Below are 121,896 nucleotides of genomic sequence, written 5' to 3'. Positions count from 1 at the left end.
GTGGTGGGACCTGTCTCATTGGAACTGCCCAAAGCAGACAAGAGCACAAGGTGACAGACAGGAACTGCTCCACAGACTCTAAGTTTTCTTCTATGAAGAGGCAAGGATCAGTAATAGAATGTCATTAATGAGCAGAAAAGGAAGCTATGAAGGAATTTGGATTTCAAAGAATGAGGTTGTTACAGGGCTTGCTACCCGATTTCTAACTGCATGGCAACAGGTACTAGCCATCCATCACAGGAATAAAAAATCTGTTTTGAACATAATACCTGCTTGGAGTCAGGGTCTTGAGACCAGTGACTTCACCATGGAGGCTGACAGCTCACGATGAGCAGATAAATGCAATGCAATGAAAAACACAGCCAGCTCTAAGAATCAGGAAGGACACAAGGCAAGGAAGAAGAGTTGGGGATGAGGAGACTGCCAGAGATGGTACACGTAGTCTATGTCACTTCAAAAGACAAAGATTCAGAACTAGATGTTTATTTTACTTGTAAGCCACTGGGTCAATACAAATATTTCAAAACAAGCAAAAGTGGTTACCATGAATCTCACCAGACCTGGAAAGGTCATGGTAACTTCCCTATAGACAGGACCTTTCTCCTAAATCACATCCAGCCCTGAAACTTCCCCCAAATTCAAACTTTAACTCCTTTGCGTCTCACCAGTCAGTAATCCCAAGGTGGCTATTACCAAAGCCACAGTCTGCGATCTCTGTCTTGTTTGACCTCGGTCAGAATTCCGTTTTTGTTTTTTTAAAATAGAGGACAAAACCACAAGGAGCTACCACTTCACACCCACTAGGATATCTATACACAAGACTAACAGGTGAGGAGATGGGCGGGACCAGGCCCCTCATACTCTGCTAATGGGAATGTCAATGGCACGGTCACTTTGGGAAACAGTCTGGCAGTTCCTCAAAAATTAAACACAGAGTTACCATATGACCCCACAATTCCACTCCAAGAGAACGGAAAACATATGACCAAACAAAAACTTGTACATAAATGTTCATAGCAGCCTTATTTTAGTTGGAACAACCTGTCCATCAACTGATAAATGGATAGAGAAAATGTGGAATATTATTCAGCCATTAAAAGAAATGAATTACTGATACACGCTACAGCATGGATGGACCCTGCAAACGTTAACTGAAAGGAACCAAACATGAAAGACCACATATTGTGTTATTCCACGTGTAAGAACTGTCCAGAATAGGCTTATCTTTAGAGACAGAAAACAGACGAGTGGTCACTTGGGGCTGGGAGAAGGGAATGGAGAGTGACTGTTAATGGGTATGAGGTTTCTTTTTTGGATGATGAAATGTGCAGAACTCAGATATGGTGATGGGTGCACAACACTGTGAATGTACTAAAAACACTGAATTGTACACTTTAAAAAACATGAACTTTATGCGTATGTGAACTGTTCAATAAAGCTGTTATTTTTAAAAAGGAAGAACAGGCTATTAAGTGCTGGTATTTATTGTTAAGGCTCTAACACTTCTAGGTTCCACAAAACGTACCTGAATCACTCCCTCTGGCTGCTCGGTGATTACTCATGGCTGGAAGGAAGAAGTGGCTGAGATACACAACATGTACTGACAGGCTGACTTGGAAGTTCCTGAAGGTCCCATTCACCTCCCCACACATAACTTAAGGCACAGTCTGCGTTCCTCAGTCCTTGATGCAAGGAGACCCACTCAAAAAATGACTGATTCTGCAGATGAATCACTGAAGTTTCTGTTTTCAGAAAACAGTATTATGCTTATGACTATCCTTTCCACTTTCACTATTAGAAAATCTAAGTGGTGAATTTATTGTTTCAATCTTGTCCTTCCCCTGAATCAGGGTCCTAAAAGTTATTTACTTCCCCTGCTTGTCTGATGTTCCTTTAAATGCTTCTTTTTATAATAAAGGATGCTTTTATGAGCAAATTGCCTCAAGTTCTTTGTAGAAGGTATGATCTAGCTTCCAAACAAAACATCTCACCCATTTGCTGGCTCTTGGGGAAGATGGCCATTGATGACTGCATTTGCAGTTCTGCCTGACCTCTGGGTCTTTTTCCAGAGCAGAGCTGTTCTAAAAGCTTTACACTGGTCCTTCCAGAAACGCCCAGGAAGCCCTAGCCTCCCCACCTATACCCAGGTGGCATCTTGGATTGACCCTGGGCATATATGCCTTGTCTAGTTTACTTGTAACCCACTCTTGGGCACAGCAGACAGGCACTTCCAGGCTATATAGCACATTTGCAGATGCCTTAGGAAGGCTCTGGTAGCCCTCTGCCCACAGACAAATACTATCTCCTAATTTAGAGAAAGGAGTCCAAGGAGCTGAAAAAGGCACCACCCATGGCTGAAATGCTAGCGGTGGAGTGAAAGTGACTAGTGCCTTCATCTCTTGCCTCGGAGTCTGGTGCTCTAGGGTGTTTTCTCTACTCCAGCACAGGGGTTCATCACTGAACACGTCTGTCAGGCCTTGGGCTGAAAAGGATCTGGAGAACACCAAAGGTCAGGTGGGCCTGGATACAGGGCACAGACTTCCAGAGGCTGGGGCTCCCTGGGCGTGGAATGCCTTCCTGGGTTGTTTCCTGTATCACCAACTCCTCCATTCACCCTTGTCACACACTGGCTTCTAGAGGCCAGGCTCCCTGCTTGTCCCTACGTCCAGCACTGTGCTGCTATGCTCATGTCGGGGCCTCACGGTGGGCAGAGGCACAGAGTTGCAGACTCTGTAGGTAATCGCCACACAAAGCCTTGTACCTTCATTCTTTACCTTTTGCCCCAGTTACTAGGGATCATCATGCATAGAAGCCGACACCAGGATGTTTTAGAGCAAGAAAGGCACCTCGGATTTTGCAGGTGGGCACAGTGGCCCTGGAAGGGGAAGGGACTTGCATAGGGTCACTCAGTTAAGTTAGTGGCAAAAAAGAGATTAGCCTTCAGGTCTGCTCTGTTTATTCCTCTGTTTGAAGGCGGCCATTGCCCAGGCACAGACAGACCCAGAGGACAGGCTCAGACAAGCAGAACTGGAATGTCTTGCCCTTTGCAGAGAGATGCAGTCGTTCTGCAATGCGCCTGGCCTTGTGGAAGTCATCCCTGTGGCCTATGGGGGTTCCAGTCACTCATTTTCATCCATGCAGCCAGACCATCTTAGTGGTATCAGGAGTGAGAGCAATTCATGAAAGGAAGATGCCTAAGAGAGTCCTTTAGCCCCTCAAAGATCCAAACTCTCAAGTCTCATACATGGAAGGAGCTGTGCAGTAAAGAAGAGTGGGAGACCGGCAACATGATTTTTGTATTGACATTTGGTTCTTAATAATAACATCCAAAATGGGTTCTGTTCTTATAGCGATGCAGCTGGAACTGCATCGGGTCAAGGGCATATGTTGCCGGAGTCTCCCCTGGGAAGTGGAGAGGAGCTGGTGGTGAGACACACACTGATTTCTCTTTGGGACCTATATGCAGCCAGGTGGAGAACTGCAGCAGGTGCCCTGGCTCTGGTAGGGGGTGGGGAGGCAATCCCAGCCGGCCTGCAAACACATGGACAGAGTCCTTTGCCCCCAGCCCACAAGAAAACGGGTGCTGAAGGGGCCCGCGGTGGCAGCTCCAGGACAGTGGAGGGAAGGCTGGGACGTTACATTCTTGAGGCCTTCACAGGTACATGTCATCGTAGCCCGGCGGGGGCAGATGGTCTGGGTTAGGTCTGGAATGGAAAGAGGGGCTGGTGAGTTGGGGTGATGAAGAGTCAGGGGCACACAGGTAGACAGGGTCCTGAATGGAAGGAGCCTGCCTCCAGAATGATGTGGTGGTTTGTGGAGTTAAAGACCATGTGCTCTAGAGTTGGTCTGAATTCTGATTTTCCCACGTTGGACAAGTTCCTTCATCACTCAGGGCCTTGATTTCTGTCTCTGTGAAATATCTATCCACAAGTGCTGACCTAAGAATCCACTGAGTTCCTGGCACATACAAGAAGTCCAGTAAATGTGAGTAGCAACCCCTCCTCTGAGTCCTCCTGGAGGGAAACTGGGGAAGGGAGCCACTGAGGAATGGGAAGCTCATGGAAGGCTTCAGGGAGCACCAGGCAGGGGCCTGGAGGAGGCTCCACTCTCTTGGCAGCAAGGCCCGGGACTACTGGCAATTCTGCGCTTGGTGTCAGATGCCTTTATCCCTGCAATGCTGAGCTGAGCCGCTATCGGGTCCTCCCTCTCAGCATCCCCGAGTGAATACCTACCCAGATGGGCTGGTCCCAATGGGTCCAAAGGGGTCAAAGCGTGCTCCTGGGGGCACAGCGCCTGGAGGAAGCCGGTTTGGGAGTCCTGATGACGGGTCAATAAGTGCTCTTGGGAAGCCGGATCTCAGGGGATCCACAATCATGCCACCTCTCCGACACCTGAGACAAGAAGGAATAATGGGTAAGCAGGTGTGGCAAGCAGATGTTGGAGAAGAAGGTGATGAGAATGTAGGTAAAAGTGAATTGGCCACCAACTCTGGATGGCTCAAGCAGACATGCGTGGATGGTTGCCTGAGTGCCAGCAGGAAGTGGGCAAGAGCAAGAACATAAAAAAGCACACCTTTTCTGGCCATCATGGCCTGCACTTTCAGCTCTACAAGCTCCAGGACCCCACAACACTGAGATCCCTGCCATGTCCTGCAGCCAAGGAGGGGGGCACGATTTGATCAAGAACATGTGCCAGAACTTGTCAAGGTGAATGCAGAACCAAAACAAGGCTCTTCCAGGCACAGCTTTAGGTCTAAGGGCTAATGAATTGAGACAATTTATAATACTAGCTTTTATTTGTTTTTTTTTTTTTGTGGTTTCCTTGAAGGGTCTCTGGGCATTCTATGACTTGATTGTCCAAGTCTGACTCTTGATAGTACCCATTCCTCATGGAGTTCTAAGGATCTGACCTAATGGCTCAAATGAGGATGAATAAGAAGGTGATGTTACCCCAAACTTTGAGGTCAAAGTTTGTTCAAGCTTAACTTCAGCTCAAGCAAAAGTATTAAGTTAAAAACTTAAGCTTAATTGTTCAAGCTTAACTTCAGACTTACTTTCCCCACTGTCTAAAAATGAAACACTCAAGTTGGGGACATGCTTTGCAGCAGAGCTTAAAATCTAGAAGCACTGAGCCTTTGCATAGCTGAGGCTCTAACTCTGTTGGGGACTTCACAAGAACTACCCTAGAGTCTAAAAGGGATGAGTGACCCTCCCTTATCAAGTAAGGTCATGACCTCTTAAGAGCCCTCAACTGACCTCAGGTCTGTAACCCACTTGTGTGTTTTTCAGTCTTCACCCGATAGACCCCCCCGGGGGTATCGTTCCACCAGGGCAAGTGGGGCCAGAAAACAACAGTGGAACTGCCCTCTGGGCTTGCTCAGTTGCTCCCCAACATTCAGAGCCCTCTTGCACTGCTCCAGGCACGGCAGAGCAGAACAGTGGCAGTGCTTCCTCAGCCACTCGGCAACAAATGCCTCCTTCACCCCAAAGGAAGACTGACGAAAAGTTCTAAAATTAGAAGATGAGCTGGGGCTGAAAGGCCACGAGACCAAGTCATGTTGCTGCCAGCTCCCCAGCAGTACTCACCCAAAGGGGTCTAGGTCCTCTCCCCCGACAGCAAACGGGCCCAGGGGATCACACCTGAAACAAACAAGGGACAATTACTCAAAGTCCCAGAGCAGCTTGGCGCCTGGGCTCCCAGAGGTCCAAAGCTGACGCCTGTGGAGACACACACGTACTCCCAGGCATGGAGGTGGGGGAGTCCCTGCCTAAGACCAGAACACAAGGGGTACTTCAACATGGTCCTTCACACAGACTAACACTGAAAACACTACACAGCACAGTAACATGAAAAGAGCTGGACACAAGGCTAGAAACATGGAGGATTCCTAATAATGTAGAAAGATAAAAATATAAACAGTGGGAACACATACATTTTATTGTATTCAAACCTTTCTCAGGTTCCTAAAGTCTGTACAAAGAATTAAGAACATTTAGACCAGAAAAATACTATTCTAAAATCCCAAACCAAAAGCTCAAATTTAAAAGCTTCCAAGGGTGGAGTGAGATGGGTGCTCATATATAGCTAGAACTCTGTTTCTCAACCTTTTTCTCATTATGGCCTCTGCATGAAATGATAAAAGCAGATACTGTATATCAGTTTATGCACTGGAAACCACTGGATAGCCACAAATTTCTAAGGTTTTTTTCCACCCCCCAGGAAGAACCAATTTTTGCCCACACTGAGACTGCAGGAGCCAGAAGCATAAATCAGTGCATGCTTTGTGGAAACTAAGTTTATACTCATACATACACACACACACACACACACAATGTAACTGACTCTCAAAAGCCTTTTGTATCTTTACATTTCATGGTCTGATAATTTTATGCCTAGGTATCCATCATAAGGGCTTCCATGTGGCTCAATGGTCAAGAATCTGCTGCCAATGTACGAGGATGGGGAAGATCCCCTGGAGAAGGAAATGGCAACCCACTCCAGTATTCTTATCTGGGAAATCCAAGGACAGAGGAGCCTGGTGGTCTACAGGCCATGGAGTCATGAAAGAGTCACACATGACTTAGTGACTAAACAACAACAAATCCTCTTACAGAAATTCAAATATCATCATAAAGACTTTAACTAAGGGAAGTGGATTGGTCACAAATGGGGACCAGTTAGGTAGATCATGCAGCCATGGAAACAAATGTTCTGAGAATGTTTAAAAATGATGTGGAAAAATGTTTATGTTCTAGTGTTAACGGAAGAGAAAAGGGGATTATCAATAGCCTAGGAAAAATGTGTGTGTGTATAAATAAAACTAGAAAGATGTATAACTGAAAATAAAAACAGTGACAGTTATACCTGGGTGACATTTCCTCTTTATACTTCCCTACTTTTTCTATAAAGGATCTGGCTATGGATATAATGAAACAAAAAAGATCTGGTATTTGAAAAAGTGTGCTTTGGAATCTACCTGGAGCCCTGGCAAGCAATACAAACCTGACAGTTCTGGGGCATGGCAGACCTCAGAAAAGCTTTGTAAATAGCAGTTAATCGAAACTTCTAGTAAGAAGCCATTAATTAAAGAGCTGGGAAAAAATCCAAAAGTAGGTGCTTCTCCAGTCAGTTCTACCAATGAGCTGGAAAAGACATTGTGATTAGGTGGACATGGTTTCCAAGGGAAGCAATTTTTCCTGATCGAGGTTATTGTTTCCAAGCCATGGTTCATGGAGCTGGCAGTCAAACTTTCTGGTGGCCTCCCAATAACCTGCCTCACTGGACAGACCAGGTGGTGCAGAGGGCAGGAAGCATTTTATCTATCTCCACAAACTGCCCCCTTACAGAGCAGCAAACAGAACCAACTATAACAATGACTTGGAGAAATGAGCCTTGATGCCTCCTGAAACATGGAGCCATCTCTATTTATCTCTCCGAGATCACAGAATGTGAGGAGAGAAGAAATAAAGAACAATAGAGGAAAGAAAGGCAGTTGCCAGGCCCACCCCAACAATTTGGGTACTTCAAATGGTCATGGCATATCCCTTAGGTTCATACTCAACATAGTCTAACTGCAACACACGCACCCTTCTGTGAGCTCCTCATATACACACCCAGAACCTATTATAAAATAGGTTCAGTCCTTAATGTGCTGATTGAGGGTCTCAGGATTTTTTTTTTTTAAAGGTAATTTTTGTACAGTGTCTAGAATCAAGTCCCTAAAACTTCATCAGGTAATCAACTGAAGGAGAGTGTGAGCATGCTAAGTCACCTCAGTCACATTCGACTCTTTGCAACCTATGGGCTATAGCCTGCCAGGCTCCTCTGTCCATGGGATTCTCCAGGCAGGAATACTGGAGTGGGCTGCATGCCCTCTTCTACAGGATCTTCCTGACTCAGGTCTAAACCCACATCTCTTACGTCTTTTGCACTGGCAGGCAGATTCTTAAAGCTGAGCCACCTGGGAAGCCCCTGAAGGAGAATGCTGGTACATTAAATGCTATAGGCACATCTGTCTGGCTGGGCCCACTGGACTGTCTAATGGGATTTGGGGGTGATCCTGACCACACGTAATTTCCTCATTCTCTCCTTTGCTCTTAGATAAAAACAACTTGGCTCTCTTCGGCACACAAATCCTGCTGATGCCATTCTTCTGGCTGAGGTGGTCTGGTGAACAGAAAAAACCTCGGGATCCTAGGTCGGGGGCTGCCTGGCTGGTTGGCAGGCATCTGTCACAAAATCTTTGAACCTCAGTCTTTAAAAGTGTAAAATCTAAACAGTAACAGTCACAGGGTCTGCTGTGACGGTGAAACGTCGTATTGGACGTGAACAGATTTGTTGACAGGAAAAGCCTGGAAGAATGGAATAACAGCAGCTGCTGATATTTACTGACAGCTTGCTTTGTGTCAGGCACCATGCTAAATTTAGTTTTTAAGATTTAATTTTGTGAATAGGTAATGCCTTCACCAGTTTCAAAATTCAAGACAATACACAGATTGAATTCAAAATTCAAAGGCTACATAGATCCATAATCTTGTGCTGAATGTGTTTTAGAATTCAGAATTTTTCATATTTTAGAAATAGGAGTATACCAAACATATTACTATGTAGCACCCTGTAAACAAAACCCTAAAATTTCTGCAAAATGAATGAGAATTCACATAAAATGAATATGTAAGGAACTTCATGCCACTTCAGGTCACGTTTTGCTACCAAAAAAGGTTTGGTGTCAATCTTATGAAAAAAACAAAACACACTTTTTTTCAGTGCTCTTTTGATTTCAGAGCTGTAGATAAAAGACTCTGGACCTGTACAAGTAAAAAAAAAAAAAAATCTCCCTCTTAGCCCTGTCCTGTAGCCTACCAGGTCTTCCCATAGACAACTACTAACATCAGCTTCTTGTATGTCCTTCCAAAGATACTTTGCATATATGAGCAAATATGCATCTCCTCTACTTTTTAAACAGATGGATGTGCAGAGTTCTTTATATACATTACGTTATTTCATCTTTGTAACAGCCCTCTGAGGCCATATACTTATTTTACAAATGAGGAAACTGAGGCTCAAAGAAGCAAGTGTTCTTACACAAGCCACATAGGTATAAGCAGCCAAGAATGAATTTACACCAGGTTTGCCCAACTCCAAAAGCCATGTTCCTTTAATTGGTATGTTGAGACCATTTACATTTAATGTGATATGTTTAGATTTAGGTCTGCCATTTTACTATTGCTTTTCCAATTGTTCTCTTTTTTTCTTCTGTTTTCTCTCTTCATAATTCAACAGAAGGGGTCAAGAGTGGAAACAGTGACAGATTTTATTTTCTTGGGCTCCAAAATCACTGTGGATGGTGACTGCAGTCATGAAATTAAAAGACACTTGCTCCTGGGAAGGAAAATGTATTTTTAGACAGTGTATTAAAAAGCAGAGACAATACCTTACTTACAAAGATCCATAGAGTTAAAGTTATGGTTTGTCCATTAGTCATGAACAGATGTGAGAGTTGGACCATAAAGGCTAAGCACCAAAGAATTTATGCTTGTGAACTGTGGTGTCGGAGAAGACTCTTAAGAATCCCTTGGACTGCAAGGAGATCAAAACAGTCAATCCTAAAGGAAATCAACCCTGAATATTCACTGGAAAGACGGATACTCAAGTTGAAGCTCCAATACTTTGGCTATCTGATGGGAAGAGCCGACTCTTTGGAAGAAACTCTGATGCTGGCAAAGATTGAAGACGGGGATGACAGAGGATGAAATGGTTGGATGGCATCACTGACTCAAATGCACAAGAGTTTGAGCAAACCCCAGGAAATAGTCGAGGACACAGGAGCCTGGTGTGGTACAGTCCACGGGGTTGCAAAGAGTTGGACACAACTTAGTGACTGAACAACAACAAATTAAACATATTCTAATTCTCTTGAACTAGAGAACAGCCTATTATAGTTATCTAAATATTTACCATTTTTATTGCTCTTCCTTTATTCTTGATGTTCCAAGTTTCTATTTGATTTCTCTTCCCTTCTGTCTGAAGAACTTTCATTAGCAATTTCTTCTGAGAAAATCTGTTGACTATGAATTCTCTTAGTATTCTTTATACTAAGAATATCTTAAAATCCTTCAGAAGTAAGATGATGTATTTGTTGGATATAGAATTCTGGTTCTGACAATTCTTTTTTTCTCCATATTTTAAGAATAATGATCAACTTACTTCTGGTTTTCTGATGAGAAATCCACAATCATTCAAATTCTTATTCCACTATAAGCAACACATGTTTCTCTCTAGTTGCTTTCATGACTTTTTTTCATTTTTAGCAATGTGATTATGTATGAGCATGGACTTCTTTGGGTTTATCCTGTTTAAGATTTGCTGAGCTTTTAAAATCTGTAAGTTTCTGTCTTTTGCCAAATCTGGAAAGTTTTTAGCCATTATTTTCTTCAAATAATTTTTCTGTCCTACACTCTTTCTCTTCTAAGACTCTCATGGTCCCAGTGTTAGATCTTTTATAATTGTCCCAGGTTCCTGGGACAAAAATATTTTTTCTCTCTGTTGTTCAGATAGGATAATTTCTATTGATCTATTTCAAGTACTTAATATTTCCTCTGTTTTCTCTATTCTGCTATGGATTCATCCAGTGAAGTTATTTTGATTATTGTATTTTTCATTTCTAAAATTCCCATTTGGTTATTCTTTGTATCTTGTTTCCGAGCTGAGATCTTTTATCATTCCATTTGTTTCAAGACTATTTGCCCTTACTTCTCTGAGCATTTTTCTAACAGCTGCTTTATCTGTCAGCTAATTATTCCAACATTTGTGTCATCTTGGAATACTTGATTCTTTGCAGTCCCAAAAATTTTTAATATTTTGTTATGAGGTTTCAGGAGAATCCTGATATTGTTGTCTTAGCAGACAACCAACCCAGCTGGGTTTGGGATTCAAGCTCAGGTTTCAATGTCAGTTCTGTTTGCAAAGCCTTTGTAGCGCTATCTAGTTCTGTACCACATATGTGCTATCCAGTGGTCAGTCTGAGACCTGGCAGTGGGCGATACTATAGTTCTGTTCCCAAAGTTTTTGGTGTGCTATTTAGAATCACATCCACTTATGTACATTGTGCAGATAAGGCCTGGAGTCCACAAACTTTACAGAGTTGCTTTCTGCACTCCTTTCTATGATCTATCACCTTGGTGGAGAAGGAAATGGCAACCCACTCCAATATTCTTGCTTGGAGAATTCCATGGACAGAGGAGTCCATGGGGTCACAAAGAGTCGGACACGAATGAGCAACTAACGTATCTCCTTGGTACCTTCTGGGTCCTGGGGCTTTTCCTTTTGGTCCTCTGGCCAGAAAGCTGGGGCACTGCTTACCTTGCTCTGCCATGTACCTCCCCTGACAGTGCCTACGTCCACACGCTGTATCAAGTGGAGGGAGAACAATAAAAGCAGCAGTGGTTCACTTCATACTCTTGAACCAAGTCTTCTTGGAAAGGAAGAGTCTTTTCCCTCAGTTTTAAGTGTGTTTGGACTGTCACATGTTGGGAATTTTCGGAGAAAAGGAAGAAAATACATAGGAGATTTTCTTCCCACCCTCTCTAAGCACTAGACCCCATCCTCAGTACTTTAGCCAGAATGGAGGACTCTCCTGGAGTGCTCTCTTTCCATACCAAGATCCAATTCTTCGTTTTGGGCTTCCTTGAGTTCATACCAGAGGCCAGTTTATTGATATTTCAGCCTTTGGTCTTCTCTGCCAATGTGCCTGCTATTTTTCAGCATCCTCAAATAACTGCTCCATGCATTCTGTATAGCTGCAATCAATGGGAAAGTCAGGATGGAGTGTGCTTACTCCAGAATCAAAAGTTTCCAAACCCAGGCTTTCAACTGGTACACAATACCAATATGTCTGCTTTAAACACAGCTGCTGGTCTGCACTCATCGGTGACCACCAGGCGTGAACACAAAGCTCTCCATCTGCACATCACACTTCTTTGGGAGTGCCGGCTGTGTTTTCACAGTACTTCCGGCAGTAGTTACCTGAAGATTTCTCGACCCTGACCCCTGATTCAGTTTTCATGGCATTGTTTGAACCACCTAGGCCAGTTCTGTTCAAGTTGTTATGTGCACATGAATCGGGGGGTGAATCTTGCTAAAATGTAGGTTTTAATTCAGAAGATCAGGAATGGGATCTGAGATGCTTCATTTTGTAAAAGCTCCCATGTGATCTGACATTGCTGGTCTGGGGACCTCAAATAGCTAGGCTGCTTCCCAGTGAGGATACAAGTTCAGCTGGGGAATCATGGTGATCTAGGTTTAAGTACTTTGTCCTGCCAAATGTGGAAACTCAGGACTGGGAGATGCTGATAACTATAGACAAGAATGTGTGTACAAGTAGAGCACCAGCTATGTGTTCTGAGCAAGCAGAGCACAACACTTTTCCCTTTCCTAATTCCAAGGATATCCTATGAGTTCAAAGGTGAATGGGAGATTGAAAATGATTGGAAAATACTGCATTTAGGCTATGTGAACAAAGATTTTTAAAAGAAAAATATGCATATTTCATACTAAAAAATTGTAAGGAAAATGTTACCCATCATCCGACTCTAACACAATGATTATTTTTGCCCTTTCTAGTCTTTTTATGAGCATATTTTTATATGCTTATGTGAAAATTATAAGTACAATTAGATCTGTACTAATTTCCTCCATTTGTGTCCTATATTTCTCATGCTATTTGTCCTTGCTACTAAAATTTTTAATGACCAAATAATATTCACTGAAGTGAAGAAAATCTTTAAAATTCTTCTAATGTAGGTATTGGTATTGCTTCTGTTGTGTGTAATTATAAATAATGCTGTAATTAGTAACTTTCATGTTCATGTTTTTCTCCCATGTTAGAAAAAAGTTAACTGTTATCCTTCGCCCATCCAACCAGTGTATGATAGGAACAGACAATCCATATCTCTGGACAAGAGACAGAAAGCAGTTGTACTCAGGAGCTTCCACTATACCTAATTTAGATGATTTAGAAGGTGAGATCTGGGTCCTTTAAGTAGAAGAGATTTAGACAATATTTTCAGGCTGAGCTGACACAGTAATGGCACAAGAGTCCTCAGAACTCTAGGGAAGGGGAAATGTATTTTGCATTTGGTAAAAATGGCCCCTTCTCTATCTTCCATAACTTCTTAATCCCCAGAATCTGTGCGTGTGATAAGAAATCACTCCTACATTTACGTTTTATGGCACAGAGGACCTCAGAAATGGGGGATTATCTGGGTGGGCTAATCTAATCATATGGACCTTTAAAAGCAGAGAACTTTCTCTGGCTGGTGGCAGAAGAAAAGGTGGAAGGAAAGCCTTGAAGCATGAGAAGAACCTGACACACTGCTGTTGGCTTTAAATATGGAGGCAGCCATGTGAGGAGAAATGCAAGAAGTTTAAGGAGATGAGAGAGAGGTCTCCAGTCAACAGCCAGCAAAGAATGGGGTAATAACAAAAACTGAATTTAGGTTCAGTTAAGCTTACAAATGTTATAACGATGATGCCTTTCTAAATAATTTAAAAGAAAAAGGAGACTAACTCCAGCAATGAAAAGGACAGGCAAATGACATCAAAATAGAGGAAGAATGCTAATTAATACCAGTGTTTAGGAAGGCAACTGGGCAATGTGTATTAAAATCTTTAAAAAGAGGCTTAGTCCTTCAGCTCAGTTGAGTTGACTCAGTTGTGTCTGACCCTTTACAACTCCAAGGACTGCAGCATACCAGGCTTCCCTGGCCGTCACCATCTCCTGGAGTTTGCTCAAACTCATGTCCATCTAATTGGTGATGCCATCCAACCATCTCATCCTCTGTCATCCCCTTCTCTTCCTGCCTTCAATCTTTGCCAGCATCAGGGTCTCTTCAAATGAGTCAGCTCTTTCCATCAGGTGGCCAAAGTATTGGAGTTTCAGCTTCATCATCAGTCCTTCCAAAGAACACTCAGGACTGATCTCCTTTAAGATGGACTGGTTGGATCTCCTTACAGTCCAAGGGACTCTCAAGAGTCTTCTCCAACACCACAGTTCAAAAGCATCAATTCTTCAGTGCTCAGCTTTCTTTATAGTCCAACTCTCACATCCATATGTGACTACTGGAAAAATCATAGCTTTGACTAGACGGACCTTTGTTGGCAAAGTGATGTCTCTGCTTTTTAATATGCTGTCTAGGTTGGTCACAGTTTTTCTTCCAAGGAGCAAGTGTCTTTTAATTTCATAGCTGCAGTCACCATTAGCAGTGATTTTTGGAGCTCCAAAAAATAAAGTCTCTCACTGTTTCCATTGTTTCCCCATCTATTTGCCATGAAGTTATGGGACTGCATGCCATGATCTTCGTTTTATGAATGTTGAGTTTTAAGCCAACTTTTTCACTCTCCTCTTTCACTTTCATCAAGAGGCTCTTTAGTTCTTCTTCACTTTCTGCCATAAGGGTGGTGTCATCTGCATATCTGAGGTTATTGGTATTTCTCCCAGCAATCTTGATTCCAGCTTGTGGTTCTTCCAGCCCAGCGTTTCTCATGATGTACTCTGCATATAAGTTAAATAAGCAGGGTGACAATATACAGCCTTGATGTACTCCTTTTCCTATTTGGAACCAGTCTGCTGGTCCATGTCCAGTTTTAACTGTTGCTTCTTGACCTGCATACAGACTTCTCAGGAGGCAGGTCAGGTGGTCCGGTATTCCCATCTCTAAGAATTTTCCACAGTTTGTTGTGATCCACACAATCAAAGGCTTTGGCATAGTCAATAAAGCAGAAGTAGCTGTTTTTCTGGAATTCTGTTGCTTTTTTGATGATCCAACGGATGTTGGCAATTTGATCTCCAGTTCCTCTGGTTTTTCTAAATCCATCTTGAATCTCTGGAAGTTCAAGGTTCATGCACTGTTGAAGCCTAGCTTGGAGAATTTTGAGCATTACTTGGCTAGCATGTGAGATGAGTGCAATTGTGTGGTAGGTTGAACATTCTTTGACGTTGCCTTTGGGATGAAAACTGACTTTTCCAGTCCTGTGGCCACTGCTGAGTTTTCCAAATTTGCTGGCATATTGAGTGCAGCACTTTCACAGCACCATCTTTCAGGATTTGAAATAGCTCAACTGGAATTCCATCACCTACACTAGCTTTGTTCATAGTGATGTTTCCTAAGGCCCACTTAACTTCACATTCCAGGATGTCTGGCTCTAGGTGAATGATCACACCATTGTGGTTATCTTGGTCATGAAGATCTTTTTTGTATAGTTCTTCTGTGTATTCTGAGACTTCCCTGGTGGCTCAGATGGTAAAGCGTCTGCCTACAATGCAGGAGACCTGGGTTCGACCCCTGGGTTGGGAAGATCCCTTGGAGAAGGGAATGGCAGCCCACTCCCGTACTCTTGCCTGGAAAATCCCATGGACGGAGGAGCTGGGAGGCTACAGTCCATGGGGTTGCAAAGAGTTGGAAATGAATGAGTGACTTCACTATCACTTTCTGTGTATTCTTGCCACCTCTTCTTAATATCTTCTGCTTCTGTTAGATCCATACCATTTCTATCCTTTATTGTGCCCATCTTTGCATGAAATGTTCCCTTGGTATCTCTAATTTTCTTGAAGAGATCTCTAGTCTTTCCCATTCTATTGTTTTCCTCTATTTCTTTGCATTGATCACTGAGGAAGGCCTTCTTATCTCTCCTTGCTATTCTTTGGAACTGTGCATTCAGATGGGTATATTTTTCTCCTTTGTCTTTAGCTTCTCTTCTTTTCTCAGCTATTTGCAAGGCCTCCTCAAATAACCATTTTGCCTTTCTGCATTTCTTTTTCTTGGGGATGGTATTGATCCCTGTCTCCTGTACAATGTCATGAATCTCCGTCCATAGTTCTTCAGGCACTCTGTCTATCAGATCTAATCCCTTGAATCTATTTGTCACTTCCACTGTATAATCTTAAGGGATGTGATTTAGGTCATGCCTGAATGGTATAGTGGTCTTCCCTACTTTCTTCAATTTCAGTCTGAATTTGGCAATAAGGAGTTCATGATCTGAGCAATAGTCAGCTCTTGGTCTTATTTTTGTTGACTGTATAGAGCTTCTCCATCTTTGGCTGCAAATAATATAATCAATCTGATTTCGGTATTGACCATCTGGTGATGTCCATGTGTAGAGTCGTCTCTTGTGTTATTGAAAGAGGGTGCTTGCTATGACCAGTGAGTTCTCTTGGCAAAACTCTATTAGCCTTTGCCCTGCTTCATTCTGTACTCCAAGGCCAAATTTGCCTGTTATTCCAGGCATCTCTTGACTTCCTACTTTTGCATTCCAGTCCCCTATGATGAAAAGGACATTTTTTTTGATATTAGTTCCAGAAGGTCTTGTAGGTCTTCATAGAACCATTCAACTTCAGCTTCTTCAGCATTACTGGTTGGGGCATAGACTTGGATTACTATTATACTGAATGGTTTGCCTTGGAAATGAACAAGAGATCATTCTGTCATTTCTGAGATTGCACTCAAGTACTGCATTTTGGACTCTTTTGTTGATAATGAGGGCTACTCCATTTCTTCTAAGGGATTCTTGACCACAGTGGTAGATATAACCATCATCTGAATTAAGTTCTCCCATTCCAGTCCATTTTAATTCACTGATTCCTAAAATGTCAATGTTCATTCTTGCCATCTCCTGTTTGACCACTTCCAATTTGCCTGGATTAATGGACCTAACATTCCAGGTTCCTATGCAATATTGCTCTTTACAGGTTAGTCCTTAATGTAGTTAATTCTACTGTTGGGAATGCATGCTAAGAAAATTCAGAGCTATGCTCTAAGTTGCATGAAAAGCATGTTCCCTGAAGCTATGGTAGCCTGAAATTAGAAATGACTTAGGCTAAAAAAAACCTCCTTGCATCATCGTGGTTTTTTCTTCCCGTCATTAAGCCAACCCATAAGCAAGTCCTGTAAAGTGTACTTCCAAATATATCCCAGATTATCCTTATATCTGCCACCATCTACCACCATTATTTCTTGCCAGAGTGCCTGTGTCAGCTCCTTACCTGATCTTATTGTTTCTACTCTTGTCCCTCTCTAATCCATTCTCTACAAAGGAGCCAGAGGAATTAAAAAAAAAAAAGAAAGGCTATCAAGTCTCTCTCTTGCTACACACACCTAGTGGCTTCCCACTGCTCCTGACTTTGACGCCAAGGCTCTACACACACTGTCCTGTGCTCACCCCTGCAGAGTCATCTCCTATCATCGTATCTCACCACGTTCCCACCATACCAGCTTTCTCTTTGTTCTTGGAATAATTCAAGCCAAGATAGTTTCTTCTGAAGCAATGGCTGATGTAAGTGTCAAAAGGAGAAAATACTAAGGGCTGAATCCCACATCAACATTTATGAGCTGTTTCTTTGGGCAAGTTGATTAACCTGTGTCTCAGTTTTCTTTTCCAAAAAGTGGGATAACAAGAGCAGGTACCTCTCATTCTCTTGCTAATGAAGATTAAGAGAGACTATACTCTATACTTAGTGTAATAATAGCTTGGCACACAGTAAAGGCTCAATAGATAATAACTATGTAAGCTGACATTCTAAGTGGGATTCCCTGGACAGCGGGAATGGTTAAAAAGGTCCCAAATGAATCACTTTCTATCCAAACCATTTTGATGGCTCCCATTACCCCATGATCAAAGCTTCTTAGCACATAAGATCCCTTGTGATGTGGTTCCCACATTCACCTTCACACGCCAGCACAAGTAATATATAACCCCTTGGTCCCTCCCCTGCCTATAGACACACACACACACACACACACACACACAGGAGATGACAAGATGACTTCACAGCCCCATTTGTATCCATTTTTCTCGTGGCCACAAATACCAACTACTCCCAATACCACAGAACTTTTATTAGTCCCTTAAAATTTAGTTCATCATGCATTATCTCAGTGAAGCCCTTCCTTCTATATCCTGTCCTAACTCAACCCTTCAGAGTAATCACCCTTCTGTGAGCTTCAACAGACCTGAGACATACTTCTTTAATTGTTTTAGAAACACTTATGGTCTGGAATAAAAAGGGTAATCAGTCCTAACCAACTGTGAACTCCCTGAAGGTTGAGTCCCTATCCAATATTCTATTATTATAACACAACTTCTGTTCATGAATGACTGTGGTCAAATTACTTATACATGAACATCAGTTTCATGTAAACCGTAAAAGGAGGGTAGCCCTTACCAATCTCATGGGGTTGAGAGAATTAAATAAGAGAATATGGATGAAATGCCTAGCAATTTCTGCAATAGTTGGCACTCTACCTAGCAGTCATATAAATATTACTGAACCAGCTTTGCCATCCATGGGGGAAAAAAATCAAAAGGATCAAGATTACTTCCATTACAATGAAAAGAATGAGGGCAACTATTATTGTATCACAAGTAATGAAAAATGAAAATTATTAAGGTGGCACAGGTAGGGGATAATTCTTTTCCAAATATGGTGCTAGATCAACTGGATATCACTATGGTAAAACATGTATCTCACAATCACATAAAATTAACTTCAAATGGATTATCTTAATATAAAAGGTAAAATAACAAAGCTTCTAGAGTATATGAGAAATTCTACATGACCATAGACAGGGCAAAATTTTCTCAAACAGGTCAAAAAAGCACCACATATAAAAGGAAGGTATTGATAAATCGAATTACATAAAATATTAAGAATGTTTTAATTAAAACAAAACACCCTTAACAGAGTGAAAAGGCAAGCTACAGAGGGAAGACACTTGTTGTACATATGTCTGACAAAAGACTAAAAATCCAGACTATATAAGCAATGTCTACAAATCATAAGACAAGACAATCCAACAGGAAAACAAGCAAAAGATTTGAATAGACTCTTCACAAAAGAGTACATTCAAATGGGCTTGTAAACATTAAAAAAAAAAGATATTAAAACTATTTCATCTTAAAAACTATCTGCTTTCTTCACTGTGTTGATATTTTTACTAATGGTACAAAAGCAACGATGAGGACTTCCCTGGTGGTCCAGTGGTTGAGAATCCACACGCCTGTGCAGGGGACAGGGGTTCGATCCCTGGTCTAGGAAGATTCCACATGCCTCAGGGCAACTAAACCCGTATGATGCAACTCCTGAGCGGTATGCCACAACCACTGAAGCCTGCACACTCTAGAGCCCGTACTCTGCAACAAGAGACGCCACTGCAATCAGAAGCCTGTGCATAGCAAGGAAGAGCAGAGCTCGCCACAACTAGAGAAAGCCCACTTGCAGCAACTAAAACCCAGTGCAGCCAAAAATAAACAAAAAACACAAAAACAAAAGCATCAGTGAGTAACTAGCAGTCATGGCAATCTGACTCACCAGCCACTCCAACTACCATCCCCCATCCATTTTCCCATCAAAATGTCCTTAAAGAAGTGGTAAAAATTACCAAGTGTTATCTAAAGTCTCAATCTTTGAGTACACTTCTTTTTAATATTCTGTGTGATGAAACAGGAAATATTCATTAAGCACTTTTGTTGCATGTAGAAATACAATGGCTGTCTCAAAGAGAAACTTGTGCAGCTAAGCTGCTAGCTAAAGTAGCCATTTTTTCATGGAAAACTATTTTTACATAAAATGACAAACCAAGGTTATTCAGATTGAGCTACACAGTAGACACTTTTCTGAAAACCATGGAACCTGTTACTTCAAGGAAAATAACTGACAGTATATGTTGCCAATGATAAAATTCAAGCTTTCAAGAAAATCTGCCATTTGTAAATTTGTATTTACCACTAGGAGAAGGAAATGGCAACCCACTCCAGTGTTCTTGCCTGGAGAATCCCATGGACAGAGGAGTCTGGCAGGCTACAGTCCGTGGGGTCGCAAGAGTTGGACACGACTTAGCGACTAAACCACCACCACCATTCATCACTAACTTGGTGGGTTCCCCATACAGATGCTGATGAGATTAATAATATTCATGAATATGATTTTTTAGATATTGTGTAATAAAATGTGTCAATGTTTAGTGGATTAGCACATACCAGTGAACCAGCATTTTCCAAACAACCAATCCACGATCTTCCAACAGCATGCACTGGTAAAAGATCCATTAAAAGGGCATGATAGACCAGTGGATTTTAATGCAATAACATACAAAAAGTTCACTGATATGAATTCAAATTTTACACTGGAACTAACCCTTTGTGAAAATTAATGAAGAGAAACCTAACTAAAATAGAATGAGCAGGCCAGAAGGGAGAGCTTTCAAGTAGGTATCACTGGACATCAACACAGACTCCAGCAAGAAGAGAGTATCTTCCATTTCCTGCAGGAAGTAACACTATCTTACTACTTTCAGTGGAAGAAGAAAGAGTTCCTCTGTGCTGGTAATAGCTCAGCTAATGAGAGAGCGGCACAACTCAGCCAATGAAAAGCCATTATACTGTAAACTTCCAGTTTCTTCCAACAGACTTCTGATTATAACAGCTCGGTAGAAGTGACAAATAGATTTAAGGGACTAGATATGATAGACAGAGTGCCTGATGAACTATGGATGGAGGTTCGTGACATTGTACAGGAGACAGGGATCAAGACCATCCCTAAGAAAAAGAAATGCAAAAAAGCAAAATGGCTGCTGAGGCCGCCTTACAAATAGCTGTGAAAAGAAGACAAGCCAAAAGCAAAGGAGAAAAAGAAAGATATACCCATGTGAGTGCAGAGTTCCAAAAAATTGCAAGGAGAGACAAGAAAGTCTTCCTCAGCGATCAATGCAAAGAAATGGAGGAAAAGAAAAGAATGGGAAAGACTAGAGATCTCTTCAAGAAAATCAGAGATACCAAGGGAACATTTCATGCAAAGATGGGCTCGATTATGGACAGAAATGGTATGGACCTAACAGAAGCAGAAGATATTAAGAAGAGGTGGCAAAAATACATAGAAGAACTGTACAAAAAAGATCTTCATGACCCAGATAATCACAATGGTGTGATCACTCACCTAGAGCCAGACATCCTGGATGTGAAGTCAAGAGGGCCTTAGGAAGCATCACTACGAACAAAGCTAGTGGAGGTGATGGAATTCCAGTGGACCTACTTCAAATCCTAAAAGATGATGCTGTGAAAGTGCTGCACTCAATATGCCAGCAAAGTTGGAAAACTCAGCAGTGGCCACAGGACTGGAAAAGGTCAATTTTCATTCCAATCCCAAAGAAAGGCAATACCAAAGAATGCTTAAACTACCACACAATTGCACTCATCGCACACGCTAGTAAAGTAATGCTCAAAATTTTTTCCAAGTCAGGCTTCAACACTGTGTGAACCCTGAACTTCCAGATGTTCAAGCTGGTTTTAGAAAAGGCAGAGGAACCAGAGATAAAACTGCCAACATCCGTTGGATCATCGAAAAAGCAAGAGAATTCCAGAAAAACATCTACTTCTGCTTTATTGATTATGCCAAAGCCTTTGACTGTGCAGATCACAACAATCTGTGGAAAATTTCTTAAAGAGATGGGAATACCAGACCACCTGACCTGCCTCTTGAGAAATCTGTATGCAAGTTAAGAATCAACAGTTAGAACTGGATATGGAACAGACTGGTTCCAAATTGGAAAAGGAGTACATCAAGGCTGTATATTGTCACTCTGCCTATTTAACTTATATGAAGAGTACATCATGAGAAATGCTGGGCTGGATGAAGCACAAGCTAGAATCAAGATTGCCAGGAGAAATATCAATAACCTCAGATATGCAGATGACACCACCCTTATGGCAGAAAGCAAAGAAGAACTAAAGAGCCTCTTGATGAAAGTGAAAGAGGAGAGTGAAAAAGTTGGCTTAAAACTCAACATTCGGAAAACTAAGATCATGGCATCTTGTCCCATCACTTCATGGCAAGTAGATGGGGAAACAGTGTCAACAGTGGCAGACTTTAGTTTTTTGGGCTCCAAAATCACTGTAGATGGTGACTGCAGCCATGAAATTAAAAGGTCATTTCTCCTTGGAAGAAAAGCTATAACCAACCTAGACAGCATATTAAAAAGCAGAGACATTACCTTGCCAACAAAGGTCCATCTAGTCAAGGCTATGGTTTTTCCAGTGGTCATGTATGGATGTGAGAGTTGGACTATAAAGAAAGCTGAGCACCGAAGAATTGATGCTTTTGAACTGTGGTGTTGGAAAAGACTCTTGAGAGTCCCCTGGACTGCAAAGAGATCTAACCAGTTCATCCTAAAGGAAATCAGTCATGAGTGTTCATTGGAAGGACTGATGTTGAAGCTGAAACTCCAATACTTTGGCCACCTGATGGGAAGAGCTGAGTCACTGGAAAAGACCCTGATGCTGGGGAAGATTGAAGGTGGGAGGAGAAGGGGAGGACAGAGAATGAGATAGTTGGATGACATCACCGACTCAATGGACATGAGTTTGGGTAAACTCCAGGAGTTGGTGATGGACAGGGAGGCCTGGTGTGCTGCAGTCCATGGGATCTCAAAGAGTCAGACACAACTGAGTGACTGAACTGAACTGAACTACCAGATTCCCCTTATTCTCTATAAATGGGTCTGCCAGGTGGCTCAGCGGTAAAGAATTAGCCTTCAAAGCAGGAGACCTGGGTTCGATCCCTGGGTCAGGAAGATCCCCTGAAGAAGGGAATGGCTACCCACTCCAGTATTCTTGCCTGGAGAATTCTAAGGACAGCAAAGCCTGGCAGGCTACGGTTCATGGGGTCACAAAAAGTCAGACACAACTGAGTAATTAACACTTTTATTTATTGTTTTAGGTTAATACCTTAAAGAAACTATCACTTATCAAGTTTTGGTGTAATACAAAGTAGAAAATGCACAATTATTTCAAAATTACTAAACTAATCCTCTCTTTTCCAACAACTTAACTATGTTAAGGCTTAAACATAAACATTATCAGCTACAGACTAAATGCAGAAGCAGAAATGAGAATCTAGCTGACTTCTATGCCAGACATTAAGAAGATCTGCAACAATGAAAACAATGTCACTCTTCTCACTAAGTTTTTGATTTGGAAAGTATTTTCATAAAATTTGTTATTTAACACACAAGAGGTTTATTATTTTTAATGAATAAATGCATATTTAAATCTTAATTTATAATTAAGATAGTTTGGCTGTAATTGATAATATAGTAAATACTGACAGATATAACTCAAACAAACAGATCTTTTGGGTTCCTAAGTAACTTGGGGGCATGCAAGGGAGTTCCTGAGACAAAAAAATTTGAGATCTGCAAGCATAGGAAATGTAACTACAGGAAATAAAATTTTATTATATAGATGTTCATAGTATACTCTTTAAAATGAAAAATTGGACATTCTTGAAATACCCAATGGAGACTAGGCAAATTATAGCATGTATCAGCAGAATAAAATATCAGATACTAAAAAAGAATGTAAATAAAACATAAAATTAAAAAAAAATGTGGAACACAAATATTGAGAATATTTTAAAAATATGTAAAGATACAGATTGACTGGGATTAAAAAATGAATTTTGAATGACATAAGAGCTTTATATGCAAGGGTTTAGTTTTAGCAAAGCTGGTTAAACACAGGAAAAATTGATTTTTCAAAACAGAGAACAAGATTTGGGGCATACAGTTCCCTGACTGAGGACAGATGGAGCAAAGGGAAATGGGTTAGCATCATAATGACAACAAAAAAGTTAGGCTTAGATTAAAAAAAATTTCCCTCACAGATGGGCTGTTTTCAGTAATTCTTCCCGAGAGATCTCAGCAGAACAGACCTACTTTGCATCCTCAATTCTCCACTGTAATGGAATGTCCTCTCCCTCTATGCCAGCATCACACCAGCAAACCAGTATCCTCTGACAAGCTCTGGACACACGTGTCACCACACACTTACTGAAGCAAGACCTCTCAACTTCAGTTTGCATTTGGAGGTTTCCAGGTGTGGGACAGGCAACACGGTATGGACGTTCGGGGTGAGACACAGACCTGTATGCTATACCAAGGGGCCGAGGCTGCTGCTTCCTGCTCAGAACATAACCCAAGGCTGTTCAGTCCAATGGGCCCTCTGCTGACCCATTCTTTCCCTTCTTCCTGCCCTCACGCCCTACCCTGAAATCTGGCATTGGTGGAAAAAACAAAAAGGTGACAGTGTGAGTGCCCGGTTGCCCAACAACACGGCAGTTGGTAGGGCTCTCACAGAGACGTCGTCTTTGAAGCATCTGTGCTGCAGGGGAAGGTGGCTTGCAATGGGGCGTGGAGGGAGAAGGGGACTACAGAGGCAAGACCTGTCAATTCGCTAGTGGCTGACAAAAAGCCTCCTAAACATTTGCCTCCTCTTCCAGTTCAGTGTCCTAGTCCTGGAAGATTAGCTTACTTGAGAAAGATCTCACTGGCCAGAGAGGTAGGGGATACATTTTCCTCCATAATCAGTGTGCACTCACTACACTGAACTTGTACACAAACCGATTATGTGAACTAAAACTGAAGCATGCGATGGGGAAAGCATAAGCTTCTGAGTCCCACATAGGGGCAAAGCCCAGACCTCACCACCTTGGTTAGAAAATTCTGGCAAGTTAAGCTGCCTCCCCTTATCCACTGTCTCCCTCTCTGGAAAAGCAGGGATGCCGCTGATCTCTATGTAGGACTGTCTGGAAGGTGAGCAGCCATAAACAAAAACACTGGGGATGGCAGTCAACACATGGTGGACAGCCAAGAAATAGCAGTTTTTCCTACCCTAGATTAAGCAGTGGCCACTGTGAGGAACATGTCCTCACGATGGAAACAATGTCCATAGAGGTCCTGGGCTTAACTGCAGTTTCCCAGCACACCCTCTGGGTCAATACTCTCACACCTAAGTGGCTCCACAGCATCAAATCCTTTTCTCAGAGGAATAGGCTATGTTATTTAAAAAAAATAAAAGGTTCTCTCTTCTAGGGGACCATCTAGTCATTACACCTTCAGTATTGTTCTCATCTCTGCTTGACCTGAATAAGATCCATGGAGTATTTCTTGAACATCTACTATATTCTGGTGGCTCAGACAGTAAAGCAACTGTCTACAATGCGGGAGACCTGGGTTCGATCCCTGGGTTGGGAAGATCCCCTGGAGAAGGAAATGGCAAGCCACTCCAGCACTATTGCCTGGAAAATCCCATGGACAGAGGAGCCTGGTAGGCTACAGTCCATGGGATCACAAAGAGTCGGACATGACTGAGTGACTTCACTCACTCACTCACTATATTCTGAGCAATGAGCTCAATATGACATCTATCATCATATTCCTGAGACAGGTACAATAATTCCCAAGTTGCCCATGAGAAAACCAAGGCTAACTGTTCTCACTGAGACAGGCAAAGCTACAAGGCCAGGGTTTGAAGCCAGTTGATCAACCTGCAAAGCCTGTACTCCTAACTGCCATATGATACTCTCTCCTTGACATGAGAGGTGGGTGAGGCAGCAGAAAGAAGGGAAAGAAGTCCCACCTGCTAAAAGTGGTACACAGGAGTGATAAGCCTTGGCCCTTTGCCTCATCCCTTCCAATCCACGAGGATCCTTAGCAAGGACACCACCGCCCTCTATCAGTATTCTTCAGTGATTTCCAACGGTCCATTGGGGAGATTCAGGTACATCAGGTACGCCTGGCATCAGGGTCCTTGCAAAATCTAGTCTTATCCTTCAGAGCTGTTATATCCCAGGATTCTGACATGAACTCTTTCTCAAACCAAAATTTAGAGACAACCCCATGCTTTCAGATTTTGATGCCACTGGACTGCTGGTCTCACAGCCTGGAACAACCTCCCTAGAAAGGAATCTGAGGAAATAATCCAAACACATGAAAAGGAAAAAAGAAAATGAGCCTGAGGAACACTTTTCCTCTTCCCCATGAACACACAGCTCAGGCAGCAACCCCCAAGAAGTCTTTCCTAGGCCACCGATGGGGGATCTCTGTGCTAATCCCTGATAACCTGGCAGTTATATAAACTCTTATTTACTCACCTGTCTCCCATACCAGAGGGACAGCACGTGCCTCAAAAGTATGGGCCCAGGCCCAGGGATCTCTGAACCCAGAGGGAAGCATTTGCTGGATAGAGAACTCATTAAAAATGTGCAAGATATAGGTCCAGGTGATAGAGATACAAAGGGCTGAAAAAGGAGGGTAAAGGGGATATGCACTTGAAAAACACCAATAATCTTGGAATTAGAGAAAAATAACCACATGGTATGGACCTAACAGAAGCAGAAGATATTAAGAAGAGGTAGCAAGAATACACAGAAGAACTATACAAAAGAGATCTTCATGACCCAAATAATCACGAGGGTATGATCACTCACCTAGAGCCAGACATCCTGGAATGTGAAGTCAAGTGGGCCTTAGGAAGCATCACTACGAACAAAGCTAGTGGAGGTGATGGAATTCCAGTGGACCTACTTCAAATCCTAAAAGATGATGCTGTGAAAGTGCTGCACTCAATATGCCAGCAAAGTTGGAAAACTCAGCAGTGGCCACAAGGCTGGAAAAGGTCAGTTTTCATTCCATTCCCAAAGAAAGGCAATGTTAAAGAATGCTCAAACTTCTGCACAGTTGCAATCATCTCACACGCTAGGAAAGTAATGCTCAAAATTCTCCAAGCCAGGCTTCAACAGTACATGAACCAAGAACTTCCATGTGTTCAAGCTGGTTTTGGAAAAGGCAGAGGAACCAGAGATCAAATTGCCAATATCCACTGGATCATCAAAAAAGCAAGAGAATTCCAGAAAAACATCTACTTCTGCTTTATTGACTATGCGAAAGCCTTTGACTATGTGGATCACAACAAACTGAAAAATTCTTCAAGAGATGGGAATACCAGACCACCTGACCTGCCTCTTGATAAATCTGTATGCAGGTCAAGAAGCAACGGTTAGAACTGGACATGGAAAAACAGACTGATTTCAAATTGGGAAAGGAGTACGTCAAGGCTGTATATTGTCACCCTACTTATTTAACTTATATGCAGAGTACATCATGAGAAATGCTGGGCTGGATGAAGCACAAGCTGGTATCAAGATGGCTGGGAGAAACATCAATAACCTCAGATATGCAGATGACACCACCCTTACGGCAGAAAGCGAAGAACTAAAGAGCCTCCTGATGAAAGTGAAAGTGGAGAGTGAAAAGTTGGCTTAAAACTCAACATTCAGAAAACGAAGATCATGGCATCTGGTCCTATCACTTTGTGGCAAACAGATGGGGAAACAGTGAAAACAGGGACAGAGTTTAGTTTTTTGGGCTCCAAGATCACTGCAGATGGTGATCTCAGCCATGAAATTAAAAGACGCTTGCTCCTTGGAAGAAAAGTTATGACCAACCTAGACTGTTTATTAAAAAGCAGAGACATTACTTTGTCAACAAAGGTCCATCTAGTCAAAGCTATGATTTTTCCAGTAGTCATGGATGGATGTGAGAGTTGGACTATAAAGAAAGCTGAGCACCAAAGAATTGATGCTTTTGAACTGCGGTGTTGGAGAAGACTCTTGAGAGTCCCTTGGACTGCAAGTAGATCCAACCAGTCCATCCTAAAGGAAATCAGTCCTGAATGTTCATTGGAAGGACTGATGCTGAAGCTGAAATTCCAATACTTGGGCCACCTGATGCGAAAAGCTGACCCATTGGAAAAGACCCTGATGCTGGGAAAGATTGAAGGCGGGAGAAGAGGACGACAGAGCATGAGATGGTTGGAGGATATCACCAACTCAATGGAGATGAGTTTGGGTAAACTCTGGGAGTTGGTGATGGACAGGGAGGCCTGGTGTGCTGCAGTCCATGGGGTCGCAAAGAGTCAGATATGACTGAGCGACTGAACTGAACTGAACTGCATGGTAGTATTCTCAAGGATGGGGTGAATGCCTGTGCTAGTGGGCCAGGAGTTTTAGCCAAACAAAAAAAACATGAAGGGCAGGATAGGACAGGGCTGGCTCTGTCTGCAGCAGGCCTGTGCTCGGCTGGCACTATTCCTAGCCTCTATCCCCATCTTCTAGGCATAGAACAAGGCCTACATATTTCAAAATGCCTTTCGCAGCCCAAAGACTTAAAACGCAGAGATATCACTGCTGACGGAGGTCTTTACAGTCAAAGCTATGGTTTTTCCAGTAGTCATGTATGGACCTGAGAGCTGGACCATAAAGAAAGCTGAGTACCAAAGAACTGATATTTTCAAATTGTAGTGCCGGAGAAGACTCTTGAGGGTCCCTTGATTGCAAGGACATCAAAACAGTCAATCTTAAAGGAAATCAACCCTGATTATGACTGTTGCTGAAGCTCCAATACTTTGACCACCTGATATGAAGAGTCAACTCACTAGAGAAGACCTTGATACTGGGAAAGACTGAAAGCAAAAAAAGGAGAAGGTGATGGCAGAGGATGCGATGGTTAGATAGCATCACCGACTCAATGGACATGAATTTGAGCAAACCCCAGGAGATAGTGGAGAACAGAGAAGCCTGGCATGGTGCAGTCCATGGGGTCGCAGAGTTACACACAACTCAGTGACTGAACAACAATGACATTGTTCTATTGACCTATGAGTCTGTCCACCTAATGTAGCTATATAATAAGCCTGAATACTGGGTATAATGATTTCTCCATCTTTATTTAATTTCAAAATTATTTTTAGCTACTCCAAACTCCTTTGCCTTTCCATATAAATTATGGAATAATCTTGCTCTATCTTCAGAAGTTTTTGTTGGGATTATGATAGGAATTGCATTAAACTACTGTATCAATTTATGGAGTATGTGACATCTTTGATGCAGAGGGAAAAGAATCCGCCTGCCAATGCAGGAGACACAAGAGATATGGGTTCAATTCCTGGGTCGAGAAGATCCTCTGGGGTAGGAAATGGCAACCCACTACAGTATTCTTGTCTGGAAAATTCCATAGATGGAAGAGCCGGGAAGGCTACAATCCATGGGGTGGCAAAGAGTTGGACACGACTGAGCCACTAACACACAGAGTGTATCAGTTTGTGGAGTATTTGACATTTTTACTATGTTGAGTCTTCCACTCATGAACATGTGATGTTTCTCATTTAGGTCTTCTTTGATTACAGTTTTCAGCATAAAAGTCTGAAATGTTTCATCAGACTTACACCTAAGTGTAAGTAATTTTTTCAGTGTAATTTTTTCAGTAATTCTAAATGGTGGCCTGTGCTGTGCTAAGGTGTTCAGTTGTGTCCGACTCTTCGACCCCATGGACTGCAGCCCGCCAGGCTCCTCTGTACACGGAGATTCTCCAGGCAAGAGTACTGGAGTGGGTTGCCATGCCCTCCTCCAGCGAATCTTCTAAACCCAGGGATCAAACCCAGGTCTCCCACACTGTAGGCGGATTCTTTACCAGCTGAGCTAAAAGCTATTATACTGTATCTTAAACATCTATTTCCATGTGTTTATTGCTAATACAGTGAAACACAGTTGACTTTTGGATGTTGAGCTGGTATCCTACAACCTTACTAGGCTCATAATATTCTTTTTCTGGTAGATTCCTTGAGATTTTCCACGTAGACCATTATGTCAACTATGAATGTAAACTTTTATTTCTTCCTTTCTTATCTGTATGCCTTTTCTTTTTCTTGTCTTAATGTGGTGACAAAACTTTCAGTACTATGCTGAGTAAGACTTGTGAGAGTGGATATCCTTGCCTTGTTTCTTAGGGGGAAAGACTTCAGTAACTAATTTTAAATAAATTCCTTTTGCTAGTATAATGTTGGTCTCAAAAAATATTGTTTAGGTTATTATCAAACCACTCTCCAGTTGAAGGGAAAATACAAAATCTCAATCATGGGCTATTACTATCAGCGCTCTTATAGTCTGATCCTAGGACCCTTATTTCAATTGTTATATATTCATGCTTCCAAGTAAGACAAAACTAGGACCTTTTAAAATTTTTTTGCAGCTTTACTGAGATATTTCATGTACCACAAAATTAAGCCAGTTAACATGGTGGTTTTTAGATGTTTATAGAAAGTGCAACTATTCTAATTTTTGAATATTTTCTGCACCCTAAAAAAACACCCTGTACTCATCAGCAGTCATTCCCCATTCATGCTCTTTAATCCTTCCATCTCACCTCCTGGCAACCAAATAATCTACTTTCTGTTTCTGTGGATCTGCCTATTCTTGACATTTCACATAAATGGCTTTTTGCACTTAGCACAATGTTTTCAAGGTTCATACATGTTGTGATGTGTATCAGTATCAGTACTTCATTTTTTATTGAATTGAATTTTTATTGAATTGAATAAATATTGAATATTTATCAAATATTTCCCTGTATGCATATATCACATTTATCCATTCATCAGCCGATGGACATTTAGGTTGTTTCCACTTTTAGGCTATTATGAGTAATGCTGCTATGAACATTCTTGTACAAAAGTTGTACATGAAGATGTGCACAAACCAGTAGTTTATCATTGTAGTTTTGATTTCCGCTTTTTTCACGTTTATGGGCCACCTGTACACCTTTCTTGGGGAAATGTCTATTCAAATCCTTTAACATTTTTGAAATTGGGTTGTCTTTTTATTACTGAAATGTAAAGTTCTCTACTTATCTATGTATCTCTAGATACAAGTCTCTTGTCAGATATATGATTTGTAAATGATGTCAAATTCAAGATAACCCCACATACAAGTGCATATCTTTTCTGGTGTAGTTATGCTCAGGCATCTACACAATGAAACAAACATTATCTTATCATTATTTACTATTTATTTCTCATTTATATTATACTTTATATGACCCCTTTTGAAATTTTGCATTTTGTAAGTTAGATTATCTATGAACTCCATTTTAAGAGAGTAAAGGAGATTTCAGAAAATATGTTTTGATACGGGAAGTAAATCTGAGAGAGCTCAGAATTACTATCCACTTAGTAAGATCTAAAAGTCTTCCCCAATTTGACTGCTGTCTAGGGCTTATCCTTAAACCTTGTCAACATATTCTGGTTACATCACAGCAGAACACTGGGCTAGAGTGAGGACACCTGAACCCCCAGCTCCGGCTCTATCTCTTTATTACTGGCTGGTGACCTTAGGCAAGTCATCTTAAATAATCAAACAAGCTGTTCCCAACCTTTCAAGACTTTTTATCAGTTTCCACTTTGCCCACAGAAACCAGTATTTCCAAAAATTGTCAAAGAGACTTGCCAATTACTAATTATAGTAATAAATTTCCCATTTAATTAATCAAAGGTATATAACTGCAACACAGAGTATTTACAATGGCAGTTAACACTTATTGAGTGCTTCTTATGGCTGCACAGTGAGCCCTCCCTCTCAACCCTGCCAAGCCCACCATTACTACCGCACCGTGGACTCCAAACTGGGAAGTGCCATCTCAGCTACAGACTATGGTGTCCCTGCTCCTTGTCTTCTCTCAGAGCAAAAGTCCCCAGTCCTACATACTGCCATCCCAATCTGCAAAGATCTTAGACGTGACTTGCTCAGACCTCATGCTGTTTTGGAAAAGTTTTCATGTTGTCAAAGAGATCGGGGGCTACAATGAAGTGAAATGCAAAGAAAGGGAACACTGAGACGACATCCCCTCCAGGAACCTCCACTATTTCTGCATCTTTGCGTTTTCCCTCAAAGCCTGATTCAGAGTCCTGTACAAACAGCTCTGGAATGAATAACTGAACCAGCTGGGCAGCAACTCTGGAGTACTACACATACACCTCAGAGGCACTGACCCTTGGGCGAGTCAGAGGCTCTGTGTAGCCTCTAAAAAAGATGCATGCAGCCTTAAGATGCTGGGGTGACTAGCAGCAGTACAAGAACTCACTGCTTCACTCAGATCTCCACTTCCTATCTCCAAATACCAAGACTCTTGACAATTCTGTTGAAGAGATGTGGGGGGTCCAGAGAGGGGTCAAGCAGCAGGGATGGTCATGGACAGAATCCTTCTAGAGAAGCTGGGGCTGCCCTCTGTGGGCTGTGTACTCACCAGGTAGGCTGTCGGCTGGTATGTGGGTGTTGTGGGTGAATCCGGAGTGGGTCCACCTCTCTGGCAGTGGCAGGGGGAAACTCCCGGTGGGGACTTAGATTGGCTTTTTCCCACTGCTCATGAATAGGTGTAATAATCCCAGACACAATACGGGACCGAAGTTCCTCGCTGTTCTTGTAGACCCTGAAGAAAGGAGACGAGGCGTCAGCTGCTTTCAGCTGGTTGGTAACCCTGCGCACAGTATTCTGGTGGTGGTGCTGGTGGCGGCGGTGGCGACAATAGCGGCGACGGCCCTGGTAGCGTTTGGACTGTTCGCAAGGGTGGGGACAGGCCGCCCGGCGGACCTGGGTAAGGGGGGCAATAGCCCGGCGCTGTCTCCGCGATTTGGGCCTAAGCTTCTTCGGCATCTGAGTTGCCCCTTCTCGTTTACCACCCCATTAGAAAGAGGTGAGGTGTAGGGGCACAGGGCCTTGACTCCTCTGGGCCCACCCCACCCCACCCTGCCCTCAGCCTCATTGTGTGTTCATCACATGTCATGGGAAGAGTCATGGAAGGCAAAGGCCCCATGGGAAGGATAACCAGGTTCCTGGTCCAAGTAGGCAGGGCTCCGCGGCTTAATGTCCAATTCTGTCACTAACTCAGGGGCCTTGGAAGGCTGCTCTAGGCCTCTTTTTCTCTGTCTGTGAGAGAAAAGCAATGTGAGCTATCGCTGAAGTGTTAAGGCAGACTGAGGTGGCAGGGAGTGAGCAGGACTCTACGGAATTCCTAAAAATCTGTCATTTTAAAATGAGTCATATCCTGAGTCAAAAAACAAATCTTATGAACCAGGGACACAGAAAATAGACTGGTGGTTGCCAGTGGGAGGAAGTGGAAGAGGACTGAACTGGGAGTTTGGGATTAGCAGATGCAAACTGGTATATACAGAATGAATAAACAAGGTCCTACTGTGTAGCACAGGGACCTACATTCACTACCTCGTGATAAACCACAAAGGAAAAGAATATGATATATATGTCTACATTGTATAACTGAGTCACTCTGCTATACAGCAGTAATCAACACAATACTGTAAATCAACTATACTTCAATAAAAAATAAATTAAAAAAAAAAAAGCAAACCTCATAAATGTAAATCAAAACCTGAAAGAAAACAGATGTCTTTACTGGAGAGAAAGGTGGCAAATACTGTCATAATCAAGCGACCAAACTGAACCAAATCTACAAGACAGATGTCATGAGCCTGACATGAAGCACTTAGAAGAACATAGCCTCACTTACATAGAGTTCTTGTTGAAAATGTCCAACCTGAATCAAATGATAAGTTAACAATCTGAATGTTCTATATAACAACTGACCTCAAGTCTTCAAAAATAGCAATGCTAAGAAAAATAAAAGTCTAGGAAACTTCTAGATTAAAGGTAATTGAAAAGACATGAAAATAAATGCAATTTGTGATACTTGGCTGGGTTAAAAAAACAAAAACCTCAAATTGAAAACTAAAAGACTACCCAGAAAGGACACCACTTGGATGACGCAGAAACCTGAACACTGACTGTGTACTAAATGACATTAATGTATTAAAACTAAATTTCCTGAGTGTGATAACTGCCTTAAGGTTATACAGGAGGACATCTACATAAGAAGAAGGAGATACATGCTGAAATATTTAGGGCTTAAGGTTCATAAAGTCTGGAAATAATTCTCAGATGGCTCAAGAACAAAAAAGCATACAGAAAAAGTAAGTAAATGCAGCAAAACGTTAAAAACTGGTGAACCTAGGTGGTGGGTATATGGGTGTTCACTGTATTAGTTCTGCAAACCCTCTTTTCTGAGGGGTTGCAAATTTCAAAATAAAAAGTCAAGATAATGAGAAGACAAGTTAGACTCCAAGAAAATATTTGCAAAACACATATATGATTAATGACTGTTATCCAAAATATACAAAGAACTCCTAAAACTCAACCTTAAGAAAGCAACTTGATTAAAAAATGGATCAAAGACCTGAACAGATACCTCACCAAAGAAAATGCAAAGACAACAGAAAAGCGTATGAAAAGATATTCAACATCATATGTCATCAGGGAACTGCAAATGAAAACAAAAATGAGATACCACTACACAGCTGTTAGAACAGCCAAAATCTCAAACACTGACAAGGATGCAGACCAACAGGAACTCTCGTTTACTGCTGGTGGGAAAGCAGAATAGTACAGCTACTGAGGAAGACAGTGCAGCAGTTTCTTACGAAAGTAAACATACCCCAACACCACCAAGAATGGAATCTGGGTGATAATGTGTCAGCACAGGTTCATCAACAAATGCACCACTCTGCTGCAGGATGGTGAGAGTGTGGGGCAAGAGGGAGGTCCCAGGGAATTTGCTACACTTACTGCTCAATTTTGCTGTGACCCTAAAACTGCTGTAAAAAATAAAGTCCATTAAAACAAAAAACTGGGGAATGGAGTGTACCAGAGTAGGTACACCTTATCCTAAGAGGTCACTGGCCTGGCCCCATCTCTACCCTGCAGACTTGTGGTCTCTAAGTTGCATCATTTTATTTCACGGGGCATTTCCCACATGAATCTTCTCTTAAAATAAATTAAAAACAGAAAGAACAGAGTGCCCAGGAGAAGGATCCTTCTGTTAACCTTCCTCCATTCTCTAACACCTCAAGTCCATTCCTTATGTCTGGCCATTGATTCTCTCTTCTTTTTTCCCAGGCAAAAGCCATCACTTAGAAATACCTGTGGAAGTCAACCAGATGTTCTGAATCGATATAATCATTCAAGTTCAGGGTCAAATCTGACACTTGCTGTGAGCCATGTTCCTAGAAAAATGAAAACAAAAAATGAGAGACTGGGGTATTTCTGGTCTAATGAGTGAGTAAGTGGGCAACTAGAGGGGAGAAGAACAATTTTATATCCAACCTAAAGAAATACACATGGGCACCAAGAGACATATACAAGGACTATTTGTAACAGATGAAATACACATTGAGCATTTGGGGCCAACTCTTGATTTAGGAATAATGCCTTTCTGAGGCAGAGCCCAGAAAAACCTACTTCCCAAGCTCTTTTGCAGCTTAAAATCAAACATGTGAATGGGGTGCCAAAAAGATGCACAACTTCAACTTGGCGGTGAGCAACATGGACAAACAGGCTGGGTAAGAAGCAGACATCTTGCCATTATGGGCCGCAGCAGAAGCACAGGGGCTACAACATCAGTGGCTCATGAGAAGGGGGCCCCTGGGTTGGCAGCCAGCCAGTACCTAATGCCCTGGGCTGACGGCAGCAGCACTGGTTTCCACAGCATGGTTTGGAGCAATGCCCTGGAAGCTCAGCCTTCAAACTGCTTCTCCAGCCCTTCTGACAACATGGTTATCCCAGTTCTTTTAATAAACCCAACTATTCAAATGAACCTAAAGGGATTTCGTTGTTTCAAACTAAGAATCTTGAGTGATATACGATATAAGTGATCATCAAAAGGAAGAGGGGTAAATAAATTATTGTACTATGGAATACTACATAGTGGTTAAAATGAATCAGGCATAGTCATTTGCATTGCCATGTAAAGACCTCCAAAACATATCAAGGTAAAAATGCAAAGTGCAGAACACTACAGACTGCATGATATCTTTATATGAATCCAGACAACCAGGCCAAACCTAGAGAGTCATTGCCCTCAGGGTGCTTAGAGGGCATGTTATATAGACTACAGAACATTCTGCTATAGTGGCAGAATACAAAATATTACACCAAAGCATAAATGTAATGAACTAACTGCAAACCGTGTCAAGTACCAGGCAGGAAAATAAAATGATGAAGCAGAGGCATAATTTAGATCTTTCTGACAGACTAGAGGAAGCAGTCAGGACTGACTGAACTTTCTGAGTAAGTGAAAAGAAAACAAGAGGGAGTCAGTCAGGCTAAAGGACTGTACCTGTGTGAGGCAGCAAAGGTGGAGAGAGGAAGAGCTTTCCAGGAGGGAAAACGAGAAGGATAAAGGCTTCAAGGCAGCAAAAAGCTGTGAGCCAAGCAAGTCTAAGGAACTAAAAGCCGTCCCCTAGGGCTACAGTAAGCTTTTTTGGTTTTCTCCCAAGTTGTCCCTGAATGAATCTACCTTAATTTACTTCACTATTCCTTTGTGATGGCAAGCACTTCCTTTTACAATAATAAGGAGTAGACATCTTTGAACACAAAGCATTTCTACATTTAGGGTCCTGGCCTCAGAATAAAGTTCCAGAAGTAGGATCACTAGCTAAAGGCTTCACGTACACTGAGGGCTCTTAAATGGGTTTCAAAAAGGCGATCCCAAGGTCCATTCCCAACATCAGATTCTTTGTGACTACACTCACCAGCACATTGATGATCATGCTGTTCTCCACGGTGACAGCCTTCACGAGGAGCTTTCTGGACCCATCCTTGGACTCATACCGGAGGACATACAGGTCTTTATTACTGTTCCATTCCACTGGCAGCAGTTCTGATTTCTTATCATTGGGACCCGGCTGAGAAGACACCAGAGAGGAGAAAGATCATGACTTCAGATCTGAAAAAAGGAAATTACAGATAATCTAATCCTGTTCCCTCACTTTACAGATGAGGACATGGAGGTCGGGAGAAGTAAAACGTCCAAGGTCCAACAGCAAGTGAGAGATCTGTGGTCTCTGGACTCCAGCTCCAGTGTTTCTCCCTCACTCCTGACTGCCTTTGTGACACAGCACTGGAACTTGTTTAGAAGCTACAGTCTTGGTTGAATAATCTCTCCATCTCCCTGCCAAGAATAAGGCCAGTCATCTCAAGGAATACTGTGAAATTCTAAGGACAGTGTTTCTCAAAGTTTGGAATTTCAGCCAACTGCAAAGGCATCATGAAAGTAGTGACTAAAAATAGATTGTAATGACACCTCTCCAGACTACTGTAGTGGTTTAACAAAAATTATGAATAACTTTCATACAAACACAAAATATAGCATATGTACAAGATTTTAAAAAAAAGAATTATAAAATGGACAACTAGGTGTCTACAACCAGCTTAAGACAAAGAACATGGCTTGAGTAGTGTACCCCTAATGAATCTCCCTCCTCTTCCCTTGTGGGTAGTCACTAGTCTGTATTTTTAAAAATTTCCTTACTTTTCCTTATAGTTATGTTACTATACACAAATCCTAAAAATAAGTTGTTTCAAATGTTTTTGAATTTTATATAAATGGCATCACTTTTGTCATTTTCATTCAATATTGTTTTGAGAGTTATCCGTAACTATAGTTGATGCACAGTGCATTCCATTGCTACATAGTTCACAGCCACATAATGCACCGTTGTATGAATATGCTGCAAGTTACACTCCCTTGATGGATATGTGGGGTGTTTCCAACTTATCTGTTATGCTATTATAAATAACGCTGCTATGAACGCTCTTGTACACAGGTTAGCTCACACATCTCCTAGTAACATAGAAATGAACTTCTATAAAATATATCTAGGGGAAGAACGTTTAATTTATAAGATAAAGTCAATTGTTTGCCAAAGTACGGATTTACACTCTCATGAGCAATGTATCCAAGTTCTTGTTTCAAGTGGTCAGCAACATGCTACTGTCCAACTTAAAATATTTTTGCCAACCAAATGGATGTAAAAATGCATCACTGGGAGTTGTGATGTTCTCCTTTCTTAAAAGAAAAACAAACCCAAGGACTTTCCTTTTACACACTAATGTTTGTGACATAGTTCTCAAACTATTTCTATAGAAAAACCCAAAACCTGATTTCCAGATGGGAAAAGATTTCTTAAACAAGGTCCACAAAAGAAAAAAATGCTATCTTTGACACTGCTCATAATTTAAAGCTTCCGATCAATAACCGCTACTACTAACGAAGTGAACAGGCAGCCACAGGCTAGGATGAGCTATGTGCCATGGCTGCAAATGAAAAAGAATCAATACCTAGTACAAAAAGGGAATGCCTGAAAAATGAACTATAAAAATTGGTAATCCACTTGAAAAACTGGCAAAAGGTAAGAGCAACTAACTCTGTATAAAGGGTTGTTCAACTTTACTAGCATTCAGAGATACCAGGATCCATCTATCCGACTGCTATTATCCGTTTTTCTATTTTTTGCCAGGTGTTTGTGTGGGTGTAAGGAGAATGGCAACCTCTAAGTACTGCTGGAGGCTGTTCACATTCATACAACCCCCTCTGGAGAGCAATTTGGTAATATTTAGTGCCATCAGATAAGCCAATACCCCAAGACCTTAAACCTCCACTCCTAAAAGAAATTCTGTACACAGAGGCACAGGGAATATGACAAGGGCTTGTTGGGGGCACCAAAGGGGAGGCAAATTGCACAATATGCCCATAGTACAGCAGTGAGAAGAGACAACTAGATCTAATTGCAGTATTATAGGTAAAAATAAACAACATGACAAACTTTTTTAAAAAATGAGATTTACAGTTGGGTACCATTTATGTAAAAAGAATAATTAAAACACATGAAAAAAACCATCTATATTATTTTCATGGATGCATATGTCTATAGCTAAACACAGAGCAAGTGGACTGGGAAGATCTGTATTCACGAGACTATAGTGGGAAGGAGTGGGACCAAAGATGAAGAACAACAACAACACACAAAGGTCTAAGCACACAAACCTCACAGATACCAAGGACAACGGGAAGCCAAGAATAGAGACTGTGGGCCTCTCCTCTTTGGTCACCTCTAGGCCTTGTAAATCAAATGAGCAAAGTGGTGCCAAATAAAATTCAAGATGTTGCAACTGACCTGGTTTCAAACCTGGCTAAATGACAAGGAAACTCACAGGCCTGAAGCAGGGAAATGAAAGTGACAGAAAACAAAAGTGAAACTTATCAGCCAACTCTGCTTAAGAAATTATCCCCTCACCCCCAGCTGGGTAAATTTCCTGTAACACGTGTAGTGTCCTGGATTTATGGTTTACTTTGGAAGCCAAGAATTTGATAATATGACTTGTCTTTGTTGTATCAAGGGCCTCTGAATTTATATTTCTACTCTCCATGTACAGCATTCAACCTACCAGAATTTCTTCCTGGAATATATGTAACTGGGCCTGCTCACTGCCCCATAACATCTGGCTTCCAGAGCAAGAGACACTACTGGGGTCTGGCGGGGCTGATACCTCTCACTGCAGCAGAACCAGTGCTCCCCAGCTCAGCGCCTGCCCTGATACGGGAAAAGAGGTGGGACTGAAAGAGACTGGCCTTGGTGATATCAAGTCAAACATGGCATTCAACTGCCTTTTGGACTAGGACATCAATATCAGACCTCCCAAAGAGCTACAACTGGAAAGTAGCCAAAGTACATGGTTGTGTAGTTTAACTGGCTTGGATGAAAAAAATCTAAGAGCTAAGAGGGGACTGTGGCAACCCACTCCAGTATTCTTGCCTGGGGTATCCCATGGACAGAGGGGCCCAGCAGGCTACAGTCCACGGGGTAGCAGAGTCAGACATGACTTTACAACTAAACAACAAGAGGGAGCTGAGAATTGCCCAAGGTCATGGTAAGTCAGGTGCAGAGCTGGGTTTGGCATTCAGAGCTCCTGGTTGCCTGTGTTATGGCTAAAGATGCCCACCCCACAAAGTAAAGATAGCTGTCCCCTTAGGCAAAATCCTGGGGCTGGAAGTATTCTTTAATGGCCGTGAGTGCATCCCAGTATCCCTGGGCTAAAATGTGTCTCAAAAAGATCATTTCAGGCATTTTTCTCTTTTGTCATAATCCTTAGATTCCTACAACAGAACACAAAATCCTCGAATTCAAGCCTGTGGCCATCTCTATTCCCTGGCCACCTAAACGACCTGACAGAGCTATAAAGCTCTTACGAGGTGTGGTGCTGACTTCAAGAAAGAAATCCAAACTCAATACTGAATTTTTGATTGAAAATGCATTGTTCTTCTAATCAAGTTTTATGTACACAGTTTTCCTGAACCAGAGAATATAGAACCAAAGAGAAAAGGAGACAATTTAGCTTTCTATTTAACTGTCAACATAGTAAATGATCAAGTACACAATTTCAGGACCTTCCTCTCTCTCTTATCACCCCTAGAAGGGTGGGAAGCAGGAGGCGGCTGCTTCAGACAAACATTCTCTGAACTTTGCAAACACCGCTGGTCTCAGCTGAGTCTGTGGGCCCCACGCTGGAAAACTAAAACCTCTCTTGAATAAACTAATAGGAAAGATACTCCTCCAAAAGGCTTCTACTCTGAATGAAAGTAAACGCAGAAGTGAGAGGACGACAAGCACAACCTGAGCCCCAGAAGCATTTAAGGGCAGAGAGAAGCAAAAATACACCACGCTTTAGTGCACAACACAAACACTCATCCCCCAGGGGCACATGCTTGACCTAGCACTGGAGTGGACAGACAGACAGTGGGTAATGCTTTCCAATTCCCCATATGCACTCTCCTGGGGCCTCCCCCAAGAGGTCTGGAGCCAGCAACTTTTTCTGTTTTGCATGAACTCAACATGTGGCATGGTAAACAGAGTGCACCTCTGAGATTCAGTCAGGGATCTTTTTTTTAAACCAAATCATGTTCTTTCTTAAAACTTGGAAGCCTGGAGTACAGACAGGGGAAAGCTGGCGGTTAGGAGCAGGCAATGATCCACACAGACTGAGGTCTCTAAGCTGTCAAAGAGTCTCCAACAGAGTTGCTGGCAGGATTTGCGCAGGAAGAGGTCGAGGTCAGTGCTCACAGGAAGCTGATGTGTACAATGACCCTGCGGGGGAGAGCCACAGGGAAGGGGCAGGGAAGATGGGAGAATGCTACAGCAAAGAATCAAGTGAGGCAGGCTGGCACCACCAGTCCTGGGGCTCTGTGGGGACTGGCAACAAGGCCCCCAGCTGTAAGAGGCAGAGTCTGAGAATGGGAGAGCAGGAGGGGCTGCTTCTGTAGGGACAGCTATGGTGAAGGACAGTTTAATTGGCCTTCACACCCAGGATGCATGTGTGTACATGTTGGGGAGGTGGTTGTTGGCCCGGAGCCTGAGGTCAAGATGACAACGGTGAGTGGGCAGCACGGGGCCCTGCAGTGTAGAGTGAAGGGTGTCGAGCCCTCTGCTCTTGACTGGAGCTGAGTCCAAGCGCTCCCCTATACTGGTGTCCCTCTATACGGTGCTTGGATCCAGGTGAACGCTCCAGTACATTAGGAGGGTGGTACTGAATACAGCCCTCACCCCGGGTAGGTGAGGAGTGCTCAAGGGAGCTTATTACCCCCGTCTCGGTGCCAGAGGGCAAAATCCCAGCCTGGGAGAACGCCAGCCGGTGCTGGAGCGAGTTTCTGACCATGGGTTTTCAAATCACGTTGTGCCAGCTAGAATGCAACAGTAGAGCACCTCCCTGAGCCGCAGAGTACAGGTACCAAAACTGTCATGAGCCTCAAGGCCCGGACCTGGGAAGGGGGAAGGTCGGGCACTCTGGACCAGGCCTCTGGGATCTGGATTCGGGCAGAAGACGCCTCCCGCCTCCACAATGGTCCCACGCCACCCTGGCTCCGTGGCGTACCTGGTCGCCGGCACCCAAGCCGTAGTAGCCGTGCGTGACCACCTCCCAGTGCAGGAAGCAGACAAGCGCGTCCTGCGCGCAGGTGATGGCCGGCGCCGCCGACGCGAACAGTACCTCCAAGCCAGCCATGGGCGACCCTGGCTTCTGCGGGCGGAGGAAGGGAGGAAGAAAGTGCGGTGAGCCGACAGGGCCCTCACAACACTGCTGACTCCTCTCCGCTACTCCGCAGGTAGTGGGCTAATGTCAACCTGCGCGACCAAAATGGAGACGCCCAGAGGCGGGGGTGTGGCCACCGGAAGTAACTTCCAACTCCCGCGCTACCGCGCGAGAGCGCCCGGCTGGAAACAGAAGGAAGACTCTTAAAGGTTCCGTCAGGCAGAGCATGGGCAGGGCAGGACCCCTGGGAGCGAGGTCCTTCGAAGTTGGGATCTTCATCTTCTTTGTAGGTGGTAGATGTGCTACACGTAGGTTGTGGCATCGTTGAAGAGAGGCTACCTTTGTTTTGAGTCACAGACTTCTGCAAAATAGGGTGGGCGTATGCTGGTAGGAGAAGAGATTACGAAATAAGATTAAAACATTTTCGTAGTAATAGTCGGCACTTAATGCAGTGCTTCGGAGAAGGCAATGGCACCCCACTCCAGTATTCCTGCCTGGAAAATCCCGTGGACGGAGGAGCCGGGTAGGCTGCAGTCCATGGGGTCGCTACGAGTCGGATACGACTGAACGATTTCACTTTCACTTTTCACTTTCATGCATTGGAGAAGGCAATGGTAACCCACTCCAGTGTTCTTGCCTGGAGAATCCCAGGGACGGGGGAGCCTGGTGGGCTGCCGTCTATGGGGTGACACAGAGTCGAACACGACTGAAGTGACTTAGCAGCAGCAGCAGCAGCAATGCAGTGCTTGCTCCATGGAACGTTATTGTAAATGTTTTACTTGTATTAATTTATTTAACCCTCAAGACTGAACCCTATAAAGTTGGTATTTGATAGCTCTATTTTGCAGATGGGTAAACAGACACACAGGGCTTCCCAGGTGGCTCAGTGGTAAAGAATCTGCCTACCAAGCAGGAGAGGCGGGTTCTATCCCTCGGTCCGGAATATTCCCTGGAGAAGGAAATGGTAACCCACTCCAGTATTCTTGCCTGGGAAATCCCATGGACACAGGTGTCTGGTAGGCTACAGTCCATGGGATCGCAAAAGAGTAGAACACTTTTAGTGTTCTACACAACGATTTAGTGACTGCACAACGCAACAAACACACACAGAAGAGTGTATTTGACCAAGATGAGTGAACAATAGAGATGGTACTGCAATCTAGCAGTCTGGCTCATTGGATAACATTTATTAAATGTTTATTGTGTGCTGGATCCTGGGTGAAAAACTTCGTATCATTCTATCAAATGTTTTATGAAGTATGTTCCATTATCATTCCCATTTTGCAAATTTTGCTCAGATGGAAAAGAATCTGCCTGCAATGCGGGAGGCCTGGGTTCCATCCCTGGGTTGGGAAGGTCCCCTGGAGAAGGGAATGGCAACCCACTCCAGTGTTCCTGCCTGAAAAATCCCATGGACAGAGGAGTCTGGCGAGCTATAGTCCACTGGGGTCTCAAAGAGTTGAACACAACTGAGAGACTAACACTTTCATTTTTCACTTGGAAAATGGAAGCTGCTTCTCCCAAGAAGACACAACTGCTGAATGCAGAGCTGATCTACTTCCAAATGTCAGTCATTTATTTGACTGTCTTCTTCCTGATTTGTACCACTTACTGTTTTTACTCAAATAAATTTAGTTTTCTGGTCCCAGTCAGCACCCTCCTGCAAGCCACCATCATCCCCCACTTGAATGTCTGCACCAACCACTAAATTGCCTTACTCCATCTCTGACTCCTAAAAGTCTGTTCTACACTCTGCCACTAGAGATCCTGTTAGAATACACACCAGATCACATCCCTCTGCTTGAAACCTCCCGGGATTCCCATCACTCAAAAGAAAAGTAAGTCCTTCCCCTGGGTCTGCAGGAACCATCATCTGATATGCTTTCCCCACCCTCACCTCTCTCTTAGACATTAACTCCTTCAACTCCCCTCTCATCCTCTGCACTCCTGACTGTAGTAACCTTGACTTCCCTCGCCTTTCACACCCACATCTGATCCAACTTTACCCTCAGAATGTGTTCTGTATCTAATCCCTTCCTCTCACCCCCACTGCCTCCCCCTGGACCGCTCTTTCCACAAAGACCTGCATGGTTTATGCCTTCATTTTAGGTGACTCCTTCCCTCACCTCCTCTCAGCCTCAGCAGAGGGCTTCCCTGACATCCCAGCTAAATAATATCCTATCTTAACCCCTTTATTGTTCAGTCATTCAGTCATATCTGACTCTTTGCGACCCTATGGACTGCAGCACCCCAGGCTTCCCTGTCCATCACCATCTCTTGGAGCTTGCTGAAACTCATGTCCATTAAGTTGGTGATGCCATCAAACCATCTCGTCCTCTGTTGTCCCCTTCTGCTCCTGCCTTCTATCTTTTCCAGCATCAAAGTCTTTTCCAGTGAGTCAGCTCTTCGCATCAGGTAGCCAAAATACTGGAGCTTCAGCATCAGTTCTTCCAATGAATATTCAGGGTTGATTTCCTTTAGAATTGACTAGTTTGATCTCCTTGCAGTCCAAGGGACACTTAAGTCTTCTTCAATACCACAGTTGGAAAGCATCGATTTTTCGGCACTCAGCCATCTTTATGGTCCAACTCTCACATCCATTCATGACTACTGGAAAAACCATGGCTTTGACTATACAGACCTTTGTCCGTAAAGTAATGTCTCTGCTTTTTAATATGCTTTTCAATATGTCTAGCTTTGTCATAGCTTTATTTAATCCCTTACCTTGCTGTCTTTCCTGCAAAGCTTTAATCATAACCTGACACTATGCTAAATATTTATTTGCTTAATAATTTGATGACTGGCTTACCACTAAACTGTGACAAGGGAGAAGGGACCATGTCTGTCTAGTGCACAGGTGTAATTTAATGCTTCCCTGGTTCAATATATACTTATTGTAATGAATGAATGAATGGTGAATGAATGAAATATTGGCCTGGGCTTAGCCCAGTGGGGCCAATTTCACCCTTTTGAAATCCACTACCCATTTTGTTAGCTGGCCCAGTACTTCTCCAAATTTTGTGTTCTTGGGGTTCCCCTGGGATGCCCAGGTTCTTGAATCCCATTTGCAGAGATTCTGGTTGAGCATGTCTGAGGCAGAGTGCAGGTAGGTCAAACACATGTTCAGATCAGATCAGTTGCTCAGTCGTGTCCGACTCTTTGCAACCCCATGAATCGCAGCACGCCAGGCCTACCTGTCCATCACCAATTCCCAGAGTTCACTGAGACTCACGTCCATCGAGTCAGTGATGCCATCCAGCCATCTCATCCTCTGTCGTCCCCTTCTCCTCTTGCCCCCAATCCCTCCCAGCATCAGAGTCTTTTCCAATGAGTCAACTCTTCGCATGAGGTGGCCAAAGTACTGGAGTTTCAGCTTTAGCACCATTCCTTCCAAAGAAATCCCAGGGCTGATCTCCTTTAGAATGGACTGGTTGGATCTCCTTGCAGTCCAAGGGACTCTCAAGAGTCTTCTCCAACACCGCAGTTCAAAAGCATCAATTCTTCGCCTCTCAGCCTTCTTCACAGTCCAACTCTCATATCCATACATGACCACAGGAAAAACCATAGCCTTGACTAGACGAACCTTTGTTGGCAAAGTAATGTCTCTGCTTTTCAATATGCTATCTATGTTGGTCATAACTTTCCTTCCAAGGAGTAAGCGTCTTTTAATTTCATGGCTGCAATCACCACCTGCAGTGATTTTGGAGCCCAGAAAAATTAAGTCTGACACTGTTTCCACTGTTTCCCCATCTATTTCCCATGAAGTGATGGGACCAGATGCCATAATCTTCGTTTTCTGAATGTTGAGCTTTAAGCCAACTTTTTCACTCTCCACTTTCACTTTCATCAAGAGGCTTTTGAGTTCCTCTTCACTTTCTGCCATAAGGGTGGTGTCATCTGCATATCTGAGGTTATTGATATTTCTCCCGGCAATCTTGATTCCAGCTTGTGTTTCTTCCAGTCCAGCGTTTCTCATGATGTACTCTGCATAGAAGTTAAATAAACAGGGTGACAATATACAGCCTTGATGTACTCCTTTTCCTATTTGGAACCAATCTGTTGTTCCATGTCCAGTTCTCACTGTTGCTTCCTGACCTGCGTACAAATTTCTCAAGAGGCAGGTTGGGTGGTGCTAAAGCTGATGACCATGGAACTCCTGACGTGTATTGGCAGTGCTGCCAGTGACATAAAGCTACTTGCCCTTTGCACTGAGAAATGTTGCACTTGCAAGCTTCCTACTTTTGCTTACTGTATCCCTTCTGCAGTGTCCTTCCCCATTATTGAAAATTCTCACCTATTCATTCATTCACTAATTTACAAAACCTCAGTAGGCTGGATCACCACGAATATTGATGCAAGCTGTGCACTGCACAAAAGTAGCAGCCCCGTTCCTAAGTGTCTACTATGAGTCAGGCCCAGATAACCAAGCCTTAGTTCCTGCCTTTATGGAGCTCACTGTCTAGTGGTTAAAAAATGACAGAGATAACCCAGTGTGAAAACTGCCATGGCAGAGGGGCACCTGGAGGACTGTACCAGGCAGCTGGTACTGTGTGATTGGCGGGTCACTGTTGCATGAGTAAGACCTTCCCCCATCTCCTCTGCTCACAGTCAATTACTCTCTGTTAGTGCAGGTAGCCTCAGTGGGGTGCCAAAGGGTGGGCATGGACAGTGAAATCTATCATGTTCAGTGGGGAAGAGAATTTTATCACTGAAGTTGGTTAGAATGACTGGTTCATGGTGATAAGAAAAGTAGACTGGTTGTTGGTCCATTATATTACTGCTTGTAAGTGTTTTAAAGGCAAAGTCCCCACCACCTCCACCATTGCCTGAACCTGGGTAGATGGCTCCCCTTGGTTTGGCGGTTGCTTTGCATACAATTGGTTACAGCTCACAGAATTTTGTTTCCTTGTGATACATCATCCCTGTTAGCTTGGGTTCCCACAGAAGCCAGCCTGAGATGAGGATTTTAGTGGTTTACTGGGGGGCTGATTCCAGGAAATAGCAGTAAGGGAGTAGAGAAGTGAGACAGGTAATGGAAGGGAGCCAATGTATGTTATGTGCTCATGCCAGGATGCTACCTGTGGGCACCTGAAGCTCAGTCCTGCCAGGCAACTCTGGGAAGCAGTGTAGGACATGTCTCAGAGTTGTTTCAGTTGAAGACGAGGCAACCGGGGTGTTTTGTTCACTCACTCCGATCTGCCACAGTTCAAGGTCTGTGGGCCAGCAGCCAGCATGGAGTAGGCACTAGCATCTGGGTATTGAAAGAATGAAGTGAGTTCTATCTCTTGCACTAGGCTGGGAATCCCTTGAGACCAGGATTGTCTTCCATTCACACTGGATCCTGGGGTCCTCCAGGGTCCTCCATGAATGGGAGCAAATGGGGGAATCCTCTGGGGCTGAAGGTTGTCTGTGCCATGCCCTCAGTCCATCTAGCATTCTGTGGACTTACCGCCGTCAACAAGAGTCTCAGTTGTCTCTGTGAGGCTGGTAGAAGGTGCCTCCCTGGCTGGGGCCCAGCGGCCTGGGCTGTTCAGAGTCCATGCCAGAGATCAGGGCCCAGGGTGGTGGAAGAACATGGCAAGTTGTTGCACCCACCAGTTCTTGGTTGCCAAGTGACAGCAATATGCATATTCCAAGTTCCTTGGAAACGATCTCCCTGGAAACTGTGAAAAAGTGAGCTGAGAAGCAGGATCCAGATGAACAGTTAGGTGGAATCATTCACCACTGGAATCCTGCCCCTTTAGCCTAACATCAGGTCAACCACTACACCTCCTCCAGGAAGCCCTCCATGATTGATACTATTCAGTAGTATCTGAACTTCCCATTTGCCTTGTCAATGGGGTGCCCAGCATATTTGACACCTAGAGGGGATAATTTTTTAAGAATATATATATATATTATATAATTTTAATATAACTGTTAGTTTTTTGAAAGTTTTTTATTGTGGTAAAATATATATAACAAAATTTAGTTATCTTAATGATTTAGAAGTATATGGTTCAGGGGTATTAAATACATACATACGGTTGTGCAATCACCAACATTCATCTTCAGAACTCATTTCATTTTGCACAACTTAAAACTTTGTACCAATTAAACATGAACTCCCCATCTTCCCCTCTTCCCAGTCCCTGGCAATCACCATTCTACTTTCTGTCTCTAGGGATTTGACTACTCTAGATACCTCATTTAAGTGGAATCATATAGTATTGTCTTTTTATAACTGGCTTATTTCACAGCTAAAGGTCTTCAAGATTGATCCGTATTGTAGCATGTGTCAGAATGTCCTTCCTTTTAAAGGCTGAATAAAATTCCATATATATATATGTATATATCTATTAATATGTCACATATATGGATTCCCAGGTTACTTAGTGGTAAAGAATCTGCCTGCCAAGTAGGAGATGCGAATTCAATCCCTGGGTTGGGGAAATCCCCTGGAGAAATAAATGGCAACCTGCTCTAGTATTCCTGCCTGGAAAATCCCATGGACAGAGGAGCCTGGCAGCCTACAGTCTGTGGGGTTGCAAAGAGTCGGATACAACTTAGCAACTAAACAACAACAAATGACAGATATATATCTATATATCTGTTCACATATCTATCTATCTATACAATGGAATGTCTATATCTATTACATTGTGCTTATCCACTCCTCTGTTGGTGGACACTGGGGTTGCTTCCACCTTTTGGCTATTATGAACCATGCTTCTATGAACATGTGTGTACAAATATTTCTTCAAGACCTTGATTTCAGTTGTTTTGAATATATACCCAGAAGTAGAATTCTTGAATCAACGGTAATTTTATTTCTAATTTTATGAGGAATCACCATACTGTTTTCCACTGGGGCTGTAACATTTTACATTTCCACCAACAGTACACAACAGTTCACATTTCTCCACATTTTGACCAACATTTGTTATTTTCTGTTTTGTTTTTGATAGTGGCCATGCTAATGGGTATGAACTGATATCTCTTTATGGTTTTGATTTGCATTTCCCTAATGATTAGTGATGTTGAGCATCAATTCATGTGCTTATAGGCCATTTGTATATCTGCTTTGAAAAACTGTCTGTGCAAGTCTTTTGCCCATTTTTGAATTAGGTTGTTTTGGGATAGATTTTATTGTTTAGCGCAGTTTCAGATTCACATCAGAAATTGAAAGGAAGTTATAGAAATTTCCTATATACTCTCTCCCTCAACACATGCACGGCCCTTCCCTTTATCAATATCCCCCAAAGAATGGTACATTTTTTACAGTTGGTGAACTTACATTGACACATCATTATCACCACAGTTCTTAGTTTACATCAGGGTTCATTCTTGGTGTTGTACATTCTGTAGGTTTGAACAAATGTATAATGACATATTTCTGCCATCATGGATTCGTACAGAGTAATTTCACTGCCTTAAAAATCCTTTTCCCTCCACCTATTTATCCCTTCCTCCCTCTTAATCCTTGGTAACCACCATTATTTTTACTTCTTCATAGTTTGCCTTTTCCAAAATATTACACATACAGCATGTAGTCTTTTCAGACTGGTTTCTTTCACTTAGTAGTACACATTTACAGTTCTTCCATGTATTTTCATGGCTTGATAGCTTGGTATTTTTTTTTTTTTTTGGTTTGTTTTTTTGCTTGTCTGTTTTTGTTCTCAGCATTGCATTACATCCCACTCCTAGAGGGGTAAATGGCAACCCACTCCAGTATTATTGCTGGGAAAATCCTATGGACAGAGGAGCCTGGTGGGCAAAGTCTGTAGGGTTGCAAAGAGTCAGACGTGACTGAGCAACTGAGCACACATATATAACATTTCACTACCCGGATGTTTACCCATTTACTTACTGAAGGACATCTTGGTTGTTTCCGACTTTAAGCAAATGTAAGTAAAGCTGCTATCAACATACATGTGCAGGCATTTGTGTGACTGTAAGTCTTCAGCTTCTTTGGGTAAATACCATGGACCATAATTCCTGGATTGCATGATAAGAGTGTGTTCAGTTTTGTAAGAAGCTGCCAAACTGTCTTCCAAAATAGCTGTAGCATTTTGCATCCCCACCAGCAATGAGTTCGTGTTGCTTCATCTCACCAGCATTTACTTTGTCAGTGTTTGGAATTTTGGCCATTCTAATAGGTGTGTGGTGATAGCTCATTGTTTTCATTTGCATTTCCCAGATCACGTATGATGTGTAGTATCTTTCCATATGCCTACTTGCCATTTGTATATCTTCTATGATGAGGTGTCTGTTCAGGTCTTTGGCCCAATTTTTAATTACATTGGTTGTTTTCTTATTGTTGAATAACTCATTGTTGTTAAGAATTCTGTTTATTTTGGATTAAAGTTCTTTATCAGATATGACTTTTGCAAACTTTTTCCCAGTTTGTGGCTTGTCATTTTATTCTCTTGACTGTGTGTTTAGCAGAGCAGACTTCTAAAATTTTAATGAAGTTCAGCTTATTGGTTCTTTCTTTCATGAAAATGCCTTTGGTGTTGTATCTAAAAAGTCATCACCAGACCCTAGATTATCTATATAACGTCTCCTACATTGTCTTCTAGAAGTTTTATAGTTTTGCATTTTATGTTTAGGTCTGTGATTCCTTTTGAGTTAATTTTTGTGAAGGATGTAAGGCCTGTGTCCAGATAATTTTGTTGGTTTGCATGTGTGTATCTATCTGTTTCAGCACTGTTTGTTAAAAAGACTATCATTCTTCCATTATATCACCTTTACTCCTTTGTGAAAGAGCAGTTGACCGTATCTATTTGGGTTCATTTCTAGGCTCTCTGCTATGTTCCATTGATCTCTTTGTCAGTTCTTTCACCAGTACCACATTGTCCTGATTACCGTAGCTTTATGGTAAGTCTTGAAGTCAAACTGATCTCCTTCAATATAGTGTTCACTATTCTGGGTTTTTTGCCTCTCTACATAAACTTTGGAATAAGTTGATATCCACAAAATAACTTGTGGTTTTGATGGGGACTGCATTGAATCCATAGATCAAGTTTGAAAGACCTGACATCTTAATACTATTGAGTCTTCCTAATCTGTGAGTATGGAATATCTTGCTATTTAGTTCTTTGATTTCTTTCATCAGAGTTGTTTGTAGTTTCCCTCACATAGATCTTGAATTGAGATTTTGTGTCTGTGGTATGTGTGTGTGTGTTTGTGTGTGTCTGGTAGAGTTTTAAAAGTTCTTTATGTATTCTGGGTATTAATCCCTTATCAGATATATAGTTTGCAAATATTTTTCTCTCATTCTGTGGGTTGCTTTTTACTCTGTTGATCGAGTTTTAGGGTGTACAAAAGTTTTAAATTTTCATGAACCCCAATTTGTTTATTTATTTTTTGTCCTTGCCTGTGCTTTTGGTCGGAGAAGGCGATGGCACCCCACTCCAGTACTCTTGCCTGGAAAATCCCATGGATGGAGGACCCTGGTAGGCTGCAGTCCATGGGGTTGCGAAGAGTCGGACATGACTGAGCGACTTCCCTTTCACTTTTCACTTTCATGCACTGGAGGAGGAAATGGCAACCCACTCCAGTGTTCTTGCCTGGAGAATCCCAGGGACAGGGGAGCCTGGTGGGCTGCTGTCTATGGGGTCGCACAGAGTCGGACATGACTGAAGCGACTTAGCAGTGCTTTTGGTATCAGATCCAGGAAATCACTGCCAAATTTAATATCATGTAGCTTTTACCCTGTTTTATTCTAAGAGTTTTATAGTTTTAGATATCACATTTAGGGATTTGGTCCATTTTGAGTTAAGTTTGGTGTTTGGTGTGAGATAGGGATTCATCTTCATTCTGCATATGGATGTCCAGTTTTCCTAGCAGCATCATTTGTTGTAAAGAGTGTCCTTTCCCTGTGAATGGTCTTGGCACCCTTGTCAAAAATCATTTAACTATATATGCAAGGGTTAATTTCTGGGCTCTTATTTCTGTTCCATTGGTCTATGTGTCTGTCCTTTATACCAGTACTACACTCTTTTGATTACTGTAGTAGCTTTGTAGTAATTTTTGAAATCAGAAGTGTGAGTTCTGCAGTGATGCATTAAAGTAATAATCACTTGAGATAACCAGTTAAAATTACTTTCATGATTCATTCTATTTTTCATGAAAGTATAACTTGTATCTAACAGGTCTTCTCTGGTAGCTCAGTGGTAAAGAATCTACCTGCAATGCAAGAGATGTGGGTTTGATCCTTGGGTTGGGAAGATCCCCTGGAGAAGGAAATGGCCTCCCACTCCAGTATTTTTGCCTGGAAAATGCCATGGACAGAAGAACCTGGTGGCTACAGTCAATGGGGTTGCAAAAGAGTGGGACACACTTAGCAACTAAGCAACAATAACAACAAAACTTACCATAGTACAAATCCTTCTTTTTAGTGTATAGTTCTATGTTTTGACAAAGTATACAATCCTGTAACCACCACATGGTCTAGATATTTCTAGAAAGCAGAGATTTTTTTAAAAAAACATCTTTATGGAAGTATAATTTGCATACAATAAAATTACCAATTCAATTGTACACTTCAATAGGTTTTGAAAAATGTGTAAACCAGTATAACCACCATGATAGTCAAGATATAGTGCATTCATGTTACTTAAAAAGTTTGCTCATGCCCCTCTGCAATTGATCTCTCCAACCTCTTGCTCATTTGACTACTGATCTGTTTTCTATCTCTACAGATTAATTTGGCCCCTCTTAAAATTTCATCAAAAAGAATGTCAGTTAGGGGTCCTGGGAAGCAGATCTCAGGATGGAGTTAGCAGTGCTAGAGATTTATTGCAGAGAAGGCTTATGAAAGAGAAAGGGGAGAAAAAGCAGGAGTAGCTGAGAAGGATTTTCATTCCATGATGCAGGTCTGACACCTGTGAAAGAAGAGGGGGAAGAAATGAAAATTGTGCAGGAGAAGCCTCAGGTTTGGGTGCAGTTCTGAGTAAATCTCAGCCGGCTCAGAACAAAGATTCCCATAGAGTCCCACATCGGGCAGAAACAGTCAAGCACCTCTTTGCACTCCCTCAGTGACCTGTCACTTCGAGAACTGCCATGAAGAGTGTGGCCTCAGCATTATCCCAAAGGTGCTACAGCTATGGGCTGTTGGAGAGCTTCACTCTTCACAGGTGATTGGCAGTTTCTTTCTTGAAGAGAGACTGGCACCTTTCCAAGGCTGACACATAAAACATACACTCTTTTTTGCCTGGTTTTTATCTGTCATCGTACCGTCTGAGGTTCATCTGTGTTGCTGTGTATGTCAGTTCCTTCCTTTTTATTTCTGAATAATATTCTGCTCTATGGCTGTACCACAGTTTATCTTACTGATGGACATTTGGGTTCGGGGTAATTGTGAATAATGCTGCTATTAATGTTCATGTACTTGGGGAAACTCCAGGAGATAGTAAGGGACAGGGAGGCCTGGTGCCCTGCAGTCCATGGGGTCAGAAAGAGTCAGACACAACTCAGTGACTGAACAGCAACAACAACACAGGTCTTGGTGTGGACATATGTTTTCATTAGTCTTGGGTGCATTGCTAGAGTGGGATTGCTGGGTCATATGGAAACTGCCAAATGGATTTCCAAGGTAGCTGTGCTATATCTGACTCCAAGGACCATGAATGAGAGCCCTAGTTACTCCACATCCAGCTGGAATGGATTTGATATGAAAAATTGGGGGCTTACAAAGCCGTTGGATGCATTGAAATGTAAAGATCAGGCTGGAGGTAGCTTTCAAAGTCTGTAAGTGGCAGAAAACGCAGGAAACCACTAGCAGTGATCGCAGCTGCCTCCTGTCCTGTTCAGAGAAAAGCCTGCAGAGGTATCTGCAAAATTGAGTCCTAAAACTCCTGATTCTGCTGCTGCTGTTGGAGAAGCAGTAATGTGCCTTTGCTGCCTCTCATTGTCTGAAGCTAACCTGGAACTCTGATGGCAAGACAGCACAGAATTTTTGTGTATGCATGTGTGTGTGTGAGTGTGTGTAGAACAGGAATGGTACTGAGGTTTAACAGATAAATTGGCCAATGAGTATTATTTCATTCTCATAGCTCTTTAAGGCAGACACTATTATGATCTTCATTTTTAAAAAGAAAAGTAAGGCTAAGCAGGGCTTCCCTGGTGGTTCAGTGGGTAAAGAATCCACCTGCAATGCAGTAGATGCAGGAGGAGCACACATTCAATCCCCAGTTTAGGAAGATCCCCTGGAGGAGGGCATGGCAACCCACTCCAGTATTCTTGCCTGGAGAATCTCATGGACAGAGGAGCTGGGCGGGCTATAGTCCATAGAGTCGAAAACAGACACAACTGAAGCAATTGAATACACACGTACAAGGCACAGCAAGTCTGTACAGTTGCTTCTAAGTGTGGACACAGTCAGGATTTGCACCAAAAGTTATGTCTGCATGCTAAGCCAGCACATGTCTGTGCCTGCGGATAGCATCACAAGGGCTTGCAAGCAAGTTTGTGTTCCAAGGTCTACACAGTAAAGTGTGAGAAAACTGTGACTAAGTTTTTCAGGCCTCAGCTGGAGGCAGGAAAGGCTGAGAATAGGGGAAAGGGGTTCAAACTGGGATCAGAGAAATGGCCTAGGCCCTCCAACCAAGGAACACATGGAGGGTCCATGCACAGACAAGGGAAGCCACAAGGGGGCGCCTGGGCCTACCCAAATGTCCACCGGAGACAGCCATGCAGAGTAAGGTATACATCTTCATCCTGATTTTTTCTACTTGTAGGTTCAGAGGAGCCCTAGATCCAAGACACCAAAGCAGGCTTTGTCTACAGTGTAGTCAGAGTTTTCTTGCATGGAAATACCTGCTTTTAGCTGTAGGCATTGCTGACCTCAGGGAGACATAGTCCTCAGGGATCCAAGTCCCGGGGGCACAGAGTCTGCTCTGCTGTTTCTGAAGCCATTCCCCACTTCTCTTAGCAGACATCTTCGCATTCATTTTTTCATAGATTTGGTCCTGATCCTTCCCCCTACCCACTACCCAACCATGTCCAGCTCCATCCCCAAAGTCCCATCAGGTACTTGCCCCACCTTGGTCAGGCAGGTGGAGATGGGTGACCAGCCTCACCCTGAAAGGCCAAAGCTTTTCTTGATATTTCTGTAGCTAGAACATCAGCTTTTGGAGCACAGGGATTTGTGTCTGTTTGATTCGCTGCTGTATCTCTACCTCCTAGAACAGTACCTTGCTTACATAGTAGATGCCCTACTTGTTGAATTGAATGAATTAATGAATACATAGAGTAGGGAAAAGTGTCCAGGTCTTGGAGTCAGGCAACTTGGTTTATATCTCAACCTCACTGCTCACTCTGTGCAATTTTGGGCAAATGACTTCTCAAATTGTCAGATAGTGGCTACAGTGGTCTCTCCCCAAGGATTGCTAGGAGGATTCCTGGAGATGATGTCACCAAAGCGCCTTCCACAGTGCCTGGCATGTGGCAGGGGCTCCTAAGTGACGGCTCATTATTTGAGATAATGAGGCCTTGGGAAATAGCATTGTTTATTAAGGATTTACCATGTGTCTGGCACTTGGCTTACATTATCTAATTATCTTAACTACTTCATGAGAGGTTAACTAGCTCAGAGAGAGGTTAAATAACTTGCCCAGGGTCACACACTGGTTGAGAAGGAAAACTTGGGCTTGAGTCTAGGTCTTGGAGACCTAGCATGAAGCCTGCAGCATGCAAAGTTGGACTTCCTGGGTTCCAGTCCAGGCTCAAGCACTTGCAAACTTTTGACCATGGGTGGTCTTCTCAGTGGGGAGATGTAGGAAGGGACAGAGTGGGCCAACACATAGGCCTGGACTGTTCTTCAGGGTCTGGAGGGGCCAACGGCACAGCCAGCTATAGTGCTGCAGCCTTGTTCCCTTGAGACTGAGTGACCTGCCACAGGCTCTGGGAGCTGCCCTGTTTCCACAGCACTGCCTGGCCCGTCACGTGCACCAGAACATTTCCAAATATATCTTTTAGACTCTACCTGGAGCTGGATTCACAGTCTAGTCAAGGAGGCAGGACACACAAACAACTCTAGAAGGAGAAATTGTTGGCCTTAGCCATGTGAAGTGAAAAGCGAAAGTGTTAGTCACTCAGTCATGTCCAACTCTTTGTGACCCCATGGACTGTAGCCTGCCAGGCTCCTCTGTCCGTAGGATTCTCCAGGCAAGAATACTGGAGTGGGTTGCCATTCCCTTCTCCAGGGGATCTTTCCAACCCAGGGATCAAACCTGGGTCTCCTGAGTTACAGGTAAATCCTCTACCGTCTCAGCCACCAGGGAAGCCCTTGGCTGTGTAACCTTGGCTAACTTGCTTTGCCTGTCTGAGCAGTAGTTTCCTCATTCATAAACTGCAAAGTGACAAGTAGCATCCTGTATGATGATTATCTAGAAAATACACTTGAAAGGGCTGAGTCTAGAGCACTGGAGATGAGCAAGGGAGAACAGGAGAGTTGATTTCCAGGACTATTCCATAAGGATCAGGCATTGACTTCTTAGGCCTTGTTAAAAGCTAACCTTCAGAAAAAGGTACAATCATGACTCTCATACATATCTAAAAATGACATGTTAAAAGTTTTATTTTACTTGTTAAACGATAAGAGAACTAGATGGATGTTTTAACTGGCACAAAGGATAAGTCAAAAAGCACACATTTATATGACGCAAAGGAATTGAATTATAAATGGAGGCAAAGTTACTTTTTCCACAAAGGGGAGGTAAGTCAGTTCTACCAGACAAGGCAGAGTTTGCCTATTTGTTAGTTACCTACACTTTGCAAAGGTGCAAATGACTCAATGACAGAATCAGACAGCAACGGTATGCTGTGGTTTCCTCTATAACCCATCTTGGCAGGAACAGTCCAGGCTTCTCATCCTGGAAAGTGCATCACATCTCAGCTTTTTGGGGTTTCAGTTACCTCATCTGTAAAATGGGTTACTAATTGTATTACATCCCAGGGTTATTGTGAAGTTGAAATGAGCTGGTGGAATAGAGCACTTAGAATGGAGCCTCACGTACAGCAAGCCTTCACCTCTTATTAGGGCTCCAGCTCCTTGGGGAGAATAGCTACGACAAACCTAGAGAGCATATTAAAAAGCAGAGACATCACTTTGCAACAAAGGTCCATATAGTCCAAGCTATGGTTTTACTAGTAGTCATGTATGGATGTGAGAGTTGGACTATAAAAAAGCCTGAGTGCTAAAGAATTGATGCTTTTGAACTGTGGTGCTGGAGAAGATTCTGGAGAGTCCCTTGGACAGCAAGGAGATCAAACCAGTCAATTGTAACAGAAATCAACCCTGAATATTCATTGGAAGGACTAGTGCTGAAGCTGAAGCTCCAATACTTTGTCCACCTGGTGTGAAGAACCAACTCACTGGAAAAGACTGATGCTGGGAAAGATTGAAGGCAGGAGAATGGGGCAACAGAGGATGAGATGGTAGGATGGCATCACTGACTCAATGGGCATGAGTTTGAGCAAACTCTGGGAGATAGTAAAGGACAGGGAAGCCTGACGTGCTGCAGTTCATGGGGTTGCAAAGAGTCAGACACGACTTAGTGACTGAACAGCAAGGGCTCCAGACTGTTCTTTGGGGGAGTTACCACCTGCCGAGGGACTGTTTGGGTCAAACCCCTGCTATTTGTTATGCTCCTCATTTCATCCTACTCACAACCCGATACAAGAGAAACCATTCTAACCTTTGATTAAGGAACCACAAAGGTGTTGGTACTTGCCCCAAATCACCCTGAAATTAAGCGAAGCCTGGGTTAAAACCCAGTTACTCTGGTCTTGCAAGCCCTGGGGTTTTGTTGAATGTCTATGTGACCCTGGGTGGGTCTCCTCCCCTTGCTGGCCTCACTCCGCCCATCTCTCCAGGACAGTTGCATCAGCTGACCTCTGAATGACATCTCACATTCCCTCCACTGTCTGGAGCACTCCACAGCCGCTGAGCTGGCCAGGCCAGAGCAAGTCTGGGAATGGCCTGGTGGGCAGGTGACGTGGGTGTGGCAGGTCAGAGACACTGGCTATCAGGGACATGGCAGGGATGAGGTCCAGCCTCCAGCCACAAACCTCAGCCTGTCCGGAAGCACTGTAGTTTCCACCTTGCTCACAAGGCCTGGTGGAAAGGGCTGGCCCAGCTTAACAAGGAAAAAGAAAAAACATTTCCCAATGGCTGGGTTAAACCCCAGGATGGCAAGGATGGGAAAGATGGGGCATAGGCCATTTTCTTCTGAATGAGGGTGTTCCCTTGGCCTTATCCAAGGCCCTGCAGCCATGCTGGACACAGCATCTTTGTGTGTGCGAAGATCTTAGAGCATCTTTGTGTCAACTGCAGCCACAAGGCAGGTTGTCCTGCTTTGGGTCATGGCTCCAGTTCATTGGACTCCATATCAAGTGCTTCGGTGGGGCTAGGGAGGGGCCCTTACCTTTGAAGAGTTCAGCTGTCAAGTCTTCATCAAAGGCTGTAATGCTTAGGAATGCTTAATTTGCAAAGGAAGGAAAACTCAAATTAGTTGAGACAAAAAAACCCCAAACAAAACAATTTATTGGCTTATGTAACAAAATCATCTGTCCCAAGAGGGGAAAAAATGAAATGGGGAGGGGGAAAGTTGGATAAGAGTGAGGCTGGCATATTTTAACTACAGAGGACAGGGAAAGGTCTCACTGACAAGGGATATTTGAGCACAGACCTGAAGAAGGTGAGAGAGTAGGCCAGGTGGATAGCTCAGACAGATGCAACAGCAAGTGCAAAGGCCCTGAGGTAATGTGCCTAACATGTGTGTTCAGAGCCCAGGAAGGGAGGGAGAGATGGGAGGTAAGGTCAGAGGCATCACCTAAAGCCAAATATTAGGAAGAGACTTTGAAATTTTTTAAACTAAATAAAAAGAGAGTTCTTTATTCCATGGCCTAACAGAAGAGTCTTCTCTGGCAGAGAAAGCTTTTTATGCAGTCACCTAAAGCCCCTTGGCAACTAGGCTGGGCCAGAGAAGTCTTGTGACAGCTGCGCACATTCTCTATAGCAGGAGCATCCAGGCTTGCCTCCCATCGAGGGCTCATAACTTCATCTGAGTGTCTAGTGGGCACCCCAGACTTGGGGAAAACCCCAAATCTTGAGAGAGAATAGAAGACAATCAGCCAACCATGTCATTTTGTATACAGGGAAACTGAGACACACAGAGAGCAACTGGTGCACCCAAGGTCACACAATGGAACAGAAGCAAAACTGGGACTTGAAATCAGCCTTCCTGACTCCATGTCTCAATCCTAACTCCTATCGTCTCAATCCTGGGGGGTACAAAATAGCCTTGTGAGCTTGTCAGCCCTAGAGTCAACCTCTGCATTCGACTCCTGGCTCTGCCAGTTGTCTGTGTGGCCTGGGGCCAGTGGCTTTACCTCTCTGTGCCTCAGATTTCTCATTTGTAAAATGGAGGTAATGGTAATAACAATACCTGTCTCTTAGGATTGGGGCAAAAGATAAGGCGGTATCTGCCAAAGGTTTGAGAAGTGAAAATGATGGAGTAAGGCTTCCAAAAATTCTTCTATAAAAGGAAGCCAAAAAATTGTCAAAATCAATGTTTTCCAGAATGCTTGAAACTAAATACCTGCAACAATCAAGAAATCATTTATTCCAAATAGGGCAAAATCTTATCAAAAACACTGATATTTGTGGCATTTTAACCTGCCCTATTCCCATTTTTCCACCCCCAACTCTGTGGTTGACTTAAAATCCAGCAGCCTAGCAGCCACCAGAGGGAAATGGCAACCCACTCCAGTGTTCTTGCCTGGAGAATCCCAGGGATGGCGGAGCCTGGTGGGCTGCCGTCTCTGGGGTTGCACAGAGTTGGACACGACTGAAGCCACTTAGCAGCAGCAATAGCAGCAGCCACCAGAGGGAACAGAGTAGACGGAATTTCTTTTCAAAGCCTCATTCCAGGCTATTGTCATTAGTTGGCCTGTCTGGTGTTTCCCTGGAAGACCCCACTTGCAAGACTGTTTTTATTTGAATTGACTAGGAGCTCACCCAACACAAAAAGTCTTTTCCTTGGAGGCATTTTTCAAAAATATTTAGAGGCTATTGTTTAACTCTGGGGCTGCCTGAGGTTATGGATAGCATTTGGGGAAAACAATCAGCTAACCAAAAGCCCTTAAAGGAAAAGCTGGAGAATGAAATGTCCACAGGGGCTATGAAAAGCTCTGATATATTCCAGGGAATCTGGACGGTCATGTGAACGTGAGGACTGTGTGTATGCCCAGAGCTGTGCAAATGCACAGGAAAAAAAAATCAGCTTTAAAAGGGACAACACGCACAAACAAACATTTCACAAGAGAACATTCAAGTGGTAAATAAGGCAAATGAAAAGATGCTCAAGCTCACTGATTATCAGAGAAGCAAAATTTTCAGCCTCAATGAGATACCTCTACACACTCACCAAGATGGTTAAAAAGGAAAGATCTGACACTGCCAAGTACAGACAAGGGTGTGGAACGACTGAAACTTTCACATATTGGTTTAAAATCAGTACAGCCACTTTTGAAAACTGACAGTGTCTCAGTTCAGTTCAGTTCAGTCGCTCAGTCGTGTCTGACTCTTTGTGACCCCATGAATCGCAGCACGCTAGGCCTCCCTGTCCATCACCAACTCCCGGAGTTCACTCAAACTCACGTCCATCGAGTTAGTGATGCCATCCAGCCATCTCATCCTCTGTCGTCCCCTTCTCCTCCTGCCCCCAATCCCTCCTAGTAAGCCAGATATATGCACATCTTATGGCCAGCAATTTCACTCTCAGGTTTATACCCTATAGAAATTAGTCCAAATGAGCACCAGAAAGTATACAAAAAGGGTTTGTATAATTATCTGTAATAGCCCCAAACTGGGAATGATTCAACGTCCGTGGTCAGTGGAATGAATATATAAATTGTGGTATGTTTTTAACTAGAAAGCTAAAGGGCTATAAAAATGAATAGTTTTTACTTTATGTGACAAGATGGATGAGTCTCACAACATAATTTTTAGTGAAAGAAGACAGACACAATAGATACGTACTGCATGATTCTGTGTATAAATATAAACCAGGCAAAGCAAATCCATGTTGTTTGAAGTTATGATGAAGGATACTGTTTGGAGCAGGGAAGGGAGAATGTCTGGGAGGGAACATGGGGATGACAGTTCGTTACATGGTACGTTCACTTTGTATGTGTCATACTGTATGTAAGTTATACTTGAATAAAAGGGCTTATTTTCAAAAGTGGGTAAATGATAGTACCTGATATTATGGGGAATGAATTATAACAATAACAATAAATTGGCCAAGACTATTGAACTCTGTTTCAGCCAGGCACTGAGGAAATGCCTGGCCAAAGTGTCTTAAGGATTAAAATGTTGAAACATTTCCAAGTACTTTTCCCCTTTCCCTTTTGTTGTACCGAAACTTCCCCACAGGCAGCCAGAGGCATTCATTTGCCTTCAGGGGTCAGAACTGTAATGGCAGAAGCTCAAGGGGAAATGTTGATGTTCAGCCTTGGACTCTCAAAATAGGAATTCTCTCCCTCTAAACAGGAATAGATTCCCTCTTAAGAAAGGAGAGTCTTGAAAGCCCGAGTTATTTAGAGAGAAACAAGTTGTTCTCAATTCCTAGGTTTCATCAATATGTGAAAAGCCTAACCTTGACCTGATGGGTAGGAAGATGGATCTTGACCATCTTAGATAAGTTGTTTAGGGATGACCCTTCTGCCTAGGAAGGAAGATCAGGGAAGAGAGAGAAGTCAGGGAGCAAGAAGTAGAGAGAGGTAGCAAGATTTCTGGGAGCTTCTTTTATTCACACCACACACGCACGCGCGCATACACACACACACACACACACACACACACACGCACACACACACACACACACACACACGATGCACTGCAAGGTGGGCTGCTGTCAAATGTCCAGAGCAGCAAAGAGATCAGTTAGAGAAAGCAAAGACTCCATCGTTGTGTGTATATGCTCCCTGTGGTAGTCTCACAACCTGCACACATGCTCTTGTTTTATCCTCATATCAAACTGATTGCTGCTGCTGCTGCTGCCACTAAGTCACTTCAGTCATGTCCGAATCTGTGCGACCCCATAGATGGCAGCCCACCAGGCTCCGCCGTCCCTGAGATTCTCCAGGCAAGAACACTGGAGCTCGTTGCCATTTCCTTCTCCAATGCATGAAAGTGAAAAGTGAAAGTGAAGTCGCTCAGTCATGTCCGACTCTTAGCGACCCCATGGACTGCAGCCTACCAGGCTCCTCCACCCATGGGATTTTCCAGGCAAGAGTACTGGAGTGGGGTGCCATTGCCTTCTCCAGTCAAACTGATTAGGTAGGCACTATTATCACATGTGGAAACTGAGATAGAAAGAGTGATGTGCTTGCTCAAGGCCATAACCTGACTGCAGAATGTTGTTCTTTGCTGTGATGCTGTGCTATTCCTACAGCACTGAAGGCAATATTATTGCTACTATCTTCCCAGTCCTTCTTCCCAAATAAATTACAGAGGTTGCTGCAATTAGAAATCAGGAGACTTGAAATCTAGAAAAGCGTAATTCAACCACTAGCTAACTATAAGCACTTGAGTGAAGGGACCACTGTATTGCTGATAGCCCAGCGCTTCCTGCCCGCTCTCCTGTCTGCTCCTTGCAGGGGTTCTTTGGAAAGGATGGGTTGGAAGGTGTCAGTACTGTCCTGCCTTGAAGAAAAGGAAACTGAGGGACTCAAACAGTTTGTCACAGGCTACTTAGCAGGTCAGTGAAAAGGTTTGCGATGTTGTCACTGCTCCTTCCTGGGCCTCAATGTCTCCGTCTCTAAAGAAAGGAGAGAAAGGCACTCAGATTGGATAATTTCAAAATTCTGACACGTGGCTTGAAGTTTCTGGAGTGCAAGAAAAAAGAGAAGGGATGGGGGCGAACAAGAGAGGACTGAAGGAAGACGAGATACAGAGTGTTAAAGGGGTGGCTTAGATTTCAGCTTTTATTTTTTTAGGTCATAACGAGCAAAGATTCAAACCAGATGTCCTGGTGACTCGCAGTAGCCGAGAATGGAGCTGTGCTGTGATAATACCACATTAGCTTGAAGCTATCTATCTATCAACAGCCCCAGTCAGAGCAAAGCAGTTGGCATTTGCAAGGACCATGTCCCCCACACTTGAGTTCCGTGTTTGGAAGAACCTCAGACCCCAAATGGGTTGTCTGAACTGTTCCAGGAAGAGCCTGTTCTTCAGAGGCTGTCCAGCCCCCATCTCCCATCACACCTCTAGGGAGAGCCTCACTCAGAGGGCAAGGCTGGGACCCTAGTCACTCACTTGGCAGCACATTTGAAGCCAGCCGGGAGGCAGGGGCAGCAGAGAGGAGCCAGGCTCCGCAGGGGCTGATGGAGCATGGCCCAACAGCCCACAGGATCACAGGCCACATTGTTATTACTTTTTAATTAAAATGGCGTCTTTCCCCCTTATTACAAAAGCCGTGTTTGTTTATTTTAGCAAAATTAGACAGGCCAGACCAGGAAAAGAGAAAAAAAAGAAAAACAACCTATGACCTAGAGAGAGCCATTGTTCATGCCCTGGTGTATTCAGGGGTCGCAAAATAAATGCACAGGGGGCCAGGCAGTTAATGTAAATGTGAATCATGTGGTATTAAAATGAATAGAGGTGTTTGAATCAAGTGGTATTAAAATCAGTATAAAGATATGAGGGTGAAATCAATTTATATGGGAATTAATATAAGAATTTCCCTGGCGGTCCAGTGGTTAAGATTCTATGCTCCCAAGGCAGTGCACATGCATTCAGTCCTTGATCAGGGAACTAAGATCCCACATACTGCACTGGTGGCCTAAAAACAGAACAGAAAATTCACATAAATACGTGAATTGTGATGTTAAGAATATCAGCAATGTTTGAATCTATGGAGTAATTGAGAGTATGTGGCCCGTCTGAGGACATTCAAAAGTCAAAGATTTTTAAATACTGACTGAGGCTTTGGGAGTCACCAGTTTAAAACTCCTGCTGTGTATCTTTCTAGATCTTCCTCTCTCTCAAATATATATATATATATAGATAGGAGGGAAGGGTCAAGGTGTCAGAGTTGTAGGATGTGGGGCTCACTTCCTCTTATGAATAAATATGTAGATTATGAAGATATACAATATATACACATACACACCTATGCACAAGAAACACACATACCTCCACATACATCTAGTAGAATTTCATGTGGATACTCACGGTAATATTCAGACAAAAGTGGAAATGATTGGGCTGAAGAATGATTGCGGACTAGTAATTCCACCCTTCTCCCCACCTTCTCACCCTAACGGAAGCCCCTAAATAATTCCGGGCAACACAGGAATCTGATTTGAAAACTATTCCTGTGGTTCCTAGTCTTCAGTATTTAGTGAACTAGTAAATCTCACCTTTGAAAAATTAGGGAAGCCTGATCTCAGGTTGCCAACACTCTTTCCATCAAATGCAGCAGGCGTGGCTGCTCTCAGCAGTCATTTCCTACCACCCAACCCCCCTTGTTTCTTGGTTTTCTTTAAGGGAGCTGTGTACCCTGTCCTGGCAGTTAATCATCATTAGTAAATCCAACATGGAATTCCATTTCCTTTTGCCAGATTCTTGATTTCCTAGACCCTTTTGCAACTCAGGGTGACCCTGGGACCTAATTTAGCCAATGAAACATAAGAGGAAGTCTGCTGGGGCTTCCCAGGTGATGCTAGTGGTGAAGAACCCACCTGCCAGTGCAGGAGATGTGGGAGATATGTGTTCATTCCCTGGGTTGGGAAGATTCCCTTGGAGGAGGGCATGGCAGCCCACTCCAGTATTCTTGCCTGGAGAATCCCATGGACAGAGGAGCCTTGCAGGCAGGAGAGGTAGGAGATATGTGTTCAAACCCTGAGTTGGGAAGATTCCCTTGGAGGAGGGCATGGCAGCCCACTCCAGTATTCTTGCCTGGAGAATCCCATGGACAGAGGAGCCTTGCAGGCAGGAGAGGTAGGAGATATGTGTTCAAACCCTGAGTTGGGAAGATTTCCTTGGAGGAGGGCATGGCAGCCCACTCCAGTATTCTTGCCTGGAGAATCCCATGGACAGAGGAGCCTTGTGGGCTATAGTCCATAGGGTCTCAAAGAACTGGACAGGACTAAAGCAACTTAGAACACACACGAATGCTGGAGACTTCTAGGAAAATTTTTGCTTTCGTGTAGAAGGGAAAATGTCACGACACCATCTCATACCCAACTCTTTCTACCTTTGAACATGAATACCTTGCCAAGAGTAGTGGCAGCCTTCTTGGAATCATGAGGGAAAGGGTAAGAGAATCACAGAGATCCCTACTTGCCCAGCGTTGGTAAGCACTTCCCCAGTGGTTGCTACTTTTATATTTCTTTCTCACATTGAAAAAAAAACACCTCTACATGTTTATGTCTCCGTTAATTGGATTTTTTTATTATGTGCAGCCTAGAAAGAAAAAAGTTAATATCCCTTCTCATCATTAAGCCAAAGAAGTAGAATGGAGATAATGTTACACACACAAAAAAAATGATGTTTAATGAACATCTTGTTGTTGTCTCTGTTTTTCTGATTTTGCCATAGACTAGTAACTACTTTTTCACAGAGCAGCCTTGGCCCATGGACAGATGTCTGGCAATTGTTGATCTTTACCACAGCAGCAAGTCGAATGACTAAAGAAGTATCCATCATCAGACTTCCAGTCATTAGGTGTACCACCCTCCTATTTTTGGATATTCAGTTCATTTCCAGTTATTTCCTATCTAAAGAGTGTTCCAATAAACATCCTTGAAGCTCAATCTTTGCCCTCACCTTTACTGATTTTCTTAGGATAAATCCCTAGAAGTAGAACTTCCAGGTTAAAGAATATGCATGTTTTAGGCTTTTGCTCATATTACCCAGCTGTCTTCAAGAAAGAAAACAACAAGTTTTACAGTTACCTCCCCACAGATGTTTCACAAAACTTGATAGAATGAGTCACCCCAAGATCTTCCTGAACTGCTCTTTGGGTCAAGGTGGTTTGAGTTAGCCACCTTCTGCCCCTACAACCTGTGCCACCTCCATCCCTCTTGAGATCAAAGTCACTTGCTTCTTTACAAGTTGCCACTGCCCATATTATATCCTCCCGAGTTCTCCCTCAGCTCCCCAGAGCTAGAGGAATAAAGGGAGGGCTCTGGTCAGTTTCAGACATGGGGCTGGGCCATCAGGGCCTGCGGGTACCTCCCCCCCAACCCCACCACTTACCTTTCTCTGGCACATCAGCATGCAGAGCTGTTTACTATTCTGCAACCACATTGTGAGGGGCTTCCCTGGTGGCTCAGCAGTAAAGAATCCACCTGCAAAGCAGGAGATGCAGGTTTGATCCCTGGGTTGGGAGGATCCCTCGGAGAAGAGAATGGCAACCCACTCCAGCCTTCTTGCCTGGGAAGCCTCAGAGGAGCCTGGCAGGCTACAGTCCAAGGGTCACAAGGGTCAGACATGATTTAGCAACTAAACCACCACAAAAAGTCACATTATGAACTATTGCACTTCTATGCTTTGCACATGACATCCCATCACTGGAAAAGCCTTTCTAGCTAACATGCTCTTCTGTCAAAATTCAGCTCAAACGTCCCTGCTATCAGGAAGCCTTCTTGACCTCCTCCTTCTGGACAAATGCCAGTGCTGGGACTCCCACACTGTAATGCTTTCTCCTGTAATGTCCTGGTAACACTCTGTAGCTACAGCTGGTCCCCCTAGCTACAGCATTTCCCCACCAGATGGTTAGGTCCCCAGAGGATGAGAAAGGGAGAACCCCTTTTGGGAGAAGCCTGGTCCTCTTCTCTGCTGTCAGTGCACAGAAACCCTGACCACTCTACAAGCCCTTGCTGAAAGACCTCAACAACACACCCCACCCCCTAGCCCTGCCATAAATCTTCCCAGGTAGCCTCAGAGCCCCATTGGCTCCCTCAGTACCTGGCTCATTTGGCCTTGCCCCTGAGGAGACAGTTGCCAGAGAGCAAGGCCCTGAATCATGCCTGGCTTTTGTCACTGTCTAAATCCACTTGGACTCCAGTAACAAAACCCCAAGGACTGGGTGGCTACTGTATCTCTCACAGTTCTGGAGGCTGGAAAGTTCAAGATAAAGGTACTAACAGATTCGGTGTGTGGTGAGGGCCCTGTTCTAGGCTTGCAGACGGCTGCCTTCTTGCCGTATTCTCACATGGTGGGGCAGTGAGGTGTCTCTGGTCTCTTTCTCTTCTTACAAGAGCACTGTTCCCTTCCTGCAGTCTCTCGCATCATGACCTCACCTAAACCTACCTCCTCCCAAAGGCACCACCTTCAAATACTGTCACACTCGGGATTAGGGCGTCAACATATGAATTTCAAAGGCATATGCAAACATTCAGTGCACAGCACCACTGATAAGTTGTGTGACCACAGGCACATCCTTCTCTTACAGTACAATCGCCCCTTTTACACAAGGAAGAGAATGGAAAGGAAATTTTCAATCAGCAAACTCTAAAGGAGACACAATTTGGGACTCTATCCTGCCCTGAGCCTAAAACTTTCCCTTTCTTCTGGCTGGTTTCCTCTTCTTCCAGTCCAGGAGGGCTGGGGTGGAGCACTGGACCCAGGCCAATCTGACTTGGACATTTCCTGGACACAGTGATTGGTTACAGTATGCGGGCATGTGACCTGAGAGCCAATTAGAGTGGATCCCAAACTGCTGCTGGGATTGCTACTGTCACTGCTTTGTGTGGCTGTAGAATCCACGAGTTGGAGCTGCCTGGGTTGCTAGAGAATGGAATTCACACAGACGGATCAAGAGAGAGGCAAGATTCTGGTGACACTGTGTGAGCCCTGTATCCAACTCTTCTGGATGATTCGATTCTCTCTCCCCTGCCCTCTTCTCCATTTTCTCCTCCCCTTCTTTATTTTCCTGCCCTCTGCCTCTCTTCTCCCACCTCCCCAGCTCCTGAGCACCTTGCACTAGCTACTGCCCCACATACCACACGTTTCAGGCTCAGGTCGGTCCCAGGCTGTGCCCAGCTGCAGCTTTGACTCCAGCAGGGAACTGGGTGCTCAGAGGGGCTGTGAGGAACAGGCTGCAGAGGGCACATGGAAGGTGCAGAGAGACTGGGCAAGAGGCAGTGTTCCTAGAACCCTCCACGAGAGTTTCTTTGTCCTGGGTTCAAGGTTCAGCCTTATTAGCAGCTGAAGAGCTTGCCCCATGCCAGCTCTGCACACTCTTGACAGCACTTGCGGAGGGAGTAGGCTTCCTCTCTATCTGTCCCCTTTGTTTATTCTTGAGACAGTTCAAGGTCAGTACCAGTGCAGGGAGAATGAAAGGGCATGGTCTCCATTATGGTTGTAATATCATTCTTGTGATGTTGGCTGGCAGGGAGAACAAAGGCCATCTGTGTCATCTCCTCGTCCAAGCCTGGGCTCATTGTCTCTTCCTGGGACCATTGTCCCTTGATGCTTGTGCTGCCCACAGCTTCTAACTGGCCTCCAAAGCACCAACAGTGTGCTTTGCATGAAATGAGAGGTGTTCAGGTCACTTCACAAATTGAAGTCACGGATTAGTTTTATACTGCCACATAACCAATTGCAAAACAAAAAGGCTTAACGTAAAGATTTACTAACTATGGTCCTCAGGTCAAATCTGGCCCACTGCTTGTTTTGGTAAATCAAGGTTTATTGGAACACAGCCACACTCATTCATTTATGTATGACCCAGGGCTACTTTTTTCAGACTTGAATAGTTTTAACAGAGATTATATGGTATGTACAGATTGAAATATTTGCTGTGAAAGTGAAAGTGTTAGTCGCTCAGTCGTGTCCAACTCTTTTCGACCTCATGGACTGCAGCCTGCCAGTTTCTCCTCTGTCCATGGAATTCTCCAGGCCAGAACACTGGAGTGGGTGGCCATTCCCTTCTCCCGGGGATCTTCCCAACCCAGCTCCCGCATTGCAGGTGGATTCTTTACCAGCTGAGCCACACTGGAAGCATTACCTGGCCCTTTATAGATAAAGTCTGTCAACCCTTGGGTTACACAACAACAGTCACAACAATAATCATCTGTGATCTCTCATGGTTTCTATGGGTCAGGAATTTGGGAGCAGTCCAGCCAGCTCTGTCTAACGGTCTTTCATGAGGGTCCAGTTAGGTATTGGCAGGAGCTTCACTCACCTGAAGCTTGACTAGGGCCGAAGGACTCTTCCAAGTAGTTTTACTTCTGTGGCTGTCCAGCTGGTGCTGGCTGAAGGCTGAGAGCCCTGACACCTCTTTCCATGGGTCTCAAAGGAGGATGGCTTGAGTGTCCTCATGGCTTGGCTGCTGCCCCCAGAGTGAGTGATTCAGGTGAACAAGATGGAATCTCAGTGCTTTTGTGAGCTAGCTTCAGAAACCACACACTACCAGGTCTACCGTTTCCTACTGATTGCAGAGGCCAGCCCTGATCCAATGCAGGAAAGATGACACAGAGAATAAACACCAGCAGGTGGGACCACTGGGGTCATCTTAAAGGTTGGCTATTGTATGGAGGATGCAAACTCATGCTCCCATGAGTATTTTGATCTACAGATTAGTTTCTTAGTCTTGTACTACACTTTACATCGATATTTTTAAATTTGAGGATTTCACAAAATACCTAAAGTATCCCACATTTCCACATGAAACAATAGGAGAGCAGTGACCAACAACTGCCTTCTTTGCATAAAATATGATTCTTTTGAGTTTGTCACATTCCCCTCTATTCTTTATTAATCCTTGACCCGGAAATGAAATTCTAATTAATGATTGCCCTTTGACTGTTTCCTTACTGGAAATAAAGACTTCTCTTCAACCTTATGGGTATTAAAAGATGGCAAAGGAAAAGATGTATTAAGAAGGTGTCCCAGTTTAAGAATTAGAGGGACTGACCCCACAGCGAAGACACTTCTTCCATTTTTCATTGAATGAACAGTATTTAGTTCTTGGTACTCATTTCTCAGGCTTCCCAGGTAGCTCAGTGGTAAAGAATCTGCCTGCCAACGCTGGAGACCCAGGTTTGATCCCTGGGTCGGGAAGATCCCCTGGAGAAGGGAATGGCAACCCACTCCAGTAATCTTGCCTGAGAAATCCCGTGGACAGAGGAGCCTGGCGGGCTACAGACCATGGGGTCGTAAAAGAGTCAGATATGGCTGAGCGACTGAGCTCGCACACACTCTATTCTCAAAGCCATTATTTTTATTTATTTATCTGTTTATGGTGTGCCTCCTCCAGTGAATAACAAGCTTAGGACCATGGGGTCCAGCTTGGTGTCTGACATGGAGATGTTAAAAATGAACGAATGACCAATGAAATTTGCACATCCCATGCTTACCAATGGTGCCTGGAGCAGAGCATGAGCCTGAATGAATGAATGAGTAAACAACCCTTCGACAACTCATCCACCTCTGACCATATTCACAAATACCCTCTCCCAAGCCATATCACAACCCGAGAGGAGGCAGAAGGCCCAGTGCAAGGAGCTTTGGCTGCTGCTTTTTTGTTTTCCTCCTTGCTGCAAAATCTCCTGTGACCATTTAAAGCCAGGAAGCAAAATCAAAGGGCCCTGAATTCAAAGGACACTAATTACCTTTCAAAGAGTTCCCCTTGGCTTTAGCCACACAATTCCCGTCAGAGGCTGTGGGAGTTTGTGGTTCCTGTGCTGGGCTTTGATACTTGGAGGGATTAATGGGGCTTGATTAAACCACAAATGTCAGGAAGTGTGGAGGGCAGCTCAGGATGCTGGCCACCTCCATCCTGGGAGGGGGATAGTCACTGACCTCCCCTCCCCCGACTGGACTTGAGCTGCTGATAAAGGGGCTGAGGAGGTAGGCACCTTCTTCCCCCTACACTCAAGGGTACCACTGTCATGCTTAGGATGACGGTCCTTTACACGGAAAGGACCGATATGCTAATAAGAATTTCGCTCTGCATTTCATTAAAGCACCTCAAAGGAGGTGCAATAAGAATCCTGTCCACTGATTTTCTGTGGCCTGATGTTTAAAAAGCAACGTCTTCAACTCCACAACAGCAAGATTGTGCTAAAATGATTGATAATAGCGACAATAGAAACCAGTTCACTGAGCACCTACCTTAGTACTAGGAATGGAGCGTGTTGTTTTATTAATATGCTGTTGATCTCATTTAATCCTCATACCTCACTGAGGGGAGCAGGGGCTCTCATTAGGTCCATTTTACAGATGAAAAAACTGACACTCAGAGAGGTGGAGCCACCTGCCTAAGGTCACACAGCATAGAAATGACAGGCCAGAAATTAGCCCAAGTCTTTCCCACCTTGTGGCTCAGCTGGTAAAGAATCTTCCTGCAATGTGGGAGACCTGGGTTAGATCCCTGGGTTGGGAAGATCCCCTGGAGAAGGGAAAAGCTACCCAGTCCAGTCCATGGGGTTGCAAAGAGTTAAACATGACTGAGTGACCTTCACTTTCACTTTCCCACCTCGGTACCCAAATTCCTCTACCCTGTCTGCATCTTTTGGTAAATTCCGAGGGTGCATTCCTCTGATATTCTAGGAGGAATGATTCTATGGAAAACAAACGTAGTAAGACAGGAAAAATATTGGAGAAATCTGTGGTGGAGCCTCATTAGTTTGTGCACTGACCCTGGGCCTGACTTCTGCACCATTTTAATAGGATGACCATTTTATTAAGGTTGATGAAATTCCCCAGAAGCCTCCTCCCTAATAGAGTCATCTCACATCAGATTTTTGTCTGATCCCTTGTCTTAACTGGTACTACTTTCTGTCAGAAAGTTTTTCAGCTGGGAGTAGCTAGATCTCATGTCAGTGAGGAAGACACTGTGGGTTTGCTCACCCCACATCATCCCCAACCCTTCTTTTCCTGCCTTCACTATAGAGGTTCAATTCAGTTCAGTGGCTCAGTTGTGTCTGACTCTTTGCGACCCCATGAACTGCAGCACGCCAGGCCTCCCTGTCCATCACCAACTTCCAGAGTCCACCCAAACCCATGTCCACTGAGTCCATGATGCCATCCAACCATCTCATCCTCTGTCATCCCCTTCTCCTCCTGCCCTCAATTTTTCCCAGCATCAGGGTCTTTTCCAATAAGTCAACTCTTCTCATGAGGTGGCCAGAGTACTGGAGTTTCAGCTTCAACATCAGTCCTTCCAATGAACACCCAGGACTGATCTCCTTTAGGATGGACTGGTTGGATCTACTTGCAGTCCAAGGGACTCTCAAGAGTCTTCTCCAACACCACAGTTCAAAAGCATCAATTCTTCTGCGCTCAGCTTTCTTTATAGTCCAACTCTCACATCCATACATGACCACTGGATAAACCATAGCCTTGACTAGACGGACCTTTGTTGACAAAGTAATGTCTCTGCTTTTTAATATGCTGTCTAGGTTGGTCATAACTTTCCTTCCAAGGAGTAAGCGTCTTTTAATTTCATGGCTGCAATCACCATCTGCAGTGATTTTGGAACCCAGAAAAATAAAGTCAGCCATTGTTTCCCCATCTATTTGCCATGAAGTGATGGGACCGGATGCCATGATCTTAGTTTTCTGAATGTTGAGTTTTAAGCCAACTTTTTCACTCTCCTCTTTCACTTTCATCAAGAGGCTCTTTAGTTGGAAAACCCAAATACCCAAATACCCAAATAGCCAATCTCCCTTGCTGCCAGAGGTGCCCCTATGACCTATTCTGGCCAGTGAGACATTTGTGGAAACCTCCTGGGGGCTTCTGGGAAATCTCTACTTTCCCCTAGAGGAGGGACAGACATGGTTTGCAGCAGCCTTCCTCACTTCTTCCTCCTGCCTGGAATATGATGTGACTCCTAATCTGTGGCAGCCATTCTGTGTTCAGAGGCAAAGGCCGAGAGAATCACAGACATTGCTAAGCCATCAAGCCAAGGCTAGCTGCTGCTTAGTTCTAGACTTTTTAAAAGTGAGAATAATAAAACTTCTGTTTACTTAAGCTCCTATTAGCTGGATTTTCTGTAGCTTAAAACCAAAAACATCTTAATGAGTAGAGTCTTTCATCCTATTAAGGATGATGAAATTTCCCAGAAGCCCCCTCCCTAACAGATTCATCTCACATCTCCAGAATTTCGTCCAGTGTCTCCTCCTACACTACATGCTGGTCAGGAGAAAGGAACCAAAGTTGTGAACTTAGATTAGTGGTTCTTACACTTGAAAATACACCTGTATCTTACTAGGAAGACTTGCTGAAAACCAGACAGGTGGACCCTGTCCCTGGAGTTTTTGATTCAGTATGTCTAAGGGCGTGTGAGACTTTACATCTTAGGGAAATGTTCTACTCCACTATAAAGAGAGAGTTCACTATGAAGAAAAGTAGTCAAGGAAGGCTTTCTGGAGGATGGATCATGAGCTAAGCCTCAAAGAAGGCTTAAAGATGGAGAGGAGATGGAAGGCTATGAGGAGCATGAAGGGGTATAGTTAGGAGTAAAGTGGAGAGGACAGGATTCAGTGGATACTGAAGCATCAACAAATAGCTCCAGAGCTGGGAGCTGAGTTTGGAGCCAGGAAGAAGTTAGGTGGGTTAAGAGCTCAGTCTTTGTTTCCAGACCTAGATACAAGCCCTGCTTCCATCATTTTTTTTTTTTTTTTTACTGTGGTTTCTCCGAGCAAGTCAATTTGTCTCTCTAAGCCTTTGCTTTCTCAGCTGGAAAATGGGAATAATGTTGTCTCTCTCAAAGAGGCTGTTATAGCATTTAAATGATATCATACATGTAAAGCACCTTGTGCTTACTACCTAATAGCAAACAGAAAAAAACCAATTTGAGAATAACCTGAATAACCTGTGTCCCAGACTCTCATGATACATTAAATGGCAGGTTCTACCATGAAGTGATTTTGGGAAACACTGAGTTAATGAAGTTTTCCTTATTGCGGGACTTTACAGTCTTTAGTATCCTAAAACGAGGGACGGGCCATTGTGGAAAACAATGACATTTCTTCAAACTTGTTTAAAAATAAAAGATTGGTTCAAGATGGTGGAGCAGAAGATGTGCGCTCATCTCCTGTGAGAGCACTGAAATCGCAACTAGTGAACAGCCATCAACAGCAGGAGGATGCTGGAACCCACCGAAAAAGATCGCCCATGCCTAAAGACAAAGGAGAAGCCACAGTAAGACGGTAGAAGGGGAGCAATCACGATAAAAGCAAATCCCAAACCCGCCAGGTGGGTGATCTACAAACTGGACAAAAATAATACCAAAGAAGTTCTCCCACTGCTGTGAAAGTTCTGAGCCCCAAGTCAGGCTTTCCAGCCTGGGGATCTGGCAAAGTGACAGAAATCCCCAGGGAATCTGACCTTGAAGGCCAGTGAGATTTGACTGCAGGACTTCCACAGGACTGGGAGATATAGAGACCCCACTCTTGGAGGGCACAGACAAAATATTTTGTGCACTAGGACCCAGGGGAAAGGAGCAGCGGCCCCTCAGGAGACTGAACCAGACCTACATACATGCATGTGTTAGAGGGATGCCTGCGGAGGTCTGGAGCCACAGTGGCTAACTACAGAGACAAGGGCAATGGCAGCAGCAGTCCTGCCCTCGGTGAGAGCCCTTTTGGATGTCATCATTAGCCCTACCATCAGTCAGTCAGTTCAGTCACTCAGTCGTGTCCGACTCTTTGCGACCCTATGGACTGCAGCATGCCAGGTCTCCCTGTCCATCACCAACTCCCAGAGCTTGCTAAAACTCGTGTCCATTGAGTCGGTGATGCAATCCAACCATCTCATCCAAAGTTGTCCCCTTCTCCTCCCGCCTTCAATCTTTCCCAGCATCAGGGGCTTTTCTAATGAGTCAGTTCTTCGCATCAGGTGACCAAAGTATTGGAGTTTCAGCTTCAGCATCAGTCCTTCCAATGAACATTCAGGACTCATTTCCTTTAGGATGGACTGGTTAGATCTCCTTGCAGTCCAAGGGACTCTCAAGAGTCTTCTCCAGCACCACAGTTCAAAAGCGTCAATTCTTCAATGCTCAGCCTTCTCTGTGGTCCAACTCTCACATCCATACGTGACTACTGGAAAAACCACAGCCTTGACTAGATGGACCTTTGTTGGCAAAATAATGTCTCTGCTTCTTAATATGCTGTCTAGGTTGGTCATAGCTTTTCTTCCAAGGAGCAAGCATCTTTTAATTTCATGGCTGCAGTCACCATCTGTAGTGATTTTGGAGCCCCCCAAAATAAAGTCTCTCACTGTTTCCACTGTTTCCCCATTTATTTGCCATGAAGTGATTGGACCGGATGTCATGATCTTAGTTTTCTGAATGTTGAGTTTTAATTCAACTTTTTCACTTTCCTCTTTCACTTTCATCAAGAGGCTCTTTAGTTCTTCTTCACTTTCTGCCATAAGGGTGGTGTCATTTGCATATCTGAGGTTATTGATATTTCTCCTGGCAATCTTGATTCCAGCTTGTGCTTCATCCAGCCTGGCATTTTACATAATGTACTCTGCATATAAGTTAAATTAGCAGGGTGACAGTATACAGTCTTGATGTACTCCTTTTCCTATTTGGAACCAGTCTGTTGTTCCATGTCCAATTTTAACTGTTGCTTCTTGGCCTGCATACAGATTTCTCAGGAGGCAGGTCAGGTAGTCTGATATTCCCATCTCTTTAAGAATTTTCCACAGTTTGTTGTGATCCACACAGTCAAAGGCTTTGGCATAGTCAATAAATAAGAAGTAGATGTTTTTCTGGAATTATCTTGGTTTTTTGATGATCCAGTGGATGTCGGCAATTTGACCTCTGGTTCCTCTGCCTTTTCTAAATCCAGCTTGAATGTCTGGAAGTTCAGGTTTCATGTACTGTTGAAGCCTGACTTGGAGAATTTTGAGCATTACTTTGCCAGCATGAGATAAGTGCAATTGTGTAGTAGGTTGAACATTCTTTGGCATTGCCTTTCTTTGGGATCAGAATGAAAACTGACCTTTTCCAGTCCTGTGGCCACTGCTGAGTTTTCCAAATTTGCTGGCATATTGAGTGGAGCATTTTCACAGCATCATCTTTTAGGATTTGGAATAGCTCAACTGGAATTCCATCACCTCCACTAGCTTTGTTCTTAGGATGCTTCCTAAGGCCCACTTGACTTCACATTCCAGGATGTTTGGCTCTAGGTGAGTGATCACACCATTGTAGTTATCTGGGTCATGAAGATCTTTTTTGTATAGTTCTTCTGTGTATTCTTGCCACCTCTTGTTAATATCTTCTGCTTCTGTTAAGTCCATACCATTTCTGTCCTTTAGTGTGTCCATCTTTGCATGAAATGTTCCCTTGGTATCTCTAATTTTCTTGAAGAGATCTCTAGTCTTTCCCATTCTATTGTTTTCCTCTTTTTCTTTGCACTGATCGCTGAGGAAGGCTTTCTCCTTGCTATTCTTTGGAACTCTGCATTCAGAAGGGTATATCTTTCCTTTTCTCCTTTGTGTTTAGCTTCTCTTCTTTTCTCAACTATTTGTAAGTCCTCCTCAGACAACCATTTTGCCTTTCTGCATTTCTTTTCTCTGGGGATGGTCTTGACCCTTGCCTCCTGTACAATGTCACAAACCTCTGTCCATAGTTCTTCATGCACTCTATCAGATTTAATCCCTTGAATCTCTTTGTCACTTCCACTGTATAATTATAGGGATTTGATTTAGGTCATACCTGAATGGTCTAGTGGTTTTCCCTACTTTCTTCAATTTAAGTCTGAATTTGGCAATAAGGAGTTCATGATCTGAGCAATAGTCAGCTCTTGGTCTTGTTTTTGCTGACTGTATAGAGCTTCTCCATCTTTGGCTGCAAAGAATATAATCAATCTGATTTTGGTATTGATAATCTGGTGATATCCATGTGTAGAATTGTCTCTTGTGTTGTTGGAAGAGGGTGTTTGCTATGACCAGTGCATTCTCTTGACAAAACTATTAACCTTTGCCCTGCTTCATTCTGTACTCCCAGGTCCAATTTGCCTGTTACTCCAGGTATCTCTTGACTTCCTACTTTTTCATTCTAGTCCCCTATAATGAAAAGGACATCTTTTTTGGGTGTTAGTTCCAGAAGGTCTTGTAGGTTTTCATAGAACCATTCAACTTCAGCTTTTTAAGCATTACTGGTTGGGGCATAGAGTTGGATTAACTGATATTCAATGGTTTGCCTTGGAAACAAACAGAGATCATTCTGTCATTTTTGAGATTGCACCCAAGTATCATATTTTGGACTCTCCTGTTGACTATGAAGGCTACTCCATTTCTTCTAAGGGATTCCTGCCCACAGTAGTAGATATAATGGTCATCTGAGTTAAATTCACCCATTCCAGTCCATTTTAGTTCACTGATTCCTAAAATGTCAAGTTCATTCTTGCCATCTCCTGTTTGACCACTTCCAATTTACCTTGATTCATGAACCTAACACTCCAGGTTCCTACGCAATGTTCTTTACAGCATCGGACTTTACTTCCATCACCAGTTACATCCACAACTGGGTGTTGTTTTTGCTTTGGCTCCATCTCTTCATTCTATCTGGAGTTATTTCTCCACTTTCTTCAGTAGCATATTGGGCACCTACCAACCTGGGGAATTATCTTTCTGTTTCCTATTTTTTGCCCTTTTTTACTGTTATCAAGGCACGAATACTGAAGCGGTTTGTCATTCCCTTCTCCAGTGGACCACGTTTTGTTAAAACTCTCCACCATGACCCATCTGTCTAGGGTGGCCCTACACAGACTCATTAGAAAAGGCCCTGATACTGGGAAAGATTGAAGGTAGGAGGAGAAGGGAACTACAGAAGATAAGATGGTTGGATGGCATCACCGACTCAGTGGACATAGGTTTGAGCAAGCTCTGGGAGATGGTGAAGTACAGGGAAGCCTGGATTGCTGCAGCCCATGGGGTCACAAAGAGTCTGAACAACAAGAGCCTTAGACTCCAGGGATGGGTTGCCTCAGGCCAAACAATTAATAGGGAGGGAGTGCAGCCCCACCCATTAGCAGACAATTGGATTAAAGTTTTACTGAGCACTCCCCTGCTCTCCAGAGCAAGACCCAGTTTTTCCCACAGCCAATCTCTCCCATCAGGAAGCTTATACTAGCCTGTTAGCCTCATCCACCAGAGGGCAGACTGAAGAAGCAAGAAGAACTACAATCCCACAGCCTCCAGAAAGAAAACCACAATTACCAAAACTTAATCAAAATGAACAGGCAGAGAGGGTTATCTGCCAGGTGAAGGAAAAAGATAAAACTCCAGAAAAACAACTAAAGGAAGTGGAGATAGGCAACCTTCCAGAAAAAGAATTAAAAATAATGATGGTGAAGATCGTACTAGTGGTAAAGAACCTGCCTGCCAATGCAGGAGATATAAGGGGTGCAGGTTCAATCCCTGAGTTGGGAAGATCCCCTGGAGGAGGAACTAGCAACCCACCCCAGTATTCTTGCCTGGAGAATCCCGCGGACAGGGGAGCCAGCTGGGCTATGGTCTGTAGGGTCACAAACAGTCAGACACGACTGAAGCGACTTAGCACACAAGCACACACAAAGATGATCCAGGATTTCAGAAAAAGAATGGAGAAGATGCAAGAAATATTTACCAGACTTGTTTAAAAATATAAATCCTTATAAATATTTGGGGGGTGGGAGTGCTTCTGTTTATTAGAACAATGAGAAACTAATGTAAAGCATCAATGTACTACTTATAAAAGGTAAGTATACTACTTATAAAATTTATATTCTAACAAATAATGAAAATTTTTATCAATTCATTGGTTATATTTCTGTATCAGTCAGCTTCTCTAACTTATGCTGCAGTAACAAATGTCACATCTTTCTGGTTTACAACAACCAATGTTTATTTCTTGTGCATCTTACACCCAGGATTGGCTGCAGCTCTCTCCACATCATCTTCCTTCTAGGACCCAGTTGGGTCCTTTTTGGGACACAGTGACCCTACTGGGTGGAAGGGGGGGAAACCTATGGTGGAAACATATGGTGGTTCTTAAAGCACCTGCTTGGAAGTGCGATGACATCACCCAAGCTCACAGATCTTTGGCCAAAGTAAGTCATGTGGCCAGTCCTGATGTCAGTGGCACAGAAAGTATAATCCTCTTATAGGAGAGAGAACTTTGTGAGGCTAAAGCATACCATGTCAGGCAGCTTCCACCTGGCTCTCACACAGTGCTCACTCTCAGGATACTCTGTCTGGGAACCCGAGCACATGCTGTGAGAAGCCTGGGCCACATGGAGAAGCCACGTGTAGGCACTTGCTCCAGTGGACAGTCCCAGCCTTTGAGTCACCCGTGCCTGGGCAGCAGCAGAGAAGCCTCCAGATGACTGTAGCCCTGGCCGTTTGAATCTTCCCAGCTGAAGCCCCAGACACCGTGGAGCAGAGTCAAGCTGTCCCCGCAGTGCCCTGTCTAGACTTTTGACACAAAGAATCCATGAAAGTAATAAAATGGTGGCTTTACGTCACTAAATTTGGAATTACTTGTTACGTGGAAATATTAACTAGAAAATGGTGCTTTAAAAAATTTTTTTATTCCATTACCAACATTTAAAATGGGAAGATTTCACGTACAAACTTGGGATTTGGCTTTTAAAGGGAACTCAGAAAATCTGGCCACATTGCCATGCCTGATGGGAAAAAAAATTGGTCAGAGTTGCCTTCTTGAGAAGGGGTATAGGTATCCTGTCTACCTTGGCCTCTGCCTGGCTGTATTTGCTTGTTTAGGTCCCTTGCCTGGCCCCAGCAAGCCTGTGGGTGTGCTGGCCCTGGGACTGAACTATCCTATCACCTTGGTTGGGGGAGGGGGAGCACTGCCATTATCTTAGGACCTTTACCTTTCCCTGATGGCTGGGACATCCCTGACCTCTGTGGGCATTCCCTTTTTGTCTCATAAATCCACCAAACCAGGCAGGGTTCTGCCCTTTTGTCTGCTCAGAAAACCATTTATGTGAAATGAAAACCAGCCTGGGGCTGGGGGTGGTGATGGCTGTGTCTGGAGTTCGCCTGTCCTGTAAACAATTTCCTGGTGATAATCTTTCCAATTATCCCTCCAAGCTGGAACCGCTATGTGAAATCAAGCTGGGTGCCCTTGGTTTATCCTGTACATCTTGGAGTCATTAAGATCCAGCTTTATATTTCAGGGTGAGCTGTCCAGAGCCACCAAGGCCAGGATTTCCAAAATTCTTGATACAGACACAGAGAATCACAGTCTCTATAATAGAGACTTAGAAACAAATGCAGGGCAGATTATAGAATCTTATACCCAACAAGACTCTAAAAAGTCTATCTTAACACCAAGGATAGAAAAGTCAGGTACAAATTCCAGGAACTATAACTTTATTTTTCCTTGCACAAACTTAATTTATTATTAATAGTTTCCATTCATACATATGGGAGAGAATTAATTATTATTTATTCAACAAATGTTTATCAAGGGCCTCTGTATACTAGGTATTTTCTTTTTTTTTAAACAGGGTGAGAATATAGCCATGACATCAGATAAAAACTTCTTATACCATGAAGTTTCATCTGCATCCCAGTGGGAGAGAGAGATGAAAAACGAAACAAAAAAAAACAAATATATGATATAATGTCATAAGTGTTAAGTGCTCTAATGAAAAATTCAGCAGAGGGAAGGCAAAAGTAGTGATGGAGAATGAGTGTTATTTTATTGAGGGTGGTCAGATAAAGTGTCCTGATGAGGTGACCTTCATTCAGAGACCTGGAAGATGTGAGGGAGTGAGGTCTATGAAGACTCAGAGAAGAAGGGTCCGTCTGGGTGAGGGAATGGAGAGTGCAAAGGCCCTGAGACTGGACTGGAGTGTGCTTGGCCTGTCCTGGGAGAAACAGTGGGGCAAATGGGATGTCTGGGCAGAGGTAGGAGAAAGGAGGAGGAGCAGAGACAGAGGTTGAAATCTCCATTTAATAGTCTTCTTCCCTGCTGGGTTATGTCCAGGTCTACAGGGCATCACACAATCCCTGGATGGAGAGAGCATCTTGTATATCTAGTCCTGCAATCAGGACTAGCTGCCTGCTCCTGCTATGCCTTCCTCATTTTGATTTTTAGCTGAGCCTATTGGCTTTTGTTGCCTCACAGCTGCCACCGTCAGGTGTCAGGCTCACCTGGATTCTCTGACCTGCAGAAATCTGCAGGAGGTTACTCAGAGGTGTCTACCTAGGCACTTCATGCAGAATTTTTCAGCTCCTGAACTGGGCCAAGAAGGAGGAATCTAGCTGGGGACTCAGCCAGTGTCTGTCTGTTTTTTTTTTCTCATCTTGACATCTCCTTGAAGGGATCGAAGGCAAATGTAGAGGATGGACGCAGGACAGGATCTAGTTTTTGTGAAGTCTAAAGTTTATGCCATTTTGGATGACCCTCTTTAAGAAAAAGAAAAGAAAATTGTGAATATATATTTAGGTATAAATGTGAATGTTTATTTAGAATGAGAGAAGAAAATGAAAATAAACCACAAAATTTGAAAAGCTGACAAATACCCCAAGCAATACAAGATCAAGAAAAATAACACACAATGGGCTTCCCTGGTAGCTTAGATGGTAAAGAATCTACTTGCAATGCAGAAGATCTGAGTTCAATCCCTGGGTTGGGAAGATGCCCCTGGAGAAGGGAACGGCTACCCACTCTAGTATTCTGGCCTGGAGAATTCCATGGACTGTATAGTCCATGGGGTCGCAAAAAGTCGGACACAACTGAGCGCCTTTCACTCACTCACTCATCTTTATTAACTGTCTGATATCCCCTATAATACTTTTCCCCTTCATTTTTGGAGAAGATTTTTACAGTACAAGCCAAGAGAATAAGAAGGAAGTGGGTAACATATTTAAAATGCTGAAAGAAAAGAACTGTCAACTCAGAATTCCGTATATAGCAAAAATGCCCTTCAGGAATGAAGGTGAAATTAAAAAGTCAGTCTCAGGTGAAAGAAAACTAAGAGAACCCATAGCCAGCAAGCCACCTACTCTAAGAGAATTGCTAAAGGACATTCTCCTGATAGAAGATACAGAAGGGAACTTGGAAGATCAGAAATGAAGAAGGAGCAACACAGCTGGTGATAATGGGTCATAGAATGGCAAACATGTGAGTAAAAAATAAGGGACTATTCTTTTCCTCTTGCATTCTTTAAAATATGTTTGAAAGCTATAAGTGAAAATTTGCCTGAACACTATCTGATGGAAATTTCAATATATGTAGATGTAATACATTAGATAATTATAACATAAAGAGAGGAGAGTGAACAGACATATCTGAAGGTGAAGTGTCTACAATTCTCTTGAAGTCAAAAAATATTAACTCCAAATGATTGTGACAAGTATCAACGTCAGCTGCAATCAGTGGAGCAGCCTCTAAACTTAATTATACAATGAGAGATAGTAAACACACACACCATAGGTAAATTAAAGTGGAATACTAAAACATGTTCAAATAACCCCTCAAAAATAGGAAAGGAAGAACAGTGAAATGAAAAATAGAGGGAACAACCAGAAAACAATAAAACATATAAAACAATAAACAATAAAACATAAAACTTAAACCCAAACATATCAATAACAAGTACATTAAATATAAATGGTCTAAATTTACTATTAATAATCAAAAGTGAAAAATGGTCAAAATAGATTTTAAAAAATGACCCAACTAACTATATGTTGTCTAAAAGAAATTTACTTTAAATATGATTACATAGGCAGGTTAAAATTGAAAGGATGAAAATTATATACCACACTAGCACTAGTTACAGAGTGACTACATTAATATCAAAGTGAATTTCTGAGCCAAGAAAATCACTAGGGGTAAAAAGAAACATTAAATAATGATAAATAGATCTATTCACTAAGAGGACAAACAATTTTAAAGTGTGCATGTATGCATCCAGAAAAAGAGCTTTAAAATATAGAAAGCATACACACAGAACTGAAAGATGAAATAGACAAATCCATAATTATTGTTGAAGGCTTCAATACAGCTCCCTCAGTAATCTATAGAATTTGTAAACATAAAATCAACAAGGGTATAGAATGAACACCATTAAACAACTATAATTAACTGGCTTTTATAGACTACTTTACCCAATAGCAGTAAAAAATGCATATTCTTTTCAAGTGCATATGGAACTTTCCCTAAAACAGACTTTATCCTGCATAAGGAAACAGGACAAAGAATACAAAATGCATGGGAAACCCTTCAGTTATTGTTTTAAGATGTGCTGGCACATAAAGCCTTTGAATCTTAGAAATACAAACACAGACTCTTTGAAAATAAAGTTTCTTTGACTAGCTTTTGAACCCTAGAAGTATGTAACAAAAAAAATTACTAGATTCTTGACAATTTTAAAAGCATACTATCATAGAATAATTGCTTAATAAATTTGTAGAATCTTGGAAAAACTGGAATGTTAGATATGTAAAGGGAATCTAATCTAGTGATTTCAAAATTGAGGTCCCAGAAGATAGTGCTATTTCAAAAAGCTGAAAAGATATTTCACCTTATTAAATTCAGTTTAATTAAGACATAAAAATCTTTCAGGATTTGGACCTGTAGAGAAAAAACTAAAAAGAGTCCCTCAGGGTGAAAAGGCTAAAGAGTTGATAACTATAGTCCGACAACATCATTATCTTATAAGCGGCGAAAGTGACAAAAATAACGCAAGCAATTTCATTACTGTGGAAGGTGGCATTATTGGTCCCAGTCCCTAATCTCTCCCTCTATTTATGCCATTTGCCTTTCCTCCTACAAAAGAGGAGGTTAGCTACACTAAGCTATGTAACAAATGCATGAGCTACAGTAATCAGTCATTCAAGCCACTGAGGTTTGGGGTGGTTGTTATATTACCAACTGCTGACTGAAACAGGGAAAGGAGTTAATGGCACCAGTGAATTCCTTCTCCAGTTCTTTCCCCACTGTGTCAGTTCCCATTCAAGTGTGGATGTACCCTTGGGTGTACCCAAGGGGATCTGGGCAGGATTCAGGCAGAACTCTGAAGCATTGAATCACACAGAGGGAGTGTTATTCCATTTCTAAGTCTTCATTAGTCCTTCCAATATCTTTAAAAAAGAAAGTCTCAGGAGGCAGTATGTCTCCAGCACTTTTCTGACACTTGCTGATCATTTTTTAAACAGAGAACATGCCTCGGGTTCACATTTTTCATGTAGGCAAGACTATCTAGCAAGAATTTAATACATTATTCAGTTGTTAGAGTGTTTACTTTTATAGATACTTTCTAGTCATAACAAGGGATGAAATTGAAAGTGTTCGTCACTCAGTCATGTCTGACTCTTTGCGACCCCATGGACTGTAGCCTACCAGGTTCCTCTGTCCATGGAATTCTCCAGGCAAGAATAGTGGCATGGGTTGCCATTTCCTTCTCCAGGGTTATCTTCCCAACCCAGGGATCAAACCTGGGCCTCCTGCATTGCAGATGGATTCTTTACCATCTGAGCCACCAGGGAAACGTAACAAGGGATAGATGCTTGCTTTTCTATTTATAGTTGTGATGTGATTAAAAATTTTTAAAGTATATCTTCTTATGTGCATTTTAAGATATTTATTTACACAAAGAAAAGTGGAATATGAAGAAAAATATGGAGTCAATGAAAGTGTAGATGTTGCAGATCTGGCCCAAAGCATACCATGGTGATAGAAAACCTCAGAACTGTGTCCCACTGTGGCAGAAGGCACATCTGGGCAGTTCAGTGGGATGATGAACTTGGCGAAGTAGGAACTGTTTGAAACAAACATCATAAGATCATGGGTCTGTCTAGGATGGCCCTGCCAAAGCTCTCTTCTAGAATTCATATTTTGACGCTGATTCATTTTATGTGATGACTCTGATCCGTGACTTGGATGCAGTGGAGGGGAGGGGAGGGCAGCTCTTCTCAACTCTCAGTGTGACCTTGGCTGGATCCCTTGCCCTTTCTGGGTTTGATTCAATGGGTGATTACCTGTATCTAAGAAATGAGATTAATTTGCAGCGTGGGCTCAAACTTCACTGGGAAAAAAAGTTACTCATGTCAACCTGCTCTCCCTCTCTTACCAGTTTCATCTGGAAATTTCCCCCCATCTGGTTTTGAAACAGGCTGACAAGGGGCTCTCAAAACAGTCATGAAATTAAAAGAAACTTTCTTGAAGTAAAAAAATGTTTTTTGAAATTATATATCGAAAGAAAACATAAATACTTGACAATATTGACCTCAACTGACCAAGACATGTTCCAGGAAAATTCCTAGACTTTAAAGAAAAATAAAGAAAACTTGGACACCTATGCAAAAAAAAAAATAGTCATTACATAAAGAAATAACATAGGCTTGTCATCATACTTTTTTTAAACACCACTTTATGGTCAAATGAAATAGAGCAACATATTTAAGATACCAAAGGAAAGAAAATGATAAATAAGGTTTTTATATCCATCAAAACTGATTTCCAAATACAAAGGACACAAACTGTTATCAACACACAGGAACTTGGGGGATATTGTTTCCATGAGTCTTTCCTGAAGAATCTATTAGACAATGAGCTTCAGACAGCAAAAATGAACATGCTATCTTTGTATGCCTAAAGTCTTCTTTTCTCTTTGATTCCTGGAGGAGAATTGCTGAGTCAAAGGGTATGCAAGTGCAAACACTGATAATGTACTGCTACATTTTTCTTCAGAGATGCTATAACAATGTTCATTCTTATTAACAAGTTATGAGACTGCCCATTTCCCCATACCATTGCCAGACTTAGCTGGTTAACCATTTCTGAAATGATTAAGTTTTCTTTTCAAATTTTATTGGTAGCCAATTTCTTTAAGGCCTTGTCTTTGCAATCCTAGTTTTCTTTTCTTTAAATATAAGAAACTTTGATATGGAAATAAAAATGATTATGGTAAAGAGATGTCAAAATAAAGACTGGTGGTGAGCATTAATATATACCTTTTTGCAGAACCAAGATTAGGTGATGGTTAAAAAGGGGAGAATACATTATTAAAGGATTTAATGTATAATAATGTAAACTTAAAAATGAGAAAGGGAATGAGATCATCTATGCAAAAATTTTAAATCTCTTCTCAGTAATTATAATTGATGGTAATAGTGTTAGTATTGTTAATCTAAGATTGCTGTGTGTATAGCATGGGATCAAGAAAATGACCAATTATGGACTCTTGCTATCATCCTCTCTGACACTGAGAGCTAGCATTCTCAGTGCATAAGAAAAAAGATACAAATATATTATAAAGAAGTTGAATAAACAATCTGAGTTTTAAGTTAGAATTGAAAGTTCCAGTATTAACTCGTGAGCTACTATACATATTAATACATATATTATAGCTCTGACCACTGACAAGGTCTAGAAATAACGACCAGCCCAGTAGCACTGAGCATTCCTAGCATTCTGATTGAGATTTTAAACTACCATTTTCCATGAAAAGGAACCAGGACTCCTTGGCGAGATGGCTGTTCTGGGTGTGAGGTCAGAAATGAGGACAAGAAAAGCCTGGAATATTTTGTCATACACATAGACATTTTACTACATATAAAACTAATGGAGATATGTCAAAATGACCCAAGAGCCAACTTAAAGAGGTTCCTACTGACCAAAAATGAGACAATCTAAGGGTCAATTAGGATAAAAATACAATGGATGGAAAATCATAACCATATGGTGACTGCAGCCTTGAAATTAAAAGACGGTCTCTCCTTGGAAGAAAAGCTATGACAAACCTAGACAGTGCTTTAAAATATACAGGAGATACATTACTTTGCCAACAAAGGTCCATATAGTCAAAGCTATGGTTTTTCCAGTAGTCATGTATGGATATGAAAGTTGAACCATAAAGAAGGGTGAGTGCCGAAGAAATAGATGCTTTCGAACTGTGGTGCTGGAGAAGACTCTTGAGAGTCCCTTGGACAGCAAAGAGATCAAACCAGTCAATCCTAAAGGAAATTAACCTGGAATATTTACTGGAAGGGCTGATGCTGAAGATGAAGCTCCAATCCTTTGGCCAGCTGATGCAAAGAGCCAACTCATTGGAAAAGACCCTGATGTTGGAAAAGATTGAAGGCACGATGAGAAAGGGAGGACAGATGATGAGATAGTTGGATGGCATCATCGACTCAATGGACATGAGTTTGAGCAATTTCTGAGAGATGGTGAAGGACAGGGAAGACTGGTGTGCTGCAATCCATGGGGTCACAAAGAGTTGGATATGACTGAACAACTGAACAACAACAGCAACAACAAATACTTAAATCCACAACATAAGTGCAAAGGCCCTGTGGCAGAAGCATATTTAATGTGTTTCAAATATTTCCCATAAGTTTCTCAGAACCACCCAGCAGACCTACTGGGTATTGTCTCTTGAGCCCCAGCAACTCATTTGGTTCCAATTTTGATGATTTGCAGCACCTGGTGCTGGGGCAGGGCTGCCCTCGGGAGTTGTTGACACCTTGTAAATCTGTCCCTTTTAAGCAGCACCATGTGGATATGCTTTAGCACAGCTACAGTTGCGGTTTTGTTTTTAATTAGAGGAAGCCCCCTGGGGGATTAACTATGTGCTAGCAAAGGCAGTTAGACATCTTCCTGCAGAGTGCTTGTAACTAAGGATACACTCAAGCTGCTGGGACAGGCTGGTGCAACTGGAGTCACCTAGGAAGGGCAGGGCTGCAGATGTAGCCAGGGCATATGAGGATCCTCATCAACTGGAAGAGACTGCCAGTTCTTTCTTCCAGGATGAAGTTCTAAGTTTGGCAGCAGTCCTATGGAAGGGGATATCAGAACTGCTTAGCTCAGTCAATGGGGAGACCAAGACGAGATAATCTTAGAGTACCTTTAGGTAAGTGTTAGTCTCTCATGGACAGAGGAGCCTGGTGTGCTGTGCTTAGTCGCTCAGTCATGTCTGACTCTTTGTGACCCCATGGGCCGTAGCCCGCCAGGCTCCTCTGTCCATGGAATTCTCCAGGCAAGAATACTGGAGTGGGTTGTCATTCCCTTCTCCAGGGTTATCTTCCCAACCCAGGGATTGAACCTTGGTCTCCTGCATGGTAGGCAGATTCTTTACTGTCTGGGCTACCAGAGAAGCCTTCAAATCATTCTTGGAACATGTATTGAATTCCCAAGCAGAGTCAGTGTCTGTGCACACACCAGAACACTAGTAGAAAGGGTATGTAATCTATGGACACTGCTCTCAAGGAAATTACAGGCATTTATACATTTTGCTTGTATATTCTGTTTCTCTAGTAAAAGTAATCCTGAGCTACCAAGATACTGACTTGAGATCTAATCTCTGATTCAGATGGTTTCTTGGGTGGAAGCATGGGAAATGGTCCTGGGTAGTTCATGGGCTCTAAGAATTGCCAGACCTTCCTTTCTCCTTCCCCTCATTTCTCTCTCTCCGCCCTCCCATCTTCCCCTTCAGTATTCCTTTCTCAAATGTTTTTAGAGCAGCCACTAAGTATCATTCACTCTTCTGGACACTGAGGCTCTAGTCTTGAACAACACAGACATGGTTCCTGCCCTCATGGAGCTCATAGACTAGGTGGAAAAACTATGAACCAGTAAATTTACAAATCAAACAAGTGCAGACTTACAGGGTCTAAGAAAGATACGAAGTATGATGGGGAAGGTATTGCCAAGATGGTGGAGTAAGAAGACCCTGAGCTTACCTCCTCCAACAATTGCACCAATATTACAACTATTTACAGAGCAACTATCAATGACCTGGAAGCCTGCAGAGAAGATTTCCCACAGCTAAAGACATGAAAAAGGAACCACAACAAGACAGGTGGGAGAAGCAGAGATGTGGTATAGTTCAGTTCATTTTATACCCTGTTACAGTTACAGTTCAGTCACTCGTGTCTGACTCTTTGCAACCCCATGAACCACAGCACGCCAGGCCTCCCTGTCCATCACCAACTCCCAGAGTCCACCCAAACCCATATCCACTGAGTCGATGATGCCATCCAACCATCTCATCCTCTGTCGTCCCCTTCTCCTCCTGCCTTCAATCTTTCCCAGCATCAGGGTCTTTTCAAATAAGTCAGCCCTTTGCATCGGGTGGCCAAAGTATTGGAGTTTCAGCTTCAGCATCAGTCCTTCCAATGAACACCCAGGACTGATCTCCTTCAGAATGGACTGGTTGATCTCCTTGCAGTCCAAGGGACTCTCAAGAGTCTTTTCCAACACCACAGTTCAAAAGCATCAATTCTTCTGCGCTCAGCTTTCTTTATAGTCCAACTCTCACATCCATACATGACCACTGGAAAAACCACAGCCTTGACTAGATGGACTTTTGTTGACAAAGTAGTGTTTCTGCTTTTGAATATGCTGTCTAGGCTGGTCATAACTTTCCTTCCAAGGAGTAAGCGTCTTTTAATTTCATGGCTGCAATCACCATCTGCAGTGATTTTGGAGCCCAGAAAAATAAAGTCAGCCACTGTTTCCACGGTTTCCCCATCTATTTCCCATGAAGTGATGGGACCAGATGCCATGATCTTAGTTTTCTGAATGTTGAGCTTTAAGCCAAATTTTTCACTCTCCTCTTTCACTTTCATCAAGAGGCTCTTTAGTTCTTCATTTTCTTGATTCCAGCTTGTGCTTCTTCCAGCCCAGCGTTTCTCACGATGTACTCTGCATATAAGTTAAATAAGCAGGGTGACAATATACAGCCTTGATGTACTCCTTTTCCTGTTTGGAACCAGTCTGTTGTTCCATGTCCAATTCTAACTGTTGCTTATAGTTAAGACCCACAATTCTTGGTAGGCAACTCAAAACTGGGAGGATAATCACAGTTGCAGTGTTTTCCCAAAGGAGCAAGGGGTCCAAGCCCCTTAAGGAGCTCCCAACCTAGGCCATGCACTAGGAAGATGACCCCCCATAATGTCTTTTTTTTTTTTTTTAAACTTTACATAATTGTATTAGTTTTCCCGTAATGTCTTGATTTGAAGGCCAGTAGGAATCCCAGGGACAGAGGAGCCTGGTAGGAGGCCGTCTATGGGGTCGCAGAGAGTCAGACACGACTGAAGCGACTTAGCAGCAGCAGCAGGGCTTGTGTGGGGCTTCCCAGGTTGCACTAGTGGTAGAGAAGCTGCACACCAAAGCAGGAGACCTAAGAGATGCCGGTTTGATCCCCTGGAGGAGGGCATGGCAACCCACTCCAGTATTCTTGCCTGGAGAGTCCCCATGGACAGAGGAGCCTGGTGGGCTATAATCCATAGGGTCACACAGAGTTGGACACGACTGAAGTGACTTGATATGCACGCATGCAAAGACTGTGTGTAGGGAAGTCACAGGGCTTTAGGAAGCAGAGACTCCATTCTTAGAGGGTGCATGCAAAATCTCACCTGCTCTGAGACCCTGTACAGAGGTAGTAATTTAAAAGGAGCCTAGACCAGACTCACTGGCTGATCTTAGAGACTCACCTGGAGAGGCAGGAAGCATCTGAGACTCCCCCCTGGGACATAGACACTGGTGGCAGCCATTTTGGGGAGCTCGTTCTACCATGAGGACACGGGTGCTTGGAAGCACCATTTTGGAGTCCTCTCTCTAGCCTATTAGTGCCAGCAGCTTACCTGCTCACCACTCTGACCAGCCAGCCATGAAGGGACATGTTCATAACTACCTGACAACAGCTGCGGAGACCCCACGGGTAACCAAGCCAACCACCCAGGGACTTGGCCCTGCCCACCGGTAGGCCAGTAGCCTCCACACGAGGCAGGGCCTGGCAGCCAACCAGGCCAGCGGATAGCCCTACCTACTCTATGACCACAGTATTCAGCCCTGCCACAACAGAAGGGCCCATGCAGCCCACGCGGGGGCACCTCTACAGCATACAGCTCTGGTGACTAGGCAGAGAACACTGCTGGGCTGCATAAGAGGTGTCCAAACAAGGCCACTCCTGCACAACCGGGAAATGTAACCTACCTAAGGCACCAAAATAAAACTAGAGAAAAAGGAACGATGAGGTAACAGAAGAATATGTTTCAAATGAAGGAACAGGATAAAATCCCAGAAGATGAGCAATGCAAAGTGTGCCTAAGCAGTCTATTTGATAAAGAGTTCAAGCTAATTAGGGCTTCCCTTATAGCTCAGTTGGTAAAGAATCTGCCTGTAGTGCAGGAGACCCACGTTTGATCCCTGGGTCGGGAAGAACCCCTGGAGAAGGAAATGGCAACCCACTCCAATATTCTTACTTGGAAAATCCTGTGGACAGAGGAGCCTGGTGGGCTGCAGTCCATGAGGTCACAAAGAGTCTGGCATGACTGAGTGACTAACATTTCAAGCTAATTATCATAAAGCTTCTTAATGAACTCAGGAGAAGAATGAATGAACACCATGAGAAGTTTAACAGAGAGCTAGAAAATATAAGAATCAAACAGAGCTGGAGAATACAATAATTGAAATTTTAAAATACACTAGATCAAGAGTAGATTAGATAATACAGAGGAACAGATCAGCAACCTTGAAGACAAAGTAGTGGAAAACAACCAAGCTGAACAGAAAAAATTAAAAAGAGAAAAATGAGATTAGTTTAAGAGAGCTCTAGGACAATATTTGCATTATAGGGACCTTAGAAGGAAAAGAGAAAGAGGCAGAGAGCTTATTAAAGACCTACTGTATAGCACAAGAAACTCTACTAAATATTTTTTAATTCCTATATGGGAAAAGAATCTGAAAAAGAATGGATATATGTATAAAAAAAAAATGAAAGTGAAGTCGCTCAGTTGTGTCCAACTCTTTGCGACCCTATGGACTGTAGCCTGGCAGGCTCCTTCATCCATGGGATTTCCCGGGCAAGAATACTGGAGTGGGTTGCCATTTCCTACTCAAGAGGATCTTCCTAACCCAGGGATCAGACCCAGGTCTCCCACATTGCAGGCAGACTCTTTACCATCTGAGCCACCAGGGATATATGTACAACTGAATCCCTTTGCTATACACTGGAAACTAATACAACATTGTAAATCAACTATAATATAAAATTAAAATTAAATGTAAAAAACGGGCAGAGGACATTTACTCAAAGAAGACATACAGGTAACCAACAGCACATGAAAAGATGCTCACCATCACTAATCATCAAGGAAATGCAAGTCAAAACCACAGTGAGATATCATCTCACACCTGTCAGAGTGGCTGTTACCAAAAGGAAAACAAATATATGTTGAGAGCATGTGGGAAAAAGGGAACCCTTGTGCATTGTTGGTGGGAATGTAAATAGGTACAGCCACTCTGGAAAACACTGTGGTATTTAATTTAAAAAATTAAAAATAGAACTACCATATGATCTAGTAATTCCACTTTTGGATATTTTCCCAAAGAAAACCAAAACATTAATTCCAAAAGATACATGTACCCCTATGTTCATTGTAGCACTATTTACAATGGCCAAGATATGGAAACAATGTAAGTGTCCATCAACAGATGAATGGATACAGATGTAGTATATATACACAAGGTAATATTATCAGCCATAAAAATTATGAAATCTTGCTATTTGTGACAAAATAGATGGACCCTGAGGTATTATGCTAACAAATAAGACAGAGAAAGACAAATACTGTTTGATTTCACATATAGGTGAAATCTAAAAAGCAAAACAAATGGACAAACACAACAAAACAGAAACCGACCCACAGATATACAGGACAAATGGGATTGTCGGGGGGAGTATGGAGGGAGGATTAAGAGAGGGGAAAAGGCAATTATGTGTGGTAATGAATGACAATTAACTTGACTGTGGTGATCATGTCACAATATATATTTATATGAAATCCTCACATTGCGTATCTTAAATATACACAGTTTTTTGTCAGTTATACCTCAATAAAGCCAAAAAAGACTTCAAAAAGGAAAAGAATAACTGACAGGTCAGGGCTATTCTTTCTGGAGATGTGATGCCTAGACCTGAATAATGAGAAGAAGCTGGCTAAACGGAGACCCAGGGAAATCCAAGTCCAGGCGAATGGAACCACAAATGCAAGAAATGACTGCATGTGTTTAAGGAACAGAAGGAAGGCCAGTATAGTTGCAGCCCCTAAGCCAGGGAAAGAATGGCTGAGAAGGGTACAGGAGCTGATATTTTATGTCAAAGGAAAGGGAAGTTTTGTAGCACTATAAACAGGGACTGTGTCGTGGTCTGGTCTATGATTTTCAGAGATTATTCTGATTGCTATGGGGAGAGTGCATTGGTGAGGGAGTAAAGAGAAGTAGGATGCTGCAAAGACCACTCAGGGAAGAGTTGATAGCATCCTGACCGAGGTGTTAGCAGTCAGGCGGAGAATTGAAGATGAAAGGTAAAATCAGCAGGGTATGCTGAAAGATTGCACTTAGGGACCTGAAGGGGAAAGAGGTGTTAAGGATAACTTCAAGATTTTTAGCCTGAGCAATTAGAGACATACAATTGCCATCTGCCGAGACGGAGAAGACAGAAAAGTAGCATATTTGGAGGTAAAGATTCAGACATCCACTTTGAATGTATTATGCTGAGACATCTGTGACTCAACCAAGTGGAGATTTTGCATGAATGTTGGTTGGGCTGAAACTAAAGGACAAGTCTGGGAAAGGGAAATGAATCTGGGGGTCATCCACATTTAGGTAGTATTCAGATCAACAGTTCTCAACTTTGGGTGCACCCAAGGAGGTTTACACACTCCAGATGCCCAAGATACAATACAGTCCACTAAAATCAGAATCTCTATGGGGTTGGGACCCTGGCATCAGTATTTTCAGGCTCCCCAGGTGATTCCAATATGCAGCCAAGGCTGAGAACCAAGGCTCTGAACACTGGCTGAGACCAAGTGGTTCTCCAGGTGGGGTCCCAGGATCAGCATCATCACCATCACCTGGAACTCAGTTAGAAATACACTCAGGTTTCACCCCAGACCTGTAGAATCTGTGAGGGGAGAGACCCAGCGACCTGTGTTAACAAGCCCACCAGGTGAGGCTGATCCAAGCTAGGATTTGAGAAACCCTGGGACAGATGAGGTGGAGATTAGGTGGAGGTGGGGGTAAAAGGAGAAGAGCTCCCGTATGAGTCCTGAGTCAGTCTGCGTTTAGAAGCCAGGTGGAGGAGAAGCGGCCAGGCCTGCCAGACTACAGAAGCCTGGGTGGGATCATATATCAAGGAGAGAGCAATCAACTGGCCAATAAAATAACATGAATGCAGAGGCAGATTCAAATAATGAATAGCAAATAATTCAAATCATGAACAGCAGCAAAGTGAGCATGGAATTTGGCAGCATGGCGACCCTGGGTGGTTTAGCAGAGGCTGTTTTGACCTAATTGAAGAGGTCACCAGAGGAGGAGATAGGCTTTCAGGTCAGGCACTCGGCATGGTCTTGGGGACCTGGGCTGTGCCTGTGTGTATGCTCGGTCGCTCACTCATGTCCAATTCCTTATAACCCCCTGGACTGTAGCCTGCCATGCTTGTCTATGGAATTTTTCAGGCAAGAATGCTGGAGTGGGTTGTCATTTTCCTCCTCCAGGAGATCTTCCCTACCCAGGGATCAAACCTGTGTCTCTTGAGTCTCCTGCATTGGCAGGCAGAGTCTTTATCACTAGTGCCACTTGGGGAGGGCTGTGCTTAGTATTAGCTTTTCTCTCCACCTTTGAAAAGTCTATTGTCAAACAAATGGAAAGTATTATTGTTCTCTTCCATTACTGATTTCTCTTAATAGGTCATGAATAGCAACAAAAGTAGATTGTATCCTCAGGACTTCTCTGGCAGTCTAGTGGCTAAGATTCCAAGCTTCCAATGTAAGAGGTGCAAGTTCAATCCCTGGTCAGGGAACTAAGATTCCATGTACTATGTGGTATGGCCAAAAAGTATTTATTTTTAAAGTAGGCTGTGCCCTTCAGAGTGCTACCAGCAAACCTAAGTTTTCACGAAAACTCTGAGGTAGAAAGATATGCATTGTGGATTGATTACAGGAACCAGTTCTTACCTCCTTTTCCTTTGCTGCCTCCCGCCAAGGAGGCTGAAGATAAAAGTCTAATACTGGCATACCTGCTTCCCTCACCTACTAGGATGGCCATGTGGTCCGTGTCTGCCCAGTGGGTTGTAAGGGTAAGCTGCTGAGTGGGTTCTGGGAAGGCTATTTTGCTTCCTGATAAAATAGACAAACATGTGAACAGAATTCATAGATGCCAGCCCTCCTTTCAAAGCTTCCTTCTAAATCTTTGGAGCCATGACAGTCATCTTGCCACCACGAGGCAACAGCTTGTGGACAAAAGGCAAATGGTTGGTAGATGATGGAGTGGAACTGGAATGGAAAGAGTGAGAAGGGGAGAGAAGAGTGGAACAAGTGTGAATGAGCACTTGGGTCCTTAATCACATTACTGTGTGGGGTAACTGACCCTGGAACTTCCTGCTTCTGGGCTTTTTGTCAGGTATTGTTTAAGCAACTATTACTTGGGGTTTTTGATGTTTGCAGCTGAGAGAATTCTTACCTGATACAATAAAGTATTTTTATCTGTTTCCAGCAGAAGGGAAAATGGAGGAATGAAAAGGAGACAGGGTTTCCCAGGAATGAAAAGGAGAGCTCAGGCTACATGTAGATACCTGGCCTCACCTAACCATGCCTGTTCCCAGAGTCAAGGCTGGTGTCCATGCAAATCTCTTGGCACAGATCCAATAACTCTTTAAGGAAGCAACTTCTCAGTTGAGATCTGAGTGGGGCAGGGGAAGAAAGAGTATTTCAGGTAAAAGGTACAGTGTGTTGAAAAGGCTGAAAGGCTGCGAAGGGCTGAAGGTTAGAGCAGTTGACCTTGAGCATGGTGGGCAAGTGAGGAAGGGTCATGGGATGAAGTTGGAGGGGTTGTCATTCACCAGAAATATGTCATGGTAGATTATATTATTATTCCTAATTTCTCACCTTTTCCAGTACCCATCCCTTTGCCACATGACCAAAAAATGTCACATGAGCACACACAGTGGCTCCTCATTCTTTTTGACTGCACTGGGGCATCAGCAATTATTATGCGCTTTCCTTGTCTATGGAGTTTTCTATCAAAGGTCTCTCAGGCAGTCTCAAAGACTTAGCTTCACATTTCAAAGAGCTAACCATGCAAAACAACTTTTTTCAAGGGTTCCTACTCTCTAGACCTTAGTTTTGGCTATTCTGACCTCCCCCTCTTAAGAGTGGTCACTGAGGCTAATCCTAGAAGGCCTAAAGAAGGCAGAGTGCCTTGGTGTCAACCCCATCAGGGTGGCTTCTTGGACAGAAGTCAAGCCTTGCTGGGGCAGCTTGCATCTGGTGAATAAGCGGGACAGGGGTAAAGGTCCAGACACCTGGACCTCTTTGAGGCAGTTTGAAGGGCCGTTCTTGCTCCCAATTTCCTCACCAGGTTGCTGAAGGCTCTGCTGGACCTGCTGCTCTGCCCTGCTTCCTCCTCTTTCCTTCCATAGATGATGACTCTTAAAAAAAAATCACCTTCTACTCCAAAATCTTAGCCTCTGCCTGCATAGACTACCTCTGCCCACGCAGCACTAGTTCTGATTCCTGGAGGTCAGGTGTTGCTTTCTCCACCTCTCCTTCCCATCAGATCCATGTCTGTTTACACAAGCATGAGCTGGCCAATCTAGGAGTAAGACGAAGGGTAACCTTGGTCAGGGCACAAAGACACCCACTGCACCAACCCCTGGAAATGGTGCCAACTTGTCTGACATCTAAGTCAGGGCAGTCTAGGGAATCTCATTGTTCTTCCTAGTCAGAGTGATGGGAAGTAGCTTCTGTCATCCCATTAAACATTTTACTAATTTATTCTGAGTCTGTTTGTCCCACCAGCTGGAGAGTTCCCTCTTTCTCTGAGGATAAGGAATATTTTACTCACCTCTGTACCCTGGGAACTGGCTTGGAGAAGGCTCTAAAAGTTGTGTATTGAACGATCACCTACGAGTCTTGCTCTTCTCTCTGGACTGTGACATCCTCAAGGATGGGGAACATGTCTCCTTCTTTCTTGGTACCCCAAGGTCAGGGGGTGGCCACAGAAGTTGCTAATTAATGATGAGTGGGTAGGTGGTTATGTGCCATGAAGAGTGGCCACTCAGGACCATGGGTAGACCATGCATGCCCCATGAGGCACCAACAAAGGAGAAGGAATAACTTCAAATGTGTTCTGGGGAGAGCTTCCAGTGAAGGAAGCTGTGGGTTGCACTAGGATGAGCGTGTAGGGTGGTGAGGGGTGGGGGTGGGGGTGGGAGCGGGAGAGGATGGCAAGATGCTTCACGCAGAAGGAACAATGTGAGTGTGGAACCCAGCTGTCATGTCTGCCTTCCCAGCATTCACGGTCCCTCTGGGAAAAACCTTCCTGGTCCTCCCTGAGGAGTAGTCCCCACTCTCAGTCCTTGGGGGATTTGACTCCTTTGTACCCCTAAGACACAAGGGTAGGTGGGCACATCACTGGTTTGAGGGTGGGCTCTTGGCCTAACCAGACCAACCAATGCCAGTGAACCTCTGCTTAAGACATTTGCTAGAGTGTTTAGGAAAGAGAAGAAAATCTGTTAGGATGCCTTCAACTGTAATTACAGATAACAATAAAACAGCTGAATGGGCTTAAAAAGAGAAAATGTATTATTTCATATAATGGGGATTTTATGGTCAGGGCACCTTCAGGAATGGTTGCTTTAGCTGAACAATATGATTAATTTCCTAGGTTCTGTCTCCTATTTCTGTCTACCAGAAGCACATCAGTCTTGTCCTTACAGTCACAAGATGGCTGCTGCAGATCCAGGCATCACATTCAGCCATGATAAAGACCAAAGGTTGGAAAGAAACTGTTCCTTCTTTTGAGGTTTTCACATTTACTGTCTACACTGGCCTCACCAGCCCATGTTCTAATCAATCACAGGCCAGGGCAATTGCCTCTGTTGATGCAGTCTCAATAGGGACAAATGTCTTCCCTGGTGGCTCAGTGGTAAAGAACCCATCTGCCAATGCAGGAGACATGGGTTCAACCCCTGGGTCAGGAAGATCCCTAAAGAAGGAAATGGCAACCTACTCCAGTATTCTTGCCTGGGAAATCCCACAGATAAAGGAGCCTGCAGGGCTACAGTCTACAGGGTGACAAAGAGTCAGACACGACTTAGCAACTGAGCATGTTTGCACGCATGCAATTGAAGCAATATCTCCTCTGAGGTGAAAATTTGTTCAGGGGAGGGTGATGAAAAAAATCTTAGTTATTACAATGGTTTATGGCTCTCCAAAGGGCCATACTATATAAACAAATATATCATCTGTGGTAATAAAATTTCATGGGGGCACAATTAGGAGAAAGAATGTCTAAGAAGTCTGTGTAGGCGGATAATAATGGGAAAAAATAATTGAGAAACACTGCCTTAGAGAAAGATTCACCTCCTGAACCTGAAGTCCACCTCCTCTGAAACATGTGCATCTGGGGAGGGAATTGAAGACAGGACAAAACCAGGCCCCACCAACAAGGAGGAGGGCACGGGCTGCGGTCCTGGCAGTTACCTGCTGCCACTTTGCAGCAGCCCTCCTTCCCTTGGAGTCGCTAGAGGTGGGAGGGTGGGGGTGTGGAAGTTCTACGATGAAAAGTAGCATTTAATTAGAAGCAGCTGGTAATGAACATTTAAATCTACACTCCGTCCTTTCTTTAAATCAGCTTTACTTTAAATTAGGTACCTGCCACTTATTATTAGACAATGAAGGGCTTATGCAATAATCAGAAGCTGTTAAGTCCTCTTGCATGACAAGTGGTCCAGAGGTTTCTTGTGGGGAGTTAGAGGTAACCTAGGCCTCCAACATCAGGGAATCGGCAGGTAAGGCATGGAGGATGCCCACCATGATAGACCATGCAGGAGTTAGAAATGATGGTTGCTCATACACACAGAGCCTAGATCTTTAAACAGTGTTGAGGGGAAAAGGTAAGAAATGATATTAATAGCATTTATGTAAATTAAAAACATGCACATAGAAAACAACACTGTATATTCTCCAAGGGCACACACATATTTAAAGACATACACCAGACACATTAGAGAGGGTGCCGAGGTAGAAGAAGAGTGGTTAATAGGACTCGGGCATGAAAGGGGCAAATAATAAAACAAGGGAAGTTCTCACTCTGACCAGTAACAAAGTGTGACTGGAGTGAAGGCATATGATTAACTTAACTCTCAGAGCCTGACTTCCAGTTGAGTGGAAAGGAAGAGAAGGTCTTTTCTGGGGGGGACCCAGGAGCAGCTCTGTGTGGCTAGAGACCAGAGGGTGGGAGGAAGGGAGAGGAAAATGAGCTTTAAAACTCTCTCTGCCCTCTATGCTGGGGGGCTCCAAGGCTGCAGGTTTGAACTATGTTTTGTAGACAGTGGGGAGCTTTGGAAAGTTTTGGAGTTGGAGAATCATATGATCTGAGTTAAGCTTTTGAAAGGTGACTCTCAGCTGTGAACAGCTGGGTCAGAGTAGGGAAGGCCATAGAAAGATGCTGTTGAAGTTGCACCTACTGACAAGTGACACCGGATGGTGTGTTTTCAAACAGCTCTGGACTGGGAAGTATCATTGGAGGACTTTGGGTCTCTTGACACTCTGTCCACATGATCATCGCAAAATCCACAGCATCAAGTCTGCCTAGTAACTTCAGACGTCATGAGCAGAGATGTTCTGTGCAAAGTGCATCATGTGCATTGCCATCCAGTCTCCACAGCACCCAGTCCTTTCACGCCCCAGTCCTGTGACCATCCTTCTTCCACCTCGGCACCCTCCCTGACAGTGGATGCTGGGATCGCCACTTCCTCTTCTCTGAGAAAACAGGCTAATACTCAACCCACCTCACTTCCTATTTATTTTCTGTTTTCCAGTTTAATTCTGGGCACATTTTTTCTATTTGAAGTTATTTGCTGGCAATAGAATGCAGCACTCAAAGAGACAAAAATACCCAGAGTCTCCTTAATGGAGAACAGGGGACACTCCATTAGGGAGAGAGGGAAAAAACAGCTCTAGGCAGAAAGAGCAAAGAGGAGGAGAAGGTAAGAAAGACCCTGGGGCTAAAGGAGGAGATTGCTGCTTATACCACTCAAGCAGCAGGGTCCTGAGACTTCTCATCTGTAAGACAGAGACAAAGTGAGGAGAAGGCTTGTTTCTAACACAGTTCTCAGCATCCGCCCTATCAGCTTAAAACACAGACCCCAGGTCCCAGCCCAGAGATGCTGGGTTATTAGGACCAGGGCCGCCCTGGGCACCATATTCACCTTCAAGTGCCCTAGGCCATTCAGGTGTGTGTGGCAGGGCTAAACTGACATTCCAGGGTTCTAGCATGCAATGAAACTTTCATTGTATCCTCTTCTTTCACAAATAAATTTTATCTAATACAAATGAACCTATTTCCAAAACAGAAACAGGCTCATAGCCATAGAAAACAAACTTATGGCTACCAAAGATAAATTTGGAGTATGGGATTAACAGAAAAATAGATAAACAGAAAGGATTTACTGTATAGCCAGGGAAATATATTCATTATCTTGTAATAACCTATAATGGAAAAAATCTGAAAAAGAATATATATTCAGTTAAATATATATATATTTAAATGTATATGTATGTGTATGCTGCTGCTGCTGCTGCCAAGTCGCTTCAGTCGTGTCCAACTCTTTGCAACCCCATAGACGGCAGCCCACTGGGCTCCCCCGTCCCTGGGATTCTCCAGGCAAGAATACTGGAGTGGGTTGCCATTTCCTTCTCCAATGCGTAAAGGTGAAAAGTGAAAGTGAAGTCGCTCAGTCCTGTCCAACTCTGAGCGACCCCATGGACTGCAGCCTACCGGGCCCCTCCGTCCATGGGATTTTCCAGGCAAGAGTACTGGAGTGGGGTGCCATCGCCTTCTCCAATGTATGTGTATATATGTATTTAAATATATATTGTATATATTTAACTGAATCACTTTGCTGCACACCTGAAACTAACACAATATTGTAAATCAACTATACTTCAACAATAAAAATGCAAAATCAAAAATAAATTTTATCCTCTCCTGTAGACCACCACCTTGATTACCTGATTACAAACATATTTCCTTGATTCAAAGGTACTTTCCCCCATAGACTTTAACTTTTCTAAAATTGGGAGATGTCTTACAATTCCATATAGTAGGATTTTCATTTTTCCTCTGAAAAAATGCTGTTGACAATGCACCTTATAGCTTATAATGTCATAGAATTAGGGAAACACAGTATCATATTCTTCAAGCTGAGAGTTTGGGGGGGAAATCACCAAGATAACAACAAAATCACCCATAATCTCACTCCCAGAGGGATCTATTGCCAGAATTTTGTAATATTTCTAGTCCCTTGATTTTGTTATTCTAAGTCTTCCTTTCACCATCAGTGAGTAATCAGAACCTATATTACATACCCCACTTAGGGACTTAGAAGTAAAATAAGAATTATAGCCACTCTGGGATAGCACTTTAGGTACATGATTGCTTCACTCCATCAATAACCCTAAAAGGTGGGGGGGAGGGTAGTATTTCTACTGAACATAGGAGGAAACAGAAGCTGAGGAGGTGAAGGACTTATCCCAGCTGCCATGGTTAGTGAGTGAATGAGCTGGGATTTGAACCCAGGCACCTAGACTTGATGCTGCCTCTCAGGGCAAAGGCCAGTCTGGTCCAAGGAGAGAAGTTCACAGACTATGGGTCAGGGCTGTGGGAAGGTGTTATTTTCTGGTGGGGCCAGGGGCTTCCTGGAGAATCATGTGGAGGCCACATTAGCACAAATATGACTCTGCAGCTGGAACCTGGGTTCAAATCCAGCTCACGGATCTTACAGACCTTTAAGTACTTTATGCTTCAATTTCCTCATCTTTAAAATGGAGATAAATGATACCTCCCCCCAAGGGCTATAAAAAGGATGAGAAATTATTATATATGCAAAGTGCCTGGCTCACAAATAATATTTACTATAGAGAGCTAAAACCACTGGGGTTTGTATCAAAAGTGTAGAGGAAGTATTAGAAGTCTTTATGACATATTAATATCAATATAAATATTTTAAGAACAGGTAGCTATTTTAGCCAAACTCTATTTGGGATATTTATATTCTAGGAGCTATATTGGGGGGTTTTACAATGAAGTAACCTAATTTTTGTAAAGAAAAAAATTAGTTTGCAAAAAAAAATCAATTAAGCAAAAACCAAAACAGTCTTCAAGTTTTAGGTCTGGAAAAATAATGTATCTCTTTCTGGCTTGGGACTTCACATTCAGTTCAGGTTCCATTCAGAACCTCTACTTCTTCAAGCCCAGAGACGGGGCCCAGGTGATTCTGATGAGCAGCCAGAGTAGAGCCGGGATGGCCTGAGTCAGCCATGCATGGGCCATGGGCCCCTACCTACCCTCCTGATGACCACAGCCTAGCAATGAAGAGGTGGAGTAGTGGGGGAAGACTTAGTAGGGCTGCCAATTCCTGGTTCCCAGGTTCAAGGCCAAGAGAGAAGGAAAGACCAAGGTGAAGCTGGGTAGGAGGGAGACCAGCACTTATGGAGTACTTCTAGAAGGCCAGCACCAGGATGGATCCTGAAGGTGCAGGGGCTGGGGTCAGGAAACCTACCCAGGTTAGAATCCAGCTCCTCCACCTCCATGCTGCTTGTTTTCAGAGGAGATTCCCAATCTCTCAGGCCCTCTGTTCTCTGTAAAGTGAGTTGTGGTGCAGATGAAATGAGGGGATGCTGATAGGGGCCTGGCTCAGTGCCTGGCATGCATGCATGGTGTTCTTGACTCCTCATCACAACACCAAGAAGTTGGTGCTATTTTTTCTGCCATTTTACAGTTGAGGAAACTGAGGCTCAAAGAGGCTAAGTGACTGGCCCAAGGGTGCACAGCTGGTATAAACAACAGGGCTGGAGTTTGAATTCAGACCTGTCTGCTCTAGAATTCATGTTTTTTCCTTTTCTGGGCCTGAGCTAGACAAAACAGACAAAGGAAAAATGGGAGTGTTGATGATGGGATTTGAACCATGATTGGCCCAATCCTGAGGTCTGTTCTCACTGGGGATGTAAGAGAACCTCCATCCCTTACTTCTGACTCAGGCCACGTCAGCCAGACAGGACCCCCAGGAAACAGGGCTATGGAGGATCCAAGACTGAGGGTTTTTGAAAACTGGGTTTTGTTTGGTGTTAGCTATTTTGGAAAAGCGGAGGGGAGCACAGGAGGAATGGTCTCACTCCCAGGCATATGGGAGCCGGCTGTCAGCTAATATGGAAAATGATTAAGACAGTTTAATTTTTAAATTTTTTATATATACTAATAATGAAGCGGGAGGAATTTGAAGGAGGAGGTCTATGAGGAGAAAGGAAAGTATTACAGATGTTGGAGTCACGCATGGGGGATGGCTCTGGCCCCAGTGGGGCTGCAGTTCCTGCAGCCAAGAGGGGTGGTAGAGGGGAGGGTCTGGTGGCATCTGACCATTCCTCAGCAATGTGGAAAATCTCTGTGGTCTGTCCAGGGACAGGAGTGTGTCTGGGGTGGGGTTAGGGGTGGACAGGGAACCAGGAGTTCCTCTCTGAGCTGGTTCTGCTCAACGGCCCCCTCTAAGACCTAGCATGGCACACATGCTGGGCAGGAGGCTCAGGGAACGAGGTGAGTATCTGCTCAACAGGAAGTGTGACACCTGATAACCGGGCTCAGGTGGTCAGTGGAGAACTTGGCCTGGGGTGGCTAGGACCCAAGGCAATCAGTGGGTACCCTGGGGCCCAGGAGGGCTTCCTGGAGCAAGTGGAAACGGGGTTGGAAGGATGGAGAAGCTGATAGAGGTGAGGACGATCAACATGTATTGAGCACTTGTTGTGTGCCAAGCATGGAACTAAAAACTAGAATAGAAAGGTATTCATTTAACAAATATTTATTGAGTGCCTACCATGTACTGGGCACTGTTCTGGGCTCTGGGGGTAAAGCAGGGAATGAAAGAGAATCTCTGCCCTCATGGTGCTCATATTCTGGTGGAGGACATGACAACAACCCCTTAAACAGATAAGTACCATGCTGAGTGGTGATACATGACACAGAGTGAGAGAAAGCGAAGAACATTTCCTACCATTTACTGAGTACCTACTGTGTGCCAAGCCCGTTCATTGGTCGAGGACTCTGCAGTTGTTGTTATCACTTCATAACTAGCTCACCTTACCTGGTACTGTTCTAAGGGCTTAAATGGATTAACTTATGTGATCCTGACAAAACAGGACAGAGGTATTATTACTGTCATCTTCACTTTACAGATAAAGAAATGAGGTGAAAGAACTCATGAAGGGTCATGGATTTGAACCCAGTTAGACTCCAGGACCTTCACACTTAACCTGGGCTGGGCTGTCAGCCTGATCATCTATATCTGACTTCTTGGGACCTGGGCTTCCTCACAGTGTGGAAGACTGGATTCCGAAGGTGTGTCCCAAGACCGAGCCAGGGTGAAGCTCTATCATCTTTCCTGTCTCATCCTTGGAAGTTTGACAGCGTCACCTCTGCTACACTGTATTTAATGTCAGTCCCAAGTTCTGCCCGGGTTCCAGGGGAGGTGAAATCGACTCTCCTGTTGAAAGAGAGTGCCGAGGTTCTTGAAGAGCATTTGGGAATGGAAATATTGTGCCTTTTTGGAAAGCATAATCTACTCCACTCAGCCACTTGACAGCTGGGGAAGAAATATGTGGACAGATCCCAGTGGTCATGACTCCCAGTCTGGGGCACAGGATCTGGCCTGCCTCACCTGTCTTCTGTCCTGGGAGACCCTCTCCTGCCCTGCCAGGTTAGGGCTCTGCAATCTACTACTGCCAGGCCAAGTGAACCTCTCCTCACTTGGCAAGTGGTGATTCCAGCTGTGGTTGAGAGGGGTTGATTCCATTTGCAGTTACAAGTTCCTCTCCTAGCCCTGGGAAGGCTTATTCTTCCTCCACTTCTAGGACCATCTCCCTGGGGTCTCTGTCAAGGAGAAAGCCCTGAACCTGGTTTGATTCCCACTTCAGCCTCACTTCTGATGGCCAGGATGACCTGATCCACTGAGCCCTAATCTGCAGCCCACTGCTGGTCCATTCAGCAACAGGGGAGGGGATGGGTTATGAGCTAATCAGAGTACCCATGGGTGGGAGGTTCTCCAGGGAGGCAGTTGTGAGCTGGAAAGATACTCCAAAAGTCTAATGAATGTGAAAGTATTAGTCATTAAGTCCTGTCTGACACTTTGTGAACCCTTGGACTGTAGTCTGCCAGGCTCCTCTATCCATGGAATTCACCAAGCAAGAATAGTGGAGAGGATTGCCTTTCTCTTCTTCAGGGGATCTTCCCAACCCAGGGATCTACCCAGGCCTCCCACATTGCAGGCAGACTCTTAACCATCTGAGCCACCAGGGAAGCCCTATAGATCTATTGCTGCTGAGTCACTTCAGTCGTGTCCGACTCTGTGTGACCCCATAGATGGCAGTCCACCAGGCTCCCCCGTCCCTGGGATTCCCCAGGCAAGAACACTGGAGTGGGTTGCCAGTTCCTTCTCCAATGCATGAAAGTGAAAAGTGAAAGTGAAGTCGCTCAGTCGTGTCCGACCCTCAGCGACCCCATGGACTGCAGCCTACGAGGCTCCTTCATCCATGGGATTTTTCCAGGCAAGAGTACTGGAGTGGGGTGCCATTGCCTTCTCCAATAGATCTATTACTATATGTATTGGCTCTTGAGTTAGATTTTGTTTGGATTATTTCGTTTCTCCCACCCTCCACAACCAATCCATCAGTAAGCCCTCCAAAATATACCCTGAATCTATTCACTTTACTCCCCTCTCTCTTACCCCTCAGCCTCATTCAGACCACCATCACCTTCTGCCAGGATGAATCCACCAGCCCCTCCTGGTCCCACATCCAGTCCTGCCTCCTCCAGCTCATCTCTGCCCAGCGGCCGGAGGGACCTTTCCAAAATGTGAACCAGTTTTTTTGTATTTTTCCCCTGCTTGTGGCCCAACCCACAGACAGTTCAGTTCAGTTCAGTTGCTCAGTTGTGTCCAACTCTTTGTGACCCCATGGACTGCAGCACGCTAGGCCTCCCTGTCCATCACCAACTCCCGGAGTTCACCCAAACTCATGTCCATCGAGTCGGTGATGCCATCCAGCCATCTCATCCTCTGTTGTTCCCTTCTCCTCCTGCCTTCAGTCTTTTCCAGCATCAGGGTCTTTTCAAATGAGTCAGTTCTGCCCATCAGGTGGCCAAAGTATTGGAGTTTCAGTTCAGCATCAATCCTTCCAGTGAATATTCAGGACTGATTTCCTTTAGGATGGACTGGTTGGATCTCCTTGCAGTCCAAGGGACTCTCAAGAGTCTTCTCCAACACCACAGTTCAAAAGCATCAATTCTTCGGTGCTCAGCTTTCTTTATAGTCCTACTCTCACATCCATACATGACTACTGGAAAAACCATAGCTTTGACTAGATGGACCTTTGTTGGCAAAGTAATGACTCTGCCTTTTAATATGTTGTCTAGGTTGGCCATAGCTTTTCTTGCAAGGAGCAAGCATCTTTTAATTTCATAGCTGCAGTCACCATTTGCAGTGATTTTGGAGCCCAAGAAAATAAAGTCATTGTTTCCATTTTTTCCCCATCTATTTACCATGAAATGGTGGGACCGGATGCCATGATCTTAGTTTTTTGAATGGTGAGTTTCAAGTCAACTTTTTCACTCTCCTCTTTTACTTTCATCAAGAGGTTCCTTAGTTTTTCTTCGCTTTCTGTCATAAGGGTAGTGTCATCTGCATATCTGAGGTTAGTGATATTTCTTGAGGCAATCTTATTACCCACTTGTGCTTCATCCAGCCTGGCATTTCATATAATGTACTCTGCATATAAGTTAAATAAGCAGGGTGACAATATACAGCCTTGACACACTCCTTTCCCAGTTTGGAACTAATTCATTGTTCCATGTCTGGTTCAACCCACAGTGGCCTCCCCTAAAGTCAGCACTCCTGACTGAGGCCCTGCCTGTATGTTTCAGGTCTTGTGCCATTCATTCTGATCACACTGGTGTCCATTCTATTCCTCTGATATGCCAAGCTCAGTCCATTTCCTCTGCCTGTGATGCCATAATCCAGCTCATCACATGCCTACAGGTCTCAGTTTGAACATCATGGTATGCCTCAGCTCAGCTAAAGGGCTGAAACAAAAAGTCCCCAGAAGGTGCAATGGCTCAAACACAGCAAAAGTGTGTCTCTCACTCATGTAATGGTTGCACCAGTGCAGCAGGTGGCTCTTTTCCACATGGTGATACAGGAGTTCAGGCTCTTCCATCCTGGGGTCTTGCTGTCACTTGCACTCCACCAGTGGAAAAGGAAGAAGTATGAAGCAAGCACACCCACTTCTGAAAGCCTAGGTTTAGAAGTGGCACTCATCAATTCTGTTCTCATCCCATTGGCAAGAGCTGGTCACATGGCCACAGCTGGATGCCCAAAGAGGGCTGGGAAACATTGACCCTGCCCAGGGAGCCGCTTGTCAGCTCCAGCTCCATATAACTGCAAAGGGGAGCATAGATTCGATGGACAGTTGATACCTTAGTCATGGTCACCTTCTTAGAGAGGCACTCCCACCCTAATCATCCCACCAAAAGAGTATCCGTACATTACCATACATCTCATATCCCTATTTGATTTTCTTCATAGTACATTTTATTTACCTGCTAGTTTATTGTCTCTATCCCTTTCTAAAAGGTAAGCTCTGTGAGAGTGGAAACCTTGTTTCACTAGTTAATGCCATATTCCTAGCACCTCGATCAGTGCTTGGCCTGTACTAGGCGTTTAATACATAGTTATTGAATCAATGAAAGGGCAAATAATCCCCATTTTACCAGCAGAGACACAGAGGAAAGCAGTAGCTTCAAGGACAGAGAGTACTTGAGCCCCTGGGGGCCAACAGCATATGTAGGGGCCCCCAATCATGTTAATTCCTTTCCTTCTCCAATGTGGATGTTAAGGCTGCAGATTTCAGGGAAAGGCTAGCATGCTGTCTATAAGTCAGGAGGCCAGGGTTTAAGTGTGACACTGTGCTGACTTCTGTGTGGGCCTTTCATCTCTCCTGGATGGGCCTTGGTTTCCCAGCCTGCAAGTTGGGGGTGGAGCGGGTTGGGTCAGGCAAACTTTCACATTCCTCAGGGCTTGAGACTAGACGACCACCCCCAGAGTACATCTGTACCTTCTTTTTCCAGCAGCTGACCTTTGGGAGAAAAGCGTCCTCCCCTTCATCCTCCCCTCTGTGGGTTTAATAAGACTTAATGAGGGGCCTGGGTGGGCCCAGACCCTCAGTGGCCACCAGCTCATACTTTCACCCAAGGGCGGGGTAGGGGAGAGTGGTTAATGACAGGGTCTTGGTGGGGGGTGGCCTTTCAGCCTCAGCTGGCCTTTCTGGGCCTCTATTAACAGACCACACAGGGAAATATCTTTCCAGGGCCCGTGATTTTCAGTTTTCCACTGGAAAAGGCAGCCAGGAGGAGGTAGCCAGGAGGCCAGAGACACTCGCCTATGTTTCTGTCAGCATTATTCTATTTGTCCTCCCATCTAGCTACCTACTTGTCCTTCCCTCTGTCCTCCTATTTACTCATCCATCTATTCATCCAAGTATTCAAGTGTCTGCCCACCTAATCTCACGTCCATCCTTCCCCCTAACCATCTACCAAGTTACTCTTCCATCTAGTCAGTAATCCAGCATCCGTGCAAGCTTCACCTTATCCATCCATCCTTTCACCTACCCACTCACCTCCTCCCCATCCAATTCACTCTCCTCTAAGTACATCCCTTCATCCATTTACACACAGACCCATCTATCTGTTCTTCCAATGCAGGGTGATCCAAGATCTATCTGGCACTAATTTTGTGCCTTTGACTAAAACAATGATAGTAAATTATTCATTCTATTCCCTCCAGCCTTTATGTCATATGATGAAAAGTACATAGTAAAAGTAATACTTTGCTGGCTATCAGACTTAGGATTGAATCTGAGCTCTGCTTTTATTGACTTTAGTGACCTTAGACAATTTCATGTCAGTCATGATCTTTATTTTTGAGAACACACCCCACAAGTCTAAGTACAGAATGATCCTTGTCCAAACTCTGGCCTTTGAGTGGAGAAAGGGCAGGAGAGAAAGGAAATAGGACATGCTGGTCCCATGATGTGGTAGAAACAGACTCTTTGAGAGATGGTAGGAGCTGCAGATGGGGAAACTGAGTCCTGGAGAAACCCAGAGAATCCAAGTTTAAAGATCCTCTGATATAATGATAAACACACTTTCTGAGCACCTTCTCTGAGCTGAGACCGCAGGGTGCCTCAGTTTCCATAATTCAACAATGGAAATTGGTAAGAGCACCAACTTCACAGAGTTGCTGAAAAGATTAAAGAAGTTAAGACACACAAAGGACCTAGAATTTTTCTAGCCATGAGAAAAAAATGCTCAATAAATATTCAGAATAACCCCACAGAGTCCTGTGAGGGTGGATGGAGCCTTTTCTTCCTTCAGGCCTGGCTGGTCTGAGCTCACGCACACAAGCCCTGGCTACCACATTCCAGCTCTTCTGTCCCCTCAGATAGTCCCAGATGGGTTTGCTCTGTGTGGTTTAATTAAAGCCACTGCTGCCGGATGTCAGACTGTCTGAGAGGGGGTCCTGGAAGACCTCCTGGGAGTGTTCCCCTCCTTCTAACCACCTGCATCAAGCCTGAGTTCTAGCAGATGTTGCCTGGAAACAAGATGCTGGAATGCTCAAGAGTTCAGGTTCTGGTGCCAGATAGAAGCCTGCCTTTGACCCTTCGGAACTGTAAGTGTGACTTTATCTCTCTCAGGCTGTTTCCTCAACTATAAATAGCAAGCACATAGTAGCTTCTTATTACTTAGGTAGCTGTGTGCTAAGTCGATTCAGTTGTGTCTGACTCTTTGAGACCCGATGGACTATTGCCTGCCAAGCTCCTCTGTCCATGGGATTCTCCAGGCAAGAATACTGGAGCAGGTTGCCATGCCCTCCTCCAGGGGATCTTCCCAGGGATTTCTCTTAGGTCACCTGCATTGGCAGGCGGGTTCTTTACCACTAGCGCCACCTGGGAAGCCCACCTAGTGTATAGCAGGTCCTTATGGAAAACGTTGGTTACTTACCTCCGTAGAGTCCATTCCCCTTTCTTCTCATTTCTGTTTGAGAACCCCTTCCTGCTCTTTGGTCAGTGTAATGGGGGGCATCTCCCAGGCCTTGGCCACAGCAATTGGTTCAGGGTCTGTGACCAAAATAGTCCAAGCAGGCACTCCTAATGCCATTATGCCTCTGCAGTGACCTGAGCATGAAGCCAACACTAGAGAATGCTGAGCAAAAAACAATGGAAATTCACCTTAATGACATCATTGGAGTCCTTACATCCTGCCTACCTGGAGCTCCAGCCTGGGCTTTCCAGTTCAGTCGATCCCCTTTTTGTGTGATCCAGTTTGCCAGCAAACAAAGGAGTCAACTGATACAGACATAGACGTGAGGGTGGTGCGGCCCTCACACGGGCTGCATGCCTTTTATTCCTCAGGCCTCACTTGATTTTGTGGTGCACAAAATCAGGCCTGGTTCCCTGTACTAGGGGCTCTGATGGAGTCCAAACTCATTTATTTCAGAGAGTTTTTGTTCTGATGTGCTATGTCACTTTAGTCGTGTCCAACTCTTTGCCTATGGACGCTATGGATTGTAGCCTGCCAGCCTCCTCTGTCCATGGGATTTCCCAGGCAAGAATACTGGAATGGGGTGCCATTTCCTCCTCCAGGGGGTCTTCCCGACCCAGGGAGCAAATCCACATCTCTTACGTCTCCTTCGTTGGCAGGTTGCTGCTGCTGCTGCTAAGTCACTTCAGTTGTGTCCGACTCTGTGTGACCCCATAGATGGCAGCCCACCAGGATCCCCTGTCCCTGGGATTCTCCAGGCAAGAACACTGGAGTAGATTGCCATTTCCTTCTCCAATGCATGAAAGTGAAAAGTGAAAGTGAAGTCACTCATTCGTGTCCGACCCTCAGCTACTCCATGGACTGCAGCCTACCAGTGTCCTCCATCCATGGGATTTTCCAGGCAAGAGTACTGGAGTGGGGTGCCATTGCCTTCTCCCATTGGCAGGTTGGTACCTTCTAATCATGGGCTTTTGCAAGCCCCTCTGCAAAGAGTTGTGCTTTCTTCTCCATGAGAATTTAGGGTCCATCCTCAATGATGTTCCTATTTTCAATGATCCAGACTCTGATACCTATCTTCAGATGTTGCCTCTAGAGAGCTAACGAGCAGGCAATACGGGAGCAGGGAGATCCCACCGTGCTGGACAAGTGTCTCCGCACTCCTCATCCCACTCCACTGTTCAGAGTTCCCCACTGGTCTGGCCTTCAAGTGACGCAGAGCTGGGACCTGAACACAGATCTCTCCAAACGGAAGGTTAAACTGTGAGGGGAAAGGCAGGTGTCCTGCAGGGCGAGTGAGGGAGAGCTGCAGTGTTGGGGAGTCTTCCCAGAGGAAGCAGAGCAGGAGGCAGCTGGGAAATGGGCAACACAGCACGGAAAGGGAAGGGACCTGGCACAGCATAGGGCATGGAGACGGGAACATGGGTAGGATTTGAGCAACCATGCAGAGAGAGGCTCTAGAGAATCCTGTACAGTCTACCTCCTGTCTCTCTTACTGCCCCATCCCCACGTTCCCTGCAGGGTTAGGTGCCACTCCCTCTCACCTGGACAGCTGCTCTAGACACCTCATGGGACTCCCTGCCTCCTGTCTGGTCTTCTAGTCTGCACTCTATCAGCAGCAATCCATTCACCCATCTGACCATTCATGCATTCATTCACTCATCAAATATTCCCGAGGGGCAGAGTCTGTGTCATGTAGGGCCTTGTGGCTGGAGCTTCTCCACCTGGCTGACCTTGCCTCTCTTCTCAGGCTTTCTGGGCGGGATGGCCCCATCCCCCACCCTGAGGTTGCATTTCCTCCCAACATTTATTACAAGACATCAGATGTTTGGACTATAAGTTCCTGGGAAATGTTCTTACAAGGTACAAAAGCAGGATCCTAAGGTCTCACAGCTTGGTTTTGAATCCCAGTTACAGCATTCTCCAATCACGTAATTCCAGGAGAGATCTTCATCTCACTGAGCCTCAGTTTCCACACCTGTAAAGTGGGGATAATAGCGTCCCCCTTCAAGGATGAAGTGAGGGACTCCACAGAACATACAAAGGGAGGCTTTTTGAGAGGTAGAGCGTGCATGGTCAGTGGGATCTCCGGTATTTAGCTCATTCTTAGATAACAATCGGAGAAGGCAATGGCAACCCACTCCAGTACTCTTGCTTGGAAAACCCCATGGACAGAGGATCCTGGAAGGCTGCAGTCCATGGAGTCGCTGAGGGTCGGACACGACTGAGCGACTTCACTTTCACTTTTCACTTTCATGCATTGGAGAAGGAAATGGCAACCCACTCCAGTGTTCTTGCCTGGAGAATCCCAGGGACGGGGAAGCCTGGTGGGCTGCCATCTACGGGGTCACACAGAGTCAGACATGACTGAAGTGACTTAGCATAGCATACCATAGATAACAATGGGCAGGTGGAGTGGATCCTGGGGCCTCCGCCTGGATCCCTTCGGCCACCCTTTCTGGCTGATGGGAATCAGCTGCTGATGACTCGAAGCTGGGAACTACCTTGTCCATGCTTTCCTGGGGGCAGCCCCTGGCAATGTGTAATACAAATATTCGATTCTGCCCTTAGCTGGGGGCAACTCTGAAGGGTCATCTCAGCGCCAGAGCTCCTTGTGGGATCAGCTGAGATTTTTATCACCTCCACCATGCATCAGCTTTTCTGTCACCCCAGTCCTGTCTTCCTTGCTGTCTCAAGGTAGTAAGTATCCTGAGAGCTCTCATGAATAAACTCTTGGACACTGATACTTACCTTGGGAACCAGTGGAAAGCGTAGCTGTGGCAGGGGTTCCTAGGCAGGAACCTGGGAGGGTGGGAGATGGAAAGGAAGGCCAGAAGAGGAGGGTGGGGCCCTGGCCAGGGCAAAGCCTGATGGTCCAGTTCTGGGTCTCTAGAATGTTCTAACCTTCTGCCTTGTCTTCATGGCCCACCTTGTTCCTTGGTGACTGATCACAGTGGTTGGGGGTGTGGGCTTTGGGGCCCTCCCTTGAGTTTGAGTCCCAATTCTGCTTCTGACCCTCTGTGGGATTTGGGGAAAGTCCTTTCACTTCTTCAGGCCTCAGTGGTGCCAACTGCATAATAGGACTGGAGGGGGAGAATCAACAAGGGACACTCTGGAGCTCTTAGCACAGTGCCTGGGAAACAGGGAGCATCAGTGCTATGTCTTATGCAATCCCTCCTAAAGTAGTTTACAAATCAGCCTGCCTGGGCGAGGTCACCATTTTCACATTCCCCTCTAGGGCTTTCTTCTCTGCAACTTCCATAACTGACAAGTTTCCCAAGACTTTCCAGAAATCACAGAAGATTTGTCCATTTGGGGAGTTTCATTCTATGCCCTTTTGTTCCATAAGAGCCGATAGAATATCCAATGAGAATGGCTCATTGGAACTGAGATTTACTGTGTGCCAGGCAGGGCTCTAAGAGCTCTGTAGGAATTGAACTTTCACGGTCACCTTGTGACATGGGTATTACACTAAAAGATAAAGAAACTGAGGCTCAGGGAGGGTAAGTAATGGGATCACATAGCAAGCAAGTGGAGGCTGGGGTAATGGCTAAGACGAAGGCAGACTGGACTGGATTAGAACCCATGGTCTCTGGCTCCAACCTTTATTAGTGGTGTGATCTTGGGTAAATTAGTCTTTAACTTTGCTCTGCCTCAGTTTCTTTATTTATCAAATAAAGATGATAACATCCCTATTTCACTGATCTTTGAGATTAAATAAGATAATACCTATATAGTGCCTGGCCCATATTATACATGTATTATTTTTATTCACCCTACACCATTTGCTGAGCACCTACCATGGGATAGGTGCTTGGTGCAGAGTAGTGAATAAACAGACACAGCTCCTGCCCCATAGCACAGATGTTCTGGAAGTAAGTGTTAGTCGCTCAGTCATGACGGACTCTTTGCACCCCCATGGACTGTACCCCTCCAGGCTCCTCTGTCCTCAGGATTTACCCAGGCAAGAATACCAGAGTGGATTGTCATTTCCTTCTCCAAGGGATCTTCCCAACTCCAGGGATCGAACCTGGGGCATTATAGGCAGATGCTTTACCGACTGAGCCACCAGGGAAGCTGTAGCAAAGGCCTAGAGGTTTGTATTCAAGCCCCAGCTCATCCAAGCCATAGCTGATTTTTCCAGGCAGGCTGATCTCTCTTTCCTCCCACTTGGTTAATGCTGAGAGGCAAACATGTAACACTTAATACTTTAACAGACACCATCCAGCATTGGTTACTGATGTTTCCAGCAATCTGTGTTGAACTGGGCTTCAGGCCTGGGTGCCTTGGGTGAATGTGAGGGCATCGGTGGGCAACTGGTTTCACCACTTACTCAACTTGCTCATTTGTTCATTCATAATGAACTTATTTGCTGAACAAGTATTTCTCAAGCCCCATGCCAGGTGCTAGGTCAGGTACTGGGATCCACCATCAGGACGGGCTTCCTGGACTGGAGGCGCTGATGGTCTCATGGGGAGAACAGATGAGAACAATACATGCCAACAAATAAAGGTAAAGTAGATGGTGGTGACATCTGTGAAGGAAACAAGGGGATGAGAGATGACAGAGAGATGTTAGAGAAATCCTGTTTTCTCAGGGGTAGTCAGGGAAGGTTCCCTGGAGGAAGTGGCCATCAAGTTGAAGAAGATGAAGGAGCAGCCACGTGGAAGAGAGAAGAGAAGGGTGTTCAGGCATGGGGAACATTAGGTGCGAAGCCCTGAGGTGGGTTTGACATGTCTGGATCCGAAAAGAAGACAGCGTGGTGATAGTGGGGCCAGTTAGGGGCTAGGAGAGGGAGGTGGGGCCAGGGCACCTCGTCAGCCATATTGAAGACTTTGGTTTTTGCTTAGAGTGTGAAAGGAAACCGCTGGGAGGAGTTTCCTTTGTGGGAAAATGAGAAGATCCTTTGGCTACCAGGAGCCATGGAGAAGCTGGAGGCCAAATGCTCTAGGCAGGTGCTCTAGGCATCTAGGCAAGAGATCCTGGACACGGTCTGCTTTCCCCACCCCTGATGCTTTAATCACTGTGTTTGCAAATACCTTGCGATGGGAACTCATTACCTTGGAACATAATCCCTTTCATTGTTGGATAGCTTGAGCTGAAGGAACGTGGTCCCTTTGATCAGTGATTCTTAGACATTTTTGGTCTTGAGATGCCTTTATACCTTTAAAAACTGAGGACCCCAAAACAGCGTCTATTCATGTGGATTATATCTAGAGCCAGGACAAGGGGTAGTTAAATGAGTATAAGATTTAAGGGATGCTAAAAATCTCAGTAATCATGATAAATATTTTAATGCAATAATTTGAAAAATTCATATTGGAGCCTGAATCTAAAGGAAAGTCAATAATATTGATCTTTATTGAAAACAGGTATTTTTTTCCCATGAATTTTCACGTTAATCTTTTTTGTTTGTTTTTGAAGTGATGGTGCTATTACATGCCACATCAACTTTGAAGAATTCCACGAACAGTGATAAGGATAAATGATGTCTCAGTGTGGCAAAAATAATTTTGACCTTATAGACCCCCTGGAATGGTCTGAGGACTCCAGAGAGTCCAGACTATACTTTGAGAACCGATGCTTTTGATAGAACCAAATTTTCCAGATGGTTTCTACCCTTGGTGTTGGGTCTACTCCCAAGAATTCTCTCTGCCTTCAAGGGGGCAGCACCTGGGAAGCTAAGCTATAGAATTCAAGCTTCCTCTCATCTACTGTGGGCATCCCAAATGGCTCAGCTATGAAGAATCTGCCTGCAATTCAGGAGACACAGGAGATGTGGTTCAGTCCTTGAGTTGGGAAGATCCCCTGGAGAAGGAAATGACAGTCCACTCCAGTATTCTTGCCTGGAGAATCCCATGGAATGAGGAACCTGGTGGGCTACAGTCCACAGGGTCACAAAGAGTTGGACAGGACTGAGCAAAGCACTCACTCCATCTGCTTCAGGCTAAAGATCTCTTAGAGCTTTCCACTCACCTCTCCCCATCCCTCCACTGGACAAGTCCCATTTGGCTGACGGTACTGAAAGATCAAGGGCCTCCAGCTGTGTTCCCAGAGATGGCCTGAGCAGCATGGAACCTGGGAAAGCCTATCATTCCCTGTCTGGGGACACTCCGTCTCTATTGCTGCCCCTGGGGTCTGTCCATGGATCCCGCCCCTCCTTTATCCTGCTTTGGTGATATTTGAGTGTTCAATATCTCTATGGGTTCCCTCTGGGCTTCTGGAGAGCAAGCAACCCACCAAGAAACAGAATGCAGGCAAAGAAAACTTCTAACATATTAAGTTGGCTTCTAGGAGGCCAACTTCTGAAAATTCAATTTGTCAGCAGTGTAAACAGGATATCAAGCCTGGCGAAGGCAGGCTCCCAGGGAAACATCTGATGGGGAAGAAAGTGGGCAGCAACCTGCAGGGTAAGTGGTACCGTGGGCACATTCCTCGGCAGCACTGAAACCCACAGCTAATCACAAACAGATCGCTGCCCGCCCTGGGCCCTGCTTTGTTCACTCAGATTTCTCTCTCTAAACACCAACACTCGGTCCACCAGAGAGGTCCACCACCTCTCTTGGATACCTCCATTTCCCTCTGTGGACCTCAGTATCCCTGTCTGCCATGGAAGAGGGTCTGCAACCCAGGGTCCTCTCTGTTGGTCTGATACACAAGAATCCAAACCTCTCTGATTCAAAGCCCCCAAGAGCCTAGAATTCCAGGGTTATAAAATGCCTGAATTTTCTGACCCCAGAATTTGACAAGTCAACGATGGTAGATTCTCCAATGCTACAGTTTTAAGATTCAGTGGCTGTATAAGTCTGCCCATGTAGCTTTCTATGATTCTGCGTCTCAATGATTTTAAGTGCAGTGGGCTCTACAGCCTGATGGCCTTGGATCATCCACCGCCAGCCCCACCCCTACTAACTGAGTGACCTTGGGCAAAATTCATGACCTTCTGGTGTTTCAGTTTCCACATTCGTAAAGTAAGGAGTACAGTAGCTATGATCATGGAGGGGTTATGAGGACTAAATGAGTTAATAGTTGTAAACAGTGCCTAGAGCATGGTAAGAACTCAGTTTTGCTCCTATGATTATTCTAGACTCAACAGTTTCTACGGCCTCAGAATCTGAGATGGGTGTTCCTGGGTCTCCAAGGCTCCAAGTTTGAAATTCAAAAAATCCATTGTTCAAAAATTCAATGATACACTGATTCTGGAGGCTGGCTCTGGACATATGTTTTGGTGTCCCTGCCCCAGGGATCGAGGGATTTACCAGGGCAAGCTGAAGACCTGGATGGTTGGCTTGACCCTGGTACTCTCAGCCACCAACCCAAAGCGCATGACAAGCTTGGGACTTGCAAACTCTGAGAAATGTCCTCTTCTGCCCTCAATACACACATAGCCCTGGAGATAACCTGCCTTCTGGCCAAAGATTCATTGACCTTGACTAATTTCCTGAAATCCATGGGACACAGAAAGACAGTTTCCCCCACCCCAACTCCCATAACTTGGAAATTCTTTTCTCAAAAATCTACTGTAGCTCCCTGCTCTCTTTCAAATCAAGTTCTACCTCTCAGCTTGGCTTCTTGAGCCCCTTTATACCTGTCTGCTTCAAGGTAAGTTGAGGTCATCTGGCTGGGGAAGGGAGAACTGGGATGGTTCTTTTGGAAGTTACTTCCAGGTCCATACACCTTCATTCATTTGTTCGCTCCACAAATATTTATTAGACATTTACTACATGCTAAACTGTGTTCTAGACCCTGGGAACACAAAATGAATAAAACCGATAAGCTATCTGCTCTTGGGAGATCGCAAAACTCACTTCCGGCCCCACTCACTGTAGAGCATACGTTCGCGAGGGATGATAAAAGCTTAGGCCATTTCCTGATTGCAGAACTCTGGACCAACTCTCTGTGCCACATTTGTACAATGGGCCAATAACACCACCTACCATGTAAGATTTCTGTAAAGATTAAAAAAGATAGTGACAGTGAAAACTCAGCACAGTGTCCAACACAGAGTAAGTCCACAATCCATGGAAGCTGCTGCTGCTGTTTGATTTCTACCCCCAGCTCCCTTCAGAGCACTTAACTTGTGAGTTAAAAACCAGACAGGCCTGGGCTCATGTCCTGAGATGTAAAAAAAGGATACCACAGAGCCTGTTTCCCAGGACTAGCTGCCTGGTATGCTGGGCATACCCAGCCAGAGTGCAGATTTTAATAGGATGTATTTTCACTTCCCTCCCGCTCTCTCTGAGAAGTCATGCCAACCAACCTCACTATCTGCGTAGCTCTCACATGCACACACCTGACAACTTTCCCCTCTGGGCCTGTGTCCTCCCTGGAGGGGCCTGAAGAAAGTCTGCTCTAAGGATAGGCTGAGACATTTGGGTATGATAAACAGGCAATAGGGAGCCAAGGCTGGTGATGGAGAGGGAAAGAGGCTCCAGATGAAGGGCATCCCTTATCTTCCAGCAGCTACTCTGGACCTTTTGCGTCTTGTCCTCATAGCTGCCAGGGGCTCCCGCCAACTGCCATGAGTTCCTGCTGTGTTTGGGGTTAGGTTATTTTTTCATTAAGTTTGCAATTATTAAAAAGAAAAAAAATGCAAGTCAAATTGTGACGTGCTGAGCTGCGCAGGCTGGAGGTTAAAGCTTTTTCCCTGCCTGCGGCCCGCTGGGCCCCACCCTATTCTGGGTAAAGGGGAACATTTTGGAGAAAATAAACAGACCTTGCTTCTTCGGGGACTTTATGAACCTGCCCTTACCCCACCACATATCCCACTCCATTAGCAGGCTTGGTCTCTCTCCCTGTTAATTAAAGAGGAAACTAGTTTCCAGGGCAATTTCAGCTCTGGCCCAGCCTGTTCCCACATCCTTGAGAGGGAGGCCATGGTGATGGGCTGGCTGGGCAGCTGGTGGCCTCAGAGGTAACAATTTGCCTCGAGATGGAATCCATTCCCCTGAATAAAGGGACTTTGTGTTCTTTCTCATAGTCCCCTGGCTTCTAAGGAGGCAGTTACTAGAGAGGAAGCAGCTGTGTTTCCCAAGAGCAGTGACCACTACAGCAAACAGCTCAGGACCCACTGCCTGGACCACCAGACTCTCTCATTGCCCCTCGGCCTCTATGTGTGTCCTCCAAGCTGTGAGCTTCTGATAAAAACCTGGAACTCATTCAGCCACTCATTCATTCGTGCATTCAACAGCTCTTTATTGAGCATCTACTAGTACATCAGGCCCTGTTCTAGGCACTGGGCATACAGAAGTGCAAACATCTGCCATCATGGCACTTACATTCCAGTGGGGGCAGATAGACAGTAAAGATGAAGAAGTCAATATTTAACCCATTGCCAGGCAGTCAGGTGAGGAAAATAGAGCACAGGTAGGAGGTAAAAATGATGGGTGGGGAGAAGTTCCCTTTGAGGGGATGTCTAAACAGAAACCTCCAAGGTCGGTGCCACAGCAGGCATAGACTGGCCTTACCCCTCAACCCCTCTTTTCCACCTCTGGGCTTTTGCCAAGGCTTCCTGAGACTGCCCCTCTCTCTGCCCTCTGCCCAGCCAGCAAAGACTTATCTGTGCTTTCCTTAATATATAATTTGCTATTTCATTAACTGTATCAAATGCATTTGTAAAAGCAGAACATTAAGCCATCTGGGCTATAATACAGGTTGTCTAGCAAGATTCATGAAACCCACATTGCTGACGCACAGTATAATGGTGTTTTAATATTCAAAACTCTAATGAAATGGTATTTTAAGATGCTGAACTAAATAAAGGCATTTCTACTCCCCTTATCTTGTTAAAAATATCTCCCCGAGACAAGAACAATAAACAGAAATACAAACTCTGTCTTTAAGAAAACGAGGAGATACTGTAACACTTAAGTACAATATACAAAGAAGAGAAGCAGATAAAGAAATGGCCAGTGACTTAGATCAATCCAGATCAGCACCATAATGAAGAAGCCAACTTCATTTCCCTTTCATGGCTAATTCTCCCATCATCTGCCATCATTGCAAAGGATAACCACTAACCTGACTTCAAAAAGCACAGATTAGTGTTGCCAGTTCTTGCACGTCACAGAAATGAAATCTTTCAGTACGAACTTTTTAATGTCTAGTTTCTTATGCTGAACAAAATGATTTTAAGATTAATCCCTGTCACTGCACATATCAGTAGTTTATTCTTTTTTACTGGAAAAGGTCAGTTTTCATTCCAATCCCAAAGAAAGGCAATGCCAAAGAATGCTCAAACTACCGCACAATTGCACTCATCTCACACGCTAGTAAAGTCATGCTCAAAATTCTCCAAGCCAGGCTTCAGCAATATGTGAACCATGAACTTCCAGATGTTTAAGCTGGTTTTAGAAAAGGCAGAGGAGCCAGAGATCAAATTGCCAACATCCACTGGATCATGGAAAAAGCAAGAGAGTTCCAGAAAAACATCTATTTCTGCTTTATTGACTATGCCAAAGCCTTTGACTGTGGATCACAATAAACTGTGGAAAATTCTGAAAGAGATGGGAACACCAGACCACCTGACCTGCCTCTTGAGAAATCTGTATGCAGGTCAGGAAGCAACAGTTAGAACTGGACATGGAACAACAGACTGGTTCCAAATAGGAAAAGGAGTACGTCAAGGCTGTATATTGTCACCCTGCTTATTTAACTTATATGCAGAGTACATCATGAGAAACGCTGGACTGGAAGAAGCACAAGCTAGAATCAAGATTGCCGGGAGAAATATCAATAACCTCAGATATGCAGATGACACCACCCTTATGGCAGAAAGTGAAGAGGAACTAAAAAACCTCTTGATGAAAGTGAAAATGGAGAGTGAAAAAGTTGGCTTAAAGCTCAACATTCAGAAAACTAAGATCATGGCATCTGGTCCCATCACTTCATGGGAAATAGATGGGGAAACAGTGGAAACAGTGTCAGATTTTATTTTCTTGGGCTCCAAAATCACTGCAGATGGTGACTGCAGCCATGAAATTAAAAGACGCTTACTCCTTGGAAGGAAAGTTATGACCAACCTAGATAGCATATTGAAAAGCAGAGACATTACTTTGCCAACAAAGGTCCGTCTAGTCAAGGCTATGGTTTTTCCTGTGGTCATGTATGGATGTGAGAGTTGGACTGTGAAGAAGGCTGAGTGCCGAAGAACTGATGCTTTTGCACTGTGGTGTTGGAGAAGACTCTTGAGAGTCCCTTGGACAGCAAGGAGATCCAACCAGTCCATCCTAAAGGAAATCAGTTCTGAATGTTCATTGGAAGGACTGATGCTGAAGCTGAAACTCCAATAATTTGGCCACCTGATGCAAAGAACTGATTCACTGGAAAAGACCCTGATGATGGGAAAGACTGAAGGCAGGAGGAGAAGGGAACGACAGAGGATGAGATGATTGTATGACATCACCAACGCGATGGACATGAGTTTGAATAAGCTCTTGGAGTTGGTGATGGACAGGGAGGCCTGGCGTGCTGCAGTCCATGGGGTCGCGAAGAGTCAGACATGACTGAGCGACTGAACTGAACTGATGTAATATTCCATTATGTATAGAATAGTACAGATATATCACAACTCATTTATCTATCTCTTATGGATGGACATTGGTGGTGTTTCTTGTGTTCTGCTATTATGAATAGAGTTACTGTGAACATCTTTATTATGAATAAAACTATACGTACACAATCATTTTGTGGATATGTGTTCATTTCTCTTGGGTAAATACCAAGGAGTGAAGCTACCTGGTCATTAGGTAAGTTTGTGTTCAGTTTCAGTAGCTACTGGTCAACACTTTTCAAAGTAATTATACTAATTTAGACTCTTACCATCAGAATATGAGAGTTTCAGTTATTCCATGTCCTCACCAACACTTTGTATTGTTAGTCTTTTAAACTTTAGCCATTCTGGTGGATATGAGATTATATCACATTGCAGCTTTAATTTGCATTTCTGTGATGAATGATGATGTTAAGCACATTTTTATGCTCTTATTGGATACTTAGGTCTCCTCTTTTTGTGGGGTTCCTATTCAAGTTTTGTCCCAGTTTTTAAAAAATGGGTTGTTCATCTATCATTGATATATATGAGTCTTTTACTGGAGAGTTATTTCAAATATCTTCTCCAAGTAC

General features: G+C 43.9%; 1 protein-coding gene across 2 annotated transcripts; it reads right to left on the bottom strand.

Moving 5' to 3' along the window:
• Positions 1-467: 467 nt before the first annotated feature.
• Positions 468-41,800, bottom strand: PSMF1 (proteasome inhibitor subunit 1). Of its 2 annotated transcripts, none has more exons than XM_027558930.1 (7): positions 41,492-41,800; positions 36,316-36,468; positions 34,706-34,788; positions 31,962-32,144; positions 5,586-5,639; positions 4,233-4,391; positions 468-3,704 (listed from the first exon to the last, which is right to left on the bottom strand). In XM_027558930.1, exons 1-7 carry the CDS (start codon positions 41,618-41,620, stop codon positions 3,653-3,655), a joined length of 813 nt encoding a protein of 270 aa, XP_027414731.1. In that variant the 5' UTR covers positions 41,621-41,800; the 3' UTR covers positions 468-3,652. The 2 variants fall into 2 exon arrangements, with proteins under 2 accessions (XP_027414731.1, XP_027414733.1); XM_027558932.1 differs by having other exon boundaries at positions 36,316-36,509; positions 41,492-41,779.
• Between the last annotated feature and the right edge of the window lie 80,096 nt (positions 41,801-121,896).

The sequence above is a fragment of the Bos indicus x Bos taurus genome, chromosome 13 (genome assembly GCF_003369695.1).
Source record: "Bos indicus x Bos taurus breed Angus x Brahman F1 hybrid chromosome 13, Bos_hybrid_MaternalHap_v2.0, whole genome shotgun sequence".
In the NCBI taxonomy this organism is placed as follows: domain Eukaryota; kingdom Metazoa; phylum Chordata; class Mammalia; order Artiodactyla; family Bovidae; genus Bos; species Bos indicus x Bos taurus.
The sequence above is the reverse complement of the archived record's forward strand: the minus strand, read 5'-3'. Positions and strand labels throughout refer to the sequence as shown.

What these genes read in the sequence shown, in the direction of transcription:
- PSMF1 (XM_027558930.1), bottom strand. Translation starts at nt 41,620, where the DNA reads ATGGCTGGCTTGGAGGTACTGTTCGCGTCGGCGGCGCCGGCCATCACC. An exon ending in GCATGATCATCAATGTGCTG is followed by an intron (nt 34,789 to 36,315) that starts GTGAGTGTAGTC and finishes TCATTTTTCTAG; the next exon opens with GAACATGGCTCACAGCAAGT. An exon ending in ATTGGGACCAGCCCATCTGG is followed by an intron (nt 3,705 to 4,232) that starts GTAGGTATTCAC and finishes TTTCCATTCCAG; the next exon opens with ACCTAACCCAGACCATCTGC.